The 135,025-nt window shown below is 34.2% G+C and overlaps 16 protein-coding genes across 43 annotated transcripts; 5 read left to right on the top strand and 11 right to left on the bottom strand.

Moving 5' to 3' along the window:
* Nucleotides 1–2,927: 2,927 nt before the first annotated feature.
* Nucleotides 2,928–3,910, bottom strand: LOC111010357 (VQ motif-containing protein 22-like). The gene has a single exon (XM_022283732.2). The coding sequence runs from the start codon at nucleotides 3,822–3,824 to the stop codon at nucleotides 3,246–3,248; it is 579 nt and encodes a 192-aa protein (XP_022139424.1). The 5' UTR covers nucleotides 3,825–3,910; the 3' UTR covers nucleotides 2,928–3,245.
* A 4,441-nt stretch (nucleotides 3,911–8,351) lies between these two features.
* Nucleotides 8,352–13,232, bottom strand: FRS2 (FAR1-related sequence 2). Of its 7 annotated transcripts, none has more exons than XM_022277943.2 (10): nucleotides 12,930–13,227; nucleotides 12,790–12,849; nucleotides 9,535–11,668; nucleotides 9,397–9,432; nucleotides 9,225–9,290; nucleotides 9,064–9,138; nucleotides 8,920–8,979; nucleotides 8,764–8,829; nucleotides 8,572–8,684; nucleotides 8,352–8,459 (listed from the first exon to the last, which is right to left on the bottom strand). In XM_022277943.2, exons 3-9 carry the CDS (start codon nucleotides 11,620–11,622, stop codon nucleotides 8,616–8,618), a joined length of 2,460 nt encoding a protein of 819 aa, XP_022133635.1. In that variant the 5' UTR covers nucleotides 11,623–11,668; nucleotides 12,790–12,849; nucleotides 12,930–13,227; the 3' UTR covers nucleotides 8,352–8,459; nucleotides 8,572–8,615. The 7 variants fall into 7 exon arrangements, with proteins under 7 accessions (XP_022133635.1, XP_022133650.1, XP_022133628.1 ...); XM_022277958.2 differs by having other exon boundaries at nucleotides 12,982–13,227; XM_022277936.2 differs by lacking the exon at nucleotides 12,790–12,849 and having other exon boundaries at nucleotides 12,930–13,226.
* A 222-nt stretch (nucleotides 13,233–13,454) lies between these two features.
* LOC111008301 (vanillin aminotransferase) lies at nucleotides 13,455–18,600 on the top strand. The gene is made up of 19 exons (XM_022280959.2): nucleotides 13,455–13,700; nucleotides 14,232–14,374; nucleotides 14,531–14,615; nucleotides 14,709–14,781; nucleotides 15,288–15,385; nucleotides 15,458–15,550; nucleotides 15,901–15,974; nucleotides 16,055–16,093; nucleotides 16,201–16,289; nucleotides 16,382–16,458; nucleotides 16,543–16,617; nucleotides 16,788–16,835; nucleotides 16,913–16,996; nucleotides 17,100–17,187; nucleotides 17,270–17,348; nucleotides 17,550–17,640; nucleotides 17,725–17,803; nucleotides 17,996–18,111; nucleotides 18,330–18,600. Exons 1-19 carry the CDS (start codon nucleotides 13,659–13,661, stop codon nucleotides 18,399–18,401), a joined length of 1,545 nt encoding a protein of 514 aa, XP_022136651.1. The 5' UTR covers nucleotides 13,455–13,658; the 3' UTR covers nucleotides 18,402–18,600.
* A 573-nt stretch (nucleotides 18,601–19,173) lies between these two features.
* Nucleotides 19,174–19,806, bottom strand: LOC111013189 (large ribosomal subunit protein eL27x-like). The gene has a single exon (XM_022287624.2). It carries the CDS (start codon nucleotides 19,736–19,738, stop codon nucleotides 19,331–19,333), a length of 408 nt encoding a protein of 135 aa, XP_022143316.1. The 5' UTR covers nucleotides 19,739–19,806; the 3' UTR covers nucleotides 19,174–19,330.
* A 3,976-nt stretch (nucleotides 19,807–23,782) lies between these two features.
* On the bottom strand, nucleotides 23,783–24,738 carry LOC111009227 (cysteine-rich/transmembrane domain PCC1-like protein). The gene is made up of 3 exons (XM_088119370.1): nucleotides 24,418–24,738; nucleotides 24,189–24,336; nucleotides 23,783–24,082 (listed from the first exon to the last, which is right to left on the bottom strand). The coding sequence occupies exons 1-3, from the start codon at nucleotides 24,437–24,439 to the stop codon at nucleotides 24,037–24,039; spliced, it is 216 nt and encodes a 71-aa protein (XP_087975496.1). The 5' UTR covers nucleotides 24,440–24,738; the 3' UTR covers nucleotides 23,783–24,036.
* Nucleotides 24,739–34,479: 9,741 nt separating this feature from the next.
* LOC111021592 (UDP-Glycosyltransferase superfamily protein) lies at nucleotides 34,480–37,442 on the top strand. Of its 2 annotated transcripts, none has more exons than XM_088119412.1 (3): nucleotides 34,480–34,999; nucleotides 35,856–36,346; nucleotides 36,970–37,442. In XM_088119412.1, exons 1-3 carry the CDS (start codon nucleotides 34,534–34,536, stop codon nucleotides 37,387–37,389), a joined length of 1,377 nt encoding a protein of 458 aa, XP_087975538.1. In that variant the 5' UTR covers nucleotides 34,480–34,533; the 3' UTR covers nucleotides 37,390–37,442. The 2 variants fall into 2 exon arrangements, with proteins under 2 accessions (XP_087975538.1, XP_022154325.1); XM_022298633.2 differs by having other exon boundaries at nucleotides 34,525–34,999; nucleotides 35,859–36,346.
* A 1,597-nt stretch (nucleotides 37,443–39,039) lies between these two features.
* LOC111009122 (Cysteine proteinases superfamily protein) lies at nucleotides 39,040–44,862 on the top strand. 10 transcript variants are annotated; one of them, XM_088119476.1, is made up of 11 exons: nucleotides 39,041–39,342; nucleotides 39,429–39,527; nucleotides 40,216–40,385; nucleotides 41,605–41,678; nucleotides 41,836–41,932; nucleotides 42,052–42,126; nucleotides 43,413–43,486; nucleotides 43,599–43,647; nucleotides 44,110–44,194; nucleotides 44,349–44,405; nucleotides 44,477–44,862. In XM_088119476.1, exons 3-11 carry the CDS (start codon nucleotides 40,239–40,241, stop codon nucleotides 44,614–44,616), a joined length of 798 nt encoding a protein of 265 aa, XP_087975602.1. In that variant the 5' UTR covers nucleotides 39,041–39,342; nucleotides 39,429–39,527; nucleotides 40,216–40,238; the 3' UTR covers nucleotides 44,617–44,862. The 10 variants fall into 10 exon arrangements, with proteins under 10 accessions (XP_087975610.1, XP_087975608.1, XP_087975602.1 ...); XM_088119477.1 differs by having other exon boundaries at nucleotides 40,198–40,385; XM_088119478.1 differs by having other exon boundaries at nucleotides 39,429–39,638.
* A 1,580-nt stretch (nucleotides 44,863–46,442) lies between these two features.
* Nucleotides 46,443–59,505, bottom strand: LOC111018655 (heat shock protein 70 (Hsp 70) family protein). The gene is made up of 15 exons (XM_022294886.2): nucleotides 59,282–59,505; nucleotides 58,337–59,121; nucleotides 57,286–57,518; nucleotides 52,870–53,029; nucleotides 51,914–52,159; nucleotides 51,683–51,816; nucleotides 51,191–51,530; nucleotides 50,885–51,046; nucleotides 49,761–49,835; nucleotides 49,591–49,691; nucleotides 49,376–49,445; nucleotides 48,145–48,201; nucleotides 47,975–48,036; nucleotides 47,039–47,111; nucleotides 46,443–46,932 (listed from the first exon to the last, which is right to left on the bottom strand). The coding sequence occupies exons 2-15, from the start codon at nucleotides 59,096–59,098 to the stop codon at nucleotides 46,732–46,734; spliced, it is 2,676 nt and encodes an 891-aa protein (XP_022150578.1). The 5' UTR covers nucleotides 59,099–59,121; nucleotides 59,282–59,505; the 3' UTR covers nucleotides 46,443–46,731.
* A 1,674-nt stretch (nucleotides 59,506–61,179) lies between these two features.
* Nucleotides 61,180–66,953, top strand: APO1 (APO RNA-binding protein (DUF794)). 3 transcript variants are annotated; one of them, XR_015788983.1, is made up of 7 exons: nucleotides 61,180–61,339; nucleotides 61,540–61,703; nucleotides 61,869–61,942; nucleotides 62,429–62,796; nucleotides 62,915–63,787; nucleotides 64,482–64,556; nucleotides 64,629–66,953. XR_015788983.1 is itself a non-coding variant. In XM_022279115.2 (6 exons), the coding sequence occupies exons 2-5, from the start codon at nucleotides 61,649–61,651 to the stop codon at nucleotides 63,747–63,749; spliced, it is 1,332 nt and encodes a 443-aa protein (XP_022134807.1). In that variant the 5' UTR covers nucleotides 61,180–61,339; nucleotides 61,540–61,648; the 3' UTR covers nucleotides 63,750–63,787; nucleotides 64,482–66,953. The 3 variants fall into 3 exon arrangements, 2 of the variants coding, with proteins under 2 accessions (XP_022134807.1, XP_022134799.1); XM_022279115.2 differs by having other exon boundaries at nucleotides 64,482–66,953; XM_022279107.2 differs by lacking the exons at nucleotides 64,482–64,556; nucleotides 64,629–66,953 and having other exon boundaries at nucleotides 62,915–63,948.
* LOC111006969 (uncharacterized) lies at nucleotides 64,289–66,633 on the bottom strand. The gene has a single exon (XM_022279095.2). The coding sequence runs from the start codon at nucleotides 66,631–66,633 to the stop codon at nucleotides 64,390–64,392; it is 2,244 nt and encodes a 747-aa protein (XP_022134787.1). The 3' UTR covers nucleotides 64,289–64,389.
* Nucleotides 66,954–68,083: 1,130 nt separating the features above from the next.
* On the bottom strand, nucleotides 68,084–79,427 carry LOC111008126 (uncharacterized). 3 transcript variants are annotated; one of them, XM_022280722.2, is made up of 18 exons: nucleotides 79,206–79,426; nucleotides 78,433–78,505; nucleotides 77,076–77,119; nucleotides 73,765–73,807; nucleotides 72,945–73,193; nucleotides 72,599–72,721; nucleotides 72,209–72,280; nucleotides 71,974–72,018; nucleotides 71,788–71,867; nucleotides 71,647–71,711; nucleotides 71,509–71,575; nucleotides 71,280–71,393; nucleotides 69,876–69,949; nucleotides 69,571–69,668; nucleotides 69,432–69,491; nucleotides 69,276–69,344; nucleotides 69,141–69,194; nucleotides 68,084–68,393 (listed from the first exon to the last, which is right to left on the bottom strand). In XM_022280722.2, exons 1-18 carry the CDS (start codon nucleotides 79,310–79,312, stop codon nucleotides 68,328–68,330), a joined length of 1,503 nt encoding a protein of 500 aa, XP_022136414.1. In that variant the 5' UTR covers nucleotides 79,313–79,426; the 3' UTR covers nucleotides 68,084–68,327. The 3 variants fall into 3 exon arrangements, with proteins under 3 accessions (XP_022136414.1, XP_087976468.1, XP_087976469.1); XM_088120342.1 differs by lacking the exon at nucleotides 71,509–71,575 and having other exon boundaries at nucleotides 71,276–71,393; nucleotides 79,206–79,427; XM_088120343.1 differs by lacking the exons at nucleotides 73,765–73,807; nucleotides 79,206–79,426.
* A 1,109-nt stretch (nucleotides 79,428–80,536) lies between these two features.
* LOC111008150 (putative leucine-rich repeat receptor-like protein kinase At2g19210) lies at nucleotides 80,537–86,871 on the bottom strand. Its single transcript, XM_022280752.2, is given in 13 exon segments — nucleotides 80,537–81,245; nucleotides 81,490–81,679; nucleotides 81,772–81,834; nucleotides 81,956–82,082; nucleotides 83,059–83,270; nucleotides 83,372–83,523; nucleotides 83,815–83,895; nucleotides 83,972–84,043; nucleotides 84,160–84,231; nucleotides 84,304–84,442; nucleotides 84,533–85,012; nucleotides 85,419–85,961; nucleotides 86,073–86,871. Coding segments are annotated over 13 exon segments (2,643 nt in total). The 5' UTR covers nucleotides 86,164–86,871; the 3' UTR covers nucleotides 80,537–80,824.
* A 1,423-nt stretch (nucleotides 86,872–88,294) lies between these two features.
* On the bottom strand, nucleotides 88,295–94,616 carry MAPR4 (membrane-associated progesterone binding protein 4). Of its 2 annotated transcripts, XM_088120341.1 has the most exons (9): nucleotides 94,342–94,473; nucleotides 92,600–92,976; nucleotides 92,203–92,279; nucleotides 91,761–91,832; nucleotides 91,120–91,157; nucleotides 90,564–90,607; nucleotides 90,274–90,320; nucleotides 89,896–90,070; nucleotides 88,295–88,976 (listed from the first exon to the last, which is right to left on the bottom strand). In XM_088120341.1, exons 2-9 carry the CDS (start codon nucleotides 92,600–92,602, stop codon nucleotides 88,809–88,811), a joined length of 624 nt encoding a protein of 207 aa, XP_087976467.1. In that variant the 5' UTR covers nucleotides 92,603–92,976; nucleotides 94,342–94,473; the 3' UTR covers nucleotides 88,295–88,808. The 2 variants fall into 2 exon arrangements, with proteins under 2 accessions (XP_087976467.1, XP_022136427.1); XM_022280735.2 differs by lacking the exon at nucleotides 92,600–92,976 and having other exon boundaries at nucleotides 94,342–94,616.
* A 1,089-nt stretch (nucleotides 94,617–95,705) lies between these two features.
* On the bottom strand, nucleotides 95,706–103,089 carry LOC111009778 (uncharacterized). 2 transcript variants are annotated; one of them, XM_022282994.2, is made up of 9 exons: nucleotides 102,719–103,089; nucleotides 101,321–101,794; nucleotides 100,997–101,162; nucleotides 99,313–99,637; nucleotides 98,372–98,444; nucleotides 98,141–98,231; nucleotides 97,159–97,238; nucleotides 96,722–97,055; nucleotides 95,706–96,137 (listed from the first exon to the last, which is right to left on the bottom strand). In XM_022282994.2, exons 1-8 carry the CDS (start codon nucleotides 102,785–102,787, stop codon nucleotides 96,732–96,734), a joined length of 1,602 nt encoding a protein of 533 aa, XP_022138686.1. In that variant the 5' UTR covers nucleotides 102,788–103,089; the 3' UTR covers nucleotides 95,706–96,137; nucleotides 96,722–96,731. The 2 variants fall into 2 exon arrangements, with proteins under 2 accessions (XP_022138686.1, XP_022138678.1); XM_022282986.2 differs by having other exon boundaries at nucleotides 95,706–96,302; nucleotides 102,719–103,082.
* A 1,852-nt stretch (nucleotides 103,090–104,941) lies between these two features.
* Nucleotides 104,942–127,358, top strand: HIT1 (Membrane trafficking VPS53 family protein). 6 transcript variants are annotated; one of them, XM_022303928.2, is made up of 25 exons: nucleotides 104,942–105,197; nucleotides 105,367–105,443; nucleotides 110,031–110,125; nucleotides 112,292–112,348; nucleotides 112,643–112,793; nucleotides 114,369–114,439; nucleotides 114,765–114,889; nucleotides 115,795–115,955; nucleotides 116,421–116,562; nucleotides 117,462–117,525; nucleotides 117,759–117,944; nucleotides 118,268–118,309; nucleotides 118,457–118,561; nucleotides 118,668–118,727; nucleotides 119,526–119,603; nucleotides 121,098–121,205; nucleotides 121,298–121,363; nucleotides 122,179–122,256; nucleotides 122,333–122,466; nucleotides 123,304–123,397; nucleotides 123,605–123,682; nucleotides 124,251–124,313; nucleotides 125,008–125,076; nucleotides 125,530–125,625; nucleotides 126,749–127,358. In XM_022303928.2, the coding sequence occupies exons 2-25, from the start codon at nucleotides 105,395–105,397 to the stop codon at nucleotides 127,043–127,045; spliced, it is 2,469 nt and encodes an 822-aa protein (XP_022159620.1). In that variant the 5' UTR covers nucleotides 104,942–105,197; nucleotides 105,367–105,394; the 3' UTR covers nucleotides 127,046–127,358. The 6 variants fall into 6 exon arrangements, with proteins under 6 accessions (XP_022159620.1, XP_022159075.1, XP_022159541.1 ...); XM_022303383.2 differs by having other exon boundaries at nucleotides 104,943–105,197; nucleotides 105,315–105,443; XM_022303849.2 differs by having other exon boundaries at nucleotides 104,943–105,197; nucleotides 105,310–105,443.
* Nucleotides 127,359–129,048: 1,690 nt separating this feature from the next.
* On the bottom strand, nucleotides 129,049–133,371 carry LOC111007545 (DEAD-box ATP-dependent RNA helicase 53, mitochondrial). The gene is made up of 8 exons (XM_022279947.2): nucleotides 132,823–133,371; nucleotides 132,255–132,382; nucleotides 131,714–132,125; nucleotides 130,981–131,079; nucleotides 130,622–130,846; nucleotides 130,171–130,332; nucleotides 129,373–129,861; nucleotides 129,049–129,242 (listed from the first exon to the last, which is right to left on the bottom strand). Exons 1-7 carry the CDS (start codon nucleotides 133,222–133,224, stop codon nucleotides 129,406–129,408), a joined length of 1,884 nt encoding a protein of 627 aa, XP_022135639.1. The 5' UTR covers nucleotides 133,225–133,371; the 3' UTR covers nucleotides 129,049–129,242; nucleotides 129,373–129,405.
* Between the last annotated feature and the right edge of the window lie 1,654 nt (nucleotides 133,372–135,025).

Here is a 135,025-nt window from a genome sequence, read left to right as displayed (position 1 = left end):
GTTTCTCAAAAGCAAACAAGAAGTTGAACATAGATTTTGAAATAAAAAGATTTTTCCTCTTTCTTCTTTTCTTCTCAAGAAGAAAGACAATAGAATAAAAATAAAAATCAATTAGAATCAAATAAATTGAAATTGAAATATTATTTTGTTCCCCACAAATTTTTTAGGATAGTAATGAGTTGTCTTTTATGTTGTTTACAAAATCGATTTGTAATTGAAATCGGAATCATATAGAAAATAATAATAGAATTTATTTTATTACTATATTACTTACAATATTTTTTATTATAATAATTTATTTAATATTAATAAATAATAAATAAAACTACATCAACTAAAATACACTTTCATTAGAACAACCATCATTTGATATAAAATATTATTATTTTGATATTTAATAACAATAAATTATATTTTAAAAAATATATCGATATTAATTAATAATAAGAAAATCAAATCAGATAATTAAACAAATTAAATATAAAATCATAATAAAATCATGCCAACTATACAATTTTTATTACAAAAAATTATTAGTAGTATGAATGAAAAATAATTAATATAAATATTTAAAAGTTAAAACGAGCCTAGCCTAGCGATAATTGCCATATACTCAGTTGGAGTTCAAATTTACTTCCCACCCCAACATGCCCAACATGTTGTTCTAATATATATATATATTATTTTAAAAAGTTACAGGTGATGAGAGATAAATGATAAAAGTAGTAAAGTAATTATAATAAATATCTACTGCCGATACAATAAGGAATAAGAATTGCCGATACAATAAGGAATAAGAATTGATTACATTTATGTAATGACACCACTTTTCACATTTTTAATATTAAAGATGATCTAAACTAGATTGGTCCTATATATTTTTTAAAATATAACTTATTGTTTATATGTACTATTCATGTGTGTTTTCTAAAAAATATATATATGTACTATTCATGTGTCAGTCACATGTCTATCACATCACACCAATTAAATACATCTCAACGTTCTATTTATGGTATTCACATCATATACTAAGTAGATTTTTTTTTCCCTTTAAACTCTCTTCTAGAGGCAAATAATGTTTTGACAAATTGAGTTATGTTCATATAAAAAAAACATTTATTAAATGTTGAAAGTTCATGGCGGATATTATTTCAATTAATAGGAAGATTAAAGGAAAAAAAATAATTTCTTTCAGTGCTCTATATATATATATAATCATTAGGTTTAAAATTTTTTTAAAAGAAAATAATTGACCTAATCAAGTATAGTTGAAATGGTTAAGGCACCTGATCAAAAGATCATAAAATATTCTCCCGCTCTCCCCTCCCCACCCTTACACAGTGTCGCTGCCAGCACCAGCATTAACAACGGTTTTAGGGAGAGAATAATTTTTAATTATTATTTTTTTGAAAAACTATAAATTTCTACCGCATCGTAGAAAAGCATAAAAAAATCACATCATATTTCTGCAAAAAAATAACCAAAAAGAAAAAGAAAAAGTTAAAAGGACAAAAAAAAGGATATTATAGAGAATTTCAAGATACTAATTTTAAAACTTGAGTTTAAATGAAATGAAAATTAGAATTTATAAAATATAAATCCTAGATAAAAATAGAACCGAGAGCATAAACTTAACTCAACTTATTTGTAAATACACCTATCTATTTCTGAATAAAATAACGAGACAAAACTCAAAATTTATGAATTATAAGGTTTTTTAAGACAATTCATGTAGCTTTTATAAACCATGAATGGCGTTAATAAAATCATTAGATAAATATTTATTTAAATTCTCAAACTTTTATTATTGAAGCACTAAAAAATGTGAGAAATGGATAAATTATTCTCCATTCGGCAACGTAGAATTGACCATTTAGACACCTGACACGTCTCCAATAAAAGCAACACACGATCAGAAATAATAGAAGAAGAAGAAGAAAAAAAAAAACACTAATAGAACAAAAACTTAAAGGGGCCAATTATTTTTTATGGGAATCTAAATACATGGCATATTCTAGTGTCCAAAATATTATATATCTAAAATTATAAATATTTCACTTACTTAGATTTATTTGACATGAATATTTATAAAAATATTTGTTTTAATAATGTCGTGTAATTCACATATTCAAATATTTTTTTAAATATAAAATTTAATAGTTTGTTTTTTTTCAGAGGAATTTAATAGTTTATTTTATATTTAGAAATATAGTTATGGTATATAATCACTTATCAATAAATAAATACACTGATTTATTCTTAAAAGAAATTAAAAAATGGATGAAAGGAATACATATATATATATATATATATGTATGTAAAGTAGAGGAAAAAATATCATTAAAAAACATTCTTTATTTTATTTGTAAGAAGCATTAAAGGAAGTTTGAAATTTGAACCTAGAATTTTTTAGTCGAAAATAGTATCTAAACCAACTATATTAAATATCCGTGTAACACTTTTACCCAAACAAATATAGAAATTTAAAAATCCACCTGAAAATTTTTAAACACGTTTGGTGACCGTGAAAAACTAATAGAATATCAATTTTCATTCCATGTTCTCTACCATAGTGAAACTTTTATATCAAAAGTAATTTTCAGAATTAAATAGTCAAATTTTCCATTTCAAAAAAAAAATAAAGAAAATGTTCTCTAAGATAGTAAATTTTAATATAAAATTACTCTTTAGAATTAAATAGTCAATTTTTTTAATTCGAAAAAAATAAAAAATAAAAAAACTTAATCATGTTGCTTCTAAAATTTCTAAAAACAAAAAACGTTATATATATATATATATATATTAAAGAAAAAAAAAGAGGAATAAGAAACAACAAAGGAAAAGTTTGGTACAAAAGGGCCACGATTTCCACCAAAGAAATGAAATGGCCCTAAAAGAAAATTAAAACGAGGCGAGTCAAGTCGTAAAGAGAAAAGTAATAAATTAAAAAAACATATAATAACAATAATAATAAATGTAATTAACAAGGGATCCATACTAATACGGTGCGTGGCGATAGAGCAGAGTTCACACGTGCGAGCGAACCAGAGCCGTGCCGCACGCTCCAACTTTACACCATCCAAATCCATGGTCAATTCAAAAATGTCATCCTTTGGAGAATTTTGTCAGTAGACTTCGGTGCCTAACTTCCTCTTTTACCCACCAACTCCCCCAAAAAAAAAACATCAAAAAATCAAAAGCAAAAAAAAAAACTACCGCCGAATATCGCCGCCGCGCCGGAGTCAGGACGGCCGAGGTTGATGAGGCGGCGGAGCAGGCCCATCGAACAGCCCCATGTAGTCAGCAACATTATTATTATCATTCCTCGGACCCCCACCGTGCGTTTGGAAAAGCGCCGGCGAATCGCCCAACGAGAACATGAACGGCGGCGGTTGTTGGCCCTGGTACTGGAACAGCTGCGCCTGCTGCGGCGGAGCCGGGATGTGGTAGGCGGCGGCGGAGGACGGGTCGTACACGGAGTGAGTAGAACCGGGGAATCCGAATGTGAAATTGGACGCGTTATTGGAGGTGGGCCCACCGGTGAATTGCTGGACCATGGCGCGGAAATTGGCCGCGTCCGTGTTGAGTAAAGTGGTCGGGGTTCGTCGAGAGGCCCTGGACCGCTTCCGGACCGGCTTGCCCACGCGCCCATCTGGGCTCAAGCTGGGCCCGGAGCCCGGCGGAGTGGTGGCGGAGGAGACGGCGGCGGTGACGACGGTGGAATCGGAGACCAGCCCGGAATTTCTGATTTCGTGATCGGAGAGTAAGGGGGGCTGATTGGAGAGATTTTGGTGGTAAATATTGAGCCATTGATCAGCCATTTTGAAGAGCAACAAGAAGAAAGAAAGAGAGAACTAAATAAATTGGTTTTGGCCTTTTGGGATAGAGAAGGAGAGAGAGAGAGTATATATAAAATATTTATATATAAATAAATTTTGAGGTCTTGAGAGGAGGGACTTCTTATGGGGTTGAAAATGAAATACCAACCACGAGTTGACGTGGAAGGAGAAGAGATGAGATCATTGGGGATGTCACGTGAGGGGGCACGTGGGGCTGCTCCTGTTGGATTCTTTCAAACCTTATGGAGAGACTATACAATAGCAAACAATGATTTTAGTATTGTCAAAATAATTTTTGTAATTTTATAAAATTATTTGTATGTTATTTTTAAATAAAATTAGTAAAAATCACTTTTAAAGTCTTAATGATAATGGAATACAATTGATTCCAAAAAAAAAATAGTAAAATTTTTTTAACTATGCAGAGATTACTTATAAATATGTCTGAGATCGTGTCATATTTATTTAATTTATTTTAGGATTGAAACAAGAGGGGATATACCTTAAATGACCGCCTAGTTACAAAGGAGACGTAGGGGTGTAGAGACAATTGGTTTTGGAGGGATGTGAAAATACATAAAATCTCTGAAATAGAAATGAATTTTTTTAAAAGTATTCGTGAATGTTTGGATTAACTTGCGCACATCTCGATTAATCTTGCCGGATAATCGCATGACCCTACTAAAATAGAAATGAAATTACTTCACCATCGAGAAATGAAAAAAAAAATCCATCTTCAAATTGAATTCAAACATGAAAATATCTTCCGTTCTATATAACTATCAACCAAATAAAATGTTATCATATTAAAATTTCGAATGCTAAAAATCAATATTTTTTTATCTATTTTAAAAGAAAAATGATGAGTTAATAAGGTGGAGCATAACCAATCATCATGATGGTTCATTAGTTCAAAGGAACCCTCTCCAAATTGAGAGAGAATGTTATCAAATCTAATTATAGCTAGAATTAATTTATATGTATTTTTCAATATTAAATATTTGTTAAGCTCACCCAAACGCTCACGAATATTAAAATAAAAAAAAAGTGTTGAACATAAAGGTAAGTATTAAACCATTGGCATCTAAAAATTGGTAGAGGGATTAAAATTTTTGTTGCCACTGTGGACTGCAGGCTTCCAGGAAACCTGCCTACATTCTAAAGTCATAATCATAAAGTTGTCAAAATACCTTTTTTTTTTTTTTGCCTCTCTTTCCAATGGGTCAATTTAGCAGCATTTATATATTTTGGTTTATTCTCATTTGTAATTTAGTTTAAAATTACCCAGTTGAAATCCAAAAAGGAAACGCACATACTCAATTTATTTCATCTCTCCATGTTGTAAAATATGTTTTTATTTTCGATGAAATGTGAGTATTGGGTTTCCCTCCCCTAGAGTTCAACTAATTTTATAAAATTTGCAAAATTTAATATTTTAGAGCGGTGGTCAACTATGTTAATTCGAATATTCGCTGAGTGAATAAAGAAAGTTCGATTTCCCATCCATATTTTTTGCACTAAAAAGGAAGGTAGGTGCCAACACGAACTTAACTTAGTATCTGTCTTTAATCAACATGATGAGTTTGAATCCACCACCCTACTTGTTTTACCTCAAAATTAAAAAAAAAAAAAATTGGTGGTCACTACGGGTGTGAAGTCAATTTTTTCTAATATCAATATACGTTTTTACAAATTCTAGATTTCTTGATATTATTTAATACATCATGAATGAGAGGGAGAAGGTTCAAATCTATGCAATTAAAAACAAATTCAGATAATCAACCATGAAAAACACTCCGATAAGAGGAGTTAACATGAGCTTAGCTCCACGCACACCAACTTGATCATAGCTCATCTTACACCTATTTCCAAAAAAATTGAATGTAAATCATACACTGATTTTTAGATATTTTAATTTAATTAAATTCATTAAGTTTTAATCTCTTGTACAACATCATTTATATAAGAAAAGTAATATATATATATATATATATATATAAATTTGTTTACTTTTTGGAATTTTGTATAAAGATTGTTAATTGTAAATTTTGTTTGAATGAAAAGAGAGGTAGTTTTGTACGCCACAAATACAATTGTTAATAAACTATTATTTTTCCAAAATTGCAACTAATCACACACTTCATTGAATGACTTCTTCAAGTAGAAAAAGTTCACTAATGTTCAAAATAAATTCAAACTTCACTTGTAAGCACATCTAGACTTTGAAATGAGAAGGAAAAAAGAGACAACATATTTCAAACTTGTGTATTTAATTAATTTGTTGTCATCAATCCCTCCAATTTGCTAAATTTGGGGACATTTTCATTATTAACATTTTTGTGTTGTGGAAGAAGGAATGAAAAGAGGTTGAAAAAGTTGACCAAACCAATCAAAACCGACAAAATTGAGACAATGTATTGATTTGGTTTGTTTAATCGACATGTATCTGTTCGTTGTTCTTTAAAATCAATAATTGAAAATAGCGTAGTTAATTTTATTTGATTATGGTTATTTCAATACTAAAAAGTTGATTTTAACGCCACTTTTAGCCCCAGTAAAATATACAATAGACAATGTCTGATGCCAAATTGGTAACGACCAAACAATTTAGAGTAAGCTATGCTAGAAAAAACCTGCAAGCAAAGAACAGACACTTGTAAAATTTGTCACCCTCCGATCGATCTATTTGGTTCGAGCTCAATAACGCATTTCAAAGTTGTTTCTAAAAACGCAATAGTTTGAATAATTACATCTCAAAACCGCTGCCATGATCATACAGTGAGGGGCAGCTTTCGTTTTCGAGGTGTTCCAATAAACCCTAATTCCTGAATTTGGACGGTTTCTCTCTCAACATCTTCACCACACAGAACAGAAGAGAGAGTCGAATAAAAACAAAATTAGAGAGAAAAAGGAAATTGAATTGAGATGCCAAATTCGCACGTTCTTTTGACCAAATAGATCGGATCGTAGCGCCGAGGCGCTCTTCACTCAGATTTTGGTCTTTGGATTTGATTTTTCTACAATATCAGGCGGGCCGATTTTTTCCCGATCTTTGACTACGCCTCATCAAATCCGCGGCAAAACCGCATTTTGTTTTCTTTCTAAACGCCCAATTTCTTCTTGCCATGTTTTTCTAATCGCTTCTTAATCGGCCAAATTATTTTTGTTGTTAATCTCTTTTCGGAACTTGGATTCAAACTTTCTAAATTTGTTTTCACCAATTACGTCTGTAATGTTGGCTTTATCACTTTATTAATTATATGATTTTATACTTATTTAATTTTTTTAAGACGTTTGATTTATGTAGTTTTCCTCGTTTAACAATTTAGGACACAATTTACTTGATTTTTGTCATATAAAGATTTGATCTTTTCTCTCAATAATTTATTTATATATATATATATATATATATATATATATATATAAAAGAAAGCTTATCAAATCAGATAGACTAAATTGTTATATAATAAAGTTTAATGACTAAAATTGTTACTAATTTGCAACTATAAGGGTTAAATTGTCACCTAGTTGAGTGGCCTAACATATCATTTAACCGTTTGTAAGTATTTTTTAATTTTCTTTCTCTCAATTCTAGCATAATAAGTTTTAGTCTCACTATTTATATATTAATAGATGAAGTGGTTATAAGATATTAAAATACATTTTCATTAAGGATTAGTACATTGATAGGTTATTTCGAGACTATAATTATATAAAACGATTGAATGGTATAAAATTTACACTTTTGTCATGAAACAATTAAGATGGTACCCATGACTCAATTTATTAATATATTATTTTGTATCTCCTCAGTAGTAATTAATTTTTAAAATCCAAAATTGGTTATTTGAGTGGTTACATTTTAAATCTCCAAAATCCTCCATTATTGAAAATATTCGAAAACCTCCTTCCTCTGACTTTTCTTCTTCCTCTATCGTTCCGTTTCCGCCCATTCTTTCGTCTTTGATCGTCGTCTGCGTTCCTTCGTCTCTGGCCACCGCCTTCGTTCTTCTTCGTCGCCGGAACAGTCTGTCTAGCTTCTCCTTCGTCTTCGGCCGCCCGTCCATTGTTTACGTCCATTTATCCCGAGGTTTCTTTTTTGTCGTTGGTGACCCGTCGACCATTAGAACCCTCCGTTTATCTCGATCATTATCTAGTCGCCGACCGGAAGGTTTGTAGGTTATTTGTTTTGTTTGTTAATTGTATAGGGATATAGTCGTATATACTTTATAGCCATATATAGGTTATATTTCCGGCTATAGTTTAAATCACCATTATTAAGTGTATGTTGCTTAAGTTTATATAGGGAGTAAAAATACATATATCAAACTTTATCAGTTGAGTTTTATGAGACAAATTTAAAACTTTTTTTTAGTATAATAATTTGGGGATCTCTAAAAAAGAATAAGCTGGCAGTGAAATGAAGTAAGCAATTTGGCAAAATTTTGACTAAAGTAATAACCACAAATTATAGTACAACCTTGTACTAGAATAAAAACAACCTTGTACTAGGAAAAAAAAAAGTACAACCTTTCATTAATCTTTTAAAAACTTACTTTTACATTCATCAAGAATAAATCAAATTGATTAAATATTTACAAATTTCATATGCTTTGCCTGCAAACAAAATAAAACATTGGTTTTGTTAGTTCATGGAGTATAATCTCCGCATAGAAGAACATAGGACCAAAATAAACAAAACCACATAAGAAAACATTTAGAAACATACCCATAAAACTTTCCTACAACTGAGAACTGGGTTTTTTACATATGTTAAGGTTGTCTTGTTCTTCCTGATGAGTTGTTAATGTGAGTCTGGGACAAGGCATCATCAGGCTGTTCCTACGACGAAAATAATTACACCTCGATGAACGGAGAGTCCTAAATGTAATCAATATACTACACGTAACCGAAGACATACCATATCTTGCCGATTATCTTCAATGTCAAGACGCCGTTGCACATCCAAATTAAGCTGTCCCTGGGACTAAAGACAAACAGATACATACATCAAGTCGATGTATCGAACCGAGTTGCATAATAATCTAGAATTGGAAACTGAACTGAAGACCAATACCTGCATAGTCTGGCCGTCGCTATGCAGACCAACATGAGCTACGACTGAAGGAGATTGATCCTGAAGAATAAGAGATGAGGACTGGTCAAGCTAAGATTCTTAATTCTTCAAGAACATCATACTTCTAAGTATCATCAAGCATACCAAACTCTGCATAGCCTGATGACTATAATAACCTTCAGGTCCATCACAGAAAGGAGAATTTGAGTTCGACAGACCCTGTAAAGCATAGATGACCATATTTAAAGTATTTTAGAGTTTTCACTTGAAAATAGAACATACATGCTTAAAAGGTGTTGTCGTACCGATCCTAGCATATTTTCTTGGCAACTATGGCAGCCATCAAGTGCAGCGGCTCTCGAGTCCACTTCCTGCATGAATGTACGAGTATGCCAAAGAAGAAAGAAAATGTAAGGATGGTACTGTTTACAGCTATAACACTTCACACCATCTCTAGTACAGCTGCATAGAACATACCACCTCCGATGATTTGACCCGTGCCCGCTTGGTTATCTTATAGGTAGAACAGGAGATCATACAGATTTTTAGTACAATTTTTTAAAAACCATATGAGATTACACAATGCTCTTTAGCTAGAAACAGGTACTAACTCACCTTGCCTTTTTTACTCGTTTTCTTTTTCCTAGATGACTTGGCCATATTTTTGCCATGTTCATCTTCTTCCACATCAACAAAACCAACAGAAACCAAGGTATTTGTTTCTGCAGAGCTCTTGGTAGAATTATTCACAAAAACACATTGTTTCAGTACTTCCTCTAATGCCTCAGATGCAATGTCATAGGTTTCTTGAGATAGAGATCCTTGTTCACCCAGTTTAATGGCTTGTTTGCAGAGGTTGTTGAAACGCTGCACTCGGTAATGAAGTTGGTTTGACGTTTCGCTCGGCCCGATCTTTGCACTTCTTGTCCAACGTTTCAAGATATATTTGCGTGGGAAACTAGTTACTCCGGAGACTTGAAGAACAAGGATAGCGTGTCTGCAAAGAATGCCTCTATACTCAAAAGAATGGCATAAACAACATATATCCAATTCTGTCATATTCCAAGCTACCAGGAAATCCTGGCTGTCTTCCAGATCATAAACCTGGTATGTTACAATAGCTCCATCTTCTATTTGTTTCTGCACTTGACATGAAGCTGCTCCCAATACCTCCAACTGGAATTTCTTAAATATCGCAGTCGTGTAGATCGTGGCCATTTGTTTCTCGAAAGGAGAGAGAGACTTTAAGGCTGGTTCTTGGTGCCGAGTTTCAAAATCAGCATTAGCTTCCAACTCGAGCATGTTCTTGGAAAATACCTCAGAATGCTCAATGAACTCCTTGAATGTGGTTTCTTTACATATATACTTGTCAAGAGATGAGGTTACACTTCCCGGTCGCCCAACTGTAGACATTCCGCCTAAAAAACAATTCCTCACATATGTTGGCACCCACTTCTTACGATCATCAAACAACAATTGAAGCCATACATCCTCCCTTAGTTCAAATTTGTCTATCATTTCCCACCATCTTGTTTCAAATTCTTCATCCGTCCAAGATCTATAAATGCACTTATTAAGGCTTTCTATAAAATCGTCATTCTGATCAATAATCTTTCCTAGCTTTCCAGGAACCCTTCTCAACATATGCCACAGAGAGAAAAAATGGAGTGTGTTGGGAAATACATCTGCAACAGCTTCTTTCAAAAATTGTTCTTGATCAGTCAAGACCACTCTAGGAGCTGACCCACCCACTGCTTTGAGCCATGTCTTCATTAACCAAATAAAACTTGAAGTATCCGTATCCCCAATCAGTGCACCTCCAAACAAGATATATTGAAAATGATGATTAACTCCAACAATAGGAACAAAAGGAATTTTGTACCCATTGCTTATGTAATGAATATCAAATAAGATCACATCACTGAAATACTTGTACTCATGCCTACCTTTCGCATCAACCCACAAAACACTTCTCAATTGTTTTTCTTGATTGAAATCCAGGGCATAGAAGAAATTGGGATTTAATTCTTGCATATGCATAAAATGTTCTAGCATCAATTGGACATCTCCCTCATCTAAAGCCAATTGCAAACCTTTCTTCTCAGAAATGACAATACTCGGTTTTTTATTCCTTCCTTTAAAGGCATAATGGAAATCATCAGGACAAATCTCATGGTTATGCTCTCTTATAAAACCATGTACAAACCATTTTCCATCTTGCCTCTTCTTGATGTGCATGCTAGCATTGCAACCCGTCTTTGTACATGGTCTAGGGTTGACGGTCGTAGTAGACTCTCGCTTGCTTCCAAATCTAGAGCATGCAATTTTAATGTCAATAAACTTTCCAGATTTTTTTGAACGCCTGCTTGCTTTTATTGTGATGCCAAATCCCACAGATCTAGCATATTCTCTATAAAAAGAATACGCTTCTTCCTTTGACTCAAACTCCAAACCTTTTTTCGGTTCAGAGGTTGGCCCCATGCTAATAATATCTGTTTCAACATTGATGATGTCCATTTGATCCTGACCACTACTAGTTTCGGTGTTTGGCATAGACATTTCCTCACTGTGCTCATCCCTTGTAGGAGAATTTCCATCCTCTCCCTCACTATGTGTCTGATCCACATCCATCCCATCATTTTTACCCACAATGATGTCTAACCTTTCTTGATCACTGGAAGGCAGCTCAAGGTCTACATCCATGAGGGAAATGTAATATATAACACAATTATCATTTTACAAGAAGTCCCTGAGAATACACAAGGAACAAATTTCATGATTTTTTATAATGAGAAACCGAGCTTTCATTGAGAAAAAATGAAAGAAAACAACGACAAAAGGGGGCCTACTAAAAAACAACCCAACAAAAGGAGCTCTAAGACTAACTATACAAGAAATGACTCCAGTTCAAAATAATAAGATAATAATGAATTCCATACAAACCAACACCCAAATAGGGGCGTTAAATCTAAAGAGTGACCATACCATCTTCCATGACCTTTCCTGACACCTAACAAGCGACAAAAGCAAACAGAGATTTTGTGATTATTAAATTTTGAGGAGGCAGGAAAGTTTACATTGTGATGGAGATCTTAATTATTCTTCAACTACACTAATTTTAATAAGGGAACTCGGAGTTTCGAGGTTTCCTAGCATATATTCAGAGTTCATAAGATTGAATAAAAATTCATTTTGTATGAACAACAGGGCAGAAGATCTATTGATTAATTGGCAACCTATAAAACAGTGGAACGTCTGATAATATGGGTCAAGGCAATCTCATGGATTAGTAACAATTTCAGAGAAAATGTTACTAACATATTTGTAGACAATGTATTGAAAACACATCACAACTCAATCCAACTAGAAAATAGCAACATTTTCCTTTGAGCTTACAGGAGCATTTCAATCAGATAACTTATTGGTCTCCATAACGGTTGGTTTTGAAGATCATCTTGCTTTCTTCGTAGAGATATGGGCCGGAAGAAATTTTTTTCATAGCCAAAAGAAGCAACATCTTTTGGGGTAGCTTCAACTTCAATACATAAATTCCCTAAAAAGAGGTTCCTATACTTCTTTCAGAAGCAGGATGCGAAGAATACTCTCAGATTTGCACAAATCTTGCAATCCATAGCCAGGGTAGTTAAGAATGTTGGCTACAAGGAGAGTGCTAACACAACCAGCCACTCATTAAGACATTTTCATAGTTCATGCTGATACAAGGACAACTGAAGAATTCCCCAATTTTAATTTCCATATCACCAAATTCCCAAGCAGGGTTTCAAACCTACAAATATACTTCTAAAAACTTCAATTGCCTCTAGTTTAACAGCAAGAAAAAGTAAAAAGAAGAAACTGAAATGTCTCAACCTAATGGGCGTTTCGCAGATTATACATTGCAGTATTTGGGATTACAAGAATCAGAAGTCTCTGTTAAAAACAAGAAGAAATGCAAAAATCAGAACCCGAAGAAAGTTGAAATTCCAAAATCAATTAGCTGGATTCGTTACCTCGAAGAAATTAGAACGAACTAACAAAAGGAGAAGAATCGACGGGAGATACCATTGTCGCCGAGGCTCACTTTGGAGCTCATTTTCCGTTCTGTACTTCTGTCCATCAAACTTTTGCCTCTCTCCTCCATTTCACCGCACACGTCGCCGGAGATTCATCGTAATCCGCCGGAAAGATGAACGGAACGACGAATTCAGTCTACTCCCGGATGAGCTCAATTTAGGTCGGGCCCAGCAGATATTGGATTATTAAAAATGGGAAAGAATGAACGGGCAATAAAAATATTTTAAATTAAAATGTATTTGTACTAAAGGTTTGCGATTTTTTAAAAAACTACAGTAAATCCACAAATATTTACTTCAAGAAAAAGAAAACAACAATTCCGCAAAATTTCTTAACTTTGTTAATTGTTAAACTCATTTGTTAACGGATAATTTTATGTATTCGAGACAAAATCATCCATTAAAACAAACAATTTTACCAAAAGATAGACAAATTCCCGAAGTTGGACTGGATGGAATGGAACATGGGAGCTGTAAAGATCAAAAGAAGATGAAATATGAAAATCAAATCAGTCGCAAACTTACAAAGATGAAAAAACATCGTATTAGCGACTCCATTATTGAAGAAGTCGCTCTCAAATCGGCGTGGAATTCCAATATTTTCAAGTGCGTTCAGTCCCAGAACACGACTCACTCCGCTGCTCTTCCTTTCGCCTTAAGCAAGAAATGGGTTTCAACCATCTGCTTCGTTCGATCATCAAACCCAAGGTTTTCAAATTTGATCATCTTTTCATCATTTTCTTCCGTTTTCTGATCGACCCATTTTTCTTTTTGCTGTGTTTCTCCCTTGTCTTTCTCGCCTTGCAAGCTTCTCTTAAACTTACTGCTAATAACGTTTATGGTGTTCTCTAATGGTGGGGTTGTACTCTGTAGTTAGAGATTTAGTTTTCAGGTAGATGGGTTTTTCCTTTTTATTGGAAATATCATCTTGCTGAGGCGATTTATCGTCCTTTTTATGCATTTTCCTGCCCCACCTTGTGTTTGCATCCTTTCCAAATCATTTCCAGAGCTCAACTATATGAATTAGTGAAGAACATAACTATCCAGAGGAGGTTGGGGAGATGAAGAAAAACCGATTCTTAGTTAATTGTGTATTGAAGTTTAGGGGTTTGGTGGGTTCAGTGTACAAAAAATCTGGATGTTAATTGTTACCCCATATTGCTTGTTTTCTGTGATTCATAAGTTCAAAGGAAGTTCAGTAGTCTTGGATATGAACTTATTTATCTTAATCTTTACCAGCTTGGTTCATGTGCAAAAGATGTTGCTGCTTTTAGAACCTCTTGTGAGCGGCTTATTCAGGTTCAGCTACTTTCCCAGCCGTATGGTACAGAAGCATCATTTCAAAGGGAGAATTCTACTACTGATTCAAGAAATGGACGAGGGTAACTTGGAGTATCTGTGATAAATTTCCCTCCCTCCTTCTGTCCCTCGAACTCAAGTGCCTCGTTCTATGCACGAATATGCATATTCGTTCACTCAAGCACTTGCAATTTGAAAATGTATATGCAATATCACATATTTTACATCTGGAATCCTAGGTTCAAAGGCCATGATATGCTTGCACCTTTCACAGCTGGTTGGCAGACTGCTGATTTGAATCCTCTGGTTATAGAAAGATCTGAGGTATACCTGGTCTTTTCAATATATAACCTGGCAATACAATAAGGACCCTCCATCCCCACAGGATAGATTCAATCAGTTATGGTAAATTGTCAGGGTTCCTATGTTTACGACGTTAACGGGAAGAAATATCTCGACGCCCTTGCTGGATTATGGTGCACATCCTTGGGTATTCTTACTGCTACCAATCTTACTCAAGTATATATAATGGATTTTAATGTCTTGATATTGTTCTAACATTATTTTCTTGATCCAATTAAGATGGAAAAGATTGTTTCCCTTGTATCTAATATATTTTTCCCCTCCTGAGAAATATAGTTTAAATGTAATGGTATGCAAGTATTAGAGGCACTGTCAAGCATATGGATGTATTCAGTTCTTTACCTAGAAAGTCAACTTCGTGGCGTGTGTGTTGTAACAATTTCAGTTATCATATTTTATTTGTTATTTCAGACAATTTGGAAATATAGAACATATGGGCAGCATAGTTAGGATAAAATTTAAGAGTTGGAGAATCCTGAAATTGTTCCTAATAAGTTAAAGAAGTCTAGAAAGAGCTTGCAGAGAATAAATATCTTAATATCCAGGCATGCTCTTAGTCTGTGTGCATTGTAAATCTAATCCTATTTCAGTTTTGGGACTTTCGAGTTATGTGTGGATACTGAATAACTGCAGGGGGAAGTGAACCTCGGCTGGTTGCTGCTGCAACAGCACAACTGAATACATTGCCATTTTACCATTCCTTCTGGAATCGCACGACAAAACCTTCTCTGGTATCATCATATTCCCTTTTCAGAATAAAGCTACCTGTAATATATACATGTTACTCAGATATTCCATTGCAGGATCTAGCAAAAGAACTACTAGAAATTTTTACTGCAAGGAAAATGGGGAAGGTCTTCTTTTCTAATAGTGGATCAGAAGCAAATGATTCTCAGGTGCCATTTTTCCACCTTTTACTTTACTGTTAGCAATTTTCTATGATTGCTTATATATATGGATGTTGAATATTAATAGCTCATCATCTGACATATTGTGAACTTTGTGTTTGAAAATGAAATGTATGGATCTTTAACATTTTTGGTTAAACTGGAAAATATGGTTCCAGTTTCATCTTCAATGAAAAGTTAACTATCTTTTACCTAACTACTGAAGGAAAAGAGATCAGGTAAATATGAAACTTTAAAGTAAGGTCATTCAACTGTACAAGTGTGAGATATTCACTTTTTTGTAGGTGGTGGTGATAACTGCAATATCAATGAATAATGTTATTTTCTAACTCATGTAGGTAAAGCTGGTTTGGTATTATAATAATGCACTCGGGCGACCACACAAAAAGAAATTCATCGCTCGTTCAAAATCGTATGTTCATTGTCGAATGCTCCTTTCAAATATGCTCTGCTCATTTTACTAATCCAAGTTTGCTATCTATGCAATCTCAGGTACCATGGTTCGACATTGATTTCGGCTAGTCTTTCTGGGTACGACGATAACAAAAGATATCTTGTCAGGATATTCTCCAAATACTTCAAAAGTCCTAAATAACTTGTTTGACCAAAGTCTATTAATTGGGGAAATTTTATTGTAGTCTTCCAGCTTTGCATCAAAAATTTGATCTTCCTGCTCCATTTGTACTGCACACTGACTGTCCTCACTACTGGCGCTATCATCTTCCTGGTTGTCACCAAACTGCTCTCTATTATTAGAAGTGTTGTTACACAGTTTATATTATTACTTTTATAATGTTAAATGTGACAGTGATGTGCCAGGTGAAACCGAGGAAGAGTTCTCGTCGAGATTAGCCAACAATTTAGAGAATCTTATTATCACCGAAGGACCGGAGACAGTAATGTCACAAAATTTGACTTGAATGTTCAAATATTTGGCATCTGCAAATAATTGTTTGTGTTTAAACCTTTGTTTCTTTCAGATTGCTGCCTTCATTGCTGAACCCGTCATGGGAGCAGGCGGTGTGATACTTCCTCCTGCAACTTATTTCGATAAAGTAAGCTGGCAGTTTCTTAACAAGTTTAAAACGTAAAATGCTCATAATAAGAACTTTACTATTTAGATGCATAATCATGAGTGCTTCTAGATTTCCAATACTTGCTCAAAAGAAGAGAAGAGAAGCAATATTTGAAAATTATTCACTAGTTTTTAGTTTCATGTGTGTAGGTCCAAGCTGTGCTGAAGAAATATGACATTCTTTTCATTGCAGATGAGGTAATATAGTCTTACTATCCTTCTTCACAACTTTCAATTCTCTTACCTCATGTCCTGTAAGTTCTTCACTGCCATAGGTTATTTGCGCCTTCGGAAGGCTCGGGACGATGTTCGGATGTGATAAATACGATATTAAGCCAGACTTGGTATCAATAGCCAAGGTGAAGTTGGGGTAATTTGAAGAATGGAGAAAGCTTATTGTGTTTAGATCCTGAGAAGAAGATATATCTGTCTTTTGTGTATTTTGTGGTGTTGAAATTGCAGGCTCTTTCTTCTGCATATATGCCCATTGGTGCTGTCATTGTCAGCCCTGAAGTTTCAGATGTCATACACTCTCAAAGCAATAAGCTCGGTACGTCGGTTTTGGTGCAAGTGAAAATATGCTCGGTACGAGTCTTACGACGAATATATTGTCTAATATATATACAATTCAGGTACTTTTTCCCATGGATTTACGTATTCTGGACATCCTGTTGCATGTGCTGTAGCCATTGAAACACTGAAGATCTACAAGTACGTTGTTTTATGGCTGTTTTAAAGATCTACGGTTCAATCTTTTCAATATATTCTTGTTCTTAACTAAGTATTGGCAACCCCCAGGCCCCAAGACTTACCTTGAATAATAATTATTTGATGAAGTTGCAACCATGAGAAAAATTCTCTAGTGGATCATATAGTTTATAACTTAACGTTTAAGATGTGCTTCTTCCATAGGGAGAGAAATATTGTTGAGCAAGTAAAGAACATCTCCCCAAGGTTTCAAGATGGTGTAAAAGCTTTCTCTAGCAGTCCCATCATAGGAGAGGTATGGTTCAATTATTCATTTCTTCTCATTTGGTAGGCATGTCGCTGCAAAACGTTAGCTCGAGGCAACCCTTTTGTTTTGCAGACGAGGGGGATGGGATTGATCTTAGGCACAGAATTCACAGACAACAAATCACCCAATGATCCATTTCCTCCTGAATGGGGTACCTACCTTCTGTTGCTAAAGAGTTTCCATTCAATTCTATCATTGATCATGTGGATTAAAATCATAAGCATTACATATTAGTTGGGTAGTATAACTTGATGAATGTAGAAATGCATTTAAATTTCTGGGTTTCTTATAAAATGGAAGTTGAAATATCGTTGTTCTACCGAGTGCTCTATGGGATGTGCAGGCATAGGTGCATATTTTGGAGCAATGTGTGAGAAGCATGGAATGTTAATACGCGTCGCTGGGGATAATATAATGATGAGTCCTCCCTTCATTATCTCACCTGAAGAAGTTGATGAGGTACCATACAGATTCTTACAGCCAATTTATTGTCTTTGATGAAAGAATTCCAGAAATATTTCCAGAGGGGTAACAAAGTTTGAAACTGATTTGGGAGGAATGGGTTAAGCTAATCTGATCCAAGTTTGCTTCTTCTGGAGTAACAGAGCATCTGTTTGAGCAATTAGAGTTTACTATGAACCTTGATTGTTGTAACCTGAAAATGGTACTGTTTTCAGCTAATAAACATATATGGGAAAGCACTCAAGGATACTGAAGAGCGGGTGAAGGAACTGAAATCTCAAAAGTAGGTGAGCTAACTGACCGACCAGGATCGATAATGTCGAAAAGTCTGTAGATGAATGAAAAGTTTAATGGAATGTAGAAGGTGAGAGTTCTGTTTCCATTGATACTCCAATTTGTTTGTCAATAAATAAGAAAAAACAGAAGAAATTATATTGGAGTGTGTATAGACAGATCATCTCAGCTTGAATCATCCATTCCTTGAAACACCTCTGCTCAAGGTTTCAACTAAATATTTAAGCATGGAATTTTCTCAAAAAAACAAAATCAAAATACTAATCCAATGAACTCAAAATGTTAGTTTTCAAAAGCAAAAACTACTTCTAGTCAAAATTTTGGTTTAGAGAGTAACTTTTTGAATCTTTATTTTACAATGACATTTTTACAAGAGCAAGATTCAAGCAACGAAATTATGAAGAAAAAAATGCAGGGAATTGAAAAACACCCAACATTAGGAAGCTGGTCCAATCTCAGAAAAATAACCATCCTTATGATCTTACTTAAATGACAGGGGAAGCACAAAGAAAATTCAGATCCATAGCCATCCGGAAAGATCAAATTAAAGAACTTGTAATTAATATAGAAGAATTAAATGTTCAAGCATAAACTCCACACAGAGACGAAGAATCAAACCCATAAATCACGGGAAGAATCTCCCCAGTTGTATGTGTGATCCAGCAGCAATGCCATTTGATCATTTAAACTCTTATTGTTGTTATCGAGAATCTAATAATGTATCAAACTCTGAGACATTCGAACGAGATTGAAAGACTCAGATCATTGAATTAAACCCTTATCTCATTCCAACTATTTAGGGCTAAAAGAAGAAGATCAACAAAAATTTAGTAATATGCCCATTAGACAATGGATTCATAATTCAAAAATGACTTCTCAAAATTTTAAACGAGAAAAAGAACCTCAAAAACTTATGATATCCTCAGAACCTAAGCTTGGTAAAAAACCACCTATTCTTCCCAGTCTTAAACCTCTCCTCCATCCTCTTCTTGATCTCCTTCGCCGCCGCAACCTTCGTGCCCTTCGACTGCAAACAATCCACATTAACCACATCCTTGAGATCGACGTCGAGTGTGTACCTCGTCGGCATGAGGTGCTGGTAGTTCACAAGCTTGATGAAGGCCTTCACTCTCGATTTCTTCGCCGTCTTCTTGGTCGAATCTTTGCGAATCACCCTACTCGGGTACTTGCTGATCCCCGCCACCAGACAATGGCCGTAGGGTCGATCCCGGGTTCCATCATCGAAGTTGCGCACTATCACAGCCTTCCGGCCGGCGAATCGGCCTTGTAGAACAACGACCGCCTTGTTCGGCTTGATAAATTTGACCATTTTCAGTTCCGATCGCGAAAAAATTCCCCTCAATCTGTCGACGACGACAACATAAACTCTAGGAGCAGAGCAGCTGATTTATAACCTGTAAAACCGAAGCCCTAATTATTTATAATGGGCCTCAATGGGCTCATTATTTCAGAGACCATTTATTTATTTTTCAATTGACCATTCAATGTTTTAAACCTGGTTGAAAATATTGATAAAATATAACGTTGATGCATATTTTAAAAATAATTATAAAGATAACAAATATTTAAATTAACAAATAAATCTTTAATCATTTTAAATAATTTAAAATTTGTTAATATTAATTTTTTATTCATGTTAATCACTTTTTGTTGATATTTTGTTTTTTTATATTTTGTTGCTTTTTTATTATGTTAATACTTGTTAGGGGAAGATAAAAAGATATAGCAATGAAAGACAGAATTGGGCTGAGAGAGGAGCGGATTCGGCGACCCGAGCCAGCCACAGATGTCTCGAGGTCGGCGTCGAGACCTTCTCGACCAATGGTTGAGAACTCCAACGATTCTCTCCCGACCCCTACTCATCCAAATTTGTGTTGTTTCGACCTTAGATTTGATATTGGGCCTAATACTAAACACACAGGTCCAAGAGTCCAGATCTCCTAGGCACAGTAGGACTCGACTCTGATAATTCCTAAAGGTATTAGGATTAAACACGATCAATTACCCGACTCTTTATTCTCGACTATCCAAAGTCTAACTTAAGCATCGAAGTCTGTGTGGCAAGAGCCACACCGGTCTTATTGCTATTCTGTTTTGCAGGTCTTATCGATCTCTTTCGTATCTAAAATTTGGAGAAACTTCACATCAACAATAGTCTACATTGCTCTAAATAACTTTAGCTTATTTTTTAAATATAATATGCAGAGATATATATCTTAATTAAGCTCAAGTTACCAACATCTATCTTTGGCAAAAGATCATGAGTTCGAATTCTCATCTCACTTATTGTAATAAAAAAAATAAGCTGAAGTTAGGTAAAAATTTAGTTTATTTGTATTATTAAACGGTGGTAATTAATTATATTGATAATTAAATGGAATGATGATCAAAATTATTAATTGTCGATACAAATTATAATCTATATATAAAAGGGAGTATAGGGAGAAACTTTTTCTCTCTATTTTGTCCTTTTAATTTCAACATTCTCATAGATATTTTGAGGATAATTTTGTCATTTAAATATAAAATTTTCTCCCTCGCTCCCCTTTCTCTCCCTCCCACGCTACTTTCCTTTTTTTTTCATTTCTTTAAAAATATTTAATCTCCATCATTACCAATTTTACATTTGTCAAATTAATTTTCTCTTTCTAATAAACTTTCCCTTTTAAAGGTTAGGATATAAAGAGTTAGAATATAGAGAGTTTTGCCTCTTTATATCTATGTTAATAAGTTATAACTTATTTTGAATTATAATTAATAAGGAATTTAAAAAGGTTCGTAACTTTTTATTTTCTACGAGTATATAAAGAGTTTTTTCTTACTCCTTCTCCCAACTTTTATTCATCAAAACTTGTGTTTTATTTCTCTTTCGATAGATAAATTTTCTCCTTTAGTCAATGTATTGTGTTTTCTTATATTTAGTTAGATTGTTTGATCGAATATTCAACTTTTTTAGTTATTTTTTTTCCAACCAACTCAATCAACTGGAAAACGAAAGTGAAAATGAGTGATAAGATCGAATACCTTGGACGGATCCACTTTGGGATGACACTTGATAACCGCGAGGATTCCCTCAATGACCTCCTCTTTGGTAAGGTGATTATCATATCAATCCATCGGAACATGGTTGCGGTTGGCATTCCCGGCGAGCTAGGGCAAGGAATTGGACCAAAACTCAAACATGGCAAAGAACGGCTGCCCTGCATCTCTATCTCTCACTATTTTTTTTGTCATTTTATTTTTCAATGACTCAAATAAGAAATTGAAACAAAATTGTATTTACTTTTATGTATTGATATGTTTAGCGAAAAAAAGATGAAAAATCCATGAATATGTGCTTTTTTAAAAAAAAAAATTTAAGTAATTGAAGAATAATCCTTTTAGTCACACTAACCACATCAGTGGGTGACGAGAATTATTGAGACGTTGTTTTATGAGATAAACATTAAAAATACGAAAAAACTTGGTGAGGTAAACATTTAGAGATAGAAAAACCAAATTATATTATAAATTTTAACTATTTAATTAAATTTTATATTTTTAAATATTAAAATGAAAACTATAAAATTTTATGTGCACGGTACGCGTACGTGTTTCTTATGATAATCAACTAGCATGATAATTGATAATGAATAATTTAATATAAAGTATATGGATATAAATACCATAACTGAGTAAAGGTATGTTTAGGAGTACTCCCATAAATTTTTTCTTTTAGCAAATTAAAATTAATTAACAAAAGTGTTGACTTTTTTTTTGTTTGATTATAATATATTGAAAAGAAACTAACAAATAAAAGTATTTATAAAAAAAAAACAATAAAGAAAAAACAGGAAGAATATATTCTATACCACATGGGTCATGAGTCATGATAATGGTGTAAACTTGCCACTACCTATATTTCTTTCCAAAAGCATTTATTGAATAATTTTTCTAATTTCATATGTCACTGATGATTCATTCCTACGTAGAGTAAGAAAATATGAAAGAAATTAGAGAAGTCATGAAAAAGAAAAAAAAAATCTAGAAAATTTTAGATTTTTCATATATAAAGAAAGAGAAAAATATCATATTTGTGGCTAGCACAAATATTCACACCAAATAGTATTGTGTGTTATGTTTGTTTTTAAGTTTACGTGAATTGTTACTCTGCTAGGCGAAGAATTTTATGCAATGATGTTGTAAATTGAATTTGAAGTCATACTCTGTAACTTTATCAAAAACTATAGTTCGTTCTTATTTTCAGTATAATAAATATATATATTTTTTTCTTCTTAATAAGCTAGTTCGAGAATATCGAGCTAGAAAAATAGACTTTAAAAGTTCAATTAGAAGAATTTATTAATATTTATGAGTTCAATAACCCCATCTCTGTGAATCATCTTCTTATTCTTATGTATATCATTCAAATAAGCATAAAAGGTACAACTTTTGCCCACGATTCATATTAAAACAAATATTCAAATCTTTACGGCTCCAAATATGTTGAGTCTGTTTGATAATAAATTTGACCAACTCCCTGAACCTCGACTCAAACTATAGATGACCCAGTGGACAAGCTGGAAATGAGTTGAGCAGGAAACCTACAAAACAAAACACACTCCAATATTAGAGTCAGTGGCTAGTCAAACTAAACTTGAGAGAGAATCTAGTGTTCCTGTACCTAAAAATGAGGCGAATGAGTTCTATTTATAAGTGATTATCCCGACAATGTCCCTGACAAGGCATCAACGGCTCTTTAAGGTGGCAATGAAGTGAAGCTAGTCGGTTCAACCAATAAATGAGAACAAGACTTTTTGGCTCGGCCATAGAAGATGAGACCGAGGTAAAGAAACTTGAGGCTTATCAATTAAAGCCACGTGTAACTTTCATTACTCAATCAATACGTTCTAGTGTGAGTTGAAATCACCTCCAACGAAGACGACATCAAAATATCAAATGATCGTTGTATCGATACGAGCTCTCGAAAGCGCTCATAATCTTATCTTCAACATAAGATTTGGATGCTTTGAATGGTGGTTGAGTAAGGGACTCTCGGACGTTTGTCTTTTCATACTCAACTTAATATTAGAATTACTTAACCTTCCAATTATTTTTAAAATTAAATAAATATCAATCCATCATTTACTTAGTTAATCTTTTTCATTAAAATGAATATATTCCATACATTTTTTCAGAAGATCTTATATATTTATAATAGAGAATATGCGCAACCAAGTGGAAGAAGTAAGCAACCAGTAATTCCAATTCAAATTCTCTCGTTTCATCCTTATCTTCTCCATGCCCACGTGTAGATAACGTAAGCAGCAGCCACGTGTCACAACGATATTGAAACAAAACAACTCTCAACCAATACACAAGAAAAACATCAAATAATTTATTATTTAAAAAATATTATAAATCATATAGTCCCATACGGTTCCATCACCATGACTCCTACGTTTCAACACACGAATTAATACAACATAATTAACAAAAATTCCACAAAAAAAAAAAGAACACTAAAAATTAAATCACAAAATATCATAATACATCCCTAAAAAAATCCGGTCGTCTCTAGTAAAACAGGTCTCCGGAATCGTCCGCCGCCGCTCCAACTTCCGGCGATCAGAAGCATGCGTCCAATACACAGCAGCAGCATATCGCAGCACAACTGCAAAAATCAATAAAAATATTAAGAAAACAAAATTAAAATTTAAATAAAATAAAACACGGTTAAAAGGGAACGACATAGAAATTAATAATAATAATTAAATTACCAGCCTTTCCAGAAGCCGTCGCCTCTGGACTTGGTTTCAGCAGGAACAGGAGGGGGTTGGGAAAAATCGCCGCCGTCTCTGGTCGGATAACCCGCCGGCGGCGGGGCTGCATAAGAGGCCGGCGCGGTGGAGGGCGGAGGATAAACGGCTACAAAATTAAATTAAATTCAGAAAAGAAAGAAGAAAAAGAAGAAATTAAGTACCGAAATCTAAATTACTAAAGAATCACCTGCAGGCTGGGCGGAACTCATCTTGAAATAAAAAAAAAAAAAAAAAAGTGGAGGAATTGAGAGAAGAAATGGGAATTTAAAGGGAAGCAAAATTGAAGTTTTATAAGTTTGGATGAAGTGAAAGAGTGGTATTTATATAAAATAAAAATTATTGAGAGCTGGAAATTTGGTGGGAGCAGTTGGGCTGCGAAACCGCGTCTGGGGAATAGAGAATATCGAAGGGAAAAGTAAGTTTTTAATTAATTTATATTATAATTTATTGGTGCTTTTTACTATGCACATAAATTAAGACAGAAAAAAAGAATTTGGTGGGAAGGAAAGTTTGTGGAATCTGCTGGTATTCAATTTCGGCAACATATTTTGAAGTTTGAATTGAGAATGGAGAAAAATAAATAGAAATTATGTGACGTGTAAAGGAAGAATTTCCTTTGTTCCTTCTCTACCTGGCTGCCTTTCCTCCTGTTCTCATCCCATGTGTTCATATTCTACTATAACTCTTAATAATTTTTTAGATTAAAAAACTTTAATTAAAATAAACGATTTAGTTTCAACGACTCTCAAAATTGACGACTGATAACTCCGTTAAATATTTTAGGTTAAATCTAACAAAAATTTGATGGGTCTACCCACTAAAATCGATTGATCGGTTCAAATTTAAATAACCATTTGAGTTATTACTCGAATCAAATTGTTACTTTAAGGAAAGTTTAGGAATTTAACCAATTTTTTAAGCTACGAACCCCTCTTTTAGGTTGAATCTAAATTAAAAATGATGCCTCAACTAGTCAATCGTGTTTAAAGGACAAAAGTATCAAAGTCAATGTCATATCAATGTTTTCATTTGACGAGTACAATTCCAATTATTTGGATCCGGTAATTCTCCATTTTATTTTCTGGTCAATTTTATTATGGATTTGTGTAGAGAAATCATGAGCTCGTTTCTATAATTTGTTAGAGACCGTTTGTTCTCAACTGTATATTAGTGTTAATTCTTCTGTTTGTAATTGCTCTATTCACCGGATGATTTATATAAATCAATGCGTACCAAATTTTTTTTATATAATGTTTATATGTTGCCTCCTATGAATTAGTTTAGCGGTTGTTCACTTTAGAAATTAACCTCAATTTATTATGTCCATAGAAATATCGTTAAAATAATGTTGATAACGATAGATATTCGGTAAATTTAAAAATCATAAAAATAATTTCAATTAATAGTGAAGCTATTTTCATTTCCTAAATAAGTTATAGTTATAATATTATTAGTATTTATATTTATTTAGTGACTAATTGACGATATTTCTTTTATGTTTCTTGAATATTTATACAAAGTACTTGGTCACTTGCTGAAATTCTTCAATTACCTGAGACTGAGACTTGAGAGTTAAAAAATTTTCTATGATATGGTTAAAATTAAAGTTTTCACAATTGTGTGTATTTAGTCTTTATATTTCTATAATTCATTAACTTTTAATTCCGTGTCTTAGATCTCTACCATCAACTACGTTTCCACCACCGTCAAATATTTCTAAAATCAACTCGCCATATATAAACCTTAAAATAACACAATCAAGGTACTACATAAATATTAAATTGATGAAGTTCACGTACAAATTTCAATTAATGACTCGTATATGATGACACATCATGCTTTATTATATATTTTCCTTTGGGTATTAACTATTAATTATTTTTTTATTAAATTATAATTTTTTTTTGTTCTATTTGAATATATAATTGAAGTTAGATTGATATTGTACATTATTAAATCACCAATTTAGTGAGGGAGTTGAAATATTGTTTAGTCATTTTGAATTTATATATATATATATTACACATTAGAAGTCAAGTTTTTGCTTTTTTCTAGTTTCTATCCCTTTATTAATTTCACATTTATGATATTGGAGTATTTAATATTCTCCACTTAGCTTTCCTTTAGTCAACAAAATTATTTTACTTATCAATTATTAATTACTAATAACCTAATAAACTAAAAATAGAATCAAATTAATACACTCAATTTAACTTTATATGGACCACATCTCCCTTTTAGCTATTTTAATAGCCTTTTTTTTCTGTAAAAAAAATATATTATTTTTTAAACTTATATCTAAAGCCTACATGATTAGTTCATAGAGTTAGGGAATATTAATTATTAATATTGAAAAGTCTGATGAGAGAAACTTAGTTGGAAAGAAACTTAAGTTGCAAACGATATTCCACCACCACGCGTGAAGCAATCCATTCAACTTTTATAATCGTTTTAATGAAGTTTAGTTTAACCAAAATTTTCCGTAACGAACATAGTTCATCTCCAACGAAAAGATTGTAAAAACGATCTCCTACCACACATCTACTAAAAAAAATTAATCAAAATTTAAGTTAAACTAAATATAACTTAACTTAGATTATTGTTAGCCACGACGGAGGTTAAAATAATCCATTGATTTTTTTTTAAAGAACATTAGTGTTATTTTTTGTTGAATTGAAAAAAAAAGAAGTTTTTATGAATATCAGTGTTCTTTTTTGTTGAATTAAACAGAGGTTGTATGAATATTAGTATTTTCATTGTGAGTGAATTAGTAACCTTTAAATTTGAATCTCTACCACTTGTTTGTATTATAAATATTCTAGGAAAGAAAAATCTTAATATAACATTCAATTCAAAATTTAAATCGTCCACTTTTTATTTATTTATTTTCCCTACCAAACATATTAAATAGTTGGATAATTTAGGTGAGTGACTAAAATTAGACGCCTATTTTAAAAAATGGCCAATAATATCACATTTTGAACTCTTATGGTCGGGGTGAACTTTGGATAATTCTATAACCACAGGCCCATAGGCCGAAGAAGTTGCTGTGGAGGCTGAGTGGCCTTATAACTGCAGGCCCAGTTCGAAGGCTTTCAATTCCATCATGGGCCATGGGGAGCAGGCCGGCCCAGTGTGAACTTCCGTTGGATCTCTAGTCCTTGTTTTATGCTTAATTACTTCTTTTTTTTTTTTTAATTTCACCAATTAGAAAAAAATATTGATGAATCTAAATATTGAACATTATTAAAAAAAAAAATCATACTTTTATTTTTCATCCATTTAGGTAGTTTTCTTTCGTGTGCATGTGTGTATATAAAAATACTTCGAACAAGAAACTGATGAAGATATAATATAACTAATTTTTCAAATTAAAAATCATATTCAAGTAAGAGAGTGGCACAACTAATCTTTAAAAAAAATGTCTTCCACCCTATCTTCATTAGTCATCTTCAAGTAGAAACCTTGGATGATAATATTTATCCCACATTTGAAATATAATCTATAATTCAATTCCGCGAAAATGAAAATTCAACCATATACTTATTTCTACGTCGGGTTCATCTTGACTATAAAATAGTCAATAACATTATTTCTCATGATTTGAAAATATATGTGGAGATGGATGTCGAAGCCCTCCACGAATCGATAGAACATATTAGAATCCCTAAAATATGATAAAAAGTCTTGACAGAATATCGCTATAAAAAAAAAGTTGTCTCCCTATAAAAAATCAAACTCTCTATCTTCTTCCCACATTTTTTTTCTTGATTTGTTTTTATATGTTCTCTCCGCGAAAAAGAAAACCAAATGGGATGCTGCGATTTCTATTACCACCACAAATCACAAAGGACCAATATCAATTCGGAGAGAAAATAATATCTCAGCGATTCGAACACACTCTAATATCATCACCGAACCTAAAAGTTTCTCGTCTCGAAAAATTTAATGATTTATCCAATGACACACATCTCCATCATTTCTTGGTGGCTTCATTACAAGAGAATCTGAAATAGAGATTCACAGCAGCATACTTTTGAAAATTAAAAGAAAATATTTTTAGAAAAAAAAAAAAGAAAGATACCAAACACATTCTTGGACCACAAACCCACCAAGGAAGAAGCTTCAGTCTTTTCTTTTAGGTAACACACAATTTTCACATTTCCCAAACAAAGCAATTAGCAAAAACAAATTAATACAAAAAGAAATACAGTGCCCAGTTGTGCAATAACAGATGGTCCCTAAAATCCATGTCCCACTTTATTTTGTCACTTGCAAAAAAAAAAAAGCATGTTCACATGTTACAATTTCTCAATTATTGATTTATTTCTGTATATTCTATTCTTCCTGCTTTTTCTTTTTATATCTATTGTTGCTGCTTTTTTTTCTATGTCGTCCCACGGGCCTTTGAATCTTTTAAAGTTGTGTCTAATAAATTTTTAATTTTTTTTAGTTCAATAATACAGGATGAAGATTCGACTTTTTGATAGATAATATATGCTTTAACTAGCTCTCCACAGATTGGCTAAGTCTTTTTAACTTTAAAAAGTATAAAATAAGTTCCCGAACGTTGAATTTTATATCTATATATGGGTCACAAAATTTTAAAATTATCCAATATATTTTTAAGCTATTAATTATGTGCCTAATATATATTTATTCGAAATATTTTTTTAAATATAGGAACTTGTTAAATGTAAAATTGAAATTTCCAAAATTTATTAAACATTTAAATTTATTAGACACAAAATTGAAAGAACGTTTTTTAAACTCTAAGAATTTATTAAATACACTTTTGAAAATTATAAACTAAACTTATAATTTAATAGAACCACAGCCATTGAAGATAAAGAGATAATATAAGAGACGAAGAAATTATATATATTTTAAAATAGAATTTGGAGACTCGTGTGATTGTGTTTTCATGATATTTTTCTTTTTCGTATTTCATAACTATTAGAATTCTTTTACTTTTTGAATATTGTGTGCCTCTAATTTCATAATTTTTGTCTTCTAACTTTTTTGACAATGTATTCTTCATTCATTTAAGTTTACATAAATAGATAAATTCATATTTAAATGCATTTATATTATAACATTAAATAATAGAACAAGAGTTTTTCTTTATTAATTAATAATCTTCATATATTAAAATGCATCTTTCAGGAACTTTTTATTATTTTATTGGGTTCTTTCTATTTTTACAAATAGATTATCGGAAATTGACAAATTTAATACTTCTATCGGGTTGTTTCTATGGTTCCCCACAAATTTAATATTTTTATTGGGTTCTTTCTATGGTTCAAACCTCATGATGACCACTTACTTTAAAAATTAATCTCGATGTGTTTCTCGACATTAAATATTGTAAAGTCAGATAGTTGTCCCATGAAATTAGTCGGAGTGCGCATAAACGAGTTCGAAATTACTATATTTTCCTCCACGAATCGTTATATAATAATATATAAAATCATCGGTCAAAAGTAACTTTAGATATTTTCTTAACTTCTCTCTTTAGAACGTATTCTAAATTCGTACAATCTCGTATTTGTATTATAGTCTAATTATAATATTTCAAAAATAACCACACAATTCGTAATGATAATAATAATTCTGACCTAATTAAATATAAAATTTTATCTCTAATTGCATTTCTTATTTAAAATTTTACCGTAACAAAATATTAGAATTTGTTAATATTATAATGGCATGTGCCATTAAAATACATATTTTTTTAAATAAATCCCTTGTTATAGGAAAAAAAAGAAAAATAAATAACTCCTTTCTTATATATAATTGCATATCCTATAAAAATAAAAAAAAAATCTTCTTACTTTAAATTAGTCGAGAAGTGCGTAAATTAATTATGTATGAGACACAAAAACAAAGATAATCTACTAATTACTTAATATGACCCGTCTATAATAATTTATCTAACTCAACACAATTGGACTATTATAGAAAATAAATCCATTAAAAATGTTTGTTGAAGAATCTTTAACCTGTAACAAGCTAAAATTTTAGAATTGGGTTTTAAAAATATCTTTACAAAATCTATTAAGTTTCTAAACTTTTTAAAATGGATTAAGCGAACAACTTTTAAAAGGTCCTTAATATTAGACGTACAAATGAAAACTTTTAAAATTTATGAAATAATTTTTAAAATTTAAGATCTATTATATAAAAATTTGAAAGACTAAATTTATAATATAAAATATCTCATTATATATATGTGGACACATATTTTAATAACGTCTCACGTTACATCATGTTGGCTTCAATCTTAGTGTCTGCAACAGATAATTGACATAACAAACGTTTCCACTTTCTTTTTTTATCTTATAATAAAGTAATTTATATTGATAAATGGAATAAAGTTTATTGGACTAAAAACGTTTGATATTTTAATTTTATTATACAATGAATTGGAACTCAAGTCGGCAAGGTTTCTATTTTGGGAGGTGATATCCAATAAATGTTGCTATGGTATAATTTGACCTCCACTTTAATTATGACCAACTTGATTTTTTTTTAATTTATTATATTAATTAAGCACATAGTTTTTAAGATACTTTTATAAATTAATCCTAACTGCAATCTATCTTAATTATGTAAGCAAATACATTACATCTATTTTTTACTTGTAACATCAATTTCGTTGACTTTCTAAATTAAATTATATCATTCTTTTTAATAGGTACTGGAATCTAGAATAATTAATGTTCAAATTTTTTATTTTATTTTACTTTTTTATAAATAAGCATAAACCCTTATATATTAATAGATATGATTTAAAAAAATGTTTGTTAAATGGGACTCTTGAAATTTATAGAGAAACAACTTGATTTGGTTAAAGTAAAAAATATATAAATAAACCAATTACAATCAATTAATCTTTTTGCAAGTGGTGGAATCTAATTGAATTATCTAATTAATTAAAAAGTTATGCAACGTTTCAAACTAACTAAATATTTAAATACATATATTTATCAAAATTCCAGATTCTAACATTAGCGAAATAATTCAAATATCATCCATTTTTATTTAAACTAAAAAAATAATCATCCATTCATACTAAGGATCAATAAATCACCACTCAAACCAAAGCTTAAATTGATGGATTACGTAAATTTAATTGTATGGCCGACCATGTGCAATAGAATTAATTTAAGATCCCATATTTATTTCTAGATAAAAATATATTTTGATCACTAAAATTTAAATTTGGTGTCTATTTAATCCTTGATCTTTTAAAATGGATATTTTTAATCTCTGATACTTTTAAATTTAATTCTAAATGGTTCTCAAGTAAATTACTTGGGATTAGTGACGTGACAATTTTTAAGTGTTTTTAGAAATTTATTTTAGATTATATTTTTCTTAACTATTTAAGATTATACTTTTTTGGGGAAAAAATCAATAGGCATTATATATAGCGTATAGGGGCTATCTTGATTCAGAGAACATATAAGTCGGCAGCCAAGTTAAATTAAAATAATATATAATATTAATTAATTAGGGGTCATTATTATAAAATAAATAAATAAATAAAATTGAGAGTCATGAGGAACTGGAAAAGGTACACTCTCATAATTGAATCCAATATTATCTAGAAAATTATTGAACTTAATATTAAAATTAAATAGAATACATTTTTCATCACGTGTTACAATCGCAATCGCTCACATAGCCACGTGTTTTGCCTTCTCTTGTCCCCTTTTACGACGGAGCATGCGCAATGTACGCGCCGTTTTCTTTTCTTTTTTTAATTTTGTTTTATTAATTAAATTAAATTACCAAATTTTTTTTAATACAACACATATTGAACTGAGAAGTTTAACCTCTAACCAACAAGATGAGTTATGTTTATGTTGTCCATTAAATTACCAATTTAATTGCAGCAATTCAAGTATTATATATATTTGGTATATAATTTTAGATTATTTAAATTATGTACTGTATAGTCAAATTTTGTCATGACTTGCCAACCTCAGCGTATTTCAGTTGGTTAAAATACAGAGTCAATAATCTTTATAATTCAAATCTTCATATTTATATTTACCAATGGCAAATGTGAAGTTTTACAAGAACTGCTTTACACTTTTTTTTCCCGATCCTACACCTTCTTAAAACTATGAAATATATATAAATTCCTAATAAAATAAATAACGTCTTGAGCACCCTCAATTAAATTTTAACATATAGTCCACTTTGATTTTTTACTTTTTCTAGTCATGAATTATTACCATATAGTCTTTAGTCAAAGAATATGTTTTATTATTCACCTTGTTGTTATTATGACTTTATATATAGGAAACTTCTATGCTTTGGTCATTGCAAAATAAAATAAGTAGCATGTGAAAGGAGAAAGTGTAAAAATATTAAAGTTATTAGCCAAAATTAAAGAATAATCTTAAGTGGCCATAAACCTAAATACCAACCTTCAAAGTTGAAAGGTGGTGTGTGGATGTGCCTTTTTACCAATTTTGTCTCCTAAATAAAGAGAGAGCATTAAAGCAAAAAGTGCAATTCACTTCAATAAGCCACACACCATTTTCATCTCTCTCTCTCCCCTTTTTTTTTTCTTTTTTTTTTTGGAAAAATTCATCATCATTGTATATATACGCACGAGGATTGGTATGTAATTACAAAAAGACCCTCTAACAATTGGCTATGACATTGACATAGATCTTTAAAAGTTTATTAATTATATTAGTTTTGATTGAACTTTCTTAAAAAAATAGCTAATAGTTTGAAATAATTAATGGCATTGAATTTGAGAGTTATATGCATTAACTGTCTGGTTGACACATAGAATTTGTATTGATTTTTCAAAAATTTTGTATGAATTAAAAAAAAATCAACTAATTTTCATTTTGTGCTAAAGAAAATAAAAGAATCAACCCCCATTCAATCAAACATGTAAAGAAATAATTATATATTATATATTTATATGAATTAGTTGGACGAATGGAATCAATCTCTTTAAAATTCTTTCATTATATTTTATACATGTTTGAAACAAGTGAACAAGAGGAATAAGATAATAACGAAAATTTATTGATTTTTCTAAAGTCTTGTATAAACGATTAATAATTCAATTTTGAATCCATCCAATCAATCAATTCATCCATTTTTACTATTTATTAAAATATTTCATGTACACCAAATTAATATTTATAATTTCTAAGTAAAGTTTTAATTTTGTGGCTAATAAGTTACCTATTAGTTAAATTTTCAATCAAATCATGTTATTATCACTAGTGAAAATTTGACAACTCATTTTTTTTTTTAAAAAAATTTGTTTTCACGTTTCTATGTCCTAATTTTCAAATATTTAGGAGGGACAAGTTAGACTCAGAAAATTTATTGAAAAACATTTAATATGGTGATGATGAACGACTTGATAAGGAGCCAAATATTTTCTATAAAATTGCCTATCGGCTCATCAAACTCTTTTTGTGGTCAAATTTTACTCGGTTATATATGATAAATTTGTCATATATTTCCTTTTATGTACATATATATAATACTTTTACTATGTAATGTATATAATGGATAAACATACAGTAAATTTTCCATATTTCTTGAATGGATATATTGTTTTTGTTAATTTTTTTTTGTATTTCAGTACAACATGGGGGTGAGGATCGAACTCATAACCTCTTGATTTGAGGTATATGCTAATTACATATATTTATTTCTTTTAAAGAATATATATATATATATATAATAACAATAACATTATAATTTTTGCTTCAATTTCTTCTTTTAAATTTGATTTTTTTTCTTGATATTATATATTGAATGGAAAATTTTATCAGTTGATGGTAGAAATAGAAAAACCATAACTCTTCTGCTTGTTAATTTCAAGCTTCATTCTTTTTATAAATTAGCCGAACTTCTTATCCAACAAATCACGTCAAAACATATAGAGAATATGACTAAAATTACCTTTATATGAATTAGTGCTCCTTATAGGAAAATATTTGGCTCATTAACCGTAAGAATTAATTTTGTCCTATCACCATTGAATATTACCTTTTTTTTAAAGAAAAATAATAAATCGTCAATTTTTAATTGGTGACCATGACAAGATTTGATCCCCAAGTATTTTTCCTCCTGAAATAAAAAGTTATATGAATCCGTCCAGGTAGAGAAATGCAGATAAAGAAAAAAAAGTATATATATATATGTCACATGTTTAATATGACCCCCACACCATCCCACTCCTATATATTGGCATTTTGTGGTGTAGTTTTTGTGGAATTGGATAGAGATATTGATAGAGTGAATGTGAGACATGAAAGTTTTCTCAGAGAAGCCAAAAGTGATATTGGTTCCATATCCAGCTCAGGGCCACGTCACTCCCATGCTCATGCTCGCCACTGCCTTTCATCGCCATGGCTTCCTCCCCATCCTCCTCACTCCCAACTACATCCATCGCCAAATTTCATCCCCTACCCATCAACATATTCTCTTCATTTCCATACCAGCCGACGGTCTCGACGACGACACGCAGCGTGACTTCTTCGCCGTCGAGACCGTCCTAGAAACCGCCATGCCAGCCCACCTCAAGCGGCTTCTCGGCGACCTCGGCGGCGGCGTTGCTGGTATGGTGGTGGATTTGCTTGCTTCGTCGGCCATCAGAGTCGGAAGAGAGCTCGGAGTGCCGGTGGCCGGGTTTTGGCCGGCCATGTTCGCCACCTATCGCTTGATTTCTGCTATTCCTAACATGGTCCAAAACGGCTTTATTTCTTCTCATACAGGTCAGCTCTACTCTTTGTTTTAATCCATGGATTTTGGGTTTGGATTATAATTACTTTAATTCATACTATAATTTCATCTCTCTCTTTTAAGTTCTTATTTTCAAAATCCATGTACAAGTATTTCTTGTTTCATCATGAGTTGAACCTTATTAAAAAAAAATCTTTATCTTTTGTTTCCGTTAATTACGAAACATTTCTTTTTTCTTCGTTCTTCTGGAACTAATACATAAATCGTCGGTACCATTTATTTGTGCTTTCATTTCAATGATGCAGTTGCAAGGAGGGAAGTATTTTTTACTAGTCGGAACCAACTCTTCCATATAGTTATTGTTGGAAGTATTATCCCTGATCCCATTAATAACAAGAGGGCACAAATAATCCAATCCGGCTAGTTGTTGAACGAAAATTTCGATCTATTTATCAAATGGACGTGTATCAATAATTAAGGTGTCGTAGTAAATAAGAGAAGAAATTTAATTTGTTTCTTGATCTTTTCAAGATACGTTTCCAAAATTATAATCATTGACGACTCTTTAGCTCTCAGAATTTAATTTAAAATGATGTGACATTTTTAATTAATTTTGATGAAGGGATCTAGAATAGTATATAACTCCTATTCTTTTTGCTAACTACTATAAAAAATTATAATAAAAAGAAAAAGAAAAAAACTAAAAATAATATCCATTTCCACATTCTTTCTCACCTATTTTTTTTTAAAAAAATTAATGGTAGTCTACGTTAAAGTATTTATCTTCTCTCCAAAGAAAAATAAAAAAATAAAAATTTCAATTTTTTTGTTTTATTTTAATTATTATTTGAATTGGGGAAATCTGAACCACCGATGACATTAACATAGCAGGAAGTCCAGTAGAGGGGGGATCAAAACGGCGCGTTCCGAACGAGCCGCTGCTATCGGCTGAAGAACTGCCATGGCTGATCGGAACTTCGTCGGCAAGAAAAGGGAGGTTCGAATTCTGGATCAGAACCATGGCTCGAGCCAAGTCCCTGAAATGGCTCCTCGTAAATTCCTTCCCGGAAGTAGAAGAGCTGATCCCCACGCCCAAAAGTAGCTCCGGCGCCGCCGTGTTTCTGGTCGGGCCTCTGAGCCGCCACTCGAGTCCGGCCAAAACGCCCACATTCTGGGAAGAAGACGGCAGCTGCCTGCAGTGGCTGGAGAAACAGAGCTCTGACTCGGTGGTGTACATCTCGTTCGGCAGCTGGGTCAGCCCAATCGGTGAATCCAAAGTGAGAAGCTTGGCCATGGCGCTTCTCGCCCTCCGAACCCCATTCATCTGGGTTCTCAGACCCAATTGGCGACATGGCTTGCCCATTGGCTTCACTCACAAGGTACTCTTAAACCGACTCCCGTCAAAATTTCAGTTTTTTAAGTATATACAGGACAAAAAAAAATCTCTTTTTCTACTTTTATTTCCTATCCATCAATATCTTAGTCTCGCTGATTAATGTCTATCTATGGTCACCGTTATTAAAAATTTGACAACATTTCTATATTTTCCACATTTCACTCGTCTTTGTCAAAATTAATTAACTTTAGTTTGACTATGAAATGCTTGAGTCTCACTTCTTTAGATGAGAAGGTGAGATGGTAAAAGTGATAGTGTTTGTAAGGTTGAAAATGAACAATATTTTCCTAATCGTACCTATTAGTGGTGATTTTCTTTTTCCATAAAGAGAAGTCTTTTATCTTGTCAAGTCAACTGAAAAATATAATTTCTTGAAAATTATCACAAATCAACGTGCGAATGTTAACGAGAGAAGAAATGACATTATAGGATTGGAGTACAACTCTAATCTAATAGAACGTTTAACTATGCTATAGTATATAATCATGTATTTCACGTTCTTGACAATCTCTATCAACTTAGAATTTAAACGATCGATATTAATGAGAAAGAAAGCAACATTACAAATATTTCAGAACTTGATTTATTCATATTCTCCTATACTAGGTTGGGAGCTATGGGAGACTAGTATCTTGGGCTCCTCAAAGGGAGATTTTGAGGCACAGAGCGGTCGGTTGTTATCTGACTCACTGCGGGTGGAACTCGATCATGGAGGCGATAGAGTGCCGGAAGCGGCTGCTGTGTTTTCCGGTGGCCGGCGACCAGTTTCTCAACTGTGGATATGTGGTGAAAGTGTGGAGGATTGGGTTGAAGCTGAATGGATTTGGAGAGAAAGAGGTTGAGGAAGGAGTGAGGAAAGTGATGGAGGGAGATGAGATGAAGGAGAGGCTGATGAAGCTTCATGAGAGGGCAATGGGAGAGGAGGCCAATTGCACAATCAACTCCAACTTTACAGCCTTCACTAATGATCTCAACATCGACACACAAAAGCTTCCCACTAAAGTTCAACCTCCCATCAATATGTAAATATTATTGTTGTTTAAAAGTGCTTTTTGAAAAGATTTGAATCATTTCTTGTCTCCCTTAGAAGCACTTTCTACTCAAACTTATCCTAGGTATATAAAAGTGATTTATGAATGTTTTAGAAGGAAAAAGAAAAAGTAAAAAAAAAAAAAACTAAAAAGTGTTTTGCAAGTTGGAATTTATTGAATAAAATATTTTTTATAACTTTTTATGACATAACTTTATATAAAAAGGATATATCCTTTTATAAAAAATACAACAATCTTTATAACTGGCTAACAAATAGTCTCATAGATAGGTGGTTCATTTTTTGAGTTTTAGAGATAGAAAAAACTTCGCTCAATTCTTTTATTATCTCTTTTCTCTTTACAGTTTCCTTAAATATCAATGTTTGTTGAATCATGTGTTTGAAGTGCTGCATTCACATGTCGTTAGACCAGTCATATAACATGATTTGTGGCCGATCATAATCTTTTAATATATGATTTGTTTTTATCATCACTTTGTGCTAAAAGTGATGTTATTGTCCAAGTTTAAAATACATCGAGATCTCAATTTTATAAAAATATCAAAATGTCGATGAATATTTCTGGACCATAAAAATTATCTAAATTTAACAAATAAAAATATTTTACCAATTTTAATAAGTTAAGATTTAAATAATAATGAAAATAATAGTCATATATTTTCAGTGATATTTTTTTATTTCGTCAATTTTTTACAAGTTAATTCAATCTTTGTCGAATTCATAGATAATTGAAAATGTCGACAAAAAATTAATATTTAATTATTATTGATATTTAGTTTGATTAAGAATAAATTACAAGCAAATAACGAGTAGTCACAGTATAATTAAAAAGTGCACGTGAATTAAACATAACAGAACTTTCTTTTTGACTTTGAAAACTTTAACATCTACGTAAAATTAGTACCTTATCGATATAAATACGAGAATATACATATTATACCTCATTTATTTTAAAATTGAAAAGAAATAAAATTCAAAGCGTGTTCAGTGGTCAAAGAAAATATTTGAACATTTTAATTCACAAACATCAGAAAATAATTATTCGGGAAATTTTTTTATTAAATGTTTTAACAGTAGCGACAGAATCTAGAACTAACTAAAATTAGTCGGACCCAAATATAATTTTTCAAACTTTTTGTATCAAATTGGAAACATAAATTGGAACTTTTTTATTTAAATATTATTTTCATCTCTCTACTTTTTATTTTAGTCTCTAAATTTTTCAAACATTTATTTTGGTCCTATATTTTAAAAAAGTGATTATTTCGATCCCTTTATTTTCATTTTTATATCATTTCTTTTTATCATAATTCTATGATAGTTCATTTTATCAAAAGAAAAAAGAAAAAATTTATGATAGTTCATTGTAGGTAAAATTTATGTTAAAATAAGAATAAAATTAATCATTTTAAAAAGTACAAATATCAAGACAAACGTTCAAAGTATAAAAATTAAAATGATAGTGGATCAAAATAAACTTTAAAGAAAAAAAATATTCAAAAATCAAAGTGAAACAAACCCGAGACCAAAAATGTATTTAAAGTTTAAACATAAAATTTAATTTAATTTATTATTTTTTTTTTTAACGATGCTCAAATTTAATTTTTAAGTACGTACACGTAAAAAAATTAGAAGACTTTGTCCCAATTGGCAACTCTTCTTGTTGGTCGCATTTTCTTCAGCTTAAGCTTCATTAACCTGTGTTTGGCCGCCGGGAAACGACTGAACAGAAAGTGGAAGAATTTGGCTCTTCCGTTTTGCGTTACTAAATTTAATTTATGTCAAGTTGAAGGATTAGTCGAGGTTTTATTGTGAGATTTTGGCAAAATTCACCCGCAACCGCGGGAGTGTTAGCTTAGAAACCCATTGATTTTCTCAGCAGCAAATTAGCTCGATCTTACTTGAATTGCTTCCGATTTGGATTCCAGGTATTCTAATCCGCCCCTCGGTTGAGGTTATTTTGATTTTGGTTATCACATATTTTTAATTATTGGCTTTTTGCTTGCCTTCGTAGCTTGCTCTGGTTGGTGAGAAAATTCTGTCGCATTTTAGGATAGCGAAATTTGTGGTGCATTCGATTTACTAGGGTTGATAACTACTGAAAGAATTTAAGGTGCGATTTCTCTTTTGATCTATCTCAATATTGCGCAGAAACCAGACAGGTGGCTTGATTCATGGACGAAGTGATAAGTAATGGATATAGATGAGCATCACTGATTGACATGTATTTGACTGGATTTTAGCTTTTGGCCTCTCTTTCTCGTTTCGTTGGCAACATAGGATGGATCTTGAACAAAGTTTATTGATTCTTATGAAGTTTGATTTGCCAGATGGATGCTTTCCCTTTCCAAATTGTTTCTAGCGTTTGCATAAAAAAAAATGCTTCCAAGTATTGTTTATCTGTTTTAAGCATCAATTTATAAGTCGTTTTCTTAAATTTGTGATATTGTGAGCCTAGAGTCATCTGGATGACTTCGGTCTCTGCCAGTTGCCACTTGTGAAAGCCTTGGAAAGTTGGGAATTTGAAATTTTATTAGCTCTTAGGAAGGGAGATAGATACAGGTTTGGGAATGTGGAACACTTTTTGTAATCTCATCTCTTTAGCTAATAGGTCGGGTTAAATTTTCAGCCCCCTCTTTCTTCTGTAATCTTTTTTCATTACAATTGTTCCTTACGCAAAGAGAGGCAAATAAATGCAATTAATTTTTTGCTACATGGGGGTCAATCAACTTATAATGAGCTCAGACAAGTTTTCTTTGACATGAATTATTTCTCTAATCCAGATTACTTTCTCTCTCTAGCAACTCGTGGTTCTCAAGGTAATATGACTGAAAGCTCAAGTTCGAGTTTGAATAGCAGCTTCCAGGACACTGAGGATGATCATACAATTGCTAGAATCTTGGCAGAGGAAGAAAACTCGAAGTTTGATAACAAGCTTGGGAAGAGACTCTCTCATCTGGATTCCATCCCTGTACGAACTTCTTTCTATTTTGTTAATTGCTGCATTGATTGGATGATTTTACTCTTGTTATATATGTTGTGAATGCAAGGTTCTATTGAATTTTAATGTGGTCATTTGAATCCTCTTTCATAAAAGAAAAAAACGGTAGATTTCAGTTTTAGTTGGGTAATTAACAAATTGGGTGAACTGTTCCCGAACATGAAAGCTGCAAGTTCATTGAAGGTAGAACTAAAGATTTGTGGATTTTCTTAGTCAAAGTAATTTTGTTGATGGTATGAAATTAAAAACTGAAGAGGGAAGGTAGCCAAACTCCAAGCCATGGAAGTTAGGAAAAAATCTTTCAAGCAGCACAAATAGAATTTAAACTGTAAGTACTGGAAGGGACATAACATTTACCCCACAAAAGGCTACAAAAATGGCATAGTCTTTTATTGAGAGGCTTTTCCTTCTTGTAAGACTCCATTGTTTTTCTTAAGCCACAAAAGGAAAAGAAAGCTATCAAAATTGAAGCCATACAATCTTCCTGTCTCTTCCAAAAGGGTGGTCTTCAAGGAATAAGGAGAGAAGGTTGTTGATGTCGATGGGGAGAGCCACCCACTGATTGTAACCGTGAACCGTGGAGCAAGAAATTCTAGAAATTTCTAGCAATTGAGCAAGTGTTGAAAAGATGTCCTTGGAAGTCCAAATCCCTTTTACACAGAGCACCATCCTGGGGAGGTCGAGCTGAAAGGAACCCTTTTTTGCATAAGGTCATGGGTATTGATACTTACATGGGAATTAGGACTTCTAGATTGTTATTGATAGCTTTTCATATCTTTCCCACTGGGGAAATCCCGCAGTCTGGTCAAGTTCTTTGAAGTTCTCTCTGATCTTGAGTATAAGATCACCACCAGGCATGGAGTGATGCCACTAGGATACCTGAGACTTCATTGTTCTGGTGTAACTGTATATCATAAGTATTGTCACTTGTCTTGATATCATTTATATTACTTTTAGTATAGCAACTGTATGTTGCTGCAGAGCTTTTACAATTTGACAGCAACTTTTTGCTGCGTTAGATTAATCTTTATAATGATACCATCAATTGGGCGCACCTGTACTTGTGTATTTATTTATATCCACCTTCAATCTGTAATGAAAAAAAAATTCCATGCATTATTCTCTGAGATTTACAAAGTTCTGGAAGGTTATCATTATTAAAAGTGCTGATTTATTATGATCATGGCAGCATACTCCTCGGGTTAATGGAGAGATACCAAACGTGAATGATGCAACCTTAGACCATGAGCGGCTCTCAGAAAGGTATTGATTTTCTATCAAGTGCGACATCCAAGAAAGTTAACTTCAAGGAACAATCTCATGCTAAAGAAATGACGGTAGCCATTAATTCTATTGCCTGAAGAATTGACATTTAACTTTGACTTACTGTACCTTGTCCTTTGATGTGCATACAATGTAGCTTATGTAACAGAGTCCTTTTCTTAAAAAAAAATAAAAACAGACTGGTCACATATGGTTTAGCGGAGCTACAGATGGAAGGTGATGGGAATTGCCAGGTCTTAACTACTTCTTGTCAATATCTTTTTGTATTGAAACTTATAATTATCCTGAATTTTGTTGTTCATTCATCTCATGATGTTTCAAATAACATATATCTTTTTTTATGTATTAATAGTTTCGGGCATTGGCAGATCAGTTATTTCGAAATCCTGATTACCACAAGCATGTAAGAAGAGCAGTCATCAAACAGGTATAATTGAACTCTACTGATGTGTATAATCATTTAGACTGTTCAATCACTGTCGTCGCCTTAGATTTTGTGATGAATGTTGGTTAAAATAAATGTTTCTAGAATTTGATGAATGGTTATCAACCATCATGGTTTGACCTGGTCAATAGGTCCAATATAGATAGTAAATGGTTTAGAGGAAATAGGTTTAAACCATAGTGGCCACCTACCTAAGATTTAATATCCTACAAGTTATCTTGGCAACCAAATCTAGTAGGCCCAAACGGTTGTCCCGTGAGATTAGTCGAGGTGTGCATAATCTGGCCCGGACAATCATTAATATCAAAAAGAGAATGATAAATGTTTATTAAGGGATTTATGTTATATGTGAGACGCGTGCTTATGTAATGGAGGTCTGTCTGTCTTTATTCCAAGCACCATAGGTATCTTAATATTACCTTGGGTGAACTTAAATGTCTTTGAGGTCAAGGTTAATGTTTTAGAAGTAATCATAGAATATTGATATTCTATAAGCTTTGGTTCTAAATTCTTTGGAGTTGATAGCCAGTGAAATAAGTCTAGATTCAATTAATAAATATACAAAATATTTCAAGTTATCCCATATAATCTTTGATTCCTTACAACCTTGAAAAGCACCATATGCTAGCTTCCATTTGGACCCTAGAATGGTATGTAGAAGGGTGTTAATGGAGATGATCGCATTTGATTTTTTTATCCAACCCAATTTAGAAGTTTCTGCAGATCTTCTGAATAAGAATGAAATTGCATTAGTAGGAATTTGACTTGAGAGAATCTCTTCGAATAGCTGCACTATTGTAGTAGTAGTCTTATTCTTGAAAAGTAGGGATTACAAAAGAATGATTGAGACTCGAAGGTTGTGGGAGGAAATCAACTTACCTTTTGCAAATTTCACCCACAATTTCGACTGCTTCCCTTCCCAAACTTGGTATGAGACAGAATAACAGAAAATGTTACTGGTTTTCTGTTACTAATTCCTTTGCATCACTATCCAGTTTCTAGTTGAGTTGTGTTTATCGCAATGTATATCAAATTAACTTATGCAGTTAATTTTATTGAACACCATTCTTGCATAAGTTTGAAATATTGTCAGACCAATAGCCTGCACTTCATGTGGCATAGCTTTTAATACAGATCCATTTTTTCAGTACCTCCCCTTTTTTCCATCATACTTCAACCTAGTCTCGGTTTACTTGTGGGAAATAGCTAAAAAGCATACTTTCCATACTTTTCTTATTTCACATTTTCCTGTTTTCCTCCCACTTCAGTTAAAGAAATTCAGAAAAATATATGAAGGCTATGTTCCAATGAAGTACAAAAGCTACCTCAAGAAGATGAAAAAGTTAGTTATCTATGACTATGCTTATCGACTTCTCCCCTTTCAAGATGGCATAGCTGGTCTTCTGAATTGAGTAATGTGTTCAATTTTAACATAGAACTTTGTTTTTCACTAGATCAGGGGAATGGGGAGATCATGTTACTCTACAAGCAGCTGCAGACAGAGTGAGTTGAATGCTTGTTCTTTTGTATCTGCTATGAAACTCCTTTTTATGAATTCTTGTTGCACTGCTGGGAGTTGGGGTTGAAAGATACAATTTGGCATTAGGTGTACAAAATTATTTTATAAATATCTAATACTTGAAACCTTGTATGCTGCCTTTGTTCACCGAAAGATCATCTTGTATTCTCTGTCATGTTTAAATGTCCTAAAGGTTAATATAAAAACATGTGCAGGTGGATTTCCTTTTTTTTTTTCTCTTTCCCTCAACATCTTTTGTGTGTGAGCATATGTTCCTCTATTTCCCTCAATATCTTGAGGAGTTTCCTACTTTCCAACTTATAATGTCGGATGATTAATGTTCCTCTATTTCCTTCCATCTTAGCCAAGTCGATATTGTTTCTGTCGTTTTAATGCTCTATTATTATAGTTTATTCCGTGACTATTGATTTCATATTAATTTGTAGTTTGCTGCAAAGATCTGTTTAGTCACATCTTTCCGAGACACCTGTTACATTGAGATCCTTCCCAAAGACAATAATCCCAACAAAGGTAAAGATTTCAGTTCCATATCAGTTATACAATTGAGCGTAATACGTAATAGCATATATCTGCATCACAATTTAAGGACATTGATTGAGACATTATCTAAATTAGTCAGGCCTCTCTGTATAATCTAATTTTGGCAACCCTTTCATCTTGGCAGAACTTTGGCTTAGCTTTTGGTGTGAAGTGCATTATAATTCGCTGTATGCCAGTGGAGGTGACATACCTAGTTAGATTCACCTGGTTTTTTTCTGTTCCATTAGCTTTTCTTGCTGATGAGTGGCTTAGATTTCTTCTACTGGATCTTCGTGCAGATCTTCCCTCGAGAACGCCTAGACGAAAGCATTGGCTTTTCTAGATCTTCACTTCTGGTCAGTTGTCACCTTCCTTTCCTCATGATTTCTTGTGTAAGAAACCTTGGAAAGTAGCTTAACACAAGAATATGCCATATAGTTTTCTTCAAAACGAAAGGACTGTCTTCTTACCTTGAGGACAGAAAAGTGGCTCGCTCGCAGACTTGTGTAACAGAATATATAAGCATAGCAATATAGCATTAGCATGTATTATTCATACACACAAACCAGAAAAAGAAATAGGAATTTTTATAGATTCCAGATCCTCTTAATTGTTTGGTATAGTTTTGCAAGAACATTATCATTGAATTGTTCATCACCCATCACGTGCGCATGTGTCTGTATATATTGGAGTGAGTCGAAGCTTTGCTCCTGCTCATTTTATGTCAATCTTCTTTCTTCTTTAGAAATATATAATTGTAAGGATTCCATCTCTTTCCATTAGAAACTTTAAAAAATCTTATTGACAAATTTGTAATGTTAGGTCTTAGATTAGCAGTCCCTAGCACGGGTTTAAGGGTTCGTCACTCGACGGTAATATTTTGGAAAAACTATAATAGGTGGGAAAACTGGCCACCTACCTAGGATTTAATATCTTACGAGTTACCTTGTCAACCAAATGTAGTAGGGTTAGGCGGTTGACCCGCGAAACTATAATAGGTGAGAAAACTGGCCACCTACCTAGGATTTAATATCCTACGAGTGTAGTAGGGTTAGGCGGTTGACCCGTGATTAGTCGAAATGTGCGCAAGCTGGTCCGGACACACGGATTTCAAAAAAAAATATATATATATAATAGGTGGGAAAACTGATTGCCATATTGTAAATTTGTTACATAGGAAAAAAATTTGCACCTTGTATATGATTTATATAGTGTGGCTCAAAATAGTTAATAGGAAAAGTCTTTTTTTTTTAAGAATCTCCTCGCTAGTCTTTCCTTGGAGAAAAGGGAAAAAAAAACTCGATGAATGTTGAAGAGACTAATCGGTCAAAGTTAGTACAGCTCAAACGGTAATTGGTATATACCTCAAACCAAGAGATTGTGAGTTCGAGTCCCTTGTTCTCAACACTTCAGAAGAGGTTATCTTTGAGGTTATCTTTGAGACAACAATATTGATTATAGGAAGTACATTAGCATACTTATCATTAACAGATCACTATTAGTGATTGGTTCCCAGGCAAAATATTTTGTCATATGATAAAATTGTAATTATTCCGACAAAATCTAAAGTGAACCATACTTGGACTCGCAAGAATATGAGCATGAAACATTTTCAAATTGGCGACATGGTGTACCTTCATTCATAAGAAAACAATCTGGCAGCAATCTAAAAATAAGAAAAAAAGGGTTAACATCTCTTTACTTCGAGCTTTAGTTCATTTTGGTCATACTTCCAAAATGTTCATTCTAGTTTTGAATAAATCTTTGGTTATTTTGGTCCCCTAATTTTTCGTTTTTCTACCACAATTTTAACACAACACTACATCTAATATATTAATTAAAAATGTAACCATGATTCTATATTAAAGAATTTTTGTTAGATGTAGAATTTGTTTTAAAAATTTTCAAAGTAGAGATCAAAGTTGTCACTTTATAAAAATACAATAACCAGAATGAACATTTTGAAAGTACGGAGACTATAATGAACCAGAATTTAAAATACACATATCAAAATGAACATTTTGAAAATAGAACATAAACCAAAGCTCAAAGTACACGGAGTAAAATAGTATTTTAACCAAAAAAGAAAAAGTTGAAACTAAAACCAATTGCATTATAAAGATAGAAGAACTAAAATGAACCATAGAAAGAACTAAAATGAACCAAAACTCAAATTTAATAGCAAAATAGTATTTTAACCAAAAAAAAATAGAACTAAAACCGTGTGTTGCACAGCACATCCAGAGGTAACTTTTCTTTGATTTTCTTTAAAACAGTACACGAATTTATAGTACTCAACAAAATTTCTGATCTGTAAAACAAATAATCAAAAGATTCAAAACTCACAAAGTTGTTTACGTATAGGGTTGAGCTACTTTTTAATCAAGTGGGCATTAGAATATACTGTCCTCTTACACAGCGCTATTCATCTCATCTCATCTCCACTCTATCTTCCCCTAGGACCTCTCATATCTCGAATCTAGGAGGCATAAAATCAAAACTTGAACTAATTACCTATTGTAATTCTACTATAACTCGTCGTGATTGTTAGATTCGGCTTCGGTTTTGGACTCGGGCTTGGAATCTTCACTTGCTGGATTCTCCGAGTCCTTGGCTGATTTGTCGCCTTGAGACGAGCTCTCATCAGTCGACGAATTAGAGCTCTCTGATTCATTCACGGGTTTCTCGATCTTAGGCTTTGGTTTCAGAATCCTGTCGATGCTGGTAACCTGTAGATACATATTGATAATGGTAATATATATAGTACTTGAAGAAATCTGCTACCAACAAGGATTTGGGAGTGTTGCTTTCTTCAAATTGAGAGCAGCAAATTACCTTGTCTTGAAGAATAAGGAATTTCGAGTATACATCTTCGGATGTAAATGCTGGGGTGCTGGATGCCGAATTCCTACACAAAGGAACCATTTAGTCCATTTTTTCCGTATGGTAGTTGTGGTGGTTCCTCAATGAAAACAACGAACTTCAAATAAATATTCAGTTTGATAATTTTATTAACATGAATAATAGTTAGAAGTGGATGAACACAAGAAAGTTCGTAATCAAAACTCGCGCTGAGAGTGAGAGCTAATAGAATTATAATACAAATTAACCTTCGATCAGAGTGCAAGGGAATCTTGGTAATATAATTAACACAATAGAAATAGAACTTAGTTGGCAGAGGAAAAATAGCCTACTAAATAGTAATTATTAACTTACTATACATACCAACAGCGAACCAGAACAAATGAACTAATCTTGCCAGTTTAATAATCACCAAAAGGATGGTGATCTAAACCAACCCATTCAATATTTCATAGCATAAAAAATAAAGAACGTCAAGAAAAGATAAGACATCAAAAGACAACTGTTATGCAATATGATGAATACAATATCATCATATTAGAATGGTAATCATACAAATAGCGTCAAGTTTTCAGGGTCATGAATTGCAAATGAAAATTCAAACTTATTTTTGTAACGACTTTCCAGACTAAAAAATAGGCAAAGAATCTGAAGTCAAAGTCAATTCCTCAGATAAATACGTGCAGTTACAAATCTGATATTTGATATCCCCGTGTAAGAATTTTCCACACTGAAAAGAATCAATTTAGACGTCTATTGACCAACACTTCCTTTCATTCAATGATAGTTTTATAAAGAAAGAGCATCGACCAGGATACCAAAAGAGTATATGCATAAACAAAATAGCATAGGAGACTAAAACCAGGGAGATGCCAGAAACTAGACATTGAGAATTATTAGATAACTTACTTCTTCTGTTCAGCTTCCTTCTCATCCAACCAGATCTTGAACTTATCTCCATCATTTGAAACCTAGAGAAGGCACACAGCAAATTACCCAAAAAAACAGGAATCAAAAGAGAGCAATTCAAGATCGCTCATAAATACAAAAGAAGAAAAGAACAAAATGTAAAATCTTACCTCTTGAATTCTATCTTTTGGAACCCACGGCTTCTTGGTCTCCCAGTTTTGTATGGTCTGCAATTGTTCAAAGGGCAAAAAAGTCAATTTCTAATTATTTTTTTAGAAAGAAACCAATTTTCATGAATGAAACTACAAAAAGTGGGCACACAAAGATATGACCAAACCAACATAGGGACAAAGTTACATAAAATAAGTCCCATTTGTTCGTAATCAAACAAAAGGATAATTACATAAAATTTTAGATGAAAAAACTCAAAAGAGAAGCGTTGACATGCACTAGACCTCATACTTCTTCACATGTATTATCAAATTATCAAAACCTGAAAAAAATCTACTATTTCTTGCTAACCATTAATGCCACACAACAACACAATGAAACCAGCTTGACAAAGTAATCGGCCTTTATCCTGAAAAGAAGGAACCAACACAACTTCCTACATCATGACATACAAACTCCAGCCTTGAGCTACACAGATAGCAGAAGTCTGCCAAAAGAAACTCCAGACGTTTGAAGCTTAAGGCATAACCACAACAAGTGATTTAAATCCTTTGAAGTGTGCCTAAAAAAATGAAGTAATGGGGCCAAGGGGAAAAGTTGAAGCTTTCTAAATTAAAGTCAACCTGATAATCCAATCCAAGCGTGACCAACCAAAAAGAACCTTCAGCTTCCACATTTTAGAGAAGAAAGGAGAAAACAAGGGCGAAGAAACCAAACTACTATACAATGATTTGCAGGCGAAGACATCCCAGGGATCTAGAAACTGAACAGAATAAATCTCTTTGCTCAGGAGAAAGTTTAACACTACTAATAGCAGACCACAAAGAACCAAACTCTCACTCTCTATCATAAAGGGCTCAACAAAACTAGAAATCAACATTGGATGAATTACCCATCAGGAAAAAGAGTAAACTGGGATATATTTAGCAAGGTATAAAAAATATAGTTGCAAAACCTACAGACGGAGAGTAATATCAGAGAGCCAAAATCCTTCCAAAAATGAACCCTAGTATCATCCCAACAGAATACTTAACAAACGACACAAAAATATGATAACATCAAGACATCGCCTTCTTTTTTAAAATAATGTAAACAGAAAAGGATAAGTTATAATGTGAAACCTACAAAATTGTAAGACAGACATTAGGTAGATGGAACCATTAAATGTCTTATCCATGTTATGGTTTTATTTTAAAACATGCGAATGAACACAAAAAGAAAATGGCATACCGTTTTCAGCTCAAGAAGAAACTTGCGAGCAAGTTCAACAGCCTGGGGTCTTGCAGTTAGCTCTTTCAATCTACACAAAAAGGTAGGTAACTATGTTAAACTTCACTGACCATAATTGCCAACTTCGGTAATATTGCACTCTAATATTGGGATACTAAACTCAGTCCAGTTCAGGGATGTCCAAGGCACTCCAGCCATTTACAACTTATAAGTACCTGAGGAATATTGGATCACCAAAGCCTTTTAACATGTCAAGGCGTTCTTGAAATTCTGTAGCAGAGGCATCTTCACCATCCATATATAACCAGTCTTGTACCTAAAAAAAAAGTTAGAGATATAAGCTTCATTGAGCACCATCTCAATACCACCAAAATAAAATCCTAACCTCATCAAGTTTCTCATTAAAAGCTTGACGTTCCTCACTTGTACAGATCTGTTCCAGCTCACTGGAGGTTTCAAACTGGCAAAAGCATTAAAATAAATTATTAAGAATAGACATGAGAAGTATTACAAGTGGAAGGTTTATAAAATTGCAGGCTTGCAGCAAAGAACAAGATAAATGCCTATAGACATTGCATCGCATTAAAGATAGAAGAGGAAATCAATAGCCAATTTTTTCAAGAATAAATAATATGTCATCCTAGCCTAAGAGAAAACGTGGATCTACGTACTATGCTAGAATATGGGCATTCCAATGCTTTTTTATCCCTAAATAATCCGCTTGTAACAAGGAAGCAGATGATAAATATGCATATTTCTTTGATGGAAGCTAAATATGTATATATTAACATATCATCCAAACAAATATTCTTGGCATAAATCATTTATTGATAAACCTAATTATGGTATTATGAACATCTGCAGAAACACATTTTACAGCTTACCCTAACGTATTAATTCACAACTTAACTAATGATATTATAGAAGTCCATTTCATAATTTTACTTATTTGACTACAAACAAAAAATTCGTTTACCAGATATCAATTTGGAAATATAAAAATAATAATAATAATAATAAATAAGTACATCTTTATTATTTATTTCAAATAACATTGAAAGAACTGTTGAAGGGGACTAAAAATGCTGGCCAGTATTTATATTCAGATACATCCACGCATCTAAGCAAATACACCTTGATGCACAATGATGAGTTCAATTGATCACCTATATCCATTAGATGAAAGTGGTAGAGAAACCTATTAACAAACAAGAAATTTTCAAGCGAAGGAAAATAATTTAATGCAAAATAATAGACACCAAAAGCTGAACTATATAGTAGTTCCCCTTTGAAGTCTTTCTTAGTTTCTGTTTTGACAGCTGAGTCCGCCACTAATTGAAATTAATGAATAAAATTTCATTAGTGATCTTTACTATTTCTTCTAGTTTTTTTTTTTTTTTTGAGACAGTTATTTCTTCTAGTTCTAAATAGAAACTCATAATTTTTTAACTAATAGGTTCTTTTATAAAAAATCGGTAGAGGAAAGTAAGAATATTTAGGAACCCCAACCTTTTCCTTGGTAGCGTATATATATGCTTCCAAGTTATTTTTAAGCTCAGCCGTTCTTCTTCTCTCCGCATCCTTTTTGTCCAGTGCTTCTAATTTACTTTTGGCTTCAGCAAAAGATTCTTTAGAAAGAGCAATTCCTGGTCCCAAAGTCTTCTCAACAATCTGTAGATCATATAATAAAACAATGAATGACCATGACGAGAAAAGCATACTTTAAAACTAACATCAAAATAACGTCTACAAGGCAATCAAGGTCTAGTTGCTAATTAACTAAATAATTCGCAATACAATAGTCACTGCACTGACCTTTAGTGGAATTCTAAAAGTTCGCTTTTTCAGCTTTCTTTCAGTAGCGGGTTCAGTTGTACTTTGTTCTCCTACACTGGGGTCGGATGTGTTACCAATCCCAGCATTTTCAGGGATCAAGGTGTCATTCTTTCCTTCTGAAGTATTTCCAGAATCATCAACTGTTGCATTGGGCGAAGAAATCGTAGAATTTTCAACTGAAATATTTTTTCTAGGTACTTCTACCCATTCAGATATCTCAATAACAGCATCAGCCCGATCGAAAGACAAAATTCCACTTCTACTGAGAGAGAAGTGTAAAGTTGCCTTAATGGGAGATGACAAATTCCGAGATGAATACCTAAACAATACATCAAAAAACAGTCACAAACCAAGAGATCTAAAATCCAGCAAGCAATAAACGGTATGTAATTTGGAACCATACTTAGTACTTGAAAGGACAGTTAAAGACAATTAAATATTTTGCTTGTTCAGGTAATTAGCAGTCCTTACTTCTCACTTGTATCCGTCAAACCAGAAACGGCATATTGAGCAAATACAGGAAAGCTGACGCCAGGTGGTAGAAGATCATTCTCATATGCAAGTGAAACTTCAAAATCCTTATTATGGACAACTGATCTGTACATCTATGACACATACAAAACGTCACACAGTAAGAAAAATATTTAAGAAACTTCAACGAAAATTCATGCATTAATCTATAGGTTGAAATCATGCATTTACCTTACTGGGTAGTTTCTTCATGCGTGGTACAAGCACTTGCCTACTGCTCTCATCCTTTAAAAGATCAGGGCCATTTAACTCTACAACAAATCCATAGGAAGAGCCATCAATCATTCCAAGCTTTCGGTTTAATTTGATTCCATCACTTAAGTTAGCAGCATGGAGAGCTGCACCAAGTACAATAGCTTCATCAGAATCAAGATGTTTGTCCAGCTCATTCCTTCCAAGGAACTCCTGGAGTTTTGCCTGTCAGAGGGAAGAAAAGGGAATTGTTCTCACTCATCGGGAAAATTGACAAAGTCCCAATTGAAAAAGCAAAATTAAAGAGCTAACAGACTATTACCAATCTATATTAGTTTAAACCAATAATGAGAAATAAAAATGCTGATCATTCACAGAGGCAAACAACCTTAAACTGATAGCTGCACATTGTACCATAACTGTTGGATCTGTTTTGATAATAAACGGAGACATGATACAGTCGTTTTTTTATTAAAATTAACAATAATAATCGGAATTTATTTTAGAAGAAAAACCTTTAGGAGGAGAAGTGTGTGATCACACTCCATAGCATGTAGGAGCATACCAGAAGGAAAGTATAACACCTTAAGTCTAACTTAGAATAAATCATAAAGGTTTAGTCGAAAATATGTAAATTGTCACTTTCTTTTCCTTCATTGGTTTCGACTTTGGAACATGAAACGCAGATCAAACAGGTAACATGTATTAATGCACTGTGGAAGTTCCATAGAAGATTCAATGAACAGATCATCATTAATATAATATTTCTATTCAGAAATTACAATGACAAAATCAGAGCAGAACATGGAGAGTGAGAAATTCACGGTCATATTTGAAGGTTGCAAGATGATTATTGAAAAGTAAACACACAAATAAAAGCTATAACTACAAAATATTGTTTAAACACAAAGAAGCGGACAGTTCTAATTTCTGACCTGCAATTTTGGCACCCTTGTAGCACCTCCAATCAACTCCACCGCATATATCTCATCCATTTTCAAACCTGAATGTTTTAGTAGATCTTTCACAGGTAAAAGAGATTTCTCCCACAAATCTCCACACAACTCTTCAAACTTCTCCCGTGTTATAGTGCTCCTGAAATAGAAATGTTTTACAGATTATCAAAAAATTCAGTATAATGCAACAATATCCATAAGTCCTAGGGCCAAGGACTTCATAAACTCATAATACCATGCAAGACTTACAGATTTCAATGTGGATGTGCTACAAGGTAAATAAGCAAAGCTTCAAGAAACTAATACTTAAATACTTAAGTATACAATGAAAACCTAACTGGGAAGAGAAGAGAAGTATCAGGGTAATTGAGCAGAAGGTTCTACGTGACTAGAAATTGGGTACGGATGCACACAGAGGATGCAGTTAATAAGAAAGAGACAGCTATCACGCAAAATTAGTGCTTTCAGCAATATAGAAACATACATGACAGATAAACCAAGATAATTCACACGTTCTTCCAAAGTGCTTTTTTCTCTATAGATGTAAGATATTCACCAATGGTACCGGGCTCGTTTGGTAACGTTCTCGTTTCTCGTGTCTTGTTTCCAGAATTCTTAAGAAATCTAAGCATTTTGCAACTAACTATGTCTTTTGTTTCTCCTTTTTTGGGAACATTCTCAAAATAGTATAGAAATTTTGAAAACAACCAAAACAAGTCTATTCTTTCTTGTTCCCATTTCCAATTTGTTCCAAAACATAAATAAGAAAATTGTTTTATCACACTTGAATTCATGGATGTTGAACCCAATTTTTCTTTATTAAAAATGAAGAAACAAAAACAAGAAACTGAAACGTTATCAAACGAGCCCTAAGTTTCTTGTTTCTTGTTTCTTGTTCTCGTTTTCAATTTGTTCCAAAACATAAATAAAAATATTGTTTAATCATTCTAGCATTGAAATACAAGCTTTAGACTTCCTAGCCGTACACCCATTTATGGAAAAAACTGGAGTTTTCATCCCCCTCTTTTAGCCACAATAACTTGCATTTTTGAGCCCACTTTCTATGTTCACTGATTACTAAATCCAAGTAGGACTTTTTGAGCTCCTCTCTGTCTTTTCTATCAACTTCAGAAATCAAGCCATCCAATTCTAATTGATCCAAGGCTTCAATTCTGTTTTCACAATTCTTTAGCCTATCTTCCACCACCCCAAAGGTCTCTTTGTTCCACTTTTTGAGCAAGGCTTTAAGAGCTTTCAATTTTCCCATAAAAGCATATCCCGGCCAGCCTTCAGAAGGTAGGGAAGTCCACCAGGATTCAACCGTTTCCCTGAAAGTGGGGTGGTCTAACCACATATTTTCAAAACGAAAAGGCATCGGTCCCCATTTCTGGTTTCCTATCTTTAGGAGCAAGGGAAAGTGGTCTGACGTCGTTCTTGGGAGCCTAATTAACTCCGCCTCTTTGAAAGCCTCCATCCAGCTATGAGAAAGGAAGAATCTGTCTATGCGGGTGGCTACCGATCTCTCCCTTACAGCAGACCAGGTAAATAAACCGTTCTTCATGGGGACATCAATCAAATCTTGGCTGTATGGGGAGCTTCTTACTGCAGAAAAAGATATTGAGCAGGAGATTGTAGGGTTCTACCATCGTCTGTATGGGGAGACTTCAGGGCATAGGTTCTTGGTGGAAAATTTGCAATGGGGAGGCCTTGAGGAGAACTGGAAAGCTTGGCTCGAAAGACCTTTTGACATGTAAGAGATTAAACATGCGGTCTTCAATCTGGGAAATTTGAAGTCCCCGGGTCCGGATGGCTTCACTAATGAATTCTTTAAAAAATCTTCGGAACACCCTCAAGGATGATTTGCTAGGGGTGTTCCAAGATTTTTTTAGAAATGGTATCATCAACCGTTGTACAAACGAGACATATATTTGCTTAATCCCGAAGAAGACGAAGGCCATAAGGGTTGGGAAATTCAGACCGATTAGCCTTGTGACTTCTTTGTACAAGATTATCTCGAAGTTTTGGCTGAGAGGCTCAAGAAGGTTCTTCCAAAGATTGTTCATGATACTCAATCGGCCTTTATAGAGGGCCGCCAAATCATAGACGTGATTCTGGTTGCTTCTGAGGCAGTGGGGGACTGGGAGACTAGGAAATAATTTAGCTGCATTCTCAAACTTGATTATGAGAAAGCCTACGACAAGGTCGATTGGACTAACATTAATGCTGTTTTGGAGAAGTTGGGTTTTGGCGCCCGATGGAGGAATTGGATTAATGGCTGCTTATCTTCAACAAATTTTTCCATCATCATAAATGGTAGACTGAGAGGAAAGATTGTCGCTACAAGAGGGTTGAGGCAAGGGGACCCTCTTTCCCCTTTCCTCTTCACAATTGTAGGTGATTCTTTTAGCCGTATGGTGCACTTCTGCATCCAAAGAAGATTGATCAGAGGTTTTGGGGTCGATAAGCAGGAGGTTGAAGTCTCTCACCTACAGTATGCAGACAACACTATGATCTTCTGCCCAAACGAACACGGTTTGCTTGATAGATGGTGGATGGTACTGGATATATTCCTTAATGCTTCAGGTTTGTCTTTGAACTTGAGTAAAACTTCTATAATTGGGATTCATGTGGAGGAAGACATCCTTCAGAAGATGGCCAGGAGCTTGGGCTGTAAAGTGGAGAAACTTCCGGTGTCCTACTTAGGCATTCCCCTGGGAGGTAATTTTAAGAAGAAATCGTTTTTGGAACCTCTTATTGAGAGAGTGAAGAAGAGAATTGAAAAGTGGAAGAATCTCCTTCTTTCGAGAGGGGGAAGGTTAACTCTAGCTCAGTCGGTTATTACCAGTTTACCCCTCTATTTTTTCTCTATTCTAAAAGCTCCGAAAGGGGTTGTTAAGGAGATAGAGAGGTTGACTAGAAACTTCTTCTGGAACGGAGGAACTCTTAAAGGGGCTTGCACCCACCTGGTAAATTGCGGGAAAACAGGCCTCCCCTTGCAGTGTGGTGGGCTTGGTATAGGGGCTCTACAGCAGCGAAATAATAGCCTCCTTCTAAAGTGGCTTTGGAGATTCACTCAAGAACCACACGCCTTATAGAGGAGAGTGATAGTCAGTATTTATGGTGAGGACAAATACGAATGGGGTACTCTCCCTCCCAAAGGTAGTGCTAGAGGCAGACCGTGGTATGAAATCGCCAAAAATAGTACCTTCTTCTTCAAGTTTCTGAAGTTCAAAGTGCAAAACGGGACTCTGTATTAAATTCTGGCTGGACACTTGGGTTGAAGAAAGGCCCCTCAAGGATAGGTTCCCTGATCTGTTTAATATTTCCACGAAAAAAGAGGCCACGGTTGCTGCCTGCTGGAATGGAAGTGAGAATGACTGGGATTTGGGCTTCCGAAGAGGCCTTTTTGACTGGGAAGTTGATAGTTGGATCAACCTTATTTAGACGATAGATGTGGTGAGGCTTGGGGAAGGAGAAGACCATGTTGTTTGGTCTCTAGGAAAAAACGGGCTTTTTTCTACTCGTACTGCGAGGATAAAAATGGGGGAGTGCAACCTTCTTTAAGATCTCCTCTCATCTCGGCGGTTTGGAATTTCAAAGCTCCAAAGAAGGTTAAAGTTTTTCTCTGGTCCTTAGCCCACAGAAGTCTCAACACACATGACTTACTCCAAAGGAAGTGCAGAAACTGGGTGATGTCCCCTTTAGTTTGTAGCCTCTGCAATGAAAGTAGCGAAACCATTGATCATATTTTTTCTCACTGCCACTTCGCGGCAAGAGGATGGCATTTCCTTTTGAATATTTTTGGGGTGGCGACATGCTTCCCAAAACATATTGACGATTGGTTGGTGGAAATTCTCCATGGGTGGATGATTCCAAAGAAGGCTAACTTGATTTGGAAGTGTGCTTCAAGAGCCCTTTTATGGCATCTTTGGATAGAAAAGAACTCTCGGGTCTTCGAGGATAGAATCAGCTCTTTTGACATTTTTTGTAGGAATGTACAGCACACTGCTTCTTGGTGGTGTATTAATTACGGAAAATTCTTTTGTAATATCAACCTCTCCTTGTTCATGAACAATTGGAAAGAGTTGGTCTAGTTTTTGGGTGGGGTTGCCTCTACCCCAGCCCGTTTGCTGTATCTTTCTTCTGTGATTAATGAAAGTTTCTCTAAGTTTCTTATAAAAATATATATATATTGTTTTATCATTCTTGAATCTATGGGTGTTGGGACTATGCAATTCTATATTTTTTATTAAAAAATAGAAAACAAGAAATGACAACATTACCAAATGGGCCCTAAATTGTCAAAATGTGTATTTGTATATAGATATATATTCCATAAATGATTCATTAGGAAGAGAAGTCTGATGAAATAAAAAGCAATTGAGCTCTACTCACCTAAAATCTCGATCATCAAAGAGAGACTCAACTGATATTGGAGCAGCTGTATTTGCACTCAAAATTTCTTTGGTTCGTTTAACTTGTTTCTTCAATTTTGCCATAGCTTTTGGATGATTCCTTACATCCACACCATTTCCAACTTGTTTATTGAACTCGTCAGCAAAATATTCAACCAGCCGTAATTCCATATTCTGGCCCCCAAGTTCTGGGTCCCATCTAACGTCCTTCACCTACACAACATGCCCAAATTAATAAGATATGGCAAGGCGCAAAATGCAGAAGACAAAGTGCTCGTAACAAGAACCGTGGTGGAAGGTTAATATTTTCCCCAAATAGTGGCCTCAAACATGCAAGGAACAAGAACATTTTATGTCACATGGCACGAAAAACTGCATATGGGATGGCACTCCAAAATAAATGGAACCATAACGGTGGATAGTCACTGGCAGCATTATTAAATAAGATCATTATTGACGAAGATATTTCAGATCAACTTTGGAAGGCTGTTGTCCCTTCAAGTGTTTCCCGTTGAAACACTTAAATGATAACAGTGACAATAATATTCCATTTATTAATCACCACAAATAAACTATGTAGTAGTAGCTCTATGTGATGGATCATCTCTCTTGCAAATAATATCTGATGAAAGAGCATAACTCATAACAAGCGTCTATGACTTTAATCTCATCTAACATTTTTGACAGAGTAGCCTGGCTTGCATCATTGATCTTTTATAAAGTGAGCCTTTTCACCAGATCACCCTGTATGGTACAATACCTCAATACTTTTTTAATCTTACCAGGTGAATCCTTTCATCTACCAAGCCGAACCCTTGGTCGTGAAATTAACTAAACTCTTAACAACAAACTATCGACAAAATTTGTATCCGTCTTGGGGAGGTACACGAGATCTTTTTTTTTTTTTTTACCAACAATAACATATAGACAAAAATTAACAATTTCAAGATTGCAGAAAGTGAATAAGACATAATTAGTTAATATTAAAAAACAATACCAAGGTCTACAAAAGAATTGTGAAGTATAATTACCTGAAACTGGTTAATTGACACAGTCTTCCCGAACTCCTTCGCGTTGTACGATGAAAAATAAACAAGCGCCGCGTAAGTATTGCTTGAACCCATATCGTAGAAAATAACATGCCTCGACTCATTGGAAAAATTCTTATCAATTCCGTACTGTAGCGCTGCGCCGGAATGTTCATTGATCAATGAAAGCACGTTTATCCCAGCCAGTTGCGCTGCTTGAAGTAGCCCACTTCTCTCTGCTTGTCCAAAGTATGGTGGCACAGAAATTACGACATCCTTCACCGGCACTTTCGAATGGAACTCCGCTAAATTCGAAGCATAAGCCAAAACCATCGCCAACAATTCCTCAACCGAGTAAACAGTCACATTGTCATCAGTTTTGAATCCAACAGCACCCCTCGAATCTTCCACAATATCAAATGGTAAGTACAATGAGTCTGTCAAAGTTTTAGCATAGTTGTAGGGTTTCCCAACCATGTCCCTGATTTGGGAGAACACCTTACTAGGATACCGCGCAACGAGACCAGCCGCTTCCTCGCCGAGTAGACGAGTTCCTGATTGAAAAGATACCAAGACCGGCGATTTGCGCTTCGACATTTCATTGATTGCGATCGAAATTGGACTCTGACCAGGTTTCAAATTAACGACCGCAACTTTAATCGATTCAGAGCCCAGATCTATGCTCGACACCGCAGAATCCGACGGATATAAAATTAGAGAAAATACGAATAACGATAACCCGAACTTCATCGAGATCGACACCATTTTCTAGCTCAGACTCTTCAGCTCTGCCCAAACAGCACAGAACAAGAAAAACCACAACAAACATACGTTTCAATCAACTTCGTTCATTTCCACAGAAAGCGCATTATAAATCAAACAGAACAATACTTCGAATCAAAAATCATCATATAGCACGAAAATTGAAACAACATTCATAAAATCTACCGGGAAAGCAGAGGCTCCGGAAACCAAACCGCAAACGAGGATCACGAAGAAGCCTTAGAAAACAAACAGGAACAATGGCCACACAGAAGGAGAAAGCGAGCAGCAAACCGTGGATCGCATTCTCCAGGAAGGAGCTTCTCCGTTCGTTTGGTTGACGAGAAAAAAGTTGAAAGAAAATCAAATTCGTCGTTCTTCGCCTTCTACTAATAGTAATACTGAGACGAGGGAGGGAAGTTCTGGGATTTATGAGAAGATCCAACGTGGAAAGCGCGGAGTCATCCACCCAATTACCAGAGGCCACGTGGTGAAAAGTACACGTGGCGAGTAGGGAATCGCTCGATGGTGTTGTGTTCACGGTGGTCACAGATGAGTGTAGAAAATTTTGGAAGTTGTTATCGTCTACGGCGGGCACTATTCTCATCTGAGATGATCTTTCAATCACATCGTGACACGTCTCATCCTATAGCTTTGCTTTCAAAAATTAACGAACGAATGTAGGAAGCTCAGATTGGCACTTTCTTTTTGTTTTTTTTAACATGTTAATAAATTTAGGTTAAAATCTTAATTGTATTTTAATATTTCAAATTTCACATTTACTGTACATTTCATATTTCACCAAAAAAATAATAACCATTAGTATTGTTTAAGCTCGAATTTGGTGAGCTCGGGTACGAAGTAGATCGGAACGGTCAGGACAAACTACGACCAACTGCCCAGCACCCCCTCCAAACACTCTCGAGACCTGCAAAATAAAGTTAGCACTCCAACGAACAAGTTAGTTCTGGTCCGAGCTAACTTGCCAAGTCTACCTAGGATTGCGTACCTTGCATTTAAGGCTAAGGTTCTCATTTATAGAAACTGGGCCCGACAGAAACTCTAACACACCCTAAAAATATGACGTGTTGTCGAGTTCGGAAGAGACACGTTTACGGACTTCGTTTAGGTCGGCTTGTCCTCTTAGCTCGGTCCGTAACCGCTGACCTGAACAATCCTTAGGAAAATTTCTAATTCCATCCGCGCCCCAAATCGACTTACCTCTCTTACCGTGACACGTGCAGGTCCAAATTCGCATCCAACAAGTATTATACAAATATGTCTGTTGAGTTACATTTTTATCCTTGGTATCAATTTTCACCCTAATTTTTTATTTCATCAAATTACATCATAAACTTAAATAAATGTTTCAGTTTGTACATTCAATCTAATTCGGTTAATTCACATACTAATTTAAACAAATAATTCAAGTTAAGATTAAAAAAAAACTAACTAATTTATACGAAAATCATACTTAGATAAAAATAATTAAGTTGGATGGATGCAAACAAAAAATCAACCCATGAATACCTGTACCAAAACTCATAAATTTCAATATTAAAAGAACAAACTTTAACCCCATATTTCTTTGAAATCTTATTAATTTTGTATCAGACACGTATTTTATAATTTATTCCATTTTTCTAACCAAAACAGGTAAAAATGGTAATGCTTATTCTAATTAAAATTCCAAAATTTAAACAAATTAAAAAATTGCATAAATTGTCAAATATTTCATTTATTTCCATAGTTCTCTGTTTAGATACGTCGACATTTCTATCAACATATCTATGTATTCATGAGATCAACATTGTTACGAGAAATAAATCGATATTTTCATCGTAGTACAAGAAAATCTACAAAATATAAAAAATATTAACAAAATCTCACTAATATATACATAATATTAATATTAATTTATTTTAAAATAAAAAATATTTATTTGTTAATTTCTCTAATTTTTATACAAATATCCATGATTTTCATTATTAAAAAAAATTAAAAACATTTCCATTCACATCAACAATTTTTTTTTTTTTTTTTTTTTTAAACATCATCCCCACCAACATTTAAAACCTTGTATTCGTCTCTCGTTTGCGATTTTTTTGTTTTTCCTTTATTTTTTCTGTGATTAGATAACCGAGAGCTACGGAGATTGAAAGAGAAGCGAAGCGAGGCGCTTCAATTTGGCTGCGGAATCGTCCTTCTTCCACCATAGACGACGCAATTTCTCCTTCTGCTTCGGTAACTGTAACACTTTCAACTTTGGCGCCATTTTCTTCCTATTTTTCTCTAATTGAAAGCTACAATCTCTCGAAATTGTTCCACATTACTGCTATATTGTAGCTCAGCTCTTCACTCTTCATCGTTTTTGTTTCTGGAATCTAGAACTTTGGCGACTGTAAGGCATAGCGCTTGAATCTAATAATGGTTTGAATTGGCAGAACGTTATTCCTCCTTGTTGTGGAGTGACATCAATTGTTCTGTCGGCATCGATTCCACGTTTGGTTTTTTTTTTCAAGGTCGCGAAACAGCTAGAAAACCATTGGCTTGATGCTCCAGAAGCTACCAGCGGTTTCTACTTGTGTTTGGGATCCATCTCGAATGGGTAGAAACTAGTTATCTTTTCCCTGTGAGATTGAAGTTTTGTTCGTATTTTAGGAATAGAGTCCTTCATCGCTCCATTGTTATTCGTCAAATAAGTCTGAGAGGCGTGTTGTTAGTGAACAATGATAGGAGCTTATGTTTGACAGATTTCACTGCATGATTGTAGGTCTCTTCATTGGTAATTTGGAGTTTACGACCCCGCAGCTGTCTGCACTAAGATCACTTACTCCTCGAGTAAAGGTTTAGATGCTTAACCAAAGAACCTCTTCAGTATTCTGTCTTTTATCTCTTGTTATTTTTAGTGATTCTGTCGATGAAATTACAAGCCTAGCTACGAATTTGGACCCTTTGGCAAGCGATGCTTATATTACCAGATTATGATATTGATTTGCGATCTTTCTTTGAAATCCTAAAGTGCCCTTTTTGGTCAATATTTTTTAAACATGAATACTCTCAATTTTAGTTAGTAATGTTTCTGTTGGTTCTTCCATGTATGACACTGTACTTGTCAATCACTCACTGCTCATTGAGTTCTTGAAAGCTCTTACTCTTTCTTTAATACTCTGTATCTCTTGAATCTGAGGTTATCCTCCTTTTATGCGAGTCTTGATTTCACTTTGCACTTGAAGATAACATTTGTTGATTTGTGGTGGTTGTCCTAACTCCTGTGACTTGTGAGAGACTCTTCCAGACAAATAAGATCTTGCAATATTCTTTCTATTGCAGTTTGCGCATAAATTGTTGTCCGAAAAAGTGCCAACATCGCTAAGGACTTTATCCTATACCAGTCAGGAATATGGAAAAGATCCTATTTCGAGGAAACGAGAAGTGTATCGCCAGAATGTGGATCTTCCAACCGTATTGCCTAAAAACAAAAAGAAACCCTATCCTATTCCTCTAAAGAAAATCAAGCAGGCTGCTAAAGCTGACAAAGAGCTTGCACAAAAGGGTATAGAGAAACCGCTTGAACCTGGGAAAAATGGGTTACTTGTCCCAGATTTGATACCTGTTGCCCATCAAGTACTGGATGCCTGGAAAATTTTGATTAAGGGCCTTTCACAACTTTTACATGTTATTCCAGTATATGCTTGCAGGTTGATCTTTTCTGGTCTAGAAATTTCATTATAACATGTTTTTGGAGGGGTTTTTTAGCTGTGTCCTTTTAGTCTTTCATTTTATTATGCCATAATATCAATTTTGGATTCTGTGCAGGGAATGTTCAGAAGTTCATGTAGCCCAGTCAGGCCACCGTATTCAAGACTGTCTTGGTTCTACCAGTGCAATCCGTCGAAGCTTCCACTTATGGGTCACAGGTTCTATCAATGATGTCTTAGTCCCCATTGAGTCATACCATCTCTATGATCCTTTCGGTCGGCGCATTATGCATGAAACACGATTTGAATATGATAGAATTCCAGCTGTTGTAGAGCTCTGCATCCAGGCTGGTGTGGATATACCAGAGTACCCTTCACGTAGAAGAACTAAACCCATCCGGATGATTGGAAAGAAGGTGATTGATCGAGGTGGAAATATCGAGGAGCCTAAGCCCTGGAAATCTGTTGATTCCTATCCCCTTCTTGATTTCGATACACAAGGAGCTTCTCAACGATTTGCACCTCCTCTACCATTAGATGTCCCTAGAATTGCTCAAGAAACAATCGAGGCATATGAAACTGTTAGATCTGGTGTAAGGATGTTGATGAGGAAGTATACAGTGAAGGCATGTGGGTACTGCTCAGAGATTCATGTGGGACCATGGGGCCATAATGCTAAGCTATGTGGAGAATTTAAGCACCAATGGAGGGATGGAAAGCATGGTTGGCAGGATGCAACTTTAGACGAAGTATTGCCTCCAAATTATGTTTGGCATGTTCGTGATCCAAAAGGCCCGCCATTGATGGGTACGTTAAAGAGGTTTTATGGTAAAGCTCCTGCTGTGGTTGAAGTGTGCATGCAGGCAGGTGCACAGATTCCCAAGAAATACTTGCCCATGATGAGGCTTGACATAGTCCTTCCTGACAGTGAGGAGGCACGGTCTGTTGCATAATTGTGTTGGCCAAAGACATGAAGGCTTCATTCATACAGGTCTATCTAAGGCCTCTACATTACATCTTCAATTTTCTTAAGTAAGAAAGGAAGAGAAAATCTTAAAAACCCTGAAAGCAAATACAGCCTAGAATGCTACATTGAGAGCATTTAGATAAGTAAGGATATTAGATGTATATTAAAGTTTTACTTCATTCCTAGTTATAGTGTTTTCCTCGAGTCCATACCAATTAGGTTTTCTAAACCTTGAAATATTTGAATACTTGATAGATGCTACATTGACATGGCGAATGAGTTTGGCATTCAATGATTAGCAGACATCGAGATCTTTGAAAGGGGGTGGTCATTCATGTGTCCAATAGGCTTCTTTTTACTATAGAATTGATCTGATTTTTAACTTTTTCTCGTAATACAAATTTCTTTTCTGTCCAAGACTCAAGAAACCAACTCGAGCATATCAGCATAGCTTAATTGGTCACGGCAAGTAAAACCTTATATAGGATTAGTGGTTCAAGTCTCCCCTCCTTGAAAGGTTGACATCACTAGAGGACCCTTCTGACATTGGTTCATCTAAAACATAAAAGAATATGAAAAATCTCTAAAACCCCTCTGCCTCTATTTACTCAACTGTTAGTTATATCTCATAATATATCAAGTATACACCTATAATCAAACATGCCCTCTGTGTTTCTTATCTGTGCAGTCAAAGTTTCTAATATATAGCAAATTTCAGGCCTTCGAAATTCCGATGGACCTTCAGATACAAACGAGTGCACTCGATTACCCATTTCAATCCAACTGCAGCCAGGTTGCTTCTCAGCCTTATTTTCTTTCATTAAAACCCTGACTCTCTCAACCATATCCCATCTCCTTGCCTCAGCATGCAGGTTTGACAATAGTACATAATTTGAGGCATTTTCTGGTTCAAGTTCCAAAAGCCTCTCAGCTGAATACTTGGCTAGCTCTAAATTCTGGTGTCTTCTGCAAGCCCATAGCAATGCACCCCATATTTTTGCACTTGACACAGTTTTCATACCCTCTACTATTTCCATGGCTTCTCCTAACCTGCCCACCCGACCAAGCAAATCAACTACACAAGCATAATGCTCTGATGAAGGTTTTATTAAGTATGTCTCAGTCATGCACTTGAAAATTTTCAAACCCTGATCCACAAAACCTCCATGGTTACACGCAGATAACAAGCCAGTGAAGGTAACTTCGTCTGGAATGACTTCTCTTATCGACATCTCTTCGAAAAGTTCAACAGCTTCTTTTCCATACCCATTTAGTGCATACCCAGCTATCAAAGAATTCCATGAGACCACATCTTTATTGTTGATCTCAGCAAAGACACTTTCAGCATCTAGGACTCTCCCACTTTTTGTATACATGGTTATGATCGCGTTTTTAACAAATAAATTGTGGCCAAAACCTGTCTTGATAGTGAGATGGTGAAGTTGCATTCCAACTTTCAAAGCAGCAAGATTGGCAGATGCTCGTAAGCAACACACGAAAGTTGATTGATCAGGTTTCTCCTCTCCTTGCCCTTTCAACAATACGAAATGCTTCAGTGCCTCGTAGTAGAACTCATTTTGCACATATCCTGTAATCAGAGAATTCCAAGATACGATATTCCTCACTCGCATCTCATTAAATATCCCGAGCGCTTTATCCATCTGTCTTGCTTGAGCATAACCAGCAATCATGGTATTCCATGAAACCATATCTTTGCCTACCATTTCTCGAAACAAACAGAGAGCTTCATCCATTCTTCCACAATGAGTATAGCCTGTAATCATGGTATTCCAACAAACACTATCACGTATGGAGATTTGATTAAAAATCTCATTGGCTTCATCCATTCTGCTACTTTGCACATATCCATTGATCATTGCTGTTTGAGCTGCAACATTCTTGTAAGGCATCATATCTAGAATTTCCCTTGCCTGAGAAAGCTTACCGACTCGAACATACCCATTGATCATGGTAGTCCATGATACAGAGTCCCTTTCTGACATTTCCATAAATAGCTTAAAAGCGTCGTCAATTTGGTTGTTTCGTACATAAGCTCCAATCATAGCATTCCAAGAAACTAAATTCTTACTCGGCATCTCATCGAAGAGATTCCGAGCCTCTTTGGTCCAACCATAATGCGCAAGACCAGAAAACATTGTCACGTAGGACACCGCATTCGGAGTCGGAATTTTCCTGAAAATCATCCAGGCAGAGTCCAGATCACCAACCTCAACATACCCGTCCACCATCAAATTCCATGAAACCACATTCCTTTCTCCCATGGCTTCGAAGAACTGCAGCCCTGACTGAATTTCACCGTTCTTGGTGTAGCCTGCTAGCATAGAATTCCACGAAACTATATTCTTGACCAACATTCCATCAAACAGTTTCTTCGCCTCGTCGAACCGTCTCTTCTTAGCATAACCTGCAATAAGTGCATTACAACAAACAGTATCTTGCTTATCAGGAAGCAAATCGAAAAGCTCCCTCGCCTTTCCGAGCTCCCCAATACGTGTGTAACAAGTTATCATCAAAGTCCACGAGTAGAGGTCCCTTTTATACATTTTATCAAACAGTTTAGCGGCTTCATCAACCATGTCATTGTGCAAGTACCCAGCGATCATGGAGTTCCATGAAACCAAGTTTCTCTGAGGCATTACATCAAACAACTTCCGTGCATGCTCTATCCTTCCATTTTTGGCATAGGCAGAGATCATCGAATTGTACGATACAGTGTTCTTCTCAGTCATCTGCGAGAAAACTGCAACAGCTTCTTCAATGCGACCCGATTTTCCCAACTGGGAAATCTTCAAATTGTGGTTGAAGACATGGCTTCCCTTCTCCCCAATAGACCTGAGGCTGGATTTCATCTCTCGAACTCGCTAGAAATGGAAATGCTTTTTGTGGATTCTTTGGGACAAGCCAATTCATGCTCAAATCATTCAGGAGGAGCAGTGGTTGTTGGCAAAACAGAATAATTTGGCGACGTAATGGAGGGAAAATACAACATCGTGCCAAATGAAAGTAAGAAACAAAGAAGAAGAGGGAAATAACAGAAACAGGTCGAGTTTAGAAAGACGATGGGTCGATGTGGGTTTTATGGGTTTTGTGTAATTTTATTTTATTTGTTGAAGATTTTGTTTATGCTTTTGTGTAAATTTTTTATTAATGATTAAAATACTTTTTGTGATGTGATGAGGCGTCAAATTTCAGTTTAAGAAAGGATTTGAATTTTTTTTTTATCTTGGTATGGAAGTGAATATTTGAATGGAATATAATTAAATTTATTTGACTATTCACTAAAAAAGAAAATAAAACAAAAATTTACTGATTTAGATATATGTTCGCGAACCTCTCCGGAGGCGAGTCTCAATTCGAGATCGAGAGAGATCTCTTCTTCTGATTCTTAAGAAGAAAACGTTTTCGAACATTTTATCTTGTTTAGGGAGAGGACCCTCGACCGGGAGTTTCACCCAAGGAAGCAAAGGTCAAATTTTTTATATAGAAACACGACTTGTGCTTTTAAAAATACCAAAAGTATATTTTTATCCTATTTTATATTAACATTGATTGTTTAATAAAAACTATATCAATTTTTTAGTAAATGTAATTTCATTTTAATTATTTAGTATTTTTTTATATAAATAAGTGGTAAAACAAAATAAATTACAATTTATTATTATTTTGATCCGGTCAGTAAAAAAATAGGATAATATTAACAAACTATTTAGTTAATATATTTAGAACTAGAAATTTTTAAAAAATGAATATTTTAGTAGTTGTAATATGTCCAATTTCAAACAGCTTTATTAGACAAGATCAATAGATTTACTATTTCCAAGCCTAAAATCTCAATCTCTGTTTAGTCATCACACCGTTGAATTTGTGTACAGCATGAAATCATTTATTTGTGTACATAAAATTGCTTAATAATTCTTAAATCTTAACTCGAGACTAACTTCAAATGAAAGGTTTAATAAATAATAAAATAATAAAAACTTAAAATTGAAGGTCCAATTCGTTTTAAAAAGAATTCTTGGTTTGAATCGAACTAGTATGAGAGATGATAGATTTATATGTATATATAACATATATCCTCTGACTTTAAAACCTAACCATTTCAGTCTTAGAACATTCAAAATAAAAATATTGTTCCATATCCATTTTAATTTGAATTAAAAATAATAAATATTTAGAAATTTCATACAACAAAATGACCTAATAAAAATTTGGAAGGATATATTTCCTTACACAAATCTTAAAACATGAAGCAATCCTACCTTGAAACATATTAAATAGAAATTTATTTATACAAACTAATTATTTAAACTAATAAAATAATAATAACCCATTTATATAAAAGGAACAAGACAACCAATTTATAAATACTTCCCACAATTTAAGAACTCTGCCTACAAATACCATGACTCGGATGTTGGAATATCACTAAAATTATAAATTAAAAGAATGTATATATCTCTCAACTTTTTAAAAGCAAACTCTCCCACAGAAAAGAAATGAAAAATAAGAAATAAAGTAGAAAATTGCACTGTGGGAGAGTGAACTAATGTGACGGATCCTTTGTTGCTGATTTTTTCCTCATAGTCCAGAATGCAGCATAATACCGGTTCTGCAGAAATCATAAACTTCCATGTTTCAATGCAACCAAATGGAGGAAAAACTAGAATAACAAAAAGTCAGACATGAGAACGGGTTGTAATTATATCGCATATCATCAGCTTGAAAAAATAATCGAAACTGTCAATCTCGACGTAGTTTAATGGTGCACTCATTCCTCCTAATATTAAAGGTTCAAGCTACAAAACGAGATGAGAACAGATTCTAATAGTCTTTTTAGGTATTTCAAGATCGCATATCATCGGCTTGAGTTTTTTTTTTTCTCTATATCCGTGTGTCCGGGCCAGTTTGCGTGCACCTCAACTAATTACTATCTAACCGCCTGACCCTACTACATTTGGTTGACAAGGTAACTCGTAGGATATTAAATCCTAGATAGGTGGCCACCATGGTTTGAACTCATTCCCTCTAGTCATCGGCTTGAGTGTTCAGCAATCAAAACTATCAATCTCAGCGTTTTTTAATGGTCCACTCATACCTTCCCTAATATTAAAGGTTTAAGCTACATAAACAAGATAACAATGGATTACAGTCTTTTTAAGTATTCCAATATCGCATATCATCGGCTTGAGTATTCAAGAGCATAGTTTAATGGTTAAGGTACCAATACCTTCCCTAATATTAAAGATTCAACCCCACCCCATGAACTCAGAAAGTGAAAAGAAAACAATCAAAATTACATGAATGCATTGTGTTAATAATTTTTTTTTTTATCTGTGAGTGTCAGAAGAAAGCTTACTTGCATCATTGATCTAGGATTTGTTGTGTACGTTGTCTCTACTGTCCTTTCCTTCTGCAAGATGAATGAGTCATTTTTTCAAGTCCATGTTAACAAAAAATATGAGAAAGAAAAATGACTATCCTCTACACTTACCTCAAACACGAAGCCGTAATGCAATATAATTCTTTTAACATCCTCCAGACTTGGTTCAATGGACATGTCCTGAGGGAAAAAAAAAAAAGTAATCGAACTGTTCAGTCTCAAAGAAAGTTATGGGGCAATTAGTTAAGGGATGACAGAGCAGCGTACATCTTCTTGACCGTACATATCCGCAAAATGGTATAGTAGAGGACCTAGATTTATCCACACCTGTCACTATGACTTGTTAAAACGTGTTCGGGACTAATTCGTAGTTAAAACGTTGACGAGAGAGAGAGAGTGCTCTTACTCCTCCATCTTTCAAGATTCTTGATATGACCTCAATATATTCAATAATATTATGAGCAGTATCAATGAAAAAACAAGTTACAACTGCATCCCAAAGTCCTGTACGCAAACCAAACAACATGAGAAATCATAATACATAGTTTTGTCAATGTCCCTATTAAAGCTAAAGATTCAATCATTTGACAACTATCAATGTTGCAGTAGGGATTAGAAATCATAGTGTAATTTTTTACTGGCATCTTTAATACCATCAATAAAGTATTAAATACATAACTTGTTAGGAGCCAACTCATACAATTTGCTTACCTACTTGGCTTGGATCGCTGTATACTTCAACAAAATCACCACCGCACATTGAGAAACCTTCAGTAATCCCTGCACTGCTTGGGAAAGTTCTAATGTAAGGGGATAGTGAAACTGAAGATGCCTATCTGGCATACAATCAAGATGAGTTAATTCTAAGTTTGAATCTTACGTAGGTCCCCAACTTTCATTCTTACTCTTTTCCTAAACTTTCAAATGATTTGTTTCAACGCTCCAACTTAGAACTTTTCTATTTTAATTCCCTGCATAAAAAACTAGTCTTTGGTGTTAAACCGTTAATTTGTCAGCATTTTTTTTAATAGAACAAATTGAGGATATGGGGTCTGAACCTCCGACCTCAAGGGAGTGGGAGGAGTAGATGTCAATTACTGGTGAGTTGTGTTCATATTGACAATTTTTCAGCATTTAATTTACATGAATTTGGTTCTGCTTTGAGACCGAACTCCTAAGCCTACATGTGGCTTCAACTATTTGTCCATGTTAACACCTACCCATAAAAAACAAATGAACAAAACACGTACCTTAGGCCTTAGGGTTAGGCTGACTAATTTACAGAAAGGTCTAAAATAGTTTTCAAGCTTCTGGAAGAGATCACTAACTTCAGGGCTTTGTGGCTCTTAAAAACAAAGGAATTTGTCACTATCCTTTTAAGTTTTATCATGTTATATATATACTTAGAATTAACTATTCTTATATATATATATATATAGTTTTTATGCACAGTGTACGAACTAAAAAAATAATTATATACTTTCTAAGGAGACTAGGCAAATAAAGAAATTAAAGAAAATCTGAAACCGAATAAACATTTTTTCTCAATGGTTCTATATCTTATAAATTTTTTCAAAAAATTTAATAATACTATAAAATTTATGCTAAAGAAACAAAGTTGACATTTTTATCCCAAAAAAGTGAAATTTTATTCTCAAAATTTATTCTTTCTCCCGTTTCTTTTACCATCCATCATTTTCACACACACACCAGCTCAAGGTTAAGTGTCCAACAAGTGTTAGATGCCAGAGAGTATAACATGCTACGGACACTAAAGTGCTGGTGCTTCTTAGCGGAGGCTGGTGAATGAAGCCTATAGCCATCACACTATATTATAGATAAGTTATCACAAATATTAGGACATTCTTTATGTTTATAAACTTTTTTTCACAAATAATACCTCCCACTCCACAGAAATCTGATAACTTTATATATATATTTTTTAACAAGATACGAACTTTTCATTGATATATATATATATATATATATATATACTAATTATCCACAACAAAGGAAAAAATGACGCTGTTGAGTAACAATCAGAAGTGATTCAGCAATAACATACTGAACCAAATAAAAGGACCAAAAAGGAGGACAATGTCAGACAGTACCTACCTTGCGGGATGAATATCTGGCACTGAAACAGGACGAAGTTGATCACTATCTGAAAGTGAGTTGCTATTGCCGTGGATCCAGGGATATATTGTCCACTCACCAACCTTTTGAGTGCTAAAATTCAAGAATGCCATTTATAAATAAATATGTGAAAGTGAATAACCATGATTCAGCAATAACATATTGTATGTACCGAGAATAAGGAGGTTTCACATAAAAGCTTTCTTACTGATTAAGAATAAAACTCGAGCATATCATCATGTAGTATGAAAATTCATTCCCCTGACTTATAAAACCTGTTTCATAGTTTGGAAATATTAAACTTTTCTGTACAATTAGATACTGAATGACAACATCACATCCATACCTAAACATGAGATCTCTAGGGCCAGTCTTCCAAGTCCAGCTCCAGGGACTAAACAAGCAGGAGGACTGACGAACGAAATGCCCCAGTTCAGATTATTTAATCTTCTGACCATAATTGAAGCAAAAAGAGCATTCAACATACCTCTCTTTTTCCCGATTTGGAAACAGGTAATTTAGTTCTTCAAGGATGGGCTTGTAGCACTGGTCACGCTCTTTTTGACCCTACATTAGATTAGAAAAGATAATGGATCAATATTGGTTTAGACAATGAAGAATGGATCAATATTGGTTTAGACAATGAAGTCTCTAAAAGATAATAAAAAAATACCTCAGCAGCCCAATCCCTGACTACATTCCTTATTATACAACGGACCTGAGCAAGGGGGGAAATGACTGATCAATTCCAAAATTGACGATGGAAATAAGTTCCAAGTCTTCCGTATTTGCTTAGAATGTTAAAAAATAAATGAGAGCTTTATGGAATTAGCTCCTATACACGAAGTACAAGCATAACCCATCCTTTTTCTTTATTGTTATTATTACTATTAGGAGTACAAACATACCTTATCAACATCAACCAATGGAACATTTAACTGTAGAGATGAGTCCAACCACTCATGAGATGCTGAGCACCCCTGCATGTGTTACATCAAACTATAAGTTTAATAACGCATCACAAGGTCATCTTCTATGTCAGAATGCATCGAGACTAAATGAAACCACTAAAAAATGGCAAAAAAATTTGGAGCTTACAGTAGAAGAGAATTTTAAAAATTGAAAAAAAAAAGGGACCTAACAGTTTTAAGGATTTCGTCATCTCACTGTAAATTACTGAATACATTATGAGAGAGAAACTAATCTGATTTTTATGATATAGCTAATGAGAGAAGATTTAATCAAGTCCAACAATTAATATAAAGTTGTAGAATTACGTAAGGATTAAAAGAAGTTACATTTCCATTGCAATCAGAATCACAGTGTCCACTATGTATATGTTTATCTGTCACTTCGTTCTCTTCCAGATGTTGATCATGGTTCGTATCAGCAGGATCATGGTTAACGCCATTTCCCATTTCCTGTCATATAAAGATGTCAATTTTTCTCATTTTTCAACAAGACTAAAATGGAACAATTTAGCAATAAATCTCACTGCATGGTTATCTATGCATGACCCAACACAAGAGATAAATAAACAAAAATAAAATATAAACTGATCGTGCAATTAAATTGAACATTATCATACAACCACACCGGGTGCATAAATATTCAAAAGAGCTATTTTTCACATTATTGCTGAACCTCGTTGATAGTTGATGTCTTAGGCGAATTGGTTGCACCACCTTCAGGACAGCAGATTTGTTTGGATTCCAAAGAGCACATCCTTCCACTTGTTGAGGTTGCCTCACCACAACAAACAGTGCTTTCCCGAGAAAATAAATTATCATTGACGTTCCTCTCTTCTTCACAATGATCATTGTGGCCATGATCATGATATGGATCATCACAACAGTCAGCATCTTGGCTCATGTCGAGCGGTGGTTCAAATGCCTGACATAAATTAAAACATAGGGGAAAAAGTAATGTAGACTGCGTTACTTTAACCAATTGGAGATCTAGCACACGACTCAACCCTTAGCATATATGTAAGAATGCCGTTAAATTAAATAGGACCAACAAATTAAATGAACGTGCAATGGAAAAGAAAGAGGGAGGGATGGTGAGAGAAAATAAAACACAAGAAAATAGGTTATCATCAAGGTTTGGGAAGTAATTGGTGTTGAGGTGTTCCCTTCAATTCACCTTTCCTTTATCTTTATTGTTTATGCTAGATCATTCAATATCATCACACATTAACTTTTTATTTGTATTCAACCCAAGGGTATATTAGTATGGTAAATTAAGTGAAGATATGATCTCAGTTATCATTTATTATTTCAGTGCTCTTTCAGTTCTGTTTCATGGAAGAAGTTGTTTTCAACTTTTGAAATTTATACATGTTGAAATTTAGTAATATTTGATTGTCTTTTTAATTTTTAATTAGGAGTTCTTGTTCTTCCTTCTACTGTAAAGATTATTCATCGATTAAATTTTAATGCTTAGAGAGGGAGAAAGTGCAAACCTCAAGCATGTTGAAAATGAAATATGAATTCATGGAAACACACCTGCAGAGTTAATTTGTCAATTGTTACATTCTGCAAAATTCTCATAATATCATATTCAGAAAGGATGAGAGCTTATACATAAATAATGGATCATATTCCTTTAACAGGGAAAGAATATACCACTCATGTTCAAAAATTTACCAAGTTATAACTCATGAAACTATTGTGATGAAGGGCTCGGCCTGTTTAGAATATTGTTTATGAGCATCCTATACGAAAAAATATTTTGAAGGAGATCTGCTATAAACTAGTTTTAGTATTAAATAAAGGCTAAACTATCAGTTTCGTAGACATTTCTGCTCATCTTATTGAGAGGAAAACAGAACGAGTTCTGAAAACCTGCAGATGGAGAGGTCAGGGAACAGAATATATTCCAAATTGTGTTTTTGGTATGGAAGTCTGTTTCCCCTTACACACATGCATATGGAATACTATACACACACCTACAGAGTGTACTTTTTCATTAAATCCCACAACATCATCACAAAAACAAAAGAAACAAAACAAAACAATATATATCATAAAAGAAAACCCCTTTGGCCAAAAAATTTCTTTTTTCCGACTATCTGTTACTATTTCTCCCAACAACAACAAATATGTTTTAGTAGCCAGAATATTCATAAGTAAAGTTGAGGCGAAACCAAACACTAACTAGAGAGATTACAGAGGGAAAAAAAAACCGCTCCAATTAGCAAAAATAGTGATAAAGAAGAGGAGGGTAATTTTACTAATGAATTTAAAAATTTGTAGTCCAAGATTCATGGTATTTTTATTATCTTTTTCACTCCTTCCAAAGTTTGTATCTTTGAGAAATTTTTGTTCCCTTACATTAATCAACGAAAAGTTTGTATCTTGTAGAGACTAAGGTTGGAGAGAATCCAATGTTCTATTCTCATTATTAAAGTCTATATATATAGACAAATATACAAGGTTGACCTAATCCTATAAGGAGAACGTAAAGGACAAATTAATATTAATATAAGAATATAAAATATACTAATATCTATACTCTAACATATCTCATTAAAAAAATGTAGCCCAAGAAGAGCCATGAAACTGCAGTCAACCCACCCACCCAACCCCCCCCCCCCCCCCCCCCGAGTTCCCAAAGAATCCTAAAATTAATATCTTGACATTTCAATTGACATGGCATTTAAATATTTGGTAGGATTAGCCACCAATCGGAACTAAAAACTTATAGCAAGAAGGAGCCATCTAAGTGAGTAGGAACCAAAAACCTTACAAGTGATTAGGAACCAATTGCAGTTTCTCAATAATCTTTCAACAATTATTTTTCTTTTTTTTTTTTGCAAGCTTGGAACTTTTCTACAGATCAATAATTGACAATTGACAAAAGGTTAAACAGGGAACAAAAAGCCACTAACAGATGCAATTGATCGGCTCCATGGTTGCAGCAATTCTTCAATTTTTTTTTGTTGGGCATGGTAAGAAAAGAATAAAACTTGTACCTTTAAAACACGCCTTTGAAGGAACAAACCACTTTGTTGTGACCTCTGACCTTCTAATGTACATGTAGGTCTTATTTTGTTTAATTTCAACAATCTAAAGATGATTAAAATGGTCATTTACATACGCACTTGATTCGGGGGTAACATTGATACATGGAAAATAATTCAAGCAAAGAATCCATCAATTGGTTTAATCTTCTATAGATTACTAAACAATATGACCAACTTTTTTACCCCCAATATCTTCCACATATCCATTCAGTGAAATCAGCACATATCCTTGAGAATCATTAGAGGGGTCTAAAAGTTATACATATATATTTTTTTTTTTTAGATAAGAAACAATTTCATTAATAGGTGAAATTACAAAAGGGGAAATAAAATCCCACAAAAGACCAATAGAGTTACAGAAAACACCTCTAATTGGTTAAAAGAGAGGTCAAACTATATGGAGTGAAAATAAGGGGATGATTTACACCAAGACATAGCAGTAAAAAGAATGCTATCAAAAAGAGTGTTGAAAGGTAGCTCTTTATCTAGGAAGAGCCTATGATTCCTTTCATTCCAAATTATCCATAGAAAGGCACGAATGAGATGCTTCCACATAGTCTCCTTTGCTTTCTTTGCTTTCTTGAAAGGGTGTCCCACAAGGACAAGTGAGAGGAGATCGAGTATCTAGGAAGAGCCTATGATTCCTTTCATTCCAAAAAATCCATAGAAAGGCACAAATGAGATGCTTCCACATAGTCTCCTTTGCTTCTTAAAAGTTATACATATTCAAAGATTAGAGAACCTAAAACCAAAATGGGGCATGTGCAGGTTGATACTTGATAGGTTGGCGAACGTTTTTGATGCATCTATGAAGGAAATGAAATTAGATGGCCACTATTATGATAACACTTCATTTCACTCTGACTAGTAAAAAGTACGGTTTAAGGATAGCCTAAAATACAATCTGCTTATTCCTTACATCAACAACAGATCTATTAATTTGCAGGCGGTCGTTTTTAGCAGGTGGTCATTTTTAATTTGCAAGCCCTGAAGAAGTTTTCTACTCGAACCTCTCCACATTCAGTCTTTGTCTTTGGTTTTTACTTTGGCATTAGGATTAGGTTTAGTGGTGTTGCTTTTGCAGTTTGTAGTTTGTGGTTTTGACCATTTGTTCTATTCTCGTGTCTTCTACATGTTTGTTCTTTGTTGGGTGTTTTTTATCTTTGTATCTTCTACATGTTTGTTCTTTGTTCGGTGTTTTTATCTTTTTTTTCGCTCCAGAAGTTTGTATTCTAAACAATTTTCTTCCTTTTCATCTTATCAATGAAAAGTTTGTTTCTTGTTAAAAAAACAAAAGATCTTTTATAAGAATCAGTTTCTTTGATAATGAAATTGGAAAAACAAGAAAAACAGAGAGGAAAAACGTGACACACGTTTAACTAATAATTACAAGCATGCTCTCCTAATCACCAAACTTGGACAATTATCGATCTTTTAATATTCTAAAAAAACCTACACGAGCATAGCTCAACGGTAATTGGCATATATCTTCAACCAAGAGGTCGTGAGTTCAATCACCCACCCCCACATGTTGTACTCAAAATATTCTAAAAATATCTAAAACAGTGCCATTAAAGAAACATGAAGGCAATTTGGTATCCCCTGTAGTGATGATTACATCATTCATTCATTCCACATATATGTGCACTCTTTTATGCACCATATGTTAACTTTTGCAAAAAAAATACCAAACTTATAATAGCAAATTTGGTATTCTAGACCATAAAATCTAGGTATTGAAAATCTACCTTCTCAGTTTCTCAAACTTCGAGGGAAAGTGTGATAATAGAGCCTGCACAAGCAATCCAAATAGTTGATCAATAAACGAACTTAGAATACCATAAAGAAAGTGAAAGGAAACATGAGATAATTACGAGTCGAAACTATTAAACTGGTGGAAGTGTTCAAAATGATAAAAGTAAAACAGGCTTGAAAATATAGTAGTAACCAATTAGTAATAGCCACTTCTCCTTACCCCTTAGCTCATAGCTAATTTGATTTTCTTTTTCTTTATAAGAAACGAGATGATATGAAATATAAAAATAAAAATAAAAAATAAGAAAACAGAGACTAGATTACAAAAAACATTTTAACTTGTCAAGAGATCATTGAGCCTGTAGTTTGTAAAAGGGAAATAAAAATATTTACACCAGCAATGAGCTAAACGAGGTTACTTTGAAAACATAATTATTGCTAATGAGGAATAACCAGTTTTTCCCCATTGCTCCTTTGCTCATAAGTGTTAAATGAGGTTTCTTAGTTCTTTTGGGGCGCATTGAGCTTGAACGATGTCTATCTACCTTGCAACATTTATTGTATCTTCTCTTTGACTAATACAAAATTATGTTTCATGTCACAAAGGTTGAGGATGACGAGGGACATTGAGATAATTTTCAGGGTATTAAATTGTGAGTGTTTTCTATGGTTTTCTTAATTACTCTTTATTTTTTTATTTTTTAATAACTGGGAGTCGAACCTTTGCTTTCCTATACCCAAGGGCACCCACGCCTACTCCAAGACTCGAACTCCGAAGACATCAAAAGTTTTTGGTATTAAACTCACCAGAAGGTTCAAATTTGAGACCTCTAAGCCAATATGATCAAGAGTTCACAAGTCCTTGCCAACTAAGTTGCCCCGGGGCTACTCTTTATATTTTATTCTAACAATTGTAGCTTTTTAAGAAATTTTATTTTTTGTTTTTTGTTTGTAAACTCAACTCCTATGTTTGAGCTATTTTTTGTAGGCACTTTCTTACGTACTTTCTTTCATTTTAATAAAAGCTGGTTTTCTTTATTTAGAAGAGGTTTTACAGGGAGGAAAAGGATGAAAAGCTAATTATCAGTAACCAGAACCACTTGAGAGATATCATGAATCAACTGAAATAATTAGCATAATGACACATATAATCGCAGAGTTCAAATTAATTGTTACTTTCTTAACATGAAAAATGGATTTTACTCAAAAAAGAAAAAACATGAAAAATGGATTTATATATCCATTAAAAAATACCCTCGATAATTTAGGCAATAGCATAAGTATCAGAAAAACCCAGGTAGATATTTACTAGCTTAAAAGGATTAAATGACAGAAGAAGTATCAAGATACCTTATGTGCAGGCGGAAGCTTATTGAATGAACGTTCATATCTTTTCACGTCTTCTTCTGCAGCCTCTGGATAGCTGCATCAAAATTCACGCATTACTGAAACAATATCTAAGATGAGAAGAAGAACAGACAGCAGTCAGACGCTGATGATTATACAACTAGGATAAAAACCTGAAATAAGGAACAAGGAAACTCTGCATTGAGAATATGAAAAGGACAAGCAGGGGAAAATCCCAAGGCAAGGGAAATCAAAAAACAACTGCACTTAGTGTTAATCAATTAGGACAAATTTTATTTTCTTGACAGAGAAAACGCGATGGCTCCCTATGCTCTAATGCATTAACCATTTTTCCTTTTTTAGAAGAAACAAAAATAATATATTGAAGAACATGGTCGTACAAAAAATAAATAAATAAAATCGGTTAAGTTCAAAGACTCTAAGATCGTTATAACAAAGCACCTGCCAATTGGAACAAGAACTAGCCAATACTTTTTCTTCGACAGCTCTGCTCGACTTTAAGCTTCTTCTACTATTTTAATTCAAGTACTCCAATACTAAAGCTGAAATCACATAATTCAAAGCCATACCCAATACACCCTGTAGACCCTTACTCTTTCAATTACCAATATGCGCAGCTATATATGTTTCAAACGGAAGAGACTCGATCATTGATTAACAATCCAGTACATGATCAGCGGAAACCAATAAAAGGGAACGAAAGCAACAGATTAAGAATTGGATAAAGAAGAATAAAGGCGTAAGCGTAAGCATACTTGAGGTATGCACTGATGATACGCCTGAGCGATTTGACTTCGAGGGCTTCTTCAAGCTTCCTCTGACGAGTTCGTTCTTCATCTTCCTCTTCTCTCCCTCCAGACATGTTCCTCCCGGTTCCGCACCGAGAGCTCAGTGGTGTGAGTCAAAAATGGCGACACTGCAGAGACCTAAACGGATGAGCGAGAAGAAGACAGGCAGGTCACGGGGCGGGCTATTGACAATTGTTATTTATACCTAAATTTAAGGTGCGGTTGGTTTTTTTTCTTTTTACTTTTTTATTCTTTTTTTTTAGGTATATAAAATAAATTTATGTCAAGATAAATTAGATTTTGTAAATTGGGAAATTGGCGCCAACTTCACTTGCATAGATTTTTTTTCTCTCTTTTTAGTTTTAACTATAAAATTTATTGGTCTAGTTACTAATTTAAGAAGGGTAAAAAGCTGGATGAGCTTAGAGTTTGGGTGTTCAAAAATATTTATTCGAAAAATTAAACCTATTTGGGTTGGGTTGAATGGAGATTGGGTTCAAAAAAATAAATTTAGTTGAATCATATCAAATTTTATTATTAATTTTAAAACTATTTCTTTTACTTAATATATAATTATTTATTTTAATTTTGTTTTTTTATGAATTATGTATTTTATAATTCTTTAACATATAAATAAACATTTACTTCCACGCCTCACATGTTATACTAAAATAATAATAATAAAAAAAATAAACATTGACTTATAGATATTAACTGATATTGAGTCAATGTTAACAAAAATAGGTAAAAAAATGTTCCAGATATTAGCATTTTCCTTTATTATACAATATTTGAAATGAATGACCCACATGATATAAACCAATCAAACTAAAATATTTCAGGTTTGAATTGAGTTAATTATTTGATAAGGATTGTTTCGATTGAATAAGTTTACGCAAACAATTGAGTTTAATCTAAAAATTACGTCAACCCACCACCCGAGTTTAGAGTTATACTCGTTCCAATGGAGTTTGATTCAAAACAACAAAAATAAATAAATTTTGGTTGGAGATGAAAAATCGCAAGCTTATTGGACGTTGCAGTAGTAAAATTAATCCATGCATGAGTTGCTGCATTATTAAATAGGTGATGGATGTCATTCAAACTACCATTTTCAAAACTAAGAGAATGCATTAAACAAAACTCTTCCCAAAACGAAGGCTTAAAATACATAAAAAAAAGACACCAACTGAAATGAAAATTCTGTTAGAGATGCTATACAAAATCTTATGAAAGGTTTCTATGGCAGTGAATGAGAACTAAAACACAAAAATATGAAGACAGGAAAAATCAGAAGAAAAGGAAATTAATCTTCTTGCTTGCTAAGATAGAATGGCAAAAGCTCATATTTTCAGAGTTGATGTACAATAAACTCCAAAACCTATGTAGTGATGGTGCTTAGTTTTATGCATATAAAACAGTCTCCATTGCTAGATCCACACCATATTGCCCCGATCAGACTCTTCCTCGAATAATCCTGAGTTACTTACACCTTTTCCATTGAACCAACACTGACCCGATCGGGCTCTCACTCGACTCTCTACAATAGATTGCTTTGAATCACAGATACAAGTTACAAGTAGAAGCTATCTAGCAAGAGGTGTTACTTCACTCTCTCTAAAATTCCTACTAACTACATTCGATTTTCTCGTATCAGAATCGACATTTTTTCTTTTCCGAGCTTTCTCTAATGCCAAGCACTCACTCAACTCTATAACCACTTCCTTCATGCCTGGCCTCTCACTGGAAGTCTGTGACAAACATGTCATAGCAATCTCCACTGCCTTCCAAGCAGAACTTAAGTCAAAGTTTCCTCTTAGCCTCTGATCTACAATTCTACTTATATCACCTGTTTTCATCAAGTGCATTACCCATTGGCTTATATGGTATTTACTTGAAGAAGCTCTATCGATTAGGAGGACGCCATGGGAAGTGACTATCTCCAATATAAGAGCTCCGAAACTGTAAACATCACTTTTCTCAGTCAATCTGCCAGATGCATAATACCTGTACCCAAGAAGAATATGACTTGCTAAGCAAATGAACGTATAACAAGTTTCATATATTGATTTCTTGAGTCTATTTGGGGTTATTATTAACGCGCGCAAAGTCGAGTCAATCGCCTACTTGTGTGTCAAAAGATTTTTTATTTCACATAAAACTGCCCTTTTGTGTTGTGTGCCTGTGAAGATCAGAGCCTTTGTTGCTACCTATTCCGATAATTTGGGCTACTATAAAATGGAAAACTTACTCAGGATCGAGATATCCTTCGGTACCCGCAACGACAGTTGACAAATGAGTATGACTTTCGGTTGGAAAACTCTTGGATAGACCAAAATCAGCTATTTTGGCTTGAAATTTTTCATTCAAAAGGATGTTTGCAGACTTCACATCTCTGTGAACAATTGGAGGCTTACATCCATGATGCAGATACTCCAATCCTAGATTTTTAAAGCTCATTCAAGTCCAAGAGAAATCAGAAACAATATAGAAAACATTATAATAAACAGCAGAAGCAAGAATTGTGTTCAACCTTGTGCTGCATCAACGGCTACTTGCATCCTTTCCTCCCAACTAAGAACACTATCATTTCCACCTGCATCATTTTAATCTTCTGTTAGACTTCATCAGTCAGTGTTAATGGTAACGGAAATTTAAATGGAAAAAAAAAAAGGAAAAAAAGTGTTTTTGCTAGAAATTGAAACAGCAGCAGCAACCTGATAGATTTTCTTTTAAGTTTCCTTTATTTATGTACTCATAGATAAGAACCAGGTTGGTTTTTTCATAACAGTATCCGATAAGGCTCGTCAAGTTTCTGTGATGAATTCTCAGCAAAAGTTTAACCTGCAATATAAACAAAAGACATAATTGATACTACCATGGACGAGTCGCTGCAGCTTTTTTGTCACAACAAACGATTGGAAACGTAGAAGGCCAAATCAAGGATTGTTCAGTAATTGGAAAAACAAAAATGCAACCATATCAAAGAACACATTTGGAGTTGATAGTGGTATCTATTCTTAACTTCAAATTTCCTTCATTTATGGATAATTGGATAAGAAGTTTCATAATCATGTCTTTTATATTTCGATTGTGTCATTTGAAGTAAAATGTATCCTTTGTTTTGCTCCTCTCATTCACTCAGATCCCTTTTGTTTGGATCCTTCTTGTCTTCCAAAAAAGGGAAGAAGTATCATCTTCAGCCCAGCTCTTGCAATTTCATTATATCCCCAAGTTCATGATACAACTTACAAAAGGAGTACTGCCCTACGAATATTTTGTCGTGTATCCAACAGACACTGCTATCTACCAATAAGCTAAGCAGAGAATTTTGATTAACTTAGTGACCTCCTTGGAAAATATAAGACAGAATTAATTTCTGTTTCTGTTAACCAACTTCAACAAGAATCATCCTGAAAGGGTGAAGAACTAGAAATTAAGGACCTCTTTGGTAACATTTTTGTTTCTTGTTTCTCATTCCCTTTTTTTGTTTCGAATTTTCTTAGAACAATGAACAATAATACATTTGGTAACTTTTTTTTTTTTGTTGAAGAAAAAAATAAATAGAAACAAAAATATGTTTGATAACTATTTTCTATTTTTTGTTTTTATTTTTATTTTTAATTTTTCTTAGTACAACAATTTATAGGAGTGGGGATTCGAACTCACGACCTTTTTATCAAGGATATATGCCTTAATATAGGTTGGCTTATTTTTATTTTTAGTTAAAATAGAATTTAGTAGATATAATATATACTCGAACAAATTAACACTTGGATAATCAGGATGGTCTTCATGGACACGGGTGATAATAACTTACCTCTGCTTCAAATTCTTTATAACCTTGAACCGAAGCCTTAAGGACCTTCACGGCAACTTGATTGCCATCCAAGTAACCAAGGAACACTTTTGCAAATCCTCCTTCCCCAATTTTTTTCTCGAAGTTGTTTGTAATACGCTGTATTTCAGAGTAAGATAGCTGCTGTTTCGTTGGCTGCAGTGATCCAAGTCTTATGACGGGATGTTGTCGGGCTGTCAATAAGTGAAGCTTTAATAAGCATGATCATGGAAACTTCCTATTACATGAATATAGAAGTATGTCTTGAAACTCACAACTCTTGCACTAGTCTAACCTCGTTTTCTCCATTTCATTATCCAGACAACTGTTGCAGCTAAAACTAAGAGAACCAGCACTGGTGAGACTATTGCTACAACTGGAATAATGTAATTCTTCCTCTTTTTTTGGCAAGGAGATGAAGCACAAAGATTTGGGTTTCCTTCAACCCTTCCATAAAGCAGTTGACAATATCAAGACTATAAGTTATAGTAGTGATAACTGCCACCAATCTCCTTAAACAGCATTATTCCTGTTCTTTGGAGATGTTGTGATTGGTAAAACATATTGCATCTGTCAAAGAAATCTTTTTGTCTTCATACGCAAGAGAATGGATGAAAGATTAACAAAAATGATAGATTGACTAAGAAATGTGATGAAAACAAACCGAAACTATTGAAACTCGTTTAGAAGAGTTTGATTTTTTTTTTAACTTCAAACGAAGACACAAATATGCAATACCTTATTGAAAGGGATCCATTCTTCGATCTTTCCATGAGTTCACCTGGAATAGAACCAACGAGTGTATTGTCCCTCAAGTCTCTGCAGACACATCATCGGTCTATAATTAGTTTTCTTCCTGAATATATTGGACCACTTTCTGAGAAAAATGACTCACAAGACTTTCAAGGAGTGCAACTTGGATAGAAAAACAGGCACCGGTCCAGTCAAGCTATTGTTTGATAAATCCCTGGCATAAGAAGTTCACTTAGACTGCTGTTGTTGTTACAATGAACAGGAGAACCCATTTTAGTTTCATAATCAGAAACCAACAATCGAGAAGTTTACATAACATTCTTGACTTACAAATATTCTAATGACGAGAGCTCAGATACATAAGTAGCTATTTCCCCCACCAATCCGCTCGAAGATAAGTTTCTGTTGAGTTTAAAATGTCTATGAAATGAGATAAATGAGAATGGAGCAAAGAGAGTATTCTTAAAAACTTACAAGGAGGTGATTCAATTAGGACTGTGGTCATCATAGCTACAATTAAGACCGTGCCACAAAAAGGATTTTGGCATGCATGGATCACCCTGCCAATTCTTTCTCACTCCATACAATGATCTGACGTTCATCAGTGCTGTAACTGCAATATTTAAACGTAAGAAAGAAATAGTATGGTTGTATCATTATATAATGATGAAGATTAATAAACTGCTAGCAATTGAGCACATACTATCCTGCTCATCAGTGCGTGATTGTGAAGCATCTAGCATCCTGTAAATTTCAAGAGCATTGAGGATGGGTGGAAGACTAGAAGTATTAGTTTTTAACAATGTAAATTCAATGCTATATCCACTCATTGGGGATCTGCTAGACACTGTAGTTGAATACATGTAATCAGGAGAGAAGGGTCCAAAAAAATAATCCCCATTTTGAAAGATGTTAAACTCTCTCGAACGGTTGGCTTGGGGCTTTTCAAAATCAGAAAAGTGCATGTATACATGATATTTGGCACTGGGATCTTCAGGAATCCAGTGAAATTCAAGAGGAGTACTGGCATTATCAGTTGTGATAGCAGTGCTCATTACAATTCCTGGTAAATTATAATTGTTGATACTTCCTGAATCAATTGTGGATGAAGTGCTTATAATTTTGTAATGAGGAAAGTTATAGGGCAACCAGATCCGATCACGAACATCATCACTGTACCTGAGAGAGACAACACAGACATTAAGAGCACATTTGGTAAAGTTCCCGTTTCTTGTTTTTGTTTCCTCTATCTAATAAAGAAAAATAGAATTGGATGCCCCCAACACCCATGGATTCAAGAATGATAAAACAATATCTTTATTTATATTTTGAAATAAATTAGAAACAGAAATAAGAAATAATAAACTTGTTTTTGTTATTTCTAAAATTTCTATACAATTTTGAGAATGTTTCTAAAAAACGAGAAACAAGAAAATAAATAGTTGTAAAATGCTTAAGCTTATTAAAAAAATTGAAAACGAGAAACAAGAAACGGGAACACCACTGAATGAACCCTAAATCACAAGCTATGATGACCACAGTCCTAAATCAACAAGTTTAAGTAACTTTTTCGTAAATGGCTTAGCTGACAGTTTTATTGGTAGTTGAACCTATATCCAGCCGTCTATGGAGTGCTAACAATTCGAAATTGGTCATGTAAGTAGCATTTTTCAAAAGCTTGAGCTCCAATGCTGATATAAAAGGTGAACCAAAGCCAGTATTCACCAGACATATGTTTATGGAAGATGTAGGAAGTGCATGTATGACTTCTTTGATTATGATACTGGATTCATTGTTCAATACTACTGAATCCCACTTATTAACTCCCATGTACAAATCAAAAGCCGGTGCTTTACCTTGGCCATCATAGTTTCCGTACATGAAACTCGCTCTGATCAAATACTTGTAACCTTTTCCTTGAGCAAGCTTTATGATGTAACAGTTCCTATCTCCTTCAGGAAAGCTTCTAACATACCAGAATTGCTGTGGAAGAGTGGTTGTGTTGAAATCAGATGATATGCTCTTATTTATACCAGTTTCCGTGAAGTATGCATCAGAAGTGTACTTTATGCCTGTTACTCTGTCTGTGTAGCTAGAATTCTTTGAAACTCCACAGTCAATGCTAATGAATCCTGAACAACAAATTACACAAAGAGAGAGCCGTAGTTAATAGTTATCAATCTTAGAGAGACATAGACTAACTTGAATATGCTATTTCTCCACATTGAAACATAACAACGAACCTGATTCCTCCTGTGCACTAACCAGAAATGAAATAGCTAAAGCAACACAGATCTGAATTAGAAGACAGTAATTTAACTGCTCCATCATCATTAGTCCTTAACTGGAATGAGAGAAGCTACAAATCACGTACTACTGTTCAACTCTTTTCGTTTGTGTTCATTTTTAGTGAGCAACATAGAAATCACCATGATATATCAAATAAAATAGCTTTCAATAATTTGTCAAAGCCATATGTAATGCATTTGACTTCATCCTTTTGAAAATCCATACTACGAGCTAGTTAAAGCCAAGTTGAATTATTTTAAAGACTAAGAATTCTTTGCAGCTGTCATAGTTGACAAAAAAATCTTTAATCCCTTGAAATGGGGTGGATGATTTAATTAATCCAAATCAAAATCATATTATTTTTTACTCTATTAAATTGCATGACATTTATTTAGATCACAAGAAAGCCAGAGATTAGAATAAACCTGCATTGTCAAATTGCGCAAGAATCTTGACCAACCAGGGAGAGAATTAGGGGAAGCACGAACTGGCACGCGGAGAGACAAATTAAAGAAACGGAAAGTCAGAAATAACGAAGGTTGTTGTGTAGATCATAGATGAAGAATCGGAGACAATAGTGTAATTGTTTAGAGCACAAATTGGTTGAAAATTCGAGAGGAATCTTTGGTAATTAGTGGAGTACTGATAATTTGGTACGAAAATCATCTCATCGCTGAAGTAGTAGAGAGAATCATACGCAACGCATGGAAGTATGCAGGGTTTTTGGCGCCAATAGCTTAGAATGGAATGAAAAATAATAAAATTGACCTTTATTTTCATAACCGTTACTTGTTATTTCTTGCAAACATTGGCGAAAACAAACGTTACTTGATCCTTCTTTTTTTTAAAAAAAAAAACATAGACATTTTATTTATTATTATTTTTTATTTGTTGTCTTTTATTCTCGGTAATTTTACATTAAAAAAGTTAACTAAGTATTATTTTTTTATATTTATTATGCGTTTTATTAGTTAATAAAATAAAATAATACTTTTATTTATATTTTGAAAAAAAAAATGAAAACGAAAGGTAATTGACTATTAATAAGTATTACACGCCAAGTGGGAACTCCATTTTCTTGACCTATTGTGAAATAGTTTAATAAATAACTTTAAATATTGTTATTTGAAATCGTAGTAGTAATTTCAAATTTGTTATCTTATATAAAATGAAAGATTTGAAATAATAAAAGGTTTAGTATTCTAAAAAATAATAACAATAATAAATAAGTAAAAAGGTTTAGTAATCTAAGCTTTTACCTGAATTTATTAATTTAAAATTTAAAGTACGATAAAATCAAATAAGTAATTTATTATAAAATTCGGAACAAAATTTGATGTAAAACATTACTACAAATCATTTATATTTGTTCGGATAACAAACAACATAATTCATTTGAAATCACTTCAAATATTCGATCAAACAAACATGCTATTGACCTGTTGGAACAATTTTTACTTCTCTATAAAATTAAAACTTATTTCATAGATCGATCTAGATTTGGTCAATCTCGATTAATTTTATTCTTTCACTTATCAGTTTTGGTTTTTTTTCTTAATTACTTGCCAGTTCTGGTTAAGCAAACAATCGAAAACTTTTTTCCTTCAAAATATATCCCTCCACATAAATAGACTAAATAATATCAATAATAATAAGATCATCAGATTTTATTAGGGGCGAGATGAATTCCCCGATTCAGTTCGGTTCAACCAATTTTGCGAGTCGGTACAAACCAGACTATGAAAATCTAAAAATGTATTTCTTCAGTTCGAGCTTGTTGTGTAGAAAATAATTTATCAAATTATGTGAAAATCTCAATTGAACCAGAAACCAACCTTATATATCTATCTGTGTTTAGAATGAATGGGAAAAGAAAACTATTGCACATCGGATCAGTTGATCAAAATTTCAATTTACTTTAGACTCTTAGACACAGTGAAATTAAGAATAAATGCTAAACTAATACTTTTTTTCATGCTGTAACTTGTAGAAGATCATAATAAAATACATCATAATATAACAAAAACTTCAAAATCTAGTTCATATGGGTTCAACGATGGCAAACATATCTTGAAAACTGTCACCGGAGAAAAAGTATAACAATAGTTGGAGGTTCAATATAGTTCAATGATAAAGCATCTATTACCAAACCATCCTATAAGCCCATAACAAATAGTTAGAGGTTCAATATAGCTCGATGAATAAAACATTTCCATCTCCAAGGTTGATGATTCGAGCTCCTTGAACTAAAAAATTGAGAAATTAGGCTCGTCTCTTCATGTCTTACAGCTTTAAATATAAGAGAAGACAAATAATACATTTCACACATAAAAGTGCATCAAAGGTTTACAAGTCAAAAACATTGACAATGGAAAAAGGCAAACACAGATCTCGAAAGCATGCTGATAACTGAAACTGATGATAATCAAGGAATATTATCGTGCTACGAAGGAAGATAATCATCATCAGTGAATAGTATTGTGCTAGAAAATATATAATCACATACCTTACCTGTACACGGGGAATTACCCCCTCCCTTTGAACAAAAATTTTGGTCGTGTATTGCACCACATTGGCCATTACAGTCAATCTCCTTCAGGTTCACCCCCCTCCCGAATGGCGAACGGCCTTTCAGTGTATGTAAGAGGTTATATGTCGATTAACAAGCTAAAGCTGTTTATAATGGCTCTTTAAACATGGCAAGTCTTGGCTTGGTAGTCGCAACCTTCATAAACCTCTAATCCTGGCTCCCCCAGTTGGTCTTCTCTAAAGCAAGCGCACCGTTTGCCCATCTTCCCCGTCAACGCAATTTCTAAAGGCCTTTGTACCAACCTCGGGAAGCCATCATCACACCAGACCTAAAGATAACAGAGCAAAGTCCAAAGATATGGTTAATAATAGAGAGAGCAGAAAAGATTAATCAGTACCAGAAGATTTCATTATATGATATAATGATGAAGGATACGACACTTTATATTCATTTCTTCAGTTGTCATCAAATATACCTTTCTATTAGGTTCCTAGATACTGTTTTTCTTTTAATAACTGGGGGTTGGAGCTTTGCTCCCCTATACCTTGGGGCACTCACGCCTACCCAAGGCCCGGACTCGGGAGACATCAAGAGTTTTTGGTATTAAACTCACCAGAAGATTTGAATTTATCCAAACTGAAACGATCCAATACAGATGTTCTTCAAAGAAAGCTCTCGGTTTTCTGTCTGCAGCCATCAATATGTATGTTTTGTCAAGAAAGCGGAGAGAATCTGATCCATATATTCTTCCAATGTCCTTATGCATTGCACTGTTGGTTCTTATTATTTAAAGAGTTCAATCTCTCCTAGGTTTTCAGCAACATAGCAGTGGATAATATCCTTCAACTACTCCTAGGCCCAATTCTATCTTCTCAAAGTAGCTTGCTGTGGTCAAATGGTGTCAAAGTCTTGCTCTAAGCTTTGGTATGAAAGAAATCTCAGAATTTTCAAGGATCGTCGCAAATCTCATTGGATCGTTTCAGTTTGGCTAAATTCAAATCTTCACTGTGGAGCTCTTTGTCACCTTTGTTCGAAAACTTTTCTCCCTCACTTATTTGTTACAATTGGGGAGCTTTTACTTCATCTCTTAATGTTTGAGCTTATCTTGTTTTTTCCATTTACTTGTAATTCTCTTTTCGAGTTTGTATCTTTGAACATTTTCATTCATTAATTCAATGAGAAGCTTGTTTCTTGTTCAAAAAAACATTGGCTAAGCACCAACTCAAATATTTTGTTAGAACATGTACCTCACCACCCTCTCCTTGACTCCATTTCGAATTACAACTTGGCAGTTTATCTTCCTCTTGCTTTTGTTTCTTCAAAAGTTGTGCACCTCTGGCAGCCTTTGCCTCAGCTCCCTTTAAATGTTTTGTGGGATTTCCTTGATCATCATAGTAAAGACCCACCAGCTTACCTACAAAACTGTTGTGGATGCCAAAGGCATTATCCTTCATCATTACTCCCATAATAGCATATCATTCTCAAATCCATCACCACCCAATGAATTAATTGAATTTTCAAACTTGAAAAAAACACATGACACTTACAACAATTGTCATTGCATATCATTTAAGATCATAGAAATTCAACTATTTAAAGGTTAATTTGCTTTGACATTTGCTTACGTGTAGGTTTTATGGTAGAAGCTCCGCCATTCAACAACACTCTTGACCTACAAGATTAGTTAGTACAAGAGTCAGCTATACAGAGTAATTAGATGGAATAATATACATAGACGAATTTAATGCTGCCATGCTGGACCCAATAATGCAATAAGAAAAAATGATCAAGACAGAGTTGTAGCCTTATATCAAAGAGGGGAGAGGAAGGTTTTGGAGGGGGAAAACTTCTACATAGCTAAAGAATGGAAGCACAAATAATAAGCAACAGCACCACACATAAGCAACAAGATTACCTCAGAATTTGACAAACCCCGCAAAGAATCAGTGAGTCCTTCCCCTATAACAATAACAAATGACAGAACTCAATCGATAGTCAATTTTGTAATAAGTAATAACGCATAAAAACCATTTTTCTTCGTACCCATTCCCACCCAACCTCTCTCTCCCCTTCCTCCCTCACCCTCCCATCCCCCGCGCCCAAGAAAATATACAATTATGTATTTCTTGTTGAGTACTAATAGTGAAATATGTCTACCATTATCACAGGTTCTCAATAAGAAGACATAATTATGATGATGACATTTTAGTACAAGAGATAATAGAGGATACACATCTTCAACCTAAAAAGACCTAATTTTAGGAACTCCATTCACAATGCAGTAAAGAAAAGCATTGGCTAGAAATTAATTCGAATTGACTCTCATAGAAATAAAAATCAAATTGACAGCCCAAAGAAAATAGCAGTTTCACTATATCTCTAACACTCAATGTCTGTACAAGGTGAACAAAATTATAACTAGGATTTGACAGAAGATACTTTTCAGCATCCCAACAAGTAATGATAAATACCTGTGAAGTTTCCGGAAACAAATGCACGAGAAGCATCTCTGCTTTCAGAAACAACCATGGAAAAGGAAAATATCAGTACATTGTAAGACTCAAAAAGAAAGGTGGCAATCAATTATCAAGGTCTCATTCAAAAGAAATCAAATAAAATAGGATCATAAGCAACTAGTAACATTTAAATTGAAAATTAATGTTTTATAAAAAGCTCCATGGTCGTAGTGGCAAATAATGAACAGAGAGAAAATAACTCAAGAAGATATTCTATAAGATTAGAAAAATACTAATTGGGAGATAACTCTTTTTCGCATCACTCTCCTTCTATGATTTATGCTAATTGGGGAGCTTTTATTAATTCTGTTATTTACATTTTTTGTTTTTCTTTTTTCACTCTTTCGGGAGTTTGTATCCTTGAACACTTGTATTATCTTTTCATTATTTCAACGAGAAGTTGTATCTTTGTTCAAAAAATAAGATTAGAAAAATACAGGTAAAGAAAAAGTAACATCACGAACCATTGATAGAACAAATGCTTCAATATAGCAATTTTAAAATGTATTCTAACAGATACCGAACCATTGCTACATAGTATAAGACATGAACATAAATGACACAGGAGATTAATAAGGAAAGTAGAGACCACAAACCTTCCAGAAAAGTGATTGTAACCTCCTCCCACACCATAGTGAGATTTTCCTTTCGTGACATCAAAGACTGATCTGAAAAAGATGGAAATATTAGAGGTACAAGGGATTGATTTCCATTAAATGAGCGCTTTACCAAATCATATTACAATTGGCATGCTGTTCTATAAGTTTCCAGGTTGAGGATGTTTTATACCAAGACCTTTTGTATCTATCTTATGCGGAATGTTAATCTATAATTTCAAAAGAACAATTACAAGAAGAAATTGGGATATGCAGCCAACTGGTCCAACGCTTCGGATTATCATAATTTTTTTCTCCATTTTCAACAAGTTCCCATAATTCATAATGATTAATTGGGGGATGTCAATATTTAAAACAAATTAAACTGAAAAATATGTATAAATATCTGGAGGGTGGGTTGAGACTGGGAGGCGGGGAGTACCCAAGAATTCCAAGAAGGATAGGTAATCCCTCGTCAGTTCCATTATACAGAGCTAGCTCATCAACTTTGAAGAGTTTCTACAAAAGCAAACAAGAACTTGAAATAGAAGTATAAAACTCTACCAACTTAAATTGATTACAAATTGAGATTTAAATCTATTCATCAACATGTTCGGTAGATTTAAATTATAGAAATTAAAGGAAAAGATAATTAAAAAAAGGATGCCAGCATCAGTCTGCGTGGCATGGAATGTGCAAAGAAACCGGGTCATTATTTCAGTTTACGAATTGATAATTCATCAACATGTTAATCTTGCACATGAACAAAGTAACAAACACTTCCAGAAGCAGCAACAGTGACTAAGGTTCATAAATTAATTCATTACTAATAACTCTACCATTCAACGGTTCTGCGAAGTGAAGTATTCACCCGAGATCACTACCATTCCGAGACTAGTCAATATAGGAAAGCTTGGAATTAGCTACATAATGAAGTGCCTTGGGTTGACAATTGGAAATCCACAAGTAAGTCCTTCCAGAAGTCAATTTTTTCACCAATGCCCACTTCCAGAGATAGGAAAACCGAAAACCTTCTTCAAATTCAGGCAATTAAATTCCAATGTTTAACAATAAACCTTCCTCCGTTCCATAGCTATGATTGACTGTCATCAAGAGCCCTTTTCATGCCACACCCACTTCAAAGCCAAGGTCACATGTCTTCTTCTAAGATTGCCCAGTCAAGACCACCTTCCTCCTGATGTACGGAAACATTACCCTAATTTTTTTGAACAAAGATACAACTTCTCATTGAAATAATGAAAAGATAATACAAGTGTTCAATGATACAAACTCCCGAAAGAGTGAAAAAAGAAAAATAAAAAATGTAAATAACAGAATTACACAAAATTAATAAAAGCTCCCCAATTAGCATAAATCATAGAAGGAGAGTGATGTGTAAAAGAGTCGACAAGAGAACACCAAAGTGAAGCTTTAAACTTAGCTGAATAGAAACTTTCGTCGTAAAGTCTTCGTTTTTCTTCAAATAATCTTGAATTCCTCTCGAACCACAATTCCGATAATAAGGCTTTGACAACATTTAACCATAAAAAACGAACTGAAGAGGAAAGATGAGGAAGCCCATGTAAAAGCTGATAAACATTGTCCCCGGACTTGAGATCAAAACACCAATCCACATTGAATTGATGCAATAACAGATTCCAACACTTGGAGGCATAGTAGCAATGAAAAAATAGATGGTCATGATCTTCCCCACTCTTTGTACAGAGACAACAAAAAGAGGGAAGTAGTGCAGCAGAAGGAGATTTCTTCTGAACAACATCAGCTGTATTCAACTTTCCTTTAGAGAGAATCCAGCAAAACACATTAAACCTTCTTGGGCTCTTGGTTTTCCATAAAGCAGCAAAGAATTCCTTGGGCATCGATGCATTTGAACCAAATTTTCTTAGTGAAGCAACTGTAAACAAATCAGAAGGTTCAAGACTCCAAAATCTACTATCTATTGGGAAACATTACCCTAATTGATGAGATGGTAACCTCCTTCCACCGTTTTACCTTCTAAATATTAAGTCTCCAATCTCTCTTACAGTCAATTTAACATTTCGAGAGGGGGGTTTATGAAAAAGTAGCCAAGGGACCCCTTCGGGAGAAATTAGAGTTGTCCCATTTATCAAGTACTAATCACAGGATCCCAAAAGTCCAAAGAGCAATAGAATAATTAACCATTATGCGGTAGCAGCAGAAAACAACACTGCAAGCACCAGTTCAAGGTGTTTAACCAAAGGCCACCTTTCCCTCTACTTCAAATTGTAACCAAATTGTGTGTGATCCTCTCCCGTTCAAGCTTTTGATTTTTATTCCACAGCATTAAGAATCATACCAAAACCTCGCCCATATGAGGACCAAAAGACCTAAACCGCCTGATAATCATAAAACAGAGCTCCGCCTCTGTCTACTTCTGGGAAAATAACAAATAACAGAGAGAAAGAAATGCCTCTTGGCTGCCGAAACTAAAATGAAAGCACAATTAACAAGCATTTGATAGATAAAAAGGCCTCAAAACCAAAACCTCCAGGATATATAATACATTATCAAACGAATTTCTTTAAAAAGAAGCTCGAACCTGTCCAGGGGAGGAGGTGAAGGAGATCGGAAATGGAAATGGAAACTTGAAGGAAGGACCGATGAAAAGCGCAACAAGAACCACCATAACTGCGAAAACAAAAATGAAGGAGGTCGCCGTGCCCAGGATCTTCCCCGCCATCTCTTCTCTTCGCCCTTCACGGAGCTCGGCCTCGCGTCTTCGCTCGGTCTTTGCAGTGAAACTGATAGATCACTGGCCCCGGTACCAAAGTTGTCTTCTTCGCGGTTTTTTTTTTCCTTCGTTTTTTTCCCCTAGTCTTCGCGGTCATCAAATCTATTTCATATAATTTTTAAATTAAATTACTTAATTTTTTTAGTGCAGCTTAAACAATATTGTATATTAACTTTAATTAATAAATTAAGATTAAAATTTTATATTTAATTCAAATTGACATATATCTTCATAGTATGATTTCGATCGTACTAAAAAAATCAAATTATTTTATTCTAAATAAGATAAATAATTAAAAATCATTTCACAAATTTAAAATTACTTTTTTAACTTTCGTCTACGTCAAATGGAAGATTATGTTGAAAATTTTGAAGCATTTGAATACATAGTTGTTTAAATTTTAAATTATTGTAATTAGAATGTCTTAATTTACTCAATCAACTTTAAATCTATACTTTTCAACCATACATGTCATTCTTATGTTAAAAAATTTATAATGTGATATCCACTCAAAAATTATACTATGTTACAGGTAAATTAATATAGAAACGTGTGTAACTACACTTGTTACTTATTTAAAACAAATAAATAAATAAATGTCATGGCAGCTGTCACATTCTTAACTTCAACTAATTTTTAAATGGTAAATCCAAACGTACTTACTTGCATTATTGAAGTTTTAATTTTCTATTGAAGTTTTAATTTTCCACCCACATATTTTGTTACTGTGCTGAAAATTAAAATAAAAATTAGATTTAAATACTATTTCAATTCATATACTTTAGAAGTTGATTCATTTTGATTTCTATACTTTCAAATCATTTATTTTGGTCCCTATTTTTTCAACTGTAGTTCATTTCGGTCCATATATGTTCATAAGTGTTGGACCTTGTATATTTAAAAAATAATCATTTTTATCCTTTCATTCTCATTTCTTTCAATAACAATTTTAGCTTAACATCTCACTCACCAAAGTTCTTGACATGTAGTCATAAATGTATATTAAATGATTTTCATTGTGTACGCAATTTATGTTGAAATTTCGTAAATAGTAATCAAAAGGGTCACTTTTAAAAGTACAAGAACTAAGATGAAGAATGTACAAGATCAATATGACCCAAAGTCGAAAGTACGATGAGCAAAACAGTATTTAAACCTAAAAATTATATACGTTTAAGAAAAAAAATCAGTAAAAGCAAGCATTAAAAGAAAGTTTACCAGAATTTGATCGGTTTAGTCATGCTCACGCAAGCAGGCTAACTGGCTAAGTGACCAAATTTTACAAGCAGCTTATAGAATACTCTAAGCACAAACTTACATGTCACGTCACCAAATATCGTCATAGACATGTGACTATACACAATGCACAACCAAAATTCTTACATATCTCGAAAACAAAATCTTACCTCAATTAAAAGATGATCACATTCTAATTTTATTTCTTTCTCTTTTTCCTCTTGACAGGAACAAACACTCCTGACCTGACACAAGGCACCTGAGATCTGCCCTCACAAACCAAACGCAGAGCCTCGACTTCAATGAGCTCTTCTCTTCATTCTTCAACATCTTCATCGACTGCAAGTCGAGTCGACTCGTTCAATCGTCTACAAAAGAATACATGTACAACTCTCTACTGAATATCGCTTTCAAATGCATTATGATTTAGATACCATCTGACAACTCCTGATTCTGGACAGTAATTACAAGCTCTGTCGAACAAATGGTCCAATCACTTGGCCGCATCAGGTTGTAAATGGCTGTGGATTCGGCTAAAAGCAATAAAATGAAACCGAGTTGTGAAAATAAGGTTTGAAATTGTAATTCTAGTAATTCTAGACTCTCATTTCAATGGTTCAATGGTTTCACAATAGGGAATTCATATAAACCCATTAAATTTCTCTGTACACCATCATTATTCAATAATGTATAAAGTGACTACAATCAGAACTAAAATGGATGCAAATAGACTGATATGATTTAAGTTAATAGTTTAAGGCATTAGTAAGTCGAGAGTAGAATCTCCATAAAAAAAAAGGAACCTCTTTTATACGACATTGGACTGGGGTGTCAAACCCCAGCCTTTGGAGATCACTTCTCTCCCTATTTTGTATGTTTCCCTATTATTTTCAATGAAAAAGGGAGGAAAAGAAAAACCCAAACGTTTTTATGGTCCCAAACAGGCACTAACCTTTGGCACCTCAGTGAGCTGTTGTCTCTGAATCGGTGTTGTTCCTCACTGAGCGGTGACTTTCTTGTGACTCCATATTTAGATGTTGCTGCTGGGAATGCCGCTGATGGCGTTCTTCCTGCAACCGCTGCTCATGCTGTTGATGGGAGTGATCGTTGTGTGGCTGCTGCTGTACTTCCGGCCGACTCCTTACATTCATCTGTTGATCGGCCGATCTCAATTGCCTGCCTCTTCTCCATTTAAGATACTCTACAAGAAGCGAGTTTATGCCGATAGCAAGCCCGAATCCGGTGAGTGCAGAAAGGAAAACCGCGAGAATGGCATTCACATTAAGCTGCATATTGAAAGAAGATGAGAGTACTATAGCCGATGATCAAGAGCATTTAAAATATTGAGACAAAAAAGTGGAGAAAGAGATGGTAAATAGTGCTGCTTACGATTGCATAAAATACATGAGCAAAGAGGATGACTATGGCGAACTGGAAACAGGCATAAGCCCAAATGTAACCCCTGCTCACTGCCACCATCCAGTATCAAAATGGTTATCAAGGCGATGATGGTACAAAAAAGAGCAAAAGCTTTTTCAATCTAAGCAAGAATGAAAGACCATGTAAAAAGGCTACCACACGTGGCATGAGATCTGATGAGAGAAAAATTAACCCAATAACCTAGGAAATTTCCCTATCACCAATCTAATTACATTCATTTCCCTTTTTTTTTCTTTTTATTATTGTATAACAAACACATGTTCTTGTCAAGCAGTCATTTATCATGTATCAACACTGGTCAAATATTAATCAAAAAGTAAGAGGTTAACCATGCATACAAGGCTAGCTAGGTAAATTCCAGAGGGTCCATTTCTCTTCCCTATTGTTACTTCTCGAAAAATCCATCTTAAGTCTTAACCCACGCCTACATCATTCCTAAGTAGGGCCTATCCTAACGAACTTTTAGAGGTCACATTTTTCTTTTTACCCTCGCTCTCATCAACTCTCACTATTGGAGCCTAACACATACCCCAATTAATAAAGTCATAAGCAGGAGGAAATTACAAGAATCCAGAGTGTTGTTTCTGTATAACTGTCTCGTTTCAAATGGTTCATTTGTTGTCAGTTTTGGAGCTTAAAATTTAGGTGTTTACATATTCCATAAAATCTACCTCACTCCGTACTTTCTTTTCCTTCTTGTAAAAACCTCATGCCACACATCTCCATAGTCCTTTCACTATTTAATATCTTTTCTTTTTTTAATGGAAACACAATTGTTAAATCAAAAGCTACGAAGAAGTTGCACTGATATACAGATTTATTTAATGAAAAAAAAAACAAGATTTAAGCAATGGGATTAAATTATAATTTACTCTTATCCAATGATGAATATTGGCACAAGATGATATATTTATTCAGAAGAACAACTGACCCATTGTGGAAGAAACCATGGATGAAAGGAGACCCAAAGCACATGAAAAGGGAAAGGAAATGGCAAGTGCACGAGGACCCATGTCAGGTACCTGTTCATACAGAATTAGATAGTAGAAATAACTGACAAAAATGCAAGTCTAATTGATGTTTTCACAATTTATTTGAATATTAGAAACATTCTAACCACCTATAACTATAAGTAGCACGAATAAGTATAATACATCCATACCAAAAGTTGCTCCAAAAAGCAGAAATATGCAAGCATGCTAACCAACCCAAGCACTGACATATCCTGCCAAACCCTATGAGAACGAAAGAAAGTGAGATATTGATGCCATTTCATTTCCCTGTAATGATGCTAACAAAGGAATGCTACTAGAGATAGAAAATTAAACAACTTGTTTAAAAATAAAAAGAAAAGTGGAGTAATTTGGGACTCCAACTAAAATAAATACCAAAATGAATGTTTACACAGCATGCATTTCGGAGACCAAAATTTCCAGATTGTCTCTCAGCTGATGATTAGAATTTATTCTCAGACATTTTTCATAAAAACCAAACCAGGAAATAGATGATTATGTTATCACAATCATTTTTTAAAAGCCTTCTTTCCCCTTCACATACTACATGATAAAGCCACCATCTTACAATTCTATGCTTATGGAACTCATTGCTTTGGGCACATATATTTCAAAAATTCGCTGAGTAATCAAACTTCAAAAAACATCCTCGTACACACATGACACAGGTAGCAGACAGATGCATCAAAAGATTGTGCTTCCAGTTTTTTCACATCATCGTCTTTTGTTACTAAAGTTCAAATTCTATGTAATATCCTTCTAAATGTTTCCTCCATCATATGTCTAACAAACTTTGTTCCCATCTCCCTATATATGCCTATATATGCCTTTGATTCCTCAAACTTCTTTTTCCTACCTAACTGTATTTTTCACTTCTCCATGAACTTTATATCAAAAACACCTTTTTTTCTTATAATAAATTAAACACACTGATTTAAATTGATAAAAATGACTCTGAAATCAACCGTTCAAGTCCCTTCCTTCCTTAACAAATCTCAAGAATCTAGTTAAGAGTAGTTCAAGTGACGAGACATTACCTTCAAGTCAAAATAAAAGAAAAATTATGCCACAGTATCGGAAACCAAATTACCTATAACGATTGGCTTCCCTCTGCTGTGATGTTATTGGGGGCCGTCTCTGCTGTGATGTTACTGGGGGCCGTCTAGTAACAGGGCATGTGTTATGTAATTTTAACAAAGTCACTGGCAAGTTTTCAACATCCCGCTTGCAAATATCGCAGATCTTGTTACCTTTAATGCTGAACCACTTAATTGCACACTCTTTGTGAGCGAGAGCTAGGTCTCCTTTGCAACTGCATTCCAGTTTAAAAGTATCACCACCTTCCACCAACTCTATAAGACAGATCCTGCATACTGCCTCATCTTCAGGTATATCATCACCAGCAGCTTCACTTTCTAAGGGTAAAATCCAACTTCAGCATATCAATTTAAAAACTATGATCATCAAACTGCAAACATAATTGTCAATAGGAGAACAGGAAACCCAAGAAGACACCAGCAATATGTCAGATGTTTTGCTTCTTGGAAATATTTGCAGTGAAGCAAACTAATAATAACAAAGTACGTGGAAAGAATGCAGTTGAACATCAGACATTTAGCAACAAAAAGGGGTGGCATAATTGCAATCGGCAAGCTGTAAGGCAGCATAAAGAATTCAACCCCCCCCCCCCCCAACAAAAGAACAAAAAGAGGGAGAGAGAGAGAGAGTCTCCATTTAGTCTGCACGGAATTCAGATGACCCAATCAAGTGTTTTCAAACTTGGCATCAACAACAGGTGAGCAACATTGAGTTGGACAAAAAATATTTGTCTCCCCTTTCCTCATACATGACATATATATCCATAAAATAAAAATAAAACTGTTCCAGAGGCACATCAAAAAGGTGTTTCAGCTATTATCATACTACCCCTAATCAAAACCTGCCTTCTGAAAAATACAAAGCTGAGTGGTTGTTCCTGATTAACAGTCCAGGAAACAAAAATAATTTTTAAATGTGAACCATTTTAGAGGAAGAAATAAAAATAGCTCCACTACGCTTATGTAGCTCATTTAATTATTTCCTTGCCAAACCAACTCTTAAACTTAGCTTATACAGCTCAACTTTGCTTATCCATCATCTCATTTAATAATATCTACATTTTAAAATGTTGTGGCATAAAAACAACCAACCTCCTCTAGCGAGGATTTGGAGATCTAAAATCTCCTTTACAAGAGGAAGGGGGCTGGTCAAGGGTTTTACCGTCTTTCTAATTTGACCTTGCCACATTAATATTTTATATGGGTGAACATAGAAAACCAAGTCAGAATCAACAAGTTAAACTGCTTAAATCATTTATATTGTACTTTCAGAATCGGTGAACAAGTACACTACTGTAAGAATTCTGTTACAAAATTCACTAAATAAAATTATTAAAAAAAAACTAAGGAAACCTTGTACCATCAGGTGTTTTCATAAACATTTTTTATGGAAACGAGCCGAGCATTTTTTTTATAAGCTGCCTTGGCCTTATTACTAAGTTTCTGTAGTTTTCAGTGACTTATCCAATGACAATTTTATTTCCTAAAAAAATATATATTAAACATACATGCAGTAAATTTACTCATAGTAGCAATTCGATTAGAACATGGAGAGAACATCATTAGAACACGGAAAGAACATCAACTGGGTAGGGACTAGGGAGTAATTTTAAAGAACACAATGTTAAAAGTCGCCATAAATTTTAATTATACAATGGAAACTACTTATATCATTACCAATTTCCTTTGTTTGAGAATCAGAGGCATCTCCAGTCCCTGCAAATCGAGGACCTGCAGAGACAATTCGAATTAACCCTACTGAATCCAGCCGCCTTAAAACTTTGGACTTAGCATTCAGAGGAGCTGATAATGAACGTGCAATATGCTGTTTGATTTCAATTTTCTGAAATAATAACAAAATCCACTTTCAGAAGGACAACAATAATGCAATATTCACAACTTGTAGATGTTAGGTGATAAATTTGTACATAATTCTATCTGCAAAAATATGAAATAACATCTGCGTTTGTGAAATTTAAGAAATTTGAACAGGATACTTACAGGAAAATTGGTATGACACTCCACATTTGTTGCTTTCAATCTATCGATATCTGGATTTGAAGTTGGTGTTGCTGGCAAAGAATGTGCAACTTTTGTAGATGAGGCAAAGAGAAACTTGTTGAGAGAAAATGATCGTGAAGGAGTTGGCTTATCTGAACGTCCATTTGATGGTGGCCTCTCTGGTAAAATGGGAACAGTCATTTCACCATCTGGGAGTGAATTTTTTGCTCCGAAACTTCTTTGAGCAAGTAAGCTTCTCGCAGATGATTTGATTTTTACTGAATTTGGTTTAGGAGGCAATCCTCCCCTAATAGAGCTAGCACTTGATGTTGACGAATTATCACTATCTAACCTCAAAAAAGTAGACGACGTACTCTCCAGTGTCCTTACCGGAACTTGCAGAGAGGATATATTGGGCCGTCTAGACTGTTGCAATAAAGAGGTTTCGATAACTTCCTCCTCTTGAACATGTTTCTAAGGAAAATCAGAGATCCTTTTTAGTACATATAATTCAGTATCCTAAGAATTAAAGAGTATAGATATGTCAAGTTAAAAACTAATTGAACTAAGGTACCTAACCATTCGAAATACTGATCAAGATTGAAAGATAAAATGGAGCTGAGTTATAGCAATTTTATTATTGCCTACATTTATTCAAAAGAAAACGAAAGAAAAGAAGTTCCAACAGAAAAGGGAGCAACTAGTGTGAACACGTAATCAACTTATGTTCGATCACTTATCAGAAAGCAAAGAGCTTATAAGAGTAAAAGCCAGCGAAAACACGAAGCTTCAGGCTTCAGCATTGAATTTTGGGTTTCTGAAAACCATTTTCAAAAGAGACCAGACAGCTTGATTCTCCTGAAAAATAGCATGTAATGACAGTTCTGAAAGCCGGCGGAAAACAAAGAAGCAAAAACAAAAGGAAATAAACGCAATGCTTCTCCACGCGTATAAAGGGCTTCTCAACCACAGATGATCTTTGAGAATGGCTCGTCGATAACTATCTCATTTCCTGATATACTTCTCCCGAATTCCGGGAAAATATCAGGTAAAAGAACCACACCATTCTTGTGGTAATAACTGAGGAAATAAACCAAAACTCTGATCAAATTTACATTTAGATGCTATAACTTCCATTCGGGGCTGTTTGAAGAGTATTGGGTATCTACATTGGGAGAAAATCAGTCGGATTATTTCCATTTTTCACTCCGACCATACCAAGTTACTTTCTCCCCGTCCAGCCAGATCGGCAAGTGAACAAACTCATAGAACGGTATCTTAAAACAGTGATAATAAATCATACCGCTAATTGATGAATGCCAATGAAAACTTTAACCAACGGGAAGGAGAACAATAAGAATAGCTGAAGTAAATCGTTCAATGAGTGAAGAAAACCACCTCGGGATGATCCAGAGAAACTGAGGTCGACTCTTCGGCGCCTTGAAGCCGAGCTACAACATCCTCCATCAAACTCCGGGAGATTTACTTCGATGAAGCGAGTGAAGCCCTTTGAAGACGGATGAATCTGTGCCGGAAAAAAACGGATTCCAATTGCAGAGAAGCTGAAATTGGACGACGAACAGATAACTCGAAAGGCATAGGTGATCAGTAATTGTGGGCGCAGCGGAGGAGTGAAATTTCCAGTCGGGTTTTCTCAAGTGGGCAGAAGAAACAAAATTGCCCGCCAAACCGTGTTACTTCTGTGGGGACTGCGTTGTTCATTTCTTATACGTTTGCTATGATTGTGTCTCCTGGATTTTTATTTATTTGCAAGTATTTCAACATTGCGAGACAACATCAAGTTAAACGGATACTTGTCCCTTGCTAAAAAGTAATTGGTTCGAATTCTAGCTCCTATCTTGCTTGTAAAATAATGATGGGAGGGAGAATAGCTTTCATACTAGATCACATCTAGTGACATATAGCGAAGTAGACCATACGGAAATTATGCAAATTTTAAAAAATATATTTTGTCTATGTGTTATTGGACTATGCATAAATTTGGGATGAGCTCCCTCTTGAATCTTGAGGAAGGAGATTTTTATGATCATATATACGGTACTTTTATCATAATTATGTTAATTTTTACTAATTTATTCCATTTAAATGAAATTGTAAATATGATATCAAGGTGAGTTGGGAAAATAAAAATAAAAGACAAAAAGTTTGGTCACATTTTAAATTATTTGGGAGATGAGAATATGAATTTGAAGATGGTTTCGAAATGTTGTTTCGTCCTCATATCAATAGATAGGGAAACTCAAAGTTTGTGGGGGTAAGTGGGCTACGAACGATAACACAGATTTTGGACATCTATCACGCGATCAATTGACGAAAATTAATGTTAGATCATACTTATAGGAGATCATACTTATTCTCGATTAGGTGAGAAAACACGTTTAGGAAATACCATTGTTTCTTTATATATTTATTTTCATGCGGGTAAAAATTGTGACACTATTGTTTTATATTTTTGTCCTCATAAACGTATTTATTTCACAAGACGTGAAACTTTCCTTTACTATTTTATCCTTCAATTTTGTCGGTGTTCGAGTCAAAGAATTTGCCGTCTATTTCCTAAACGTGTTTTCTCACCTAATCGATACAATTAAAGTGTGGTTAAAACCTTTCAACTATCTTACAGCTCACCGTCAAAGTACACCCGCCACATATCCATTATTTTTCAACTAATTGTCACATTATATTTTCGGGAACTAGAAGACTAGTAAGGTGATTTTAGACCATTTAAAATGTCAGAGGTTAATATATGAACCTTTTGAAGTGACGATATCACAACTTAAATGTTTCATTCAACTTTATGGACATAATTGAAACTTGGCATCTATGAGTCGTATACCACTATTTTACAAAAAATTGCTACGCCGTATTTTCATCTTCATTTTACTATAAAAGTTGACAAAAGATGATTATGAAATAGTCTTGAAGTCTAAAGGTAAAATGAAAATTTGAAAATCTATAAGTATCAGTGAAACATATCATACGAATCAACTATAATTTTATGTAAGTTAACCACAAATTATTGAACGAGACCACCATAATATGGTTGTTCCTAGTAATCATTTGATTAAGTTTCGAAAATTTGTATGCCCCTTAAATTCGCAATAACCACTTAAATATATATTCGAGAGCAAACACAGGCACAATTAAGTGATAAAAGCACATTGTTATACAAAATGTATATGTAACACAAGGTTACCTCTCATAAATTCAACGATGTAAAACCGTATTGTGCCATCTCCTCCAATTTTAATCCTTACCGCACCAACATATAAAGTATCGAAGAGTTCTATTAATTACAATGAAGAATCATAATATCAGCGAACATTTTTTTTAGTACAATAAATGAGGTAGGAAAATTTGAATTTATGACTTTCCGATAAGGGATAGATGAGAATCGTAACTGAATTAAATTGAATTGGCATATATTAACGAATTTGAAGTCTCGAACAAAGAAGTCACATTTTTAGGTTCCCATATAGTAAAAAACATAAAAAGTATATTAAAGAAAAAACAGAAGAATAATATTGTTATAAGAAAAAAAAAAAAACAAAAAACCCACAATTTTGATTCGGTAAGGGCAGTTGCACACTAAAACTTTAAAATCAACCCATACGATTGTCGATTATCATCTTCTCTTTGGCGAACGTCGACAATCGTCTTCCTCCACAGTTCCAATTCCAACTCCCAGATCCCGCTGATCTCCATCCCATACTCCTGCTTCCTCTCACATCAATCTATCTCTTCACCTCTCTACTTCCATTACTATCAGCTACGGAGAATTCAGCTGCGGCGAACGACTGTTGCACCTGCTGCTAAGGTTCTACGGGGCATGTTGCAGAGATAAATGTGATCTGAGGTAGTTTTGATCAATTAAGCTCCATAACTGGTGTAATATATTTGAATTAACTACAATGGAAGTTTACCATACTGCCGTTCTCATTTCTCATAGTTTTCATTTTTGCAAGAAGAACAGATAGATCACCATTGGCTGTGAAGTTGACTCTCTCTGGAACTTGCGTGTTTAGGGTGAAGCATTCAAATCATTGCCAAACGATGGACAAGTCAAGCGCTCTGGAATACATAAATCAGATGTTTCCCACAGGTTACTTCCTCTGTTATTTCATCTCTCTAGCTGCTTTGTTGTAGGAATCGGAATTTTGTATGTGGGGTGGGGTAATTAACAAAGGACGGTCAAGAGGTCCGCATTGCTGCCTCTGGACTTCATTTTTAGACTCGAACTACGACTTTGGAATTCTGCCACTGAAACTTTCTTATTTATTTATTTATTTTTGTAGAAGAAATAAGAATTTTTTTTATTGATAGTTGAAAAGTTGTAAGTTAAAACTTTCTATAAAATAACATATGAACAAAGCTACCCAACACTGAAAGTAAGCATCTCGAACTTAAAATTTGCCAGAAAGCACTAGAACAAGAATTTAAGCACACAAATCTGAGGCGATGTCAATTTCTGGAATGACAGATGGATGTAATCCAACACATTGGCAGATCTCTACCCAAATCTCAACGCCATAGCTACTAATAGGGCACAAAATTAGCTGACTTGTGGTAAAAATCCACCAAATATTGGGATTACAGCTTCAGAAGGCCGCTAAAAGATAATGAAATTGAGGATTGGATGCATTTGTCTCACAGAACCTCAAATGTGATGCCCCTTCCAACAGCAGATAGATGGGTTTGGTCACTAGACCCAACAAACGTTTTCAGCACCAAATCTGTTTTCAACAAGCTGTCTATGAATGAAACCCGACAACAGAACCTCTACAGCAGAATTTGGAAGGATAAACTACCCAAAAAAAATTAAATTCTTCTGCTGGGAACTTAGTTACAATGCCACGAACATTCAAGACAAGGTGCAAAAGAGACTTCCCCATATGGCCCTATTTCCTAGCTGCTGCCACCTTTGCATTAAGGAGACAGAAACACAAGACCACCTCTTTATTTCCCGTGACTTCACTGCTGGCTTTTGGGATAGGGTTCTCACGGCTTTCGGATGGCAAGTCCCCCTTCATACCACCCCCTTTTTTTCCTGAACACCCTGCTGGCTGGCATCCCTTCAAGAATGAGGCTGGAATCCTGTGGGTTAATCTGGTGGAAGCTTTCCTTTGGGGCAAAGAAACAACAGAAGCCCTTAGATGTGTAAATGCTTTTATTCCCCTTTTAATAGCTACATTCTCAATGATCACATCTATTGGGGGAAGGCTTTTTTTGTAACCCAGCCTTTGGGGCTCTTTTGTATATTTATCATTAATGAAATACACGTTTCTTACCAAAAATAAAAAAACAAGAATTTAAGCACACATTCTATATTTTCTTACCTCTAATTATGAAATAATTTAATTTTCAGCTTTCATTTTGAATAAAAGGTGTCATCTTTTAATTTTCTAGAAACTCGCTTCGATAGCTCTACTATGGAACTTATGGCTATAAAGAAATCGTAAATGCTTTGAGAACTCTACTTCTACTTTGACTTCCTTTTGGAGCATTATACAGCTCACAGCTTCTAGGTGGTTGCTACACCTAGAAACAAATTCCTCTGTAATTACTCTCTCACTGTGATCCTTCACATTTGGAAGGACTTCTTGTGTTAGCTCTTTGGGAGAGGGTCCTCTCATCTCCATGCCATTAGGTTGTTGTTTTTTGTGAGTATTACATTTCCCAGGTTTCTTATAAAAAAAAAGGCATTATCTTTCACATCTTCTCATACATTGAGTTGATTGTATGTGTTCCAAAACATCTATCTACCATTATAATTTTTGAGTAAAATTGGATAACCATGATTTGCAATAGTTTGTAAAACATAAATTGGATAGCCATGATTTGTGGAAGTGAAACTTAATTGGAAGCGATTTGTTGTTTTAAGGAAACTTGGCCCTTTACTATTAGGTAAAATTATTTTAGTTGATTGAACGAGTTTCAATTTCTGAAAGACGATACAAGAGGACGGATTTTGGATAGGGATAGAGTTTCAGTTAATTCTATGTTCAAGGAAGTAGCTAGAGGCTCTCATGGCGAACATCTACCTCGTGGAAAGTAAAATGTCCTAGAAAAGTCAATATATTGGTACGATTAGGCTTTATGGAAGGACTAAATTCAGCTGGAAGGCTTCAAAAACAGTGTCGGTACATGACTATTAGCCCAAGTTGGTGTAATCTTTGTTTTTAAGCGGAAGAAAACATTAACCTCTTACTATTTTCATTGTTCTTTTTTGATACAACAAGTAGGGGTGGGAGATTCGAACTCAAGAGACATATGCCAATTAGCTAGGCTCATGTTGACTTCCTATTTTCATTGTTCTTAAAGTAGGAAATGTGGGAGTCATAGTTTCAAGGCTTTGGGTATTCATTAATAGCAAGAAACAACATTTATGGTGCTTTGCTGCGGTGAACTGAAAGAGAAAGCTAAAGTTCTTTGGATCAACACAGTTGAAGTTACTTTATGGATCTTTAGACAGAAAGAAATTAGAACTTTTTAATATAAATCAATCATCGTGGGAAGAAAGATTTAAGATGATGAAACAATATGAGGCTTCTTGGAGCGTTCTATTTTTTTTCTAAAGAATTTAGGAATTATTCATCCTAATATTTTGTTGGAAAGCTTGTAATCGCTTTGGGTTTATGATATCTTGTCTTATGAAGTTTTGGTGGAGAGTAATCTCAATGAAAGAAAGAATATCTCAAAAATCTCATTATTATGGGAAAAGTCTCTCTATTTATAGAGAGATCCTAACTAACAAACTAGCAACTAATAGTAACTTGTAGTTACTACACAGTAAAAGATGTTTTAAAAGAAATACAACTATAAAGCTAAACTTTTAAGATTTAATAAGCTATCCCAAAGGCCATATACGGCTACATCAAGATTTAATAAGCTATCCCAAAGGCCATATACGGATAGTTGGATTAAGGACAAGATCCTAAAGAAACTCGATAGATGGAAGCGATATCAATTATCTAGAGGAGGTAGACTGACTTTGTGCCAAGCGGTGTTGGGTAGCATCCCTTTGTATTACTTATCGCTTTTTCAAATGCTTGGACATATCAGCAAGCAATTTGAAAAGTATATCAGAAAATTTTTTTGGGGAGATGGTTCAAATGGGTCTTTAAAGCATTTGGCTCGATGGGATTTAGCTTCTCGCCCTAGTGCAAATGGTGGCTTGGGCATTGGTATGTTATTGAATAAGAACCATGCTCTTCTTGCGAAATGGGGTTGGAGGTTTAGTTTGGAAACTTCTGCGCTATGGCGCCGGGTTGTGGCCAGCATTTATGAAACAGATTGTTTTGATTGGAACACTCTGGAAAAGAAGAATTTGGGGTGTCGTAGCCCTTGGAACAACATTCAAAAACAGTGGAAAAAAGTACAGAAATTCTCTTCATTATCAGTAAAAAATGGCAAACGTACTTTGTTTTGGCATCACTTGTGGTTGGGCGAGTCTTTTTTAAAGGACAAGTTTCCACTTATGTTTCGGGTTTCCTCGAACCCCTACCTTTCGGTTCATGAAGCTTGGGATTCAACCACCTCCTCTTGGAGGATTGAAGTTAGAAGGTCGCTAAAAGATGGAGAATTTGCTGAATATATTGAATTATTGGACAATCTGAATTTGGTTTTGTTAAATGATGATAAAGACAAACTTTCTTGGAATCTGAATAAAAATGGGACTTTTTCTGTCAGCTCCTTATGTAACTCTAAGGCTCCCTTTGCTGCATTACCACGAGATTTTTGCTCAAAGCTTTGGAATTCTGGTAGCCCCAAGAAGGTTAATGTCCTTACATGGATTCTTACGTTTGGCAAGGTCAATACAGCTGAAATTATGCAGAAAAAGATACCATATATGTTTCTCCAGCCATCTGCTTGTGTTTTTTGTGTAAACTCAAGCGAAAATCAGCTGCACACTTTCTTTTTCTGCCCATTTGCAGCAACCTGTTGGTCTGCCTTTTTTGGTATCTTCAATCTACCTTGGGTTATGGACAAGTCAGTCTCGAACTTGGTTTTTCAGTTGCTGTTTGGTCTACACATGAATCCTAAAGCTACATTACTTTGGGTCAACGGTCTTAAAGCCCTTATTTATGAATTATGGTTCGAGCGCAATCAAAGGACCTTCGAAGGGTTAAAAAGGCATCCGTTGGAATGTTTTCACATTGCCAAATTCAAAGCTTCTCAATGGTGTGCTCTTTCCAATCTTTTTGTCAATTACTCACCTAGCATGATTGATTCTAATTGGGATGCTTTTAGCTCTCCTTTGTAATTTTATTTATTTTCTTTCAACTTTATGTTTTATCTTTCTCACTCCTTTGGAGTTTGTATCCTTGAACATTTTATGTTCCTTTTCATTTATCAATGAAAAGTTCGTTTCCTGTTTAAAAAAAAAAGTTTCTTGTAATGCACTATGGCGGTGTGGGGTGTGCTTTTTGTATGGTAAAGGAAAGTTGAGTGATGGGATCAAATTGTGAAACCAACTGTAACAATATCTCTTACAAGTCATTCAATCATAATTCTAAAAGAATAGTTTTGAAAATAAAAATAAGTTCAAAAAAGTTTTCCAAACAACCCTTCTAACTTGTTTGGCATGTTTGAAGTATGTTTTCTTCTAGGTCTAGCAGTTCATTAGTTATTCTTTATTCCCTAAATTCTTGGTGATATATTGACTTGGTGAATCTTTGATGATATTTAGAGGCATCTTTATCTGGTGTGGAGCCACTTATGCAAAAGATACATAATGAGATACGGCGGGTAGATGCTGGAATTTTAGCAGCTGTTCGCCAGCAGGTGATTTTTGTTTCGTTTTTCCCTGGTAGAAAACAAAAGCTTTCATTTATTATTTTGCTTGTTTGTTCTAATTTTCCATTTTTTTGATCTTGGGTACACTATGTTATGTCCATTCAGCAATTGGATTCACATTTAGCTTGATGAGTTTTCCGTTTTATATGTACATGAGATGATAGCAATGTAGAATCTACAGGCACATATTTGATTGAAAAAGTTAGATATTTTGGTTGAAATTTGAACAAAAAATGCATATATTAACAGGAGATTTAGATCCATGATTGAAGCCGACAATTTTAGGAAATGATGCTCAAGCTGTAACGATTTATTAATAAAGAACATAAGAACAGCCTACGGACAGGGCCAAGATGACTCCTTCAAAAAATTATCACAGAAACACCCTCCAATCTTGCAAAATCAAAGAGAGGTTGTAATTACAAAAGAATTTCGTATTTCTAAGATACCACCATGAAGCTAAAACATGAACACTGTTATAAAAAGAATCCCAAGACTTAGCTTTGTCTTCAAAAGGACGGGAGTTCCTTTCCAACCAAACATTCCATATTAAAGCTCTAAATTGACATCTCCACAAAGCTTTAGCCTCTCCTTTGAAATGGCACCCGTGAAAGCATTCTAAAATCCAACTATCCAAAAATCCAACTATCCCACGTCTTTGGGCACACACGTATAAATATCAAAACACCGAAACACTTTTTTGGAAGAGGATCCAAGTAAAGGTTATCGTAGAAGTCTTTAGTTTAGTAGAAGTTTCTTTCAATTTCATGAAAGCAGATTTAGTAGGAAAAGGACCACAGGGTCTGAATGCCAAACTGCCAAATCTGCCTTTGCCTCTTCCCCTAAAGCACAGGCCTCGAGACATTGAACCAACCTCATCCAGCTATCTAATTCCTTATCAAAGTGAGTTCTATGAAAACCCAAGTTCCACACCTTCTGATCAAAACACCAACAATCTGCAATCGAAGCCTCTTGTTTAAGGAATATGGCATACAAATCCGGAAAATCCTCCACTAAGTTTGCATCCCCGTTCCATTTATCGAGCCAAAACTTTATTCTACTTCCTTGACCTACTTTGAAAGCCAATTGTTTGTGAAGAAGGTAGGAAGTGTTGGCAATGTTGAACCAAGATCTACCTCTCGCTTTTCCTTTAGGATCTCTAGGCAGCCAACCATGAGATCAATGATCAATCCCATAAATACTAGCAATGGCCTTTCTCCATAGAACTTCATTTTCTTGGGTGAAACACCACAACCATTTCATAAGCAAAGCCATGTTTTTCTGACGGAAAGTGCCAATCCCAAACCTCCCAAACTTAGAGGCATAGATACTCCGGGAGGGGGTATATTTGTACATACATATTTCCTAACGGTCGTTATAAATCAATCAAAGGGTGTTGCGTTGTAACTCTTTTCACTAAATCAATCAAAAGAGTTTTTTGTATCAATATGTATAGATGTGGGTGTATATACATACATACATATCTTATGAGAAACCAAGCTTTCATGAGAGAAAATGAAAGAATATACAATGGACATTAAACAACAAGCCTGACAAAAATGGATCCACCTATAAGAATAGACCCCAATCCAAAAGAATGACACCTAACTGATAATTACAACAAGCCTTAGACCTCGATATCTATTGTCATTGTAATATTTATCGATATCTCTGTATTGATATTAATTTGATAATTAAAATAAATTTTGATAGCGAGTAAAAATAAATTTTGAAAATCAATAAACTCTAATTATAGAAATATCGGTTGTCAACCGAACATAGACATCAATTATTCCAAGATAAATGTCAAGCTTGCACAAGAATGCTACCATAGATATCTAACTAAATGGCCCTTAGATTGGTAGGAATAATCAGTTTTATTCTTCCTTTTATTTTTATTATGATCTTACTTTTGGATGTGAGTTTTTGATGAACAGTGTTCTCAGAAACATGATTTACAACTTCCCTTATTTTTAATCTTATTTGAATTTGCGTGCTTGAGGGTGTTGACTCTAACTTTGCTTCTATAATTTGCTTCTTAAGGGAGTAGAAGTGAAGCATATAATATATGTATCATATTTTAATGTGCTTGAGAATAGTGGTGTCTCTTTCACCATTTTGAAGTATTATCTTTAATGCCATTATGACATTCAGAGTAGCTCGGGGACCAAAGCGAAAGAGGATCTTGCTGCTGCTACATCAGCTGTAGAGGTTTGTCTATTTGCTTGGAAAGTTTCCATTTTTTCTATTTTAGCATTGTAGCAAGGTTTAGGAGTTTTGTATTCATTGAAGTACTGGTTTGTTCTAAGAATGGGGAATCAAAGTCAATTTGGTATTATTACTGTTTGGGATCTATAAACTGGCCAAGAACGTATTACTACCTGGAGATTGTATGATTTAGCCAGTGCTCTGCTTGTAAATTTGACTGCATGTTGGGTTTAGAGGATCTGGGTTATTTTGTTAAATTATGTATAAATGAATTCTCTCTGCTTTTTTCTGAAGCAGGAACTTATGTCTAAAATACGAGAAATAAAGACTAAAGCTGAACAGAGCGAGACAATGGTTCAAGAGATTTGTCGTGATATTAAGAAGTTGGACTTTGCAAAGAAACATATCACAACAACAATAACCGCTCTTCATCGTCTGACCATGTTGGGTAAAGTTGCATCTGTTTTATATTTGCCTCCTCATACTTCCTTTCCCTCGTTTAATATTTCCAAGCTTGACAGGGTCGTACTAATTGGTTTCCTTATCTTTGGGGTTAGATGACTTCCAATTTTGTACTACATTTCTTTCTTTCATTTTTTGGGATAAGACACGATTTCGTTCATAGAAAGAAATTACAAAGGGACGGGGGTTTTGAGGAAACCTGACGCAAAAGAAATTAATTATAAAAAGGAATGCCAAGCAAGAGAACATTCTTTCTTTATGACAAAATCATCTATGTGGCTACACTGGATTATGTAATTTTGCTTTTGAAATAAGAGTTGTGTGAAGGTTCAGCGTGAAAATGAATTTTGTATGGATGGCCTAAAAAATCAAGTGAAAAGCTAGCTAGGAGACATAGAGCTTACTGAAGTAAGATTTCTTCATTTCTAAAATTTGATTCGTTAATTAAAAGCTATTACCTTTTATAGTGTTAAGGATAACGCTACCCCTTTTACATGAAGTATCTCCACAATGGTATAATATTTTTCGCTTTAGGCGTAGCCTTCACGACTTTGCTTTTGGTTTTACCCAAAAGGCCTCGTACTAATGGAGATAATTGTCCTCTCTTGTATACCATGGATCATTATCTTCCCTAGCCAATGTGGAACTTTGTTTGCACTCTTTACAAACCCAACAATTCTCCCTTCAAACAAAGTACCATCGATAGCCTCCCTTCAGGTAGTTAACCAATCCGTACACTCTCGGACAGGAACAAAAGTTTGTTCTTATCCAAGGCTTTAGGCACACTTTGATAGAGCACAACCACGAATTACACCATGACTACAACTTCCAAGGCTAATCACTTCTTGGTTTGGCACCTGAGTATTTCACTTACACAGCTAGGTTTAAACCATGACTCTAATACCATTTGTTAAGGACAATGATACCCCTCGTACCCCAAGTATCTCCACAACGGTATGATATTGTCTACTTTGGGCATAACCCTCACGACTTTGCTTTTGATTTCACCCAAAAGGCTTCATACCAATGAAGATAATTGTTTTCTCTTATATACCATGGATCACTCTCTTCCCTAGACAATGTGAGACTTTGTTTGCACTCTTTAAGAACCCAACATATAGCTTTATGGATATGAGTTAGTTGTTGTAAAGCAAGTGAGAGAACAAGCAACCATCTGGACTAACTATAAACTGTACAATCTTTCAAACTTAAAAATAGGGAAAATATAATTATAACAGAAGCCAGTGGACGCCTATAGCCTACATCAGAACTTAACTGTTGAGTGATTTTTTAGTATAACTAGCTAAGAGCAGTCTAGTGCAACACAAGTCACTTTAAAATATCTGCTTTTGAGATGCCAAAGTTTTTTGTTTCAATTGGGGTATCATGATTTTCATCCTTGGATATCACAATTATTCCAGTTGCTCACATGGAATAAATGATGGGTTTATGTCCTTATAGTGCCCCACACTTAGTGGATCACTTGTTTATTCGTTGTTTTTTATAAAAGTTCTTTTACTTAATTCTCACTATCTACAAAAATCTTTCTATGTGATTACAGTCTCAGCTGTTGAGCAGCTACAATTAATGGCTTCGAAACGACAATACAAAGAGGCAGCTGCACAGTTGGAGGTACTTATTTGTGAATAAATTATAGAAGTTCTTCCATTTCATCTAAATTGATACTTGTGTGGTCGTTACCATTGCCGTATGCTTAATGGGAAAAAATACTTCTCTTCACTTTAACTTGATAACTAAAAGAATTTTGTAGGTTATATGAGGCCATTTTGGCATGATATGTCTGATTGCATGTTTAGGGTGCTACTTATTTGGTCTCTCCTTTTTTCATATTTTTTTTGCTCTTCCCCTCGACTTCAAAAATCTTTCCAAATGACAGAGAGGGGTTTTTGTTCTTGCTCATTCTGGTTAAAAAGCATGTATTTCTTATTCATTCCAGGCAGTAAACCAATTATGTAGTCATTTTGAAGCCTATAGGGATAACCCGAAGATCACAGAGCTTAGGGAGAAGTTCAAGAATATTAAACAAATTCTGAAATCACACGTGTTCTCTGACTTCTCAAGGTATGTTGTATTTCAAATTACAACATTATCAGATACAATTTATGTGGTGGTAATTTAGTTCTCACTGCACACAGTAAATTACTGATCCAAAGTTCAAAACTTGAGGTGAGGCATGGGAAGAGAATTAGATTATGGGAGGACAATTGGAATGTGGATCATCCACCATGTTTCACTTCTTCAATTTCAGTTGATATCCAATTAAAAAAATATCATGATGTGTTACCAATCAAATTTTCAAAAGAAGTGCATTAGCTTCATTTAACCATAAGACACAGCTTTTTTCGTTAGCTAAGGACCACCAAGAAGATTTTCTAGGCAGTCCTTGAACTTATGGAAAAAGCAGCACGTTAACCAAGGTTCCTTGAAAAGTCTGTACCAACACTCCACTGGATAAGGCTTTAGAAGAAGATTGGAAATTGCTTATTTGACTGCATTTTTCCCTCTTTTTTTTTTGGATAAGAAAAGAGTAGCTTATTTGATTGCCTTATCTTCTGGTTCTGGTTGTACTTGGTTTTTTTTTTTTTGGAGATTGCGTTTTTCTCTCTCTAAATTTACTTTTCCTTTCTTTCTTTTAAGTTGCTGCTCATGAGTCCCATATTTTCTTCTTGCTAGTCAAATTAATTCCCAAATCTTTAAGGGACGTTCCTTCTTTTGTTTTACAAATGATCCTAATCCCAGGACTTAGGAGAGTAAGAAGGAAAATAGTTATATTTTCGATTTCCGTATTTGATATACTATAGTCAGGTTGTATATTTTGATTTCATTTTTTTTTTGTAAGTTTGCTACCCAGGAGCTGAACTTGCATTTTGGGCTGTTGTAGATTGGTTGGAATGTTATTGGTTTATCTACTTCTTATAATGAAGTAATTGTGAGAACTATGTTGACACTTTTTCCCCGTACATCAGCTTAGGTACTGGGAAAGAGAAAGAAGAAACTAATTTACTGCAGCAATTGTCTGATGCTTGCTTTGTCGTTGATGCTTTGGAGCCATCTGTGAGGGAAGAGTTGGTGAATAATTTTTGCAGCCGGGAGCTCACGTCTTATGAACAGATATTTGAAGGAGCAGGTGTGCTTGTCAAGTTATAATTACCATCTTTCTTCCATCCTATGGGTAGATTGGGGGGAGGGGTCTGTAGCTATCATTTTATTGTAGAGAGGAGGAACAGGATTATCCATAGGGCGATTCAGAGAGGTTTATGAGTTTGTACATCTAAAAAAAATGCTAGAGTTTGAACTTTTTGTTTATTGTTGGAGCAAAAATGGAAAGTTTCATTATTGCAGTTTTTCTTTGCCATTATTTGTGGTAGATGTCATTCTTTCTTGTGATTCTTCTTTTTCTTAGAGGAGATCTTGTTCTCTTTAACTCTTGCAACTTTTCTTGTTGGGGATAAATTTATGAACTTCCTGTTTCTGATCAAATAAAAAATCCTTAAAACTTTTTCTCCTTTTCATATATCAATCTAAAGTTGTTTCTTGTTAAAAAAAAATCTCTTAAATTTAGCCTGAAGTTGTATGTTTGTTATATTTCTAGAACTGGCAAAGTTGGATAAAACTGAGCGAAGATATGCATGGATAAAGCGTCGTATAAGAACAAATGAAGAAATATGGAAAATCTTTCCTCCTTCCTGGCATGTCCCATATCGTCTTTGTATCCAGTTCTGTAAGAAAACAAGGTATGGAACTTGTTTCTGAGTTTGAATTATTCTCTTGTTCTTGTAATTGATCTCTCGCCAGACAACTGGTGGTTTGGCATCATCTCTTTCTAAATCAATTACAATCAAACTTCTTAAGTGCCAGATAAGCGACGTATAAGTTAGTTCTTGGATGGATGCGCAGGTGAGGAAAATTCAGCATATTTAGGGAACAATTAAGTGGAAAAAGTTAAATCAAACAATTACTTTACATAGAAAAACATCGTGTGAACTAAAAAATGTTTAAATCCATCCATGAAATTGACAAGGAGATTACATAAAGCTTGGAAATGGATAGATTAGAGAGAGAAAAAGTCCCCAATTGAAGCTAATATTGAAGCCAGTATAAAGGAAAATGTGCCAATTGAACCGTATGCACCAGAATCATCAATCATCAGATGAAAGAAGTGAACTTAGTACATATTTGAAAAAAGTTTAATCTTGTTCAGAGATGAAAATATTCCATGGAAAGAGCTGTAATACAGATGTATCTTTCTGTTATGGGAAGCATATATTTAATATATTATAATTCAAAGAAAGTTTCAAGGTCAAGAAACCACTTGGTGCAAGTTAGAAAAATCTTTTTGTAATTACTCACTTAGAGATATTTGTGGTAATTGGAAGGCCATTTGCCTTTTTCTAAATTTCATTGTGTTATTGAAGTGAGATGCTGTTTCCCTCCAAAAAAAAAAAAAAGGAAACGTACACAAGTATCCGTTAACTTGTCTTTTCACTATACCAGGACCAGGAGATGAATCATGCACTGTGCATTTACTGTGGATTAAAATAATATTCTCAGTTCTTTCTTCATATATTTATTTTTAGACCTTCTTTAAATTTTCGAGTGCTGCTTTTTGTTGAATGGTATTTTATGATTACAGAAAACAACTTGAGGACATCATGGATAATTTGAAAGAAAAGCCAGATGTTGGGACATTATTGCTGGTATATCTTTCGCTCTCTATCAAAAAAAAAAAAAAGTACCAATGATTCCACGTGGGTATATTGAAGGCAATAATTGTATTTTTAGATGAAATTTATAATCGTGTGTATATTGTTGATCAAGCACGTTTACTTTTTGAGAAGCTTGCATACTAAATCCTGTATTCTGACCACTTACAGTTTTAATATGTTATTTCTCTCTTGGCTTCTACTCATTTTCATTAAATTATGTATAGGCGCTACAACGGACTCTAGAATTTGAAGATGAATTGGCAGAAAAGTTTGGAGGAGGTGCTCGAGGGAAGGAGAATGGAAATGAAATTGAGGAATTTGGTAGAGAGGATAATAATAGTCAAAATGTTTCGGACATAAGAAAGAAGTATGAGAAGAAGCTGGCTGTCCATCAAGGAACAGAGAATGATGTACATAATTCAATATTTATATGTTCAGATTCAATGACTAGATTTATTATTATTATTATTTTTTTTTATAACTGGGTGTCGGAGCTTCGCTCTCCTGTGTCTAGAGGCACTCGCCAGAGGCCCGGACCTCGAGATATTAGAGTTTTTGGTATTAAGCTCACTAGAAGATTCGAACTTGAGACCTCTAAGCTAGTATGACCAAGAGACTCTAAACCCTTGCCAACTGGACTGCCCCTTGGGGGCTTCCAATGACTAGATTTTCTCCTTCCTTTTCTATTTATATAAAGCTTTACTTTAAATGTTATTTAAATTTTGATTGACAGGAAAAAGATGGAGTCAAGGATGTGTCAGTGCCTGGAGCTGGGGTAATTTACCACTTCCCTATTTATGTGAAATTCAATAATGAAACGTCATTCTGTTACATTGTGTATTTACAAGTGTATGAGACAAAAAAATATTCTCACATATGGATAAAATTACACTTGAAATTGTTACCACTTTTTTGTTGGCAGTTCAACTTCCGTGGAATCATTTCTTCTTGCTTTGAACCTCACTTGACAGTGTACATAGAACTAGAAGAGAAGACATTAATGGAGAATCTAGAAAAACTTGTTCAGGTAATATCATCTGCTCTTTCTGTATTTTGTAACTCTTACCCTTATAAATGTCTAACAGTTCTGTGATTATGCTGATCCTCCGCAAATCAAAATTGCTTTATGACAGGAAGAAACATGGGACATTGAGGAAGGAAGTCAGAACAATGTTTTATCAAGTAGCATGCAGGTAATTTGTAAAATATTATAATGCTTCCTATCACTTCTAGAAATATGATGCGGGCTTCCAAAGACAATCTTTCCAGTTCTTTGGAGAGTCATAGCTTATTGTAACTTAGAGTCCTGCAAATTCATTTGTTCCATCAATTTTAACATTATGTACATATGTGCTATTTTTTTATTTTTAAAGACTATAAAAAATTATTTGAATAAAACATGAACTATCACATAAAACTAAAATTTATTGATGATTAAATCATAAAATTTAAAACACGAGGGATGCTTAGGATGGATTCAGGGTCCAGGAAAGCACTCCTTGTCCACAAAAACGGGGCACCTCCTAACATTTAAAATTGATACCTCGATACCTCGTCTTTTGAATGTAGCCCCTAAACCCACTTTCTCCTTTTTCTTTCTTTTGCTGGAAAGTTCCTAAACCCACTTCTTTATATGGCTGTGGCACGACGCACAGGTTATTTTCAGGGAGCAAAGTAGCCAACTGATCATTCACATGGACATAGGCAAACACAAATCTCCCTTAACACGATGCATCTCACTAGGGTTTGAATGTTAAATGTTATTTTCACAGTAAAAAAATAACACATATACATAATGTTAAACGTTAAGCTAAGAGAAGAGATATATTAATTGAATCTACTTTTGAATTCTAAATGGATCATATTCCTTTAACAGGGAAAGAATTTCCCTTAGATGAACCCTTTCTATAAATTCCAGCTAGGAATTCTTGCCCTTGCACTCGCTCTTTGCATATTCTTATAACTTTATTGTTGGTTATTCTTTTTTGTAGTTGTTTCTAATTATCAAAAGGAGCTTAAAGAGATGCAGTGCCTTGACTAAGAACCAGACATTATTCAACTTGTTCAAGGTACATTCTAAATTTCTATATCCACCTCAGCAATTGTTGCTACGGTGGCATCTACATGTTATACTTTTTTTTTTCCCAGAAACCTGCATCTACATGCTATACTTTATTAAGATAGTTCAATAATGGGCCTATGTGGCTGGCAAAATTCTACTACAGTGAATTCCCAAATACATGTATCACCATCTTCTTGATATTGATGTGTGAAAAATAAATGTTCACTGCTGAAGGAGTTCAAATTTTCATGCGAACAAGATTATAGTTCTAGCTTTGATGCTTTTGTTTAGGGTAATTTAAATATATTCAGTTGTTCTGCTCAGAAACAAAAAATAATAAATAGTAGGAGTAGACATTAGATTTCATTTAACATATAGTTCATAGGTTCAAAACCTTGTTGGAAAGTTTCCATTTGCAACATGAAATATATCTTCTATTTGTCCAACTAACAAATACATCAAGCTTAGACAATAGTCTTGCATGTTGAATTGTTAGACTTGTTGAGATATTTCTAGATAACGAAAGGTGCATGAAAAAGGGTGGCAGCATTGTATTTTATGCAGCAACTGTTTCCTTTGTTGTTGCCAGTAAAGGGGAAAGTTATGGAGCATTATATTTTATGCAGCTTGGAGCCTCTGACGATGATGAAAAAAATTAAAAATTAAAAAAATTATGCAGCTCTGACTCAGAAAGTAAATTATAGACTGCTAATTGATTGTTTGAGCCAGTTTCATTAGTCCTGTCCTACGTTACATTGTTAATTTCTTGATGGTTCCCTTATGTTTTTGCATTTTGGAATTCTAGGGTTTCTAAAACAAGACACTGTAAGGTAAAAGCATCCATTTACAAGGAATACTTGATGTTGCTTCGGGTGTGTCCAGTAAATATTAGATGTTAAGTGTACCAGAAGAGTGATTATTGAAAACAGTGTTCATTTTGATATATATCATGCTTGAGTTGCTTTGTTCATCTTGTGCACCTGTTGTTATAGATGCATGACACTAGTTTCACTTTAGGGACGACTGTAATGCCATTATGTATTCAGTATTATGCTTACAGGTTGGATCTATTCGGCGTATTGACCATATACACAGTTTGCATGGCCAATGCTACTCTCTCATTATGAGGGCTTATTAAGCAGCATAGATTTGTATGTCAAGTTCAAAATGACCTACTGGAGATATTTTGGAAAAGTATGAAAAATTGGATTCCCAGGAACAACGTATTGTTTATATTGATATTTTCATTATAATAGAGTATCTAGCTTTCAGTTTATGTCTAAATACTCGATAAACTGCCCTTTGTGTGGCAATTATCTATTTTTAGCATCACATTTTCACAAGGAGGACGCTCTTTAGAGAATTGCGTACACATGAATTAGTCACTATTAAGTTAAAGGACTGTATATAGTAGTATATACAGTCCGGTCCAAAATATGAACAATGGATGGCACGAATGGTTCATGTAGAATAATCTCTGGTGGACTTTTCTCATCATCAGGTATTCCAGAGAGTCCTGAAAGCTTATGCTAATAAGCTTTTTGCAAGACTTCCCAAGGGTGGCACAGGATTTGTTGCAGCAGCCACTGGCATGGATGGACAGATAAAGGTGCTTAAAGAGCAATATAGAGTTTTTCCCCTTCTTTTGAGAATTATATTTATTTTATATATTCTCTAAATGTGTCTGAAAGTTGTGGACAGACTTCTGACAAGGATGAGAAAGTTATCTGTTACATAGTCAATTCAGCTGAATATTGCCACAAGACAGTAAGTTGCCTTTTGGATCATTGCATTTTACCATGTTATTGGTTGTCGATTAATCTTTTTAGTATTTATTTGACTGGTGGACACCAACAGTAACGTGTTTTTTTTTTAAATAAAAATTATAGGAAGCAACTTATCAATAATCAAGACATGGGTATTGTACAAGTTAAGAAGATAGTATTGCATCCTCCAAACTTGAAAAAATGTTATAAAAAGAAACCCACCTGCTAATTAAAGACTTTTTGGTAAAGATATCTGAAACTTTATGGCTAAAAACCAACTATTATCCAACAAAACGGGCATAACTAACTAGCTGATGTATGCAAAACTAACAGCCACAAAATGACATAATTCGTAGGACTCAGTTTCATCTTGAACAATTATAGTTGTACTTGTTTGTTTACTAGCTTGATAATTCTAAGATTTTTTGAGCAATTAGTATTTGTTATGCCTTTTCTTTAAATCATTAAAGAAAAAACTTGTTTTTGTCCTATGTTAAACCTATACTTCTCCAACTTCAGAAGCATTTACTGGAAATGGAAGTTAATTCTTTCCTGCACTGGCTGGCCAAATAGATTTTTCTAGCGGTCATGATTATCATCATATTTCATGGTTTTCATCTTAATCAATATATTTATAGTGCTTTACTGCTTGAAAAATAAATATATTTCTATTTTTATTTTCTTGAGGGACATGTTGCTTGAATAGTAGAACCATTTAAATGGAAGTATATATTTGTTTAAGAATTCATTCTAAATTTCATGCGTTTCAGTGACCTCAAGTATTTATTTATTTATTTTTTGTCGTGGGGATGTCAGTCTGGTGAATTGGCTGAAAGTGTGCAAAAGATAATTGATTCTCAACTAGTGGATGGCATAGATATGTCGGAGGTGCAGGTATGGTATTCATTACTTAATTGCAATGGGCAATGCCATTTTTTCAATTAAATCCTGTACATGTACTGTTCTGCAGGATGAATTCTCGGCAGTAATAACGAAAGCATTAGTCACCTTGGTGCATGGTCTGGAAACTAAATTTGATTCAGAAATGGCTGCAATGACTCGTGTTCCATGGGGTACACTTGAAAGTGTGGGTGACCAATCAGAGTATGTACCCCCCCCCCCCCCCCCCCCCCCCCCCCCCCCAACCCAGAAACGATTGAAGATAAAGAATACATTGAGAGTAGAGTAGCTCCTGAAAAACTCTGCTCAACCTGTCATTGAGGACTTTTGCAAGGATTTTATAACTAAAGATCTTAGAGGCTTTGTATCTTTTCAGAGTAAAAGAAATATGTGTCTCATTAACCATAGTGTTGACAGTTCAATTCTAAAAATGGTTTTAAAACATTTCCAATACGTAAACCTGAAAGTATTTTACCTCGTTTCATGACATTCCCCCTTTTCAATTACAAGTTTACAACAAATTGGAAAAAGAAATTTAACCATATTTTTTTTAGTGTACTGTGTAGAATTGATACCAAAATCCACCCCCCGTCCCCAAAATAAATAAGCAAACAAAAGTTTCCTACAAGTAAAATAAACAAATCTTACATCTTTTTGAAATCCATTGTCCACTTGTCCACATTGTTGTATTTAAACTTTCTTATATTACTGATATTTATGTGTGTGATTTCTAATGAACCCTGTAATTTTGTGTTTGTCTTGAGTACCTGTGTCCATGTCCATATTTCTTGATTTCATATGTTTTGAAGAATGCCTTATCCTCTCCTTCCTTTGTAATATTTTTTTGGTGATCAATACACCTGTTCTTATCCAAAAGGAAAAAGGAAAAAATACACCTGTTCTTCCCAAAAAAAAGTAAGTTATCTTGGAAGGTCTTTAGTTAGGCACTGGAACTGTCACCATATAAGAAAAATCTAACTTTCAAGTTTATTGGTAGTTTAATTTTAATTTTCAGTCTTATTTGCACCCATCCTATTTCAGGTATGTAAATGGCATCAATATGATTCTCACAAGCAGCATTCCCGTACTTGGTAGACTTCTCTCACCTCTTTACTTCCAGTTCTTCTTAGACAAGGTGATCATTGAGAGGATGGTTCCTCTTATTTTTCAGTTTTGCACTCATATGTTGTTGCAAACTTTAATGTTTAGTTTTCAGCATCATCCTGCTCAGTTACCTTTATATCTCGCTTGGTGCTTATTTGATTTAATGCCAGTCTTTTAGGTCTTTTACTTCTCTCTATATTATTGCTTCTATGCCAATACCTTCTCGTATTATTTTCAGCTTGCCTCATCTCTTGGTCCACGCTTCTATGCCAATATCTTCAAGTGCAAGCAAATATCAGAAACTGGAGCCCAACAAGTATTACAAGCTTAATATTTCTTGTACTGTTTTTTTCCTCTGGGAAGAAGTATTTAGAGTTAACCATGAGTTTTAGAATGCCTATGTCATTCAAGATATCTTGCGCCTGATAAATAATATCTTCGTGCACATTTTTCTTTTTTTCCATAGATTATTATGAATTAAATTAGTAAACTTAAAACTTTCGTATCAATGCCTGTAAAAGGAATTTCTGAAGTTTCACTTGTGCAATTGCTTTGTTTATTTTTTAGGAAAAGAAACTTTTTATTGAAAATATAGAAATGATTGGGACTGAGGGAGTGACATGGAAAAGGAAAGGAAAATAAAAATAAGAACAAGCTCAACTAGGAGCATAAGAAAAGTGGGAAGAACTTTTCACAGACCATGGATGATAAAATGCGTAAGTAGATGAGACAGACTTGAGACAGACTATCCATTTTGCCACTTCTTCACGAAGTCATCATTTAGTGATTTATATACGTCAAGTGTTTGCTGATAAGAAGGATATGGGTTTGACTAAAGTCAAACATTTTGACATATCAAAAGTAATATTTGAATGCTTGTACAGATGCTGTTGGACACTCAAGCTGTGAAAACAATTCTTCTTGATATTCCATCCCTTGGTCGACAGGTATGTTCAGAATTATAATAACTAATCTTGCATGAATCTCAAGTTATCTTTTATTCCCTACATCGTTTCCTATATTGGATTCTTTTTTTGTTCTGAAACGAAAGAAACTTCAATTCAGAACAACAAACAAAAAAACAGCCTAAAGGATGCGGGGAAAGATGCCCCCACATCTAAGGGGAGGAATCAAACAAGAGACATCCAACATAGGTTGATGGTAAAAAAAGAGAAGTTAAAAAGATTTGTGCAAGTCACCCCCATTTGAAACCGTGATTGTCCAAGATCACACAAGAAATAAAAAGAATTTGACTTATCTGAAAAAATTTTAAGGTTTCTTTCCTTCCAACTTAGCAAAATAAGAGTTCTCGAGGCATTTGACCATAAGACTCTTGCCTTGTCTTTAAACCACGAACCTATTCTGGATTTCTTTTCTAGTTTTCATGGTTTCATCTTATCTTGGGCATGCTCATAACTAGCTTGCTGACACAAGCAAATACTATGCCATTGCTTTGATTTTATTGAAATTATTTTTTACCATGATTAGTGTAGTTAACTGCACTTAAAAGTTACTGATGAGTATTCTTTTTCACGACTTGTTTTATTATTAAAATTTATATGTTCTAAAAAATGGGTTCTTTCTCATAAAGGTTCAATGAATTTACTTACTGACTGGTTCATTTTTTTTCCTTTCTCACAGACTTCAGGAGCTGCGAGCTATTCAAAATTTGTAAGTCGTGAGATGAGCAAAGCTGAAGCGCTTTTGAAGGTTTGTAATCAATGTCTCGACGTACTTGTTGATTTCTTTCCATTTCCTTTAAATTCAAAATGGTATCTCAAGTTAGAGGCCAAGAGAACTTTGAAAAAGCTATCCGATTGGAAGCAACTGATAAAAACAGGGGGAAGCTTTGGTAATGGAAGCAATTATGGGGATTCATCAAGATACACACTTCTCCTTTACCTGTCACTCTTCACCTTTATCCTTCAAATTCTCCTACTTTTATCTTTCCAAATTTCTTAAAGATTCTGCTTTTATCTTTCCAAATTTCTTAAAGAACTGCTTTTATTGATGCTATTAAAATAATAATCCTGTAATCTTCCCTGAAATCTGGCTGCAAGCTGGTTGATACTAATAATTCTCTAACTGACAATCAACCAAAAGTCTCAAGTCTACTAAAGTTTCCCCTAAATATCCTGACCGGTACCAATCTTTGTTGCACAGGTTATACTTTCTCCCATCGATTCTGTGGCAGATACATATCGTGCACTATTGCCAGAAGGAACGCCAATGGAGTTTCAGCGAATTTTGGAACTTAAGGTTACATTATTGCTTCGTCCCTTTGTTCATATTTTATGAAGTTTTACCTAAAATGTCAACAGTTCATGATTATTGATTTAGTGCATGACTCATTGACCATGACCAAAAAATAAAATGATCACTTAGGATCCGTTTAGTAACGTTCCTGTTTTTTGTTTCTCCTTTTCAATTTTATTAAGAAATCTAAGTATTTGACAACTATTTATGTTTCTTGTCTCTCATTTTTAGAAACATTCTCAAAACTATATAGAAACTTTAGAAATAACGAAAATAAGCTTCTTTGGCTGGTTCCCATTTCCAATTTATTCAAATATATATATATATATTTTTTAACAAGATACGAAATTTGTTCAAATATAAATAAAAATCTTGTTTGATTATTCTTTCATCATGGGTATTAGGGGCCATGCAATTCTACTTTTCTTTATTAAAAAGAAGGAAATAAAAACAAGAAACAAGAATATTATCAAACGGTCCCTTAGTTACCATTATTCAAGTCTTTAATTAGTCTCTTGAGATTGGAATATCTAATACTTCATCACTCACGTTTATATTCTTCCCAAAGAATCTGACCGTGAAATGGATCATTCAGGATTTTTGTACTTACTAGTTTAGTTGGAAATGATTTTTATGAACAAAGTTGCATGAACCAACCGTAGGCCCATCATATTCCTGGAAATTGACCACGAAATGGATCATTCAGGATTTTTGTACTTCTAGTTTAGTTGGAAATGATTTTTATGAACAAAGTTGCACGAACCAACCGTAGGCCCATCATATTCCTGGAAATTGAAAAATAAGGGTCCGATGAGAAATTCAGTCTCGCTGTATTTGGAAGAAAAGAAAATGTTATCTGCTATAATATATTCAAATTGTTCTGTCAATTTCTGGAGGGCTTCTGTTGTTGGATTATTTTCCAGATCAAGGTCTCAAGATTTTCTCTAGGAGAGTTACACATCAAATAGAAAAGCACGCTCATGCATTAGTACCATGCTTTGTGCAATGTATTTTATCGTGTTCGCAACATTTTAAGTCGAAAATTATCAGCTTATGAATTAATTATGACAAAAGCTGATGAAATAACTGTGCTTGTGTTGCATGAATCATATAATGGTTCATACAGGGATTTAAAAAAGCTGATCAGCAAAGCATACTCGACGATTTCAACAAACACGGGCCAGGGATCATGCAGCCTTCGGTTTCACCATCAGCTCCACACATCGTCACCAGCACCCCTCCAGCTCCAACAATTTCCAGTCCTGCTTCGGTCGGGGTCATGGCGTCCAGGGAGGATGTTCTTACCAGAGCAGCCGCACTAGGACGAGGAGCTGCCACCACAGGATTCAAAAGATTCCTGGCTCTCACTGAAGCTGCAAAAGACAGGAAAGATGGACCTTTCAGAAAACTTTTCAATCCTTGAAAGGTATAGGAGTGCCAATAATGTACTGATATAGATACATTTCTGGTCCTCTTTCAACAGTATATAGTTGCAATTTTTCCCGTTTTTTCCATAGGAAAGTGCTATAGTTCCACTGAATTTTGAAGGTTTTTTTTTGTTCTTTTTTCTTTTAATTCTTTAGTGGCAATTCTGCGAATGAGATGGAAAACTGTGTCGGAATTAACATGTTATTGTGAGCATGTAGAAAATGAACATGAGGTTCTTTCTGAATTCCAACTGTTTCGACAGACAAAAGCTCAAGAGTTTTATTATAGCAGCTTTAAGTCTTCAATAATTTTTTGGTGAGAAATTTCAAATTAAATCTGAAGCTTTTGAGGCAGTGTCGTCTTTAGGCATCTATTGGTGGCTTAACAAACCAGTAGTCAACTTCTCTCCAGTCTTGTCATACATTATTTTATCTTTTCTAATCTATATTTTTATTTATTTATTTTTCCCGCCTCGATGATCTATTACCTCATCAATCATCAATTAGCTAATCAGATGCGAGCCCCTCAAACTAAAATTAAAATTTTAAAAGGGGAAAAATGTTCAGCAAGATTTCATATCCAACCTTTCCATATCTATATTTCTCCACCTGTAGATTTCTCTTTTGGAAATGAAAAGAATTTGACCACTATAACTAAGTTAATTAGACATATCTTTTATCTAAACGTCAAAAGTTTGAAACCCTTATCTGTAGAACTATAAAAAAATTGCTCACCCATTATGGAATTTGTTCTTTAAGCTTGCATTAAAAAAAAAAGAAAAAAACAAAAAAAAAATGCTATCTTCACCCATTGTGGAATTTGCTCTTTTAAGCTGGCATTCTTAGTTCCATTTCCAGATAAACATTAATTTTTTTGCCACCTGAAATTGTAGACTCCATCCCTTCATTATGATGGTGGATATTGGTACGGTCTAGAGAGAATTGGAACATTATAACATAAAGTTTTGTTGTATGGAACAATTTGTTGCTACAGGTGACAGGTCTAGATAGGGCAAAAGTCAAACGTTATAACAACATAATATTTTAATCCAAAGGCGAAGCAATTCTGAACAATTTTGATAACTTCTGGTAGGGGCAAACATCAGCCAGTCCATGCTAGTTTTTCCAAATCTGACGAAAACCGACTATTCGATTTAGTTGATCGAGAACTAAACATTTCTTAAGCTTTATACATATGGCTAATTGCTGTCGGGTGGGTCGATTTCGATCAAGTTTTGAAGAATGTCGAAGGCAGAGTGGCTTGAATGATTGAAATAAGAGAAATGTAAGAGGGAAAGAGACCAAGAGAGTGAGAAATGGAAGAAGAGAAAGACGGAGAAAATTGGAAAGAAAGGGAGACGACGGGGAAGAGGAGATTCCTATCCACCATCTCAATTTTATACGTTAAAAAATCAACATCGATCGACCCTAGGTCTAAATCAATCAATCGACGTTGATTTGATCGATTTTTCAGATTTATTTGTTTACCCCTATCAAACTCACCAAAATTCAAACCTACAAACTGTGGGCAATCGTAACTGAAAACTCTTTACTATGATCATAATCTTTTTTCCTTTTTGTCAAAAAATCCACTTAAAACATTTGCTACAAGGTAAATGGATACAATATTCTTCCTGCTTCAAATTTAACTTTTAATTTTTTTCTTTTTTATCCATTCGAGATAAGAATCTTATTATGCTAGTAATCTTATTATGCTAGTTAATTGAGACACATAACCAAAAGGTCAGAAACTCAAATCCCTACTCCTAGTCTTGTATGGTATGGTGTTAGAACTCAAAAAAGGAAAAACTGCTAACAGTTCACCTAAGCATAACTCAAATAATAAAATCGTAATGGAAATTATATGTGCTTTAGTGAAGAAGCTAAATTCATGCATCAAAATAATACGAAAATCAATAGTTACATCGTTTAAGAAATAAGAGAAATAATAGAATATAACTATGAAAATATATCTAAAAACAATTTATACATGAGACCATACTATAATATGGTTGCTAATATTGAGGTTAATTTTGTTTCAGAGTGGTTACTACATTTGTATCAACTGCAAAAATATATGAAATCTCAAAAGAAAATACAAGAAACATGCCATTCGTTACTACCTCAAAAAAATCCCTGATTTATGGAAATTCGTCATTAATCCAAGGCAATTATTTCCCTGTGATGTCTCACCTGCACAAAAGCAGATGCATGTCAAAAAAACCAGTTCTCTAATGGACCCTGAGAAATAAGTTAGCAAAATCATAGTAATCACCCTCTTGAGGTTGAAAAACTCAAAATTCTAATAAAGAACGCCACTCACCAATTTAGTTCAAAATGACCTTCTCCGGTGCTCTCATTCGCTTCCATATTTGTTGTCACCACCGAATAAGCCAGAGTTTCTGGAATTTCTGTCACCAAATCCTGAACTACGACCTGAACCAAAATCCCCAAAGCCACCCGATCGACTTGAATTACCGAAATCTCCAAACCCGCCAGAACGACCAGACCCCGACCAGCTAAAATTTCCTGCATTGTTTGAGCTACGAGCACCAAAAGAACCAAAACCTCCAGAGCTAGCTCCGCTATTTCTACCCATTTGCCCAAAAGAATCCTTGAAGCCGCTGGAACGGGTGGAACCAGAATTCCCATAACCTCCTCGACCAAAACTGGGACCTCTTTGGCCGCCAAAACGACCTGTATCATTCATTCGACGATCCCTGAATCCTCCAAAAGAGCCAAATTGACTACCATTACCTCTGTCGCTGAACATATCTACATGAGCACCACCCTCAACAGTGATCCTTGGAAGCTGATGATCAAGAACAAAGCAACCAATATCCATTTTACTTCAAGTAGCATGCACAAAAACGTAAAATACTTCAAGGTGAACTAATTTTATTGGTAAATTCCTGAGATGGGAGCTACTAGAGAGGCCAATTTCTAATTGTATTGCACCCTATAGAGTTTAGCGATTGGTAGGACTGAATTCAAGCAACTATGCAGACTACTATATGTCATGAGTGAAAATACAGAACCGCAGATGGAAGATCCAGTTTTGTATTTTGAAAATAAAAACCGAAGTTGCAAATGTTTGATTGCTGGAGAGAGAGATCCTAACCTCGGTAAATCTGCATCCCACTTCACGCTCAATCACTCTGACTGCCCTTGACTGATCCTGTGAGTAAATAAGAATAGCACTACCTTTCTTACCAGCACGACCTGTACGGCCTGATCTATGGACAAATATCTCTGCGTTGTTTGGAAGCTCAAAATGTATTACCTAAGTTAAAAATTAAGGTCAGAAGGATCTACTAAGAATCTTAATGACCAAACCACATGCAGACAAAATACTCCATCACCCCGACCCTTCAAGCCACTCCCTCACAGGCTCCCAAATAGCACAAGAGGGAGAGAATATAGGGTCTGATTCTACTATTACACTGCTCTAGTTTAGGTAAATTACTGAGAAGAAAGTATTTGATGATACAGCACGCATCCAGAAAATATCTATGTAGTATTGTACCATAACAAGATAAAACAGAGAAATTTAGAGGAAGATTATCACTTACAAGATCAACATTGGGTATATCAAGTCCTCTTGCTGCAACATCAGTTGCAACTAAAATGTTGAACTGCCCATCTCTAAAACCAGAAAGAGTTCTTTCCCTCTGACTCTGTGAAATATCTCCATGCAAAGCTTCACACCTAAAGTCCTTCGGCATTGCATAGGCTAATCTATCAGCATCACGTTTTGTTTGAGTGAAAACAATACACTTCCCTCCTTTCGCATGTTCCTAATAAACAGACAATCATTGGAAACCGCATAATGAAAAAAAGCAGCCAACAACATGAAATAACTGTGCCACGTAAAATATTGCCTAACGAAAATCAAAGGAAGAAAATAAAAACAGAAGTTATTTGTCGTTACTTTTATCAGAGGCCCAATTATAGATGCTTTTCCATGCATGTCTGCAACAATTGAAAATAAGCTAATTCCATCTGCCAATTTCTGATCAGAATCTCCAACCTGAAATATGGATAAGCTTTTTCAAATTCCATGTGTCAATTAAATCATGACAAGCTTTTCCACACACCTTTTTGCATTCCTTTTGGTTGAAAAAAAAAATACTCTCTCAAATCCCATGTATTAATGAAACAAAGGCCTCCAAACATAAATCAAAATGGTCGCAGCCCAATAAATAAATTCTCATCATAGACACTAGCCCATACAACAGAGGGAAAGAATTTTTTTTTTTTTTCTCCTTATAAAGAAACGGTTTTGTTTCACTTCCTGAGATCTTGCCCCTATTCATACATACATTTCACAAGGCTAAAACAAAAATAAAACAAGCAAGCAGCTTAAGCTCGGTAAGAGTAAACTCTCAATGACTTTTAAGCAACTTTTTTTTTCCTGGGAAATGCTTTTTATAATTAGTTTTAGGAAAACCGTACCCAGGTGCTTTTAAATGCTTTAAAAATAATAACAAATGAAATTTTAATACTACAACAAAAGTTCATGGAAAAATTGGATAGAAATTTTGATTACTCAAGAGCACTTTTCATTATTCCAAAAATCCTGTCCAATTGGATGATGGTGTTTTTCAGTGATAAAATTCAAATTTCAAGAAGTAGAAAATAGATTAAATAGTCAACATACTCACGAGATCAATGGTTAATGGATTGATTAAGTAATTTTGAGTGAGTTTTCTGATCCAAGATGGCATTGTCGCAGAGAACATCATACTCTGACGTTTCTTTGGCAACCTCTCCAAAATCTTCTCAACATCTTCTTGAAAGCCTACTTGAAGCATCTGGTCTGCTTCATCAAGAACAACAAACTGGACTTCTGATAGATTTAGAGAACCCCTATTGAGGAGATCAATCAAGCGGCCAGGTGTTCCGACAGCTATATCAACGCCATAGTCAAGCTGCCTCATTTGGCGTGAAATTGGTGTCCCCCCATAAACACATATTGTGTCCAGGCTAGGTGCAGCCTCTTGAAATTCTTTCTCAACCTGTCGAGCAAGTTCCCTTGTTGGAGCTAGAACTAGCGCCAATGGATTCCTTCCTCTTCTGCATAATTTCTAACAGATTATGTTTTTTTAATTTAAAGAATAACCATCCAGAACCCTTCCCAGCAGAATAATTCAGCAGGTACTAGATCTAGTAGGATGAAAATTAACCAAGATCAAAAAAACGAACCCGTGTTTTGCATTGAATTGAATGATTTTGTCCAAGATGGGAATCCCAAAGGCAAGAGTTTTTCCTGTTCCAGTTCTAGCACGACCTATCATGTCACGGCCTTGCATTGCTGGTTCTAGCACAGCTTTCTGAAAAGAAAATTGAGAAAACAGCACATTTTCAAACTCCATTGGAAAATGAAACACGATTATCGAAACATAACCAAACGGAACTATGAGAAATCTAAGTCTAAGCATGTAAAATGCATTACTCAACAGAGGAATGGTAACGATATGCACATTTCGAGACACAGTTATCACGTACGGCCAAAAAGTCTCGAATCAAATGAAAATGGCCCCCAGCTCTCAGAACAAATGAAATTCTTCGTAATAAATAAAACCGTAACTTCATCACGGTAATTCAACACCTAAGCTGGGATGAGAGTGGGTGGAGAAACAAAGTTGTCGTCTGAAGAAGGGATCAAAATCGTCGACGAAACTAATTTTAAAAATTCCCTCCGTGATTTTGCCCATGTTGTCTAACCTCAGCAGCAGAAACTTGAAAGTACGAAAGAAATGAGAGTCGGTACCTGAATAGGGAATAGCTTAGTTATACCCTTTTTCGCCAAAGCAGAGACGATTTCCGGCGCGATCCCAAGCTTGCTAATCTCGAGTCCTTCATCGCCGCTTCTACTACTGCTAGCATCGTCATACTCTTCCACCGCAAACTCCGCCTGAGAAACCAACGACGCCCTGAAATTCAACGGCCCAGAAGCCACATGAAATTCCTTCGGTCGGGAACCAAAACCTAGAGGCCTCTTCATCACCACAGCACTAGAGAACTGCCCAAACTCAGCAGCAGATACAACGCCGCCATTAACATCCACAGGAGAAGCCAACAAGTTCGCGATTGGGGATAACAAGGTGGCGTTAACTCTACCTCTGGAGATCGCTAAGGCGGCGGATCTCCGTAGAATAAGTGCACTCATCATCGTCTTTGAGCACGAATCCAACAGAGTTGCTCAAAGAAATGAAGATGAATGATTCGTGATAGTGTTGGCTAGGGTTTAAGATATTTCGCAGAGTGATGGGTTTTAGGACATTCACACTCCGAGGAGATGCAGGCTTCCATATTTAGGGCAACAAATATAATTTTATTCGCACATTTCTCATGAAAAAATAAAAATATTGGTAAATTACACTTTTTTTTTTTTTTAGTATAAGATGTGAGGTCTGTTGGAACTTATTAGATATGCGTCAAAGGTTGGATTTGGTTTTATTGGCACTTTTAAGAAGTTTTTAATCCAATAAATTTAGAATTGGACAATTTGATATGAGATAGATAACTTAACTCATTCAACTATGTCCAAGTTCCAAGTTGACAATTTACTTCAGGAATTAATACTAATTTCAATCAATATTCTATGTAACTATTTCATTTTTCTCTTTTTTTTCAAAAACTATTTTGAAATTTTATGTAAATTAAAAAAAATTGTTTTCAAAAACAGGTTTTTTTTTTTCAAAATCTCATTTTTTTCTTCTACTCCTCAACTTTTTTTTTCTTTCTCATATTTATCTCTAAAAAATTTATTTTTTATTCTAAAATTTTTTTATTTCTAAATATCTCTCTACAAACTTTATTTTTATCTCTCCAAAATTTTCATATTTTTAATATTTATTGTTATTTGTCTCGCTCCAAATTTTTTTTGTATTTTTGTTTTTTTACTAACATACCAATTTCATTTCTCTCGCTAAAAATTTAAATTTTTTCCTAAGTTTTTTCTCTAATTTATTTTTTCCTCTAAAAATTATATTTTATTTTCTCATTCAATTTTCTTTCACTGTAATTTTTATTTATCTGTGTATTTATTTATTTTTTATAAAAATTATATTTTGAATCTTGTTTTTATCTTTCCACTATAAAATTTTTCTTTCTTTATAATTTATTTTTTTTCTTTAACATAAATTTTCCTCTCAACTTTATTTTTTTCTCCAAAATTTTTCTCTTTCCGTCTTTAAGTTTTCTTTAACTATTTTTTTCTAAATATTTTTATTAATCTCTCCAAAATTTATCTTCCAAAAGTTTATTTACATCTCTATTTTCATGTCTCTAAATTAGGAGAACACAAAAATTTCCGTAGGGTTGGGTCCCAAAAATAGAAAATGCATGTCCCGACCCTCTCCCCGTCCCCGATTCCTTTTTTTAAATAATTAATATATATTTATTACACTTTTTTATATTTGAATTCTAAAAATAATTAAAAACAATTATAAAACCGATAATTTTTGTCGAGAACATCTCTTGAACCCAAGAATGAGGTGGAGACGGAGACTAAAAATTTTCACAAGTTTGAGAATGAGTGGGAGCATCCTTACTCGCACCCACACCATTGTTGACTCTACTCTACATAGAATTTTAACAAAGACTAAAAATGGTTACATGTTTTGCTTTTTTGTTTTTTAAAAACAAAAAACAAATAATGCTTATCAAAGGTTTTTGTTTTTTAAAAATAGAAAACCAAAAACCAAAAACCAAAAACCAAAAACCAAAAACTAAAAACAAAGAAAAACAAAAAACAAAAAACTAAAATAGTTATCGGCCCTTAGATTTTCATTTAATGTTTTTAGTTTTTAGGTGGTTTAAAAATATAAATATATAATAACTATTTTATTTGTTTCGTTGGATAGAAATTTTAGAAGGGACATAATAAGTTTTTTTTATATTATCAGTTTTTTGAATATAGAAGTATTATTTTATAATTTTTAATTATAAAATGAATGATTATTACTTTT

The sequence above is a fragment of the Momordica charantia genome, assembly GCF_013281855.1.
Source record: "Momordica charantia cultivar OHB3-1 chromosome 11 unlocalized genomic scaffold, Mcharantia_2.0 BLBB01000011.1, whole genome shotgun sequence".
NCBI classification, from domain to species: Eukaryota; Viridiplantae; Streptophyta; class Magnoliopsida; order Cucurbitales; family Cucurbitaceae; genus Momordica; species Momordica charantia.
This window is presented reverse-complemented; position numbering and strand designations above follow the sequence as displayed.

Excerpts from the sequence above, each read along its gene's own strand:
- LOC111010357 (XM_022283732.2), bottom strand. The coding sequence starts at position 3,824 with ATGGCTGATCAATGGCTCAATATTTACCACCAAAATCTCTCCAATCAG.
- FRS2 (XM_022277943.2), bottom strand. The coding sequence starts at position 11,622 with ATGGATGTAGACCTTGAGCTGCCTTCCAGTGATCAAGAAAGGTTAGAC. Across the intron at positions 8,980-9,063 it reads ATCAGGCTATGCAGAGTTTG|GATCAATCTCCTTCAGTCGT; the intron begins GTATGCTTGATG and ends CTTATTCTTCAG. Across the intron at positions 8,830-8,919 it reads GCGACGGCCAGACTATGCAG|TCCCAGGGACAGCTTAATTT; the intron begins GTATTGGTCTTC and ends GTTTGTCTTTAG.
- LOC111008301 (XM_022280959.2), top strand. The coding sequence starts at position 13,659 with ATGGGTTTCAACCATCTGCTTCGTTCGATCATCAAACCCAAG. Across the intron at positions 14,616-14,708 it reads TGGTTATAGAAAGATCTGAG|GGTTCCTATGTTTACGACGT; the intron begins GTATACCTGGTC and ends GTAAATTGTCAG. Across the intron at positions 16,459-16,542 it reads TCACCGAAGGACCGGAGACA|ATTGCTGCCTTCATTGCTGA; the intron begins GTAATGTCACAA and ends TGTTTCTTTCAG.
- LOC111013189 (XM_022287624.2), bottom strand. The coding sequence starts at position 19,738 with ATGGTCAAATTTATCAAGCCGAACAAGGCGGTCGTTGTTCTACAAGGC.
- LOC111009227 (XM_088119370.1), bottom strand. The coding sequence starts at position 24,439 with ATGAGTTCCGCCCAGCCTGCAG. Across the intron at positions 24,337-24,417 it reads GAGTTCCGCCCAGCCTGCAG|CCGTTTATCCTCCGCCCTCC; the intron begins GTGATTCTTTAG and ends TTAATTTTGTAG. Across the intron at positions 24,083-24,188 it reads GACGGCTTCTGGAAAGGCTG|TTGTGCTGCGATATGCTGCT; the intron begins GTAATTTAATTA and ends TGATTTTTGCAG.
- LOC111021592 (XM_088119412.1), top strand. The coding sequence starts at position 34,534 with ATGAAAGTTTTCTCAGAGAAGCCAAAAGTGATATTGGTTCCATATCCA. Across the intron at positions 35,000-35,855 it reads CTTTATTTCTTCTCATACAG|CAGGAAGTCCAGTAGAGGGG; the intron begins GTCAGCTCTACT and ends ACATTAACATAG. Across the intron at positions 36,347-36,969 it reads CCATTGGCTTCACTCACAAG|GTTGGGAGCTATGGGAGACT; the intron begins GTACTCTTAAAC and ends CTCCTATACTAG.
- LOC111009122 (XM_088119479.1), top strand. The coding sequence starts at position 40,239 with ATGACTGAAAGCTCAAGTTCGAGTTTGAATAGCAGCTTCCAGGACACT. Across the intron at positions 41,933-42,051 it reads AAGGTGATGGGAATTGCCAG|TTTCGGGCATTGGCAGATCA; the intron begins GTCTTAACTACT and ends ATGTATTAATAG. Across the intron at positions 42,127-43,412 it reads GAAGAGCAGTCATCAAACAG|TTAAAGAAATTCAGAAAAAT; the intron begins GTATAATTGAAC and ends CTCCCACTTCAG.
- LOC111018655 (XM_022294886.2), bottom strand. The coding sequence starts at position 59,098 with ATGGTGTCGATCTCGATGAAGTTCGGGTTATCGTTATTCGTATTTTCT. Across the intron at positions 49,836-50,884 it reads TATACGCTACCAAGGAAAAG|TTTGAAACCTCCAGTGAGCT; the intron begins GTTGGGGTTCCT and ends TGCTTTTGCCAG. Across the intron at positions 49,446-49,590 it reads GGTGATCCAATATTCCTCAG|ATTGAAAGAGCTAACTGCAA; the intron begins GTACTTATAAGT and ends CTTTTTGTGTAG.
- APO1 (XM_022279115.2), top strand. The coding sequence starts at position 61,649 with ATGCTCCAGAAGCTACCAGCGGTTTCTACTTGTGTTTGGGATCCATCT. Across the intron at positions 61,943-62,428 it reads CACTTACTCCTCGAGTAAAG|TTTGCGCATAAATTGTTGTC; the intron begins GTTTAGATGCTT and ends TTTCTATTGCAG. Across the intron at positions 62,797-62,914 it reads ATTCCAGTATATGCTTGCAG|GGAATGTTCAGAAGTTCATG; the intron begins GTTGATCTTTTC and ends GATTCTGTGCAG.
- LOC111006969 (XM_022279095.2), bottom strand. The coding sequence starts at position 66,633 with ATGAAATCCAGCCTCAGGTCTATTGGGGAGAAGGGAAGCCATGTCTTC.
- LOC111008126 (XM_022280722.2), bottom strand. The coding sequence starts at position 79,312 with ATGTCTGGAGGGAGAGAAGAGGAAGATGAAGAACGAACTCGTCAGAGG. Across the intron at positions 72,722-72,944 it reads AGACATCAACTATCAACGAG|GAAATGGGAAATGGCGTTAA; the intron begins GTTCAGCAATAA and ends TTTATATGACAG. Across the intron at positions 71,394-71,508 it reads TCGAGTTTTATTCTTAATCA|CACTCAAAAGGTTGGTGAGT; the intron begins GTAAGAAAGCTT and ends CTTGAATTTTAG.
- MAPR4 (XM_022280735.2), bottom strand. The coding sequence starts at position 94,482 with ATGGCGGGGAAGATCCTGGGCACGGCGACCTCCTTCATTTTTGTTTTC. Across the intron at positions 91,158-91,760 it reads TACAATCACTTTTCTGGAAG|AGATGCTTCTCGTGCATTTG; the intron begins GTTTGTGGTCTC and ends TTCTGAAAGCAG. Across the intron at positions 90,071-90,273 it reads TTCTACCATAAAACCTACAC|TTTTGTAGGTAAGCTGGTGG; the intron begins GTAAGCAAATGT and ends CATCCACAACAG.
- LOC111009778 (XM_022282994.2), bottom strand. The coding sequence starts at position 102,787 with ATGGAGGATGTTGTAGCTCGGCTTCAAGGCGCCGAAGAGTCGACCTCA. Across the intron at positions 101,163-101,320 it reads AGTGTCATACCAATTTTCCT|AAAATTGAAATCAAACAGCA; the intron begins GTAAGTATCCTG and ends TTATTATTTCAG. Across the intron at positions 98,445-99,312 it reads AGGGAAGCCAATCGTTATAG|GGTTTGGCAGGATATGTCAG; the intron begins GTAATTTGGTTT and ends TCGTTCTCATAG.
- HIT1 (XM_022303928.2), top strand. The coding sequence starts at position 105,395 with ATGGACAAGTCAAGCGCTCTGGAATACATAAATCAGATGTTTCCCACA. Across the intron at positions 118,310-118,456 it reads TGTCAGTGCCTGGAGCTGGG|TTCAACTTCCGTGGAATCAT; the intron begins GTAATTTACCAC and ends TTTTGTTGGCAG. Across the intron at positions 121,364-122,178 it reads CTGAATATTGCCACAAGACA|TCTGGTGAATTGGCTGAAAG; the intron begins GTAAGTTGCCTT and ends TGGGGATGTCAG.
- LOC111007545 (XM_022279947.2), bottom strand. The coding sequence starts at position 133,224 with ATGATGAGTGCACTTATTCTACGGAGATCCGCCGCCTTAGCGATCTCC. Across the intron at positions 131,080-131,713 it reads ATCCATTAACCATTGATCTC|GTTGGAGATTCTGATCAGAA; the intron begins GTGAGTATGTTG and ends TCCATATTTCAG. Across the intron at positions 130,333-130,621 it reads ATATACCCAATGTTGATCTT|GTAATACATTTTGAGCTTCC; the intron begins GTAAGTGATAAT and ends TTTTTAACTTAG.